General features: G+C 36.7%; 3 protein-coding genes across 4 annotated transcripts in view; all 3 read right to left on the bottom strand.

The window, feature by feature from the left end:
• Nucleotides 1–4,993: 4,993 nt before the first annotated feature.
• Nucleotides 4,994–52,384, bottom strand: LOC140151314 (metalloprotease TIKI1-like). Its single transcript, XM_072173651.1, has 6 exons — nt 51,596–52,384; nt 50,539–51,098; nt 41,351–41,672; nt 12,258–12,348; nt 11,536–11,757; nt 4,994–5,910 (listed from the first exon to the last, which is right to left on the bottom strand). The coding sequence occupies exons 2-6, from the start codon at nt 51,079–51,081 to the stop codon at nt 5,724–5,726; spliced, it is 1,365 nt and encodes a 454-aa protein (XP_072029752.1). The 5' UTR covers nt 51,082–51,098; nt 51,596–52,384; the 3' UTR covers nt 4,994–5,723.
• An 8,462-nt stretch (nt 52,385–60,846) lies between these two features.
• LOC140151400 (U6 snRNA-associated Sm-like protein LSm4) lies at nt 60,847–114,162 on the bottom strand. 2 transcript variants are annotated; one of them, XR_011858944.1, is made up of 6 exons: nt 114,045–114,162; nt 109,039–109,080; nt 108,619–108,717; nt 107,804–107,978; nt 61,900–62,418; nt 60,847–60,994 (listed from the first exon to the last, which is right to left on the bottom strand). XR_011858944.1 is itself a non-coding variant. In XM_072173768.1 (5 exons), the coding sequence occupies exons 1-5, from the start codon at nt 114,045–114,047 to the stop codon at nt 62,312–62,314; spliced, it is 426 nt and encodes a 141-aa protein (XP_072029869.1). In that variant the 5' UTR covers nt 114,048–114,162; the 3' UTR covers nt 60,847–62,311. The 2 variants fall into 2 exon arrangements, 1 of the variants encoding a protein (XP_072029869.1); XM_072173768.1 differs by having other exon boundaries at nt 60,847–62,418.
• Nucleotides 114,163–120,102: 5,940 nt separating this feature from the next.
• LOC140151226 (uncharacterized) overlaps nt 120,103–121,896 on the bottom strand; it is a 9,506-nt gene continuing 7,712 nt past the window's right edge. Inside the window, 4 exon segments of the mRNA XM_072173529.1 lie at nt 120,103–120,815; nt 120,817–121,229; nt 121,231–121,249; nt 121,251–121,896. The exon segment at nt 121,251–121,896 is cut by the window's right edge and continues 385 nt beyond it. Of these exon segments, the coding sequence (XP_072029630.1) occupies nt 120,701–120,815; nt 120,817–121,229; nt 121,231–121,249; nt 121,251–121,896 (1,193 nt within the window). The 3' untranslated portion in view covers nt 120,103–120,700.

Here is a 121,896-nt window from a genome sequence, read left to right as displayed (position 1 = left end):
AAATTATTCATTTCTGTGGCCCCAACCCTTTTTAGATGCTTTCTTCCCCCAATTCCCTCTAACCGGAACAAAATGCTCATGACCAGGCTTCTCTTTCTCTCCCTCCCCTATTCAGAACAGAACAGATGTGCAAAAGTAATCACTACCACAAGGAAGCAAAAAGGTATTATAGTAATATTTATTTCATTGATCAAAGTAACTGAATGCTTGAAGACTTGATTTAAGGTTTTCCCCAGTAAGTACTACCAACGTATATAATGTATGGCAGTGATTGATTATAAATAGATAAATGGGTTTTAAAGTTTTGCCAGGCAAATCTGAAACTCACTAAGATAAGTTGACTCACTGAGTCATTGAGTTTCATATGACTCATTGGCTGGCACCATTCAAATGTATAACTTTATGGAACATGTTTTGTTGCAAAATGATCTACATAATAAATCGACATGTTTGCTATTTCACATACATGACCAGACAGTCCTGTTAAATCAGAAAAGTTAATTTGTTTCAAAAGGAAAAAAGGTTAATTAGCAGGCTGAACTTTTGACAACAGCAGATCTTTATCAAAGGTCAAACTTACCACAACCATAAAACAAGATGGTGAAGACGAACAAAAAGTTGTAATGCACATGTTTTGAAAAACTGAAAATCACCATAGCTTTCAAACTATGTGCAGTGAAAAAGATCATTCTACCTTTGATGAAGATTATGCTTGAATCAAAAGCTCTTGTCATTTGTTAATTTTGGCAATAAATTTCACACATTTTTTATAATGTTAGGACCTAGCATCAGTTCTTAAAACTTTGAAATTCCTATATATGTCAAGATTTTGTAACTTGCCAAAAAAACAGAACATTTTGTTACCCCAACCGTTCCAAATTTGGAACACATTATGAATCGTAACATTGAGTTAATTTATTGTATTCCAAATTTAGAACTGTTGAGATGAACAATGTGTCTGTCTTGTCCAAGATGTAGAGATAAATTAGTAACAATTAATTACTCAATTAATTAGCAATAAATATAATCTAATCAATAACCAAGGGCAACAATTTCTGCAACAAACAAAAGATGATATATCAAACTTCTGATGGATAGTACATCTTTATGAAATGGAGCCCTGTCAGATCTGATAGCCTAAGTACATGAGGTCCTCATTGTTACTCCTGACATGACTGCTCATTATTCATCAGTTACAAATCGGTTTATGCTACTGAATCAAAGAGAATAGACCCAAAGAGTACCAACTCAGAATTGCCTTTGTGTAACTCTACACTACATATGTCATTTTGTTTTGTCACACAAAAACCTGAAATTGAATTGCAATTAGTGTCTTTGTGCTTGAGTGTTACAGGTTCTGCGTATAGTGTTTTGCACATACCATATGCAAAATACAAAATATCTAATTCTTGATCATGAGAGCCAACTTGGGTAGGCCTACGCACAGATATTTGCATCAAGCATACTATTAGCAAAGACCACATGCTTATACAGAGCAAGCACAGCTTTTGAGAATCACGGTCTTCGAATATGGTTGTCGCTAGCTAAGGTTGAGGTTCGGTCATGTAGGTTGCATGATCATTTTATTCCACGAAAAGTATGTTGTCGCAACAGTACGCAGAAGGTACATCCTCTCATCGAGAATGAGATATTTTACCTATGGCACACCCCATAACATACAGAACACAAACAGACATGAGCGAAACAAAAAAAATGGCAGAGTCAGGACTCCTTGGGTTTAATCTCTTTGCACTGAGCTGACACAGCTGAGATGCTTTGAGCATCACTGGGCTATTCCAGTTGAAATCCACACAACCCCTATGGAAGACATGACCTTAATCTTCCACACAGGGAGTATGAATTTCAAATGGGATTACCTGAATGGGTGACTCCATTTGTAATATACACCCCCTGTGTGGGAGATGAAATTTGTGTCTTCAATAGGGGTGTATGGATTTTATCTGGAATAACCCATTTATGCCAGCCTTGCCAAGAAACCACTTAGCAAATACACAAATTTGATCACCTGGTTAGATTACATGCTACACATAATACAATAATAGCTGCAAATTGCAGACCATGTCATACTTTTTAAAACTATACACAGATCATTTTTTACAAAGGTGTTAAACCAATAAATATTTCATCTCATTGACTGTACAAATTATGTAAAATAGTTTTAGTTGTATCTCTTCATAATATCTTCAAAATAAAATACATCAAAATACTAATAAATCTGAGACAGAGGAGCCCTCTGCATGACTCATCTTGATCCACATCAAAATGGACCACCAAAGTGTGGAAATATCATTGATATCCAGTCTGCATTAATCCAATTCAACTTGAATCATATGAACATGTTAAGTATACAGGAAGTGAAACTTCGATACCATTGTAAAACCAGAAGAAACCAAGGGATCAGAATGAACAAGAAATCAAATTTGATATACTGATCTAATTTTACTGTAGAGTTTCACTAAAGCAACAGCTGATTAAATGCAAGAAAGTTGTAATTATTCTATATAGCTGATTTTTTGTTTCACATTTCATCATTTTTAGTGCATGTACATAATATTGAGTTTTCCGTGGTAACTTATACTATGATCAGCTCTTAATAGGTGAGAATTATTCTGGTTTATTTACTGCGCGAGTCAATAAAGTTCCAACTTACGCACGCTTAAATTCACAAAAGCGTCATTCACACAATACGCAAAGCGCAGTTTGCGTAGGTGCTCCCTCCAGCTGTTTGTACGCCATTCTATATCAATCCATGATGTTATGAGTCACGCCTATTACGAGCTGATCAGAGTATAGTCACCTGGAGAATCATCTTAAAATCACAGACTTGTAAAACGTACATTTGATAAGTTTCCAGGTCAACAAATTATGACAAGTTGGACTTGGAAACAACAATATTTTGTTTCATATTTATTTCTGGATGTGTGTTTCTAGATATAATTTGTAACCACTGAAGAATCTGGTTGGTCATGAAAAAGTATGTGTACATTTTGTAGTACGCTGAACTTCAACAAATTTGGAAAAATTTGGTTTCAGCATTTTTTCTAACTTACTGAGTGAAAAGTAAACAAAATACACATGCATCATGACGGGCACAAAATTGTATATATGAGGACTATGAGGAGGATGACTAGTAGACAGATCCTGTAACATAAATGTACTATCCCAGTTGAAATCCATACACCCCCTATGGAAGACATGACCTTAATCTCCCACACAGGGAGTGTAGATGTCAAATGGAGTCACCCATTCATTCAGGTAACCCCACTTGAAATTCACTCTCTGTGTGAAGATTAAGATCATGTCTTCCTTATGTGGTATATGCCCAGGGGTATATGGATTTCAACTGGAATAGCCCAATGTACTTCACCCTAATAACATCCTCATATCGTCGTTGGGCAAGAAAAAACCCTTGTGTCACTGGCCCCTGAACATGTTTAAAGCAAAACCTCTTATATAACCTGTTGGCAATTGTTTTAAACATGTTCAGGGGCCACAAGCACATTTTTTCCTGCCCAATGACGATATACAACATTGCGCCAATCAGATGAGCAGCACATGGTAGGTTTATAGATTTTACTTCCTGAAAATCAACAGGGAAATGTGAAATTCTACTCCTACTGCATTAAGTGTGTTCACTCATTTATTACATCAAAACCAGACCTGGCAGAACACTGCCAAAAATGTTTTAATTGTATCACTCAAGGGCTGTTTATATTTCCTGACATTTTTTCTGTAGCAGCAAACATAGCATTTCAGCTGTCGGACTTCCAGCTTCATTTACATCTTCATAGATGCTCGCATCTGTGCCTCAGTTGTCAAAATTGCAAGTGTTTGTTGCAGCGACTAAAAATGTCAGGGTATAAACTGCTCTTGAGGGAACACACCAAAAGATTGATGATGCTGTGTAAACTGAACTAGTATTGTTACAAAACTGACCCCCCTCCGTTCCCACCTGAAATGAAATCAGAAATGGGCTATTCCAGTTGAAATTCTTACACCCCCTACGAAAGACACAACTTTACTCTCCCACACAGGGGATGTAGATTTCAAATGGAGTCACCTATCCAGGTAACCCAATTTGAAATTCATACTCTTATGTGTGGAAGATTAAGGTCATGTCTTCCAAATAACATGTGTGGATTTCAACTGGAATAGCACAATAGGACAAGTTAAATTGATATTTTTAAGACTATATAACAGTTTATGAGAAACATAGTCAGCAATTTCAAGCCTAATAAAAAGGAAGCCCCACCAGAGCAATTCTTCTGGGGTAAACCAAACCTGCCTGTTTATCAAATTAATCAGTGACAAGGTTAGCTCTGAATTTGACAGATGCTAATTGATGTTTTAATGTTATTGCATCAATTAACACCTGTCAAATTCAGAGATAAATTTGTCACTGATTAATTTGATAACCAGGTAGGTTTGGTTCACCCCAGAAGAACTGCTCTGGTGGGGCTTCCACTTTAAACTTGTTTCATTCATAAGATTTCATCAATCTTTTAGTTTATTACCTAACATAGGAAAAGAAATGATATGCAAGTATGAGATATGAGGTATATACTCTTTAATTTTCCTATGGAATTCATTGTAGTCTAGATATACATATATTATGGCAAGGAAAATTTACACTTGACTCCAATTTTGAAAATAAAAATACCAGTATATTATGAAAAACAAAATGTATGAACTGATCCAAATTATTGACATGAAATGCGAAGAGATGATGTATGGCAGGCCCGTACGCAGGATTTTTTTTGGGGGGGTGCTGATTTTGAAAAAGTTGACCTTTTTTTCCAAGGGTGGTGCGATTTTGTAAAAAGTGGACTTTTCCTCAAAAATTTGGACCTTTTTGGCCAGAAAAGCGTAAAAACCCTGATTTTTTTGCTCGCTGCGCTCGCAAATGGTCATATTTTGGGACTTTTTGCATACTTTTGCACATTTGGGGGGGTCCCCCTGCGTACGGGCCTGATGTATGGAGCTCAAAGATGTTCGATATGAAACTTGCAAATACTAAAATGAGGGATACAATGTTGTGTTCTTGTAAAACAATGTGTTTAAAATCTACCTATATTCTTCTGGTAAGGGGAGTGAGAACTTCTTACCGGAAACTTTCAGGCCAATTCAGGTTGAGGGGAGGCATTTTATATTAAAGAGGAAGCCCTGCCAGAGCAGTTCTTCTGGGGTGAACCACACCTACCGGTTACTTAAGCTAATGCCTATGTTTATACTGTGCCAGAGTCATTTGTTTGGCAACATTTTCTTAACATGGTCAAGGACAGTTCACTCCCTGAAGGTTTGATTCACTCCAGAAGAACTGCTCTGGAGGGGCTTCCCCTTTAAGCTTATTTTTATAAAGATTTGTTGTAAACCCTATTGGGTTGAAATGACAGCAAAGGACCAAATTCTCAAAGAGCTTGTTACACATGACAATTTTGCCAGTCTATAATAAACCCACTTTGAAAGTTCCCCAACACATAATATACTTTATGTTGGATTTGAAAACTTGTGATGGGTGGGCATATTGTGATGCTTAACAAGTCTTTCATTTGGGCCTATGTGATACATACAAAAAATATACTGGATCTAAATTCCATTCAATTTTACTTGGATCAAGTTCATACTTTTTCACAGAAAAAAAGAAGATAATTTCTTTATATTTGGATCTATATTTTGTACAATCTCTTTGAATACTGTTATTTTTACCTCTGTATTAATCTATATAGGATTTGGACTAATAAATATGAGCAGAAAAGTAATATTGTACAAGGCTGACATACTGAACATCTGCTATTGGAAAAATATAATGAGTATGCATTGGATGATGACACAAGCCGCGTAGCAACCGTTGTCAAGGTGTCGCCATCTAGAGGCAGTGGTGGATTAGTACTGTAGAAGAGAGAAAATAAAAATAGAAATAAACATCATTAGCAATGGTGACATTTACAAATAACACTTTGTATCGTTGAAAATGTAACAAACCTATTTTTGATATGCTTTCATGTATCTTACGGTTTAAATCATGTTTATTTCCCCAAAATTCAAAAACAAAATGATAAATTGACAAAAATTGATGAATTCAAGTTAAATCAATATGAATTCCATCCAAGACATCTCAGTTTGCCTATCATGTATGTTGCAGTGGTGTAGCCAGGGGGAAGCTGCCCCCCTTTGAGAAGACGTGTCCCCCCCTCTTTGATGCATTATATTTATTTAGGCTTTTTATTTTTGCACTTTTTAGCCTATTTTTGACAATTTTGGTCAAAATCCCTCCTCCTTAAAAGTTTTCTTTCCCTCCCTTTGCCCCACCCTCTGAAAAAGTGCTAGCTATGCCCCTGGTATGTTGAATGCATTAGAAACCATACTCATTAGTAACATGAATGTAGACAATTAATCGTCCAATCATCTGTTATTAGAAAGGAATGTGCCACGACAAAAGTACCAAGACAAATGTTAACTTTCTTCAAATTGATGAGGCCACGTAATACTGAAGACTGAAAATAGAACAAATGCCTGGCCAACTGAGATAATGATGCAGTCATTGATTAGATGCTTACAAACCAGGGGGTGCTCAAGTTTGAGTAGAGATGTGCCACTGAGAATGGACCCATCCGTATACCAATTGCCCAAGAAATTTGGGCCCATTACTATACCAAAAGTCAACATTTTTGGCCAAATTTAATGCAAATTGGCAAGTTTTTATTTTCCCAAATTTTGTAAGCAAATTTAAAAAAAAAAAAATAATAATAATGAGGAAAAGTTTGAAAATTACCGTAATAAAAAAAGATCCATCATATACCGAAATTGGCCTAAAAAGGGGACCATTGATATACCAAAATGGCAGAAAATGGCACCCATGTTTGAGGCACATCCTTATAGTCATTTGTACTACGTATCCCCACATACATCTTACACAAATCAGGTTAATGTCTTGTCCTCTGACCAGTCACGCTCATTAGGCTAAGTGGAAGGATGTGCTAACGAGCTTGCACTCAAAATAGTTTTCATCCAGCTCTTTATCTGCAGGCTACACCATCATTGACATTAATCACAGCGATATTTTGAGAAATAATCACTCATACTTATAGGTAATAACTGTTCATCAGTCTACATAATCCACATATCTCAAGTTCAACTCCTGGCTGGTCACTGACGTGAAGTGTTTGACCAAAACAATGAATGACAAAGATAATGGCCCCAAATATTTAGGAAAGTTTCAAGAACTTTGAACTTACGATGAAATCCTCAGCAAAAATTCACTGAAATAGCTGAGACTTTGGCTATGATACACACAATCACTAGGATCCACAACATGCTCATCTATCAGGGCACAGTTATTTAACCCCAATACATTTGCACATTCATTGAATGACCTTTGACAATTTGGGTACAAAAACTCATACTCTGCAACTTGAGGTCAAATTTTGTACTAGGATTGTTTAATTGAGGTTATTGAACTATGCCATTTGGATGAGGCTATTGTGGTCCATAGTGAATGGGCCCTAATTTGCGTTTTTAAGTTATGGTAGATTGAGGAATTCATGGCTCTGCACAAAATGGAAAAGTTTTTTGAATTGACCTGGTTTTGACCACTTGAAGTACTGCCCTCCATTTATGTATGCTATACATAAATTTATGTATGCTATACATACTGTAAAACCACTTAATTTCGCTACGGATTTAATTTCGCTAATTTTGCTAGAAGCCTTAATTCGCTAAATTAAATACCCGCATATTGAACAGTTTTACATTGAATTGTACACATAAATTGCTGGATTAGCGAAATTAAATACCCATAAGAAAGGTGGTCATTGGCAATTAGCGAAATTAAGTACTAGCGAAATTAAATAGCTTTACAGTAATATGTATGCTATACATAAAGCCAAAAAATTAATTTGGTTTAGTTTAAGTTTCAGGTATGAAAACTGGTCTTGGAAAAAAAAACAAGACTGAAAACCAAGTTTTTTTTACCATTTTCTGTGAATTTGATTCAAAATTGGGCTGAAAAACACTGAAAACAATAACAAAAACATGCCGAAATCAGCTAAAACACTGATAATTTTCATGCCTGAAGTTTAGTTTATGCATGTCGATTTCCTAATCAGAAATCAGAAAATTTCCAAATCAAAACAACAACACGATGAAATGAATGGGATTAGCAAAGACCACGGTCATTTCGTCAAAATACGGTCACTGAATGAAAATTTAAAATCTTTTTTTTTTATAGAAAATTTTGTACACTAATTATTATGCCTGTCAAATACATTGTGTTCCTCGCTTATTATTTCCTAATTCATGCATTTTGGGTTACTTACACAAGAACAATGCATGTGTTTTGATTTCTGTCTTGCCCAAGAGGGTAATTTTGTCTTCCCAGAAACCTTTGCTCATATAGCATCCATTTAAAAGGGGATGCATTTTTTTTGCATTTTTTTTTGCATTTTGTGAAGAAATGAGAAAAAAAATTGGACAAAGTGGTATGCAAAATGAAGGGGTAAATCTTCTCGTTCTATTGGTGGCATCGGTATCAAATCCACTTTTTGGCTTCTACCTTTAAAAGCATGTAAGCTACATTGTCATTGTCATTCGATGGGACTCACACTCAAACATAACTTTTTGTGACTTGTAACTCTGCAAAGGCTTTTAACAAAATATTGCCAAAATATGAACAACTGCTTTATAGTAAAATTTTTTCAAAAATTTTCAGAGACCACATTTTATGCTCGATATATCCTTACGAGTTATAAATTTGCATGTAAATTAATTTTTCAAATCACCAATTCACACTGAGTCAGTCCCTCAATACCATTCATCCCAAATCAACTCCTTTTCAAAGCCATATATTTTCAAAAATTAGTACCAAAGACCTCAAAAAGAAAAAAAAAAAGAAGAAAAAAAGTGTTGCATGCTCCCTCTGCACTGTGGGATGCTATTAATTGTAGCCTTTTGTCTTGGCTAATGTTATTCCTGACATGGGTATGCCCTACAGTCCAACACCCTTTATAAAACTAATTCCTTCTGCCTATTTGCCCCTTGTTTGCAACAAGAGGAACACGGTCAACCACTTCCGTCCATCAGCTCAAGTGCACGCATATGAATGAACTATGACGGATCCTTATGCTAACATACCTCATTAGCACAGGTGAAAAAAAAAGGAATTTGGCTCACAAAATTTCACCGAACCCAAAATAAAATTATCAATATCATGTAAAGGTGGGTGGTACCGTGGACCACAATTATTTGTTTCATATGGTGTTCCCCCCTTACATTAAGGTCCATCATCAAAACACTCATGACTTGAATTGCTCCAGTGGTTTAGACATTTGATGCAAAATGAGTTTCAAAATGCATGGGTGGTATATACAATACCATGAAAGAAGAAGCTGTCACTTCTTTGATCATATGATCTGAAGGAAACAATTCTTAAACCTTAAATTGGGGGTTTTGAGAAAAAAACTTTTGTAGATGCCAAACTTTCAATGTTGATCAAGTCATCCACTGTTATAAATGACCGATTCTCCCCAATTTTGCCCTATATATTTGCTAGATTTACCCAAAAAAAGTACTAGACCTGCATCAGATTGCAGAAATCATTCCAGTATTAACACTACCAGTTTACACCTGCGATGTTGAAAATCTTTTCCACAACTTTTTTTGTTTTCATACAACTTGACCTGCTGGGATTTCAGCCCACACTTTCACACTCTCTCTCCTACTTTCTCCTCTTGCAGAATGTTTGGGAATAATTAAGTACATAGGCACAAAAAGACATACCAGATACAAACAAAAGCCTCCAACACAAAAGTAAGCAAGCAAATAATCATTGATCAAATAGGAATGTTGACAAAACTTTTTACTTCTCCAGATGTGGCATACCGCTGGCCTAAGCCATAGTCAAGGAGCCCAAAAGTTACTATATATCACCTCATCTTGGGCTATCAAACAATATGATATTGACATAACTATTTCATGATGGGGGGGGGAGAGGGGGGGGTCCTTCCAAAATAAAGTCTGTTTTACAGGGTAAAACGTCCAAGAAGATCCAAATTAGAAAGAAACATTAAATGAACCTTGCATGTACAGCACTCCATGACCTACATATGGGCCTGATTCTATGACTTAATATCCTTGAATCCAAAGCATCACTAGGCCTGATGAAGCCTCAGAGATATGACGTGATACTGTAGTCAACAAAAACAGTAAGTCCAGTTGAAAAGATTTATAACCTAATCTAACTTTATTCAACTACCTGGATGATTGAGAATATTCATAGATACATCTTTGTTAAAGTTAAAAACCAATGGACACACAATTTCAGATAAATTTGATCAAGTCTGTCCTGTGCCAGGATGATCAACTGTTACAAGGAATATGATGGACAAATTACAAAATGAGATTAGAATTTTCCTCTCATTGAAACTCTCTGCGACACATTTCACTGATCATAGTACTGATGACCAAGCAACAGGTAAATAAATGCAGCCCAATTGGGTGCCAACATCATGACCTAGGCAACACTCGACAAACACTAGTGATGACCACGAATTAGCCAGATAACCAACAAAAGGCATTTCTTTTTGCTTTATTTGATTTCCAACAATGAGGTGTCTCAAGAGAGAGTTATTGAGCAAACGAACATACAAACAGTGCGGAATTCCACAGGCTCATTCTAACAGGAACTATTTGCCTGGAGGAGGGTAAACACGGCGGCAAAGCGGTCAACTTTGGAAGATCTGTTGTGCCAAAACAAGCTGGATGACTTCAAAGCAATGATACATTTATCAACACACTGTAAAAGGAGGATGAAATATATACTTAATCCAGAATCGGAAGGTACCCTTTGACTATAAGCACAGTGTAACAATACCTAACTCACTTAAAAGTAATGATAAATGTATAATGATAACAAAATGTCTCATTTATCAGAGAACATAATAATGAACTTTAATCTATTAAATGATGTTGATTTTGTCAACACTGATGTCTAGAATGGCCACATACTTCACCAATTCAATTCAATGTTTACTTTTTTTATGGGAATTCAGCTGTTTGCATCAAGCAAACCAAACAAATGTATCCCCAAAGTTATGTAACCTTTCTGCATATTTCCAAAACACATTCTTGACAAAAGTGACTGTTTGGTAGGCTAATAAATCTAGCCATCTTTTGGTCCTTTCACCTAAAGACCTAACCTCTGACATGACCTCTAACCTCTTGACACCTACCTTATTTTTTCTACAGGTATCCACAGATCATTAAATAAACTGTCTATATGGCTGTACAGCTCATAACCTCTGACATGACCTCTAACCTTTGACACCTACCTTATTTTTTCTAAAGGTATCCACAGATCGTTAAACTGTCTATGTGGCTGTACAGGTCATAACCTCTGACATAACCTCTAACCTTTGACACCTACCTTATTTTTTCTAAAGGTATCCACAGATCGTTAAACTGTCTATGTGGCTGTACAGGTCATAACCTCTGACATAACCTCTAACCTTTGACACCTACCTTATTTTTTCTAAAGGTATCCACAGATCGTTAAACTGTCTATGTGGCTGTACAGGTTGCTGTTGAGGCTGTTGTTGTTGAGGCCTCCCATCATCATCTTCGTTATTCTTCTTTTTCTTCTTCCTCCTCCTGCCGTTTTTGTTGCGATCTCTTCTGCGGTTGTGAAGGTCTTCCGCTTCCCTAAGCCATGATAAATCAACCTCTGCTTCCTCTTCTGCCGAGCTGTGGGTTATTAAAACAATTAAAAATATATTATATTAAGAATACATTCTGACAACCATTATATCATCACAAGAGATAGGGCTTGTACAGTAATGATAAACAGATGCTGAGTAATTAGGCCAAGATATATTTCAAAGTGGCTGCGGGAGTTAGAGTGTCATCAGTGGTAGGGTACTGGGCACAGAGCTAGTGCTAGATACAGTCATTTATCTATCACCTACATACTTCTACAACAATAAATAATTAGACCGAAGATATTGGTAATTGGGATCGTCATCCATCATAGTGCTTGATAGCTCAATATGGTAGAGCACTGGACACACATTCCAGAGGTCACCGGTTTGAATTCCACTTCAGCCACATTTTCTTAAATCCCCCATTTCATTCATAATAAATACTTGGTACACCACAAATCAATAGAAAAAAATACTTAATACAACAGGCAGACAGACAATCTGAGACAGACAGAATGACTTACAGTTTGACAGACAGAAACTTACCCTTCTACAGCCTCGTGCACAGGAATGTTTTCTATTACAAAACCCTTCTTTTTTAGTAGCTCTATTACTGTGTAGTTCCCTAAAAAGTGACCTGAAAAATACAAATAAAAATTGAAATCTGGTTAATAATCATGAATGACAATGATAAAAAAACTGCAAATCAATAACTTCATGAATCATTTGCTGTGAAATCTTATTGTTTGCTCACTGGTTTTTACAAATTTTCAAAGGAATTTGTTAAATTTAGAATTTAAATGGGGAAAGCACATTTTCCTGCCTGAAAGACCAGTGACCCTACATCCAGAGAAGATGAGATCTGTTCCCATCTTCTCTGCAACATCACTGGTGTTCAATGGCCAATATCTACCACAAGATAGCCAACCAAAAATTCCATTGACCTACATAAATAATCTGTGAACACTACTAATTAATGTATATTATTATTAATGAACAGTGCTAAGAAACTTAATTAATTACATTATGTGGTTTATGGGGGTGGATTACTAATTAATTTGATTAATTAAGCAATATGATATGTCTTGGTGTGAAACCATTTTTAATTGAGCAATTCTTACACATGAGGAGTTCCTTAAATTTTAAAGCTGCAAATAAGTTTTGTTTCAACTGGTCCTATTCTAACCTTCCTGGATTCCCACCATCAAAACAACAAAGAATCTTTAAGACAAAAACAATTTTTCCCATACGTTTTTTTAGTGGTATGATTTTGGATCATCTTATGAAATCAAATACATGTAGAAACACATGATATCTTTACTGCAGTAATCAGCAAATTTATCATTTCAAAACTCAGCATGCTCATGAAATACATGAGTTTTGGAAAAAATTATGACAGCCTGATCGATTCTATACATCTGAAACACTGGTGAATTGTTGTTTCAGGACTAGTCATTTTCTCTGAATTGCGCTATTCCATTTCAAATCCACACTACCCCTGTGGAAGATTTAGCTAAAGTCTTCCACAGAGGGAGTATGAGTTTTGAATAGAATAGACAATTGGGTAGCTTCCGTTTGAAATACTCACTCCAGTTGTGGAAGATAAAGGTAAAGCCACATAATACAAGGGGAGTATGAGTTTCAAAATGATTAACCCTGACCAATTACATTTGAAAAACAAACTCCCCCATGGAACATATTTCCAAAATCATCCACAGGGTTAGTGTGGATTTCAACTGGAATAGCCCAATGTGACATACATTTAGGTTGTAGTGCAAGTTACAACCAAACCAACAAAATACATTCAACACACCTACAGCTATTATGCACGTTGAGACGTCTCTCTCATAGCTTTTGCTCTCGCTCTAAAAAAAATTATAATTACCTCGAGTAAATTACAAAAATAGTTCCCCTATTTTATACAAGTGACCCTTTCAGTCACATATTACCGTCTTATAACAACACCAAAACCCTGTGCAAATAGGAGAATCGATATCAATTCAGAACCAAATTGGCTAAATTCAACGCACACGCACCGTCACAAGGCCATACGGTCAGTCAGCAAATAACGGAATGCCAGCCATATTTATTGGACACGGAATCAGAAAGTGTGCCAACGTGTAATCAAAAGTCTTTTATGATTTCCAATAACCCCACGCTGAGCAGTTACTATCAAATCTTTTCCGCCGTTGGATGTAGCGGACATCATGCTATCACGACATGCAGTACTTTCTAAGTTTTGCAAGCGGGTATTAGAGGTTTAAACTGTACAGAAGACAGCAGGATTGAAGTCGGTCTTCTTTCGTAAAATACCTAAGGCCGTAGAACACTTTTTAAAGCAAACACAAGGCCTGTTTGTGCTCATTTTACCTCATTTATGCTGTAACGTTTCAATAACATCATGATTATTTCACATAAAAAAAAATTCACATAATTTTGTCAGAGCTGTTGATAACACAGAGCTGTTGATAACAGCAGGTAAAGGGTAATAAGTAACTTCCAACTATACCAGTGACTGGCCCGTTGGCATGTCATGTTTGTATACCAGATGAAATCATTTTCTACGGGTCTCAACATTTTAGTAGATATTAAATAGAAATGGAGCAGTGACTACCGGCAGTGTATGAGAGAAAAATAATTGATCAGCAATTCTGAAAATCTTTTGCACCACAGATGTAGAATTTTAATTCACATTCATTTTGCCTGTGAACATAAGACTGTAGAAAGAGAATAGAGATCCTTTCTATTTTAAACTCTATAGTCTATGCTGTTGAAGTTATTTTCATATGCATGCCTTATACAGCTTTTAGAATCATCATAGGAAATAGCTTTACTTCTTTCTCCCCTTCCTTAAAATTCTGTCAAAATCATGTTGGAGGTTGAAGTTTGTAGACAAAGGGGTTGTATTTTATACTGAGCAATACTATCATATATTTTTGCAAAGAAATGTGTTCCCTAGTTGACCTCCATTTAATAATAAATTGAATTGTAATAATTGTTCTATTGCCACCACACCATTTGGCATACGGTAATCAATTTAATGATGGTAAATTTAGTTTAATTGGATGTTAATGAGAAAGTTTATTTTTGAATACAAAGTCACTAATTTTCAATGGAGTTTCACACTTATTTCATTACTATTTTAATACATCATTCATTCATTGTTATTTAGTTTGACAAATTCACAAATGCATGTATAGAAATTTGAAATTTAAATTCACCATGGCAAAACTGACTGGTCTGAATAACATTTTCAATACATTTTATACTGAAAAAAGCTGCCAAATTTGTCAGAACTACTATCACTACCCTCTAAAGTATTTTAACCACCCTCTTACTTATTATTTGAACTTGAATATGTCGCATAGTATTTGCTCCTAAAACAATACTAAGGTTGACTTCATTTAGGCTACACATGCCATAATTTCAATTTCAAAATCAAGATCACTTCAAGACCCAATTAGATAACAATAAGAGCAAATAAAATTAACAAAACAATCTGTGTATTCCATCCATCATGTTGCCATGGAAGCTGTTGCTATGGTTCCAAGGCATATAATACATTATGCTGGTAAGCTGACAGACATTTTATGTTTTACCCAGAGGATGATGCAAATGTACATCGGTGTTGTGGTATTCTTGATGTATACACCTAATCTTTATCACCAGTTTTGTAAAATTAAAAACCAGTCATTTCAATAAGAATGATTATGAGAAAGATGTAATCTTTTAGAAATGGGAAAGAAAGCATGCATCATGCATAATTTTAGAATACCGTTACCAAGGAACATCATGAAAATCAGATGGAGAGGGTGGAACCTTCCCCCTCCCCCACATATATCAATGAGAAACCAACCATAGTAAACCCTCTCCTACTTAAGCAACATATCTCATAATATCATAACAATCAATATCATTGCTACCTGGACAGGCTTCCACCACCAAGTTTTTTCAAACGTGGGTTGAAGTTGGCGCCAGTTTGCTGTGAAAACATCACTATCACTCAGGAAAACAAAAGATACTCATAATAGGGATGGTGCTAGCTGGTCGTTCGACACAATACTCTCATAAATAGATATGACAATCGTTAACTAATTGAGTGGAAGTATGACATGTACTTGACCCCATGAAACAATACACTTCCATTGATTATGATGGGTTTAAAATACATCTTCATTGCTATTATCACATTCCTGTTGGTGATTGGGAGAGGTTATATTTTGCCCCACTTTAAAAATGTATTTTCGTAAATATGGAAAACTAATATTTAATAGGATGTGTCTTCTTCCATATCAGCCACGCTGCAATTGGTTTGGGGAAATAATGCATGCATACATGGACTGGTGTATCATGCAAATTTATGCGAGTGTACCAAAAAATCGTAACAAGCAGATTTATTTGGAAATGCAGCAATTCTTGTTTGACTGCTATTTTTGTTGATTTTGCCATTGATATTAGGCCCACTTATTGGTGCCAGTTTGCTGTGTGAGACCCAACATGTAGATCACATGATGAAGTTAAATTCCAAAATAAAAAGTTGCTAATGGCCTTTAAAGGGGCATTCCCATTGTGAGATTTCACAAAAAAGACCCTTTAACTTGCTATGGCACCCCAAATGATGACTGGGCTGGCACGCTGAGCTGAGCCCAAATTTTTGGTGGTGAGGTTACAACATATCACATTTTATGATGCAAATTCTGGCAAGGATGCCATCTCCACCAGTCATTAATGTTAACCTGCAATAAGCTAATATTTATGTTGGGAATATGCCTCAAGTTCTACACTGTGATTTACACACATTCAAACTACACTTGCACTAAATTCAATGTTTCAGAAGTATTGCACTGTGTCTCGCCTAGCAACTGTCATACACAATCAATTTCAGATATGAATTCAGCAGTCTCCCTGGAATCCCATTTTAATTGAACTATAAAATTACCATGTCAACTTGTAGACCCTATAACCCTTAAGTTATGGATACTGCAACACCTATAGATTTCCCTTAGGTGAGGTAACAATGCACACAAGGTAGAAAGGTGAAGAGAATGTCAGAATTCCATACCTAGCATTTTGTACATTACAAAAAGCCTTATCTGTAATAGCTGCTGTGTGTCATATTTTTAGATGGTGTACTAAAGAACACAGAAATCATCCAAATGTCTATGGGGCAGCTATTGCAAATAGGGCCTTCTGGCCCTTAACATGTTCAAGCCAAAATAGACTCAGTTCAAGTGGCAAAGTTCAGTAATCTCCATTCAGCACCTGACAACCCAAAATTGACCTCAAGTTTTGGGACTGGGTTTTTGTACCCAACCTATTCAAAGTTGAACAAGCATTGGGATAAAGGAACTGTGGCCTAGTGGATGAGTGTTGGGATCCTATATCTACCCCCAGACTTTCAAGGACACCATCAATAATTTCTCACCCTTATTTATTGCAACTTTTATATCACAATACATAGCATAAAGATGCTATAAAATGAAATCTATATTTTGAGTGAGTGTCTAACAGGAATGTCCTAAACGAGTCTGATATGGTTTTCACTAAAAGTTCAGTATCCAATGGTCCTGGGTTCAAACCTATGCAGACTGGCTATCCAGGCTTGTGCTTTTTTTATAGTGTGAGCTTGGAGCAGTCCATGAATTTTCCATGGATTAGCATGTGTCCCTCATGGACCAACCTGGGTAAACAAACATACAAACAAACAAATAAACAAGTTGATATTATATATTAATAGCATTACCCGATTATCATTCATTTTGCCAGTTGAGAGGCATTTTTGTGCTATTGACTGCCATTTACATATTTGGAAACTAGATAATTGTTAACCATGGCTACTCCCATTCACTATTCCAATCAAAGTTGATACCACCTATCCTGGCTTTCAAAATATCAAACAGATATTCTTCCTTTCCTTTGTGTGGTCAAGTTAGCTCAATCGATAAGGCGTTCGACTATGGTGCGAGAGGTTGCGAGTTCGAACCCTGGTGGTGCCTAGTATGCTCTCGTGGAAAATTGAGTTAGCTTGAAATTCCCTTGGACAAGGAACTCACTGCTAATTTGTCTCGTTGTAACCCGTGCGAAACTCGGGAGCTGATCCTGGTTGCGATGGTTATTTGTGGAATGTCTAGGGTGTGCGCTCTTGAAGCAGCAAAGTCCCTGATTTGTTGTTTAATGGTTTATGGAATGATGTGGGGCCATAGAGGTCAGCGACAACCTGTAAAGTGTGCTGAGGCTTGTGGATCAACGTCTAGGCGTTGTGCCTGTGCGTAGCGCACTATAAATCACTGCGCTTTTTTTTTTTTTTTTTTTTTTTTTTTTTTTTTTTTTTAGTACCTGAACTAGCTGGATCATCTAATGGATTAGGTTGATACTTGATAGTACTTGTTGGGTTTTGAACAGCATTCTTTCACACAATCTATGCACATGGACAAATTCCTATGGAACATGGGTGTAGCTGGGTACAATTGTCAATTTGCGCCAGTTCTTTCGCTCCGGCAACTTTTACTAGGTGGGTGGGCTTATATAAGCCTAAAATGATGAAACATGATACTAAAATCTCATATGAAATATGTCGGCCTATAATCATCATGAGATAAGCAGAAACTTAAACCGTGATTTTCCCTGATTTTCTTCAAATTTTTCAGACAGTGGGATTGGACTCTTCTGATGAAATCTGAGCTGAGCAAGTTTAAAGGAACATTTATGTATACTATGCTTTCTTAAGCATTTTCATTATTTCATCATGTACTAGCTCAACAACCAACATCACCCTGTTTAAATAACATTAATTCAACAGAAGCAACACTATTTAAACATGTTATAATCAGCATAGATAATAATTCGATATCAATTCTGATTCCAAATGGCAATAGCAACAGCTTTATTTTTTTAATTTTGGATCAATTATTTTGTTAGGCTCTATACTGGTCCTATTACAGTAGCACAATTATTCAAAATATTATTTGCACGATCAGCGAATATCTCGAAAAAATATTTAATTAAATTTTGATGATCTATGTGACAATAGATCCCCAACTTCATTCTTCTTTACCATGTTTACCAGTTTTTGATCACGCATTCAGATCTATTCATGGGAAGCTGCTACAGGTTAATTCAACTAGTCCTACAATGCATTGCACAAAATTAAAAATGGTATTAGCCTGCATGTTCAACAAGTAAAAGTTATATAAGGGTACTACACATTTTTTTTCAAAGACATATGTTGGAGTCGGTCTCGGGCGATAATTTGATTTTTCAAAAATAATAAGAATTATTTTGAGTAACTGATTGCTTTAAAACATCATATCACAAGTATCACTATTCTTCTAATTTTTTAGACAAATCAAATTTTGCCATCTATTTACGAAACTGCGTTAACTACAAATTTTTCTTCTTGAACAACAACAATGGCTGCCGTGAGCAATCAAGTTGTATTGGTGCATGTTGCTGCCAAAACTGTGGATGTAAAAATGTGTACATTTTTTAAAATATCTACCCTAAAAAATAAAATCTGTACAATAAATTAGGGCACTAATAGTTATTTTAACAGACAAGTTTCACAATTTCTTTGCGAGAACAGATTCACAATTTACAAATGGTAAAATAATTAGATTGTCTCGATTAAATCTAGTTTTTGTTATTGTGATAATTGATTATTTAAAAAAATGCCTGAGCCTGGTTGGAGTGCCACATACTCACTTATTTTTTATTTTTTTCATTCTTGAACCCACACCAAAAGTATCAGCAATCAAGCAAGAAAAATTCGACTGCTCAGTGCCAGAAGTGGGTAAGTGCAATAGCTGCCATATCGCTGATATGTAGCTGCCACGTGTAGATGAATACCATATACTCTGTGTAAATTAGCAATTTTTCACAGGGCAACTATTGGACTCCACTTCTGGTACTGAGCAGTCGAGGTCAACCAACTTGATAGAATCTTCAAAATTCTGATTAAATGCTGCAATGTCTTCTGGGATACCATTTGTAACAATCCTACAATAGACTCTTCATCAATTGACAAGATACAATCAATCAAAACAACCTGTGAAATAAATCCATTTATCAAAGCAATAATCATTTATCCAATTACTGTGTGCCACCCACACACACAATATTTAGTTACTGATCATTTTGAAATCGGTATTAAGCTGTACAATAAATAGAACTCTTGAATCAATTAGAGATATCAATATCAATCATATCTGGAATAGTTCGGAAATCTATATCAGGGATCAGAAAGCAACAACAACATTGCCTATATCTTATCTTTTTCTAACATTTTGCAAGTCATTCTAACATCTGTGGTGGGGAATAGTAACGAAGGAATTGGATTCCTGTGGGTTAATTTAAGTGATGTGGTTTAAATATTGTCGTTCTCATTCCTACCATTTTTTCTTTCAAAAGGAACGAGAAATATCACTAAAACTTTTCTACCCATCTAAAAATATTAAGGCTTATTATAGTGTTTTATACCTCTGACGTAGCCCAATAAAGCGCCTGAAAGAAGGCTTCACTCTACTGTCTGATTCAAGGGGGTAACGACTGCTAACACAGCTTCCTCTATGACCACCTATATACAACATTGACCACTAAATAGCTGCTTCTGGCACTCAGCAGTTATCATACACATGAAACTTAATGATGTGAATCACTTGGTTATAGCATGGAAGAAAGAGATAAGAAGGAACCACAACGAACACATTCACTTTGTCCACTCCCTTTACCGACATTTAATTGACATTGTTATTCATGAGGATTTATTTTGATCAATTCCCCGCGTTAAATAGGTGATTGGTATTGTACTCTATGTATTTGCATGTCTTCTGGAGCGTGTCTGAAGGATGATTTGAACTAATGACCTTCCGTGCAAGCACTCTATAGGATTTTCTCTGGTGACGTGATCATCGGTCATTGATGGCCTACATCTTTTTCTTCCATTTCGCCCAATTTTCCCGAACTTTGATGACTTTTTTCTCAGAGTTGGCAGTCTTTGGCACTGAAACGAGTTAGCTAGTTACGATTATACACATATAAACTATTAAATTAAACATGTTTCATGTACGGACTCAACCGAACATTGTGCATTATTTAAGAACATTTTGCATCTATTTTTCATCGAAAAAGTCACCAAAATCTTACCTTATTTGCTAAAGATGAAACTCAGCAAATAAGCGGCCGATTTTGATGACCTTTTCGATGTGTTAAAGGACATTTTCTACACAACACGATCAAGAAAACAGTTTGACTGTAGATCCCAAAACAAAGCTACTATACATGTTCAGAGCATCAGTGAAATTCCATAATCTTAATTCTGGGTAGCGTTTGTTTGTTCTTGGATGGGTTTGTTATAGTTTTTTCAGTAATGATTTCGCCAAGCATCGATCGCGTAAATGGATCATACATGAAAGTAAGTACCATTGATAGCTTTTCTTTTCATGCGTCAATGGATAAGCGGATTGTGGTTCCTTCTCATCTCTTTCTTCCATGGTTATAGCTACATTTCACTTAACTGTTGCATGCTCACTGCAAACATCTTTTTTTCACATTCAAGCCTATAATTAAAGGTTATGTTTCATGGCTTCATTGTCCCATGAATTGAATGCAATACACTAACACATACGATACCCAAATGATATGAATCATTGCAAACATCTTGCACCATAACAGACCTTCATTGATAAGAGGTAGTTCAAGATCATGTCACAATAAATACAAACTTATGTTTCATGGACAAAGAGCTTTATTGAGATCAATTTAATATTCAATTGTCAATGTTGTACCACTTAAGCACATTTTGAATGTTTGTTAATGCAGCATGGATAGAGACCTTGTGTGGATTGTTAAATAGTAACATATTGTTAGCATATTGTCAACATATTGTTGATAATTGGAACGTGACAAATTAAGATAGAAGCATGTTACGATCAGGTTATCTGGTTCTGTCAAGAACAACGCTCCATAAAATTCAAATAATTCATTATGGGCTCTATATTTGACTTAAAACTACAAGTGCATATTGTAACACTCATTTTGAGAATCATTTTTTCAAGTTATCAGTTGCTTGCATGTGTACCTCAGTTAGATAATTAAATCTGAATAACTCAATTACTTATTTTCATTCAAGTTTGACAAATCAGAAATCTATTTTGCCTTTTTTTTTAATAGGGGGCCTATTGAAATCTGGATTGGACTGAAAAGGGTTTTTCCCTATAACTACAGAACACCATTAATTGCAACCTGTGTTGTAGGGTTAGGGTCTTAGGTTTAGGGTTAAAGTTTGCCAATGGTTAGGTTGCAGAGGGTATTTCTAATGGGTGTTTTAGGATAACTTCATGTTAGATGAAGCACAGATGCTTGACTAGTCTGTAGTCTCACAAACATGTGAAGTGGGAATGGAATCATTGTAAATGACCTGCAACATTGTGGTACAACACTTTACTTTTTAAAGGGAATTTTTGTTAAAGAATATTTCTCATTTCAGATCTGTGAGGCGGAGTAGGCACTGGAGACCCTTCCAGGTGGGATAAATGAGCATCTAAGCATGGAAGAATGGAGGAAGTAATCAACATATTTTCACCTGCATAAAGAAAATAGACAAGTGTCATCAATAAGCCAGGTAGCTGGACCGTTATCAAATTCTAAGATGTTCAGATGGAGAGATTAAAACTTGAGTCTGTCATCTCCTCTAATCATGCTTATCGACTGCTCGACTGCCTGTGGGCCCCATCCTGTCACTTTCCTGGTTGATCAAACCACTTACTAAACTATCACAATCAAGCCTTTATATCAAGCTTATAATAATTAAGTATGGCTGGACCAGGAGCTAAAATAAGCTTCTGGTACCAAAGATGACTCCTATGGTCCTATAGTTTGTAGTGTAAAATACTGGACACAACAAGAGCCAAAAATTGGCAACCATGGGGTAAAGAAAAGCCTGGCTCCTGCTTAAGCCTTGATCCCAATTTCTGAGCCTCGGAGGTGCGGTCTCATCTGGATACAACTACTATATCATCTCCTGTCGGCAAATTCACATCACTCAAGAGAAAACAAGGAGAGGCAACGGAGCAAGCTCAGTACACATTCCTGATGTATTTGTGATGATATCCAGGTGTAAACACTGGGCAATTGAAATACAATTGTTACCAGATGAAAGCGATAACTGCTAGAAAGACAAATATTGCAGTATTACCGGTATTTGAGTATAAGTGCAGAAAATTAAAAAAATGCAATATTTTTTACAAAAGGAATATATTTTCCCTACCCAAATTTACCACTTGTTGCTGAATACACGGTCTATCTGAAAGTCTTCTTTGTGGGCCCTTTCCACAAATGTGAGTGGACACTACGAATGAGCCGTAAACTCTACAAATTGTATTCTGAGATACAGTGCAAAATATGCGTGAATGTCGTATTCATAGGTGTCTCAATTAGGCGCGACATGTTTCTCATTTGATAGCGTTTAAACCAATCAATAATCCTAAAGAGGATAATAATCTTCTACATATAAAATCATTACATAGCTCTAGTCTTTGTTTGCTTTGGCTAAATCCTGTTCAAGTGGTGCGTTACAATTGCATTGTATTTTGGCTGGGTATGTATAACCATGCAGAGAAGCACCAACAATTAACAATGAGAGGACATTCCTGTACCTCGTTGACTCGGGGATGATTTGAAATGATCGCCAATTATGACTTTATTACCAGCAAAGTGGAAAAAGAGACACATATAGAACCGAAAAGGGTACCATTTTGTTGATGGAGCAGAGTTCAACAAACCATAACCCCGCTTCTGGATATCGTCAAATGATATACTATTTTAAAGCTTATGATATATATTTTCTAAACACGAAATAAAACAAAATTGACCGGGGCCGAGTTTACGGCTGATTCGTAGTGTCCAGTCACAAATTATATTTATGTGAATCTGTGAATTGTTGAGCTATTAGGGCTAGGCTCCATGATAGGATCTTAATTTGCATATTTCATGTTCCAAAAAGACCATAACATTTCTCAGCAACCCCTAAAAGTAAACAACTCACTCACACCTACAATCCCGGTCATAAGTAGTTGGAACACTTGTGTTAAAGTAGGACTGTTTGAAACCATATTTCCATTATACTATTGACATACTAAAATTTGGCTTTCTTTGGTGTGAAGCCTGGACCCTTTCCTACTACTTAAACCATCCCCCTGCCCCGCCAATCAATACCGGGGAAATGGGGGGGTATAATGAAAATATCAAAATGTTCCAACCATTTTGTCCGGGATTGTAGTCTTTGTCAGACCCCTCACAACAGGTTATGCATCACATGAACATACATCACCAAAGATGCAGATTGCAGACTTGTAGTATTGGGACCCACCATGAGTACAGGTCCGGGTCCCTGACCATGAGTATGGGTCCGGGTCCCGGACCATGAGTACGGGTACAGGTCCCGGACCATGAGTACGGGTATGGGTCCCAGGCCATGTACGGGTCCCAGGTCATGGGTTCCAATCCATGAGTACAGGTCCGGGTCCGAAGTCAAAATAGGGCATGAGTACGGGTCCGGGTCCGAAGTCAAAATAGGGAATGAGTACGGGTCCGGGTCCGAAGCCATGGGTACGAGTATGGGTACTACAACTCTGCAAATATGTGAGATGAGCACTGCAGTGGGGAAGCTATGAAATAGTGTGAACCACACTGTGGAACCTAACAGTTTCTCTCTATGGGTAGCATACATCAGTATGCAACACTACATATCCTGGGTACCACAGACCATAGACAGTATAAGAGAAGACTAGCTCATATATACCTCTAAATATTTGGGCCCCCTCTGTTAAAACTGGTTCTGATCCCCTAAACATGGAAGCCAAATGACAGATGGGTGGGAGCAGGGTTCCAGTTCAGCTCTACAGATCCTCAAAACCCTGCCATAAAATTTTATTCCTCACTAGCTGATTACACCAATCATTAGAGCCATCCTCCATCTGTGTCCCATACAGATCCGGCTACAAAAGGTTGTGTTATCTTTACCATGTAGGTAAACTGGTAGCAATTACCTGTGTTAATATGATGAAGATAGCCGTCATTCAACACCGCTATCTAGATGGGCGACATCCTACTATACAACGCAACCTTTTTTTTTGTGGATGCGATATTTTTCACATGACATCGTTTTGCTCAATTCTGCTTAATTTGAATACTAAATCATTACAATTTACTGTTATCAATTAATGCAAATCCAAATTTTGTACCCGTTTTGTTTGAATTTGTGTTAGCTTCGCAAAGACTGGGATTTGTGAAAATAAATATGCACGAAAAAACTTTATGGTATCCAAAGGAATGCTAACACACTTTCGCTGGTTTCCAATTGGTATTATTTACAAACTTTTTGTTAATGAAAAACTTTGTCAATACAAATTTGCACTGTGTTTGACTATTATGTCTCACACAACATGACAATGACATGAATGGGTAACCTAATAAATTAAAGTTGTAACTTCCATGAGAGTTTAAACACCCTAATGAAAATATGAATTGACACAAAGTTTGAATAATTTTCCGAATACATTTTGGAACCAGTCAGTTCTCTCGCCCATTCATGTTAACATTTATATGGTGTAATCAAATCCTCAGTAAGATAAATATTGCAGCATAAAAGTTGGTCAAGTCTGCAGATAATTTTGATATTTTTTAACTTTTAAAATATAAACTGAACCTGTCATCTGCTGTTGATTTCCATGCATATGCAGATGGATCAAGTACTGATGCAATACATATACACTCTCTCTTGATGAGTCAATATCATCCAAGCTTCATAATGGAAGAAGTTGCCAGGAACCAAAATATTGAGAGCGAGATGAAAAGGTCACCGATTCTATGGGTAATTAAGCGAGGTATGTTGGCTATCTTTTGACATAGAGTTGAAGAGAGGTCCCTTACGGGTGGTAAGGTGAAATCTCTTCATGGTATTATTTCCACCTTCCAAAGCTTTCATTTCACCAGCTTGCCATCGCCAATAAATACCGACTGGAAACGAGTGCATGGGTAGATGTATGGATGAGGGGCGGGGATTGAGTATTGGCGGTACTTACTGAATAGACAGGGAGGCAAATTGCTTGGTAGCAACAGTGGTGTTAATGATGATGTTGAATGTTGATGGTTGACTTGTGGTAGAGGTGGTAGTGAAGATGAGTTGATGATATTAATAATGCAATGGATCTCAAGCCCAATCAATGTCTACAAGGAGTGGATCTCGATCTCATGTGAGGTAATGACCTCAGTGGCATAGCATGGGTCATCATACTGGGGGAGGGGGGCACCGACCATGATTAGGGGCACTGGTCTGATGGGGGGGCACACACCATTTTTCAGCAATTTTCCTATGGGATCTTCTCAATTTTCAGATCGATGGGGGCACACCCCCCCAGTGCCCCTATGCCACTGCATGACCTTAGAACAGGGGGGTTACAAGACTACTCAGGAAAAATTTGGGGCATATGGGGGTGGTACTTCAATTCATGAAATAGGCTGTGTTCCACACAAAAATGTTGCATGACAATATATTTCTGGCTTTTTCAGTTCGAAAAGTGGACACAATTTTCACAAGCTTGTATGAAATCTATTAAAACTTAATTGCGAAATGATTTGGTATATACCTAATAATAAGAAACAGGGAGGGGGAAGAAAAATGCCTCTTGTCAGTAATGATGATGATGAGCGTAGACTCTTGACATGTCTGATGATAATGTGTTGACTCTTAAATAGGTGTGACACATTTCATATCAAGTAATGATATTGAAACTAGACACAAATAAGACTGAAACAGGAATAGCTTTCTCAAAATAATTTGGCTAACTGAATTGGCAGTGCTGAATTGGTAACAAGAAGGAAATTACATACTGGAGACGACGCGATGATCACCTCCTACGCTGCTCCATTGAATCTTGAGAGGGTGTCCCTATAGTCTACCCATAGATGCAAATGGTGTGACACATTTTACATTGAGTGGCTTTTTGGTGACACGTTTTAAAATGGAGCAATCTTTTGTGCGCGACAAAAATGAAAATTAGATGTGAAATAAGTACTCCAAATAACGCAATTATCATAAGTGATAATCATTTTAATTGGTACTTCAAAAGTTAATTGGTTCTTAGTTATTTGGAATCATGTATGGCAGTTATACCAGTGTGGCAGTTGATATGAGTGGAAACACAACAGCTCTCAAAGTGCTGAATGGCAGGGCTTGAAATAAGCAGGAACAAGGGGCAAATTTAACCCTGCTAATAGGCAAAATGCCCCCGATTCTGAAACAGAACTGTGTGTATTTGTATAGACCAGGGGCAATATTTACACAAAAACACCCGAAATCGCTCCTGGATCTGAAATCCTTATTTCAAGCTCTGCTGAATGGTGTCAGATTTTGATGAATTGGATGATACTAGTTGAATCAGTGCCCCCCATCGATCAAAAAATTGAGGAAAATTGCTGAAAAATGGCCTGTGCCCCCAATCATGAAAGGTGCCCTCAATCTTGGTTCCCCCCTCCAATAGGATGACTCACGCTACACCACTGACTTGAATTCTAGCATGGATGATACTATAACAAAGGGTGCCATTTGATTGGATGGGGAAGGGGCACACCAGGGACATACCTTCATAGGCACGTACCCTTATCCGCAATCAAATTAAAGATTGTGTGCTTCTGATCAGATCCCTCTCAAATATGATTGATTAGATTTAGAAGACTTCTGGAACCCTCTCACCTCTAGCCCAACAATGAATGGACAAAAGAAGAAGGGGGAATTGAGAGATTTTGATATGGTTTGCATTTCTCTTGTTCATCTATGAGTGACAGTTCAAAGAAAATTCCTAAGGGAAAGTGGACTAATGGGAGTGGCGTTCCTCCCAAGAAAGCCAGCAATCCGTATCTCAAGCTCTTCTTCAACATAAATTCCAGTAAAACTTACAAAATCGACAAGAACAAAGCATCAATGCACTGTAACCATGTCTCTTGAACTTTCAAGGGAGCACTCCTCTGGAAGAAGTAGATTTGCATGATTTTAGTATCCAAGACCTGTCATTCACAAGCTGAGAAATCAATAGGCAGCCGAGATTCTGATCAAAAAACATGTGACAAGATTAGCAATTTTATGAGGGAGATTGCGCAGTTACCGCTATTAATGCAGCATACATCACGATTAAAGCAAATTGCCGAAGGGCGAATAGATGGAATGAATAAATACATCAAGTCTCAAGCCTCGTTACACTGTGATCAATATTCAACATGTCCGACACCAAGAAACACCCCTAGGGTTTGTTCTGACCTGCCCGTCCGCCTCAGCGCACCAAGCCCCATGCATGCTAAGTACATGGAGAAGACTTAATTAAGCAAATAACAAGTCCATTACCGTGATGCCTCGATTGGCTTTACAAATTGATGAGTAAGGTACCAGAGTGATCTCCATCAAAATATTCCTTGATCTCTCATCAAATCGGAGCGCTCTATTTTTTGATGAAATGACGAAGAAAGCAAACCAAGAGTCACTCGTCTGATGACAAAATAAGACTCACTCTAAATTGAATCAGAAATGGCAGTGTAACAAGTAAAGCCTTAGTCAACTTCTTCGCAGAAATTAAATCACTACTGCATGCGACACTGTTTTAGCGTAATCTGAGTGGATCAAGGGATTTAACTTTAACCTAAATAAATAACAAAATAGATGTAAACAAATCTTGTTGTTCTCTTTTTAGTGTCAAAACATGTCTGTGAAGACTTGAGGGCTCAATAGAACTGTCCAATATCCATCATATATTTTTCTCAGTGGTGGAACAAAAGGGCATTTTCTCCTCCCCTATATTCTCAGGCTTTGCCCTCTATTCAAAATAAGAATTGTGGGAAAATTTCCAGATATTTTCCCCTCCTAAAATCCTCCAAATTACTGTTACCACATGCTTCCTCTATGTACAAGTCAGATTGGTTTTAGTTCTGGTAAGGATGGTATTGGGTTATGTTAGGGGCAAACTATATAATTTTAACCTCCTCCTCCCACCCACCTATTAGTACAAATTAATCATCACTTCTGCCACTTTCTTTCTGAACTCCAAAAGAATTCTGGTTTCCACCACAGGCTCAAGGGCTATAGAGCACCCAGGCAAGAGTGAGAGTGAATTTTGGCCCGCATTACCTGTTCTCCTCATGGGTTTAAGTGTTTGAATGAAATGCGCATTGATGTGATTTGATTGTGAAGTCACCGGTTGCTAAGGGCTATAGACTATCCCTCAGGTGAGTCCAGGTGAGAGGCAATTCCATTACCCAAGAGACCTGATTCATTAATTCAATACTAGTACCCTCCTTGCGGGGATACAATCTAATTCATCACCTACTCTGCATCTGAATCCAACTGACTTGATTGGATTGGTCAACACTCCTTAAAAGCATCTTGTCTCACGGAGTTGACCTGAATTTACAAACATTTGTAAACCACACCTATCATTAAATTGTCAAGTTCAACACACAGTACTAATAACACAGTGAGGCTTCTTCAATATCAAATTTCTTTACTCCAAAGCTCATTTTCATGCAAATTGGTGAAGATTTATTCTGCTTCATGACATCAAATACTACCTGCATTTTAAGCAAGAAGACCCTGCCTTCAAGTTCCAAGGCCCTTACTTGAGAGTTTCAGTTCCAAAACATGTTCCCCCCAGAGTACAGAATCTAAAGATCACCGCTCCACACCTCTGCACATTGTTTCCGCAGAAATGTAATAATGAAGGAATGAAGACAGTCTGGCGCAGCTTGGCAACGGACAGACAGGTCTGATTTGTAGCTCTGCAATTTTTTTGGCAATCAGCGTAAAAAGGTTAACTAGCGTTCAGAGAGAACTAATGACAAATCAAATGTGTGACCCACACAACCATGAAAGCATAGCCACAAAATGTTGTGGTTTCAACAGCTAATTTCATAAAGGTTGTTTTCTAATCATAAAAAGTTGTTACTTTCACTATCCTGCCGAAACTTTGGTAGGAACTTCTTTGAAGTTATGAAAGTTGTATAAGGGTAGGTGGAGGGCAATTTTGGAACCTAACCATAACATATTTTATCTGCTCCCAACCATGAAAATGTCAGACATGGAAATATAATTTGAATGGTCCATAAGATTTGAACCCACTGTTATTTGGTGCTCTAAGAAAATTAAAGTTTCAAGTCAATTGAGTAAAGTGAGAAGTAGATGATTTTAAATTCAACTGTCACAAACTTGTAAATTTGTTAATATTTCTTTGTCCAAAGATACCGTTATATTACAGAGATCGTTCTTGTTTCACCTTGCCATTTTGATACCTGTCGGCTGTGTAAGAACAATCAATATCAACTAATGATGAGTCACTTTAATTTTACCATTTCGACTGATAGATTTATTCAAAAGTATCATCTCACTTTCGCATCCAATATTGAATTTAATCCAATTCTCATGGTTTTGACCTTGCAAATGTTCATCGTAAGGTTTCCAATTGTTTTCTATTCTTTTTCTTAATTAAAGCATCCTCTGGAATTACATTTTATCCACTTTTTCCCCTTTTTTTTGTAATTTGTCATCAGTCTGTGATTTCAATATAGGGCTGTGTTTTCATACCCAAATTTAAATTTTCCTTGTAATTTCTTAATTCTGTTCCATGATTTGAACAAACATTGGTTACCTAGTACTATAAAAAGAAATACATTTCTCCATAGCTAAGATATTTTTGATGTTTTAATGTAGTTATCTGCAGATGAATGTGGCCAGTTTGGGTTGCACAAGGAATTGAGAACTATCTGTAATTCACAGTGTTTTTTCGTGAGAAAATCCCAATCTCATAGTTGAGAAGAAAGACATCTTGAAAGTTGTCATTGTTGTAGACGTCTTGGACATGCCTTTCTTAGTATTCTACAAGGGATTGTGGCTAGTTTGGGGGTGCACATGGGACTGGGAATAGTCTGTATTCGCAGTATTATTTTCATGAGAAAATTACCCTTGCTTAACAGAAAGACAAAAAGTTAGTTTGAATGTTAGCCATATAACTTATCGGACAATCCATCATGGCCAGTGGTTAGTTCGAGTATCAAAGGGATACGAAAAATGGCATGATATCATATTTCCCAATCTGCGATTTGCAGCATTATGCGATGCTTTTCAAAAGAAAATCCTATTTCAATATCTTTTATCAGTGTTTTGGTGTCTGGGGCAGATCTACCGGTCAGCGTTACATCGATGTACGCCAAATGAATCATCAATTGCTTCCAGTCTATTGACGAGACGACGATAGAGTTAAATCAGGCACAAACTTGAGATGCATCTATCCATTCATAGAATTGAATGGAAATGAGCAATAAATTGTATCCTTGGCTCACACCTTCACTTCGCAATATTCATAACATCTCAATTACCATACTCTACGGAAGTCAGTTTGGTAGAGAACCATTTACTATAGGGCGTACACTACTCTTTGATCTAATCTTACATCGTTCTTTCAAAACCACACAATTCTGCTGTAATGAAGACATTTGATTTGTCAGTTCTTGTTTAGTGATATATATATATTACAAACTAATTCAGGAAAATACTTTGAAAATAGTACATATTGACAGTCTGATGCAAAATATTATTAAAATTATTTTAAAAATCTAATTCAATGAAAATAAAGGAACAGAACAGTTACTGAAGCGTAAAATTGGTATTTCAATTTCAATATCATATTTTCAAATAACACAAATATCAACACACTTTCACATATTTTTATATTGTAAAGGGATTTTTTTTCGGTATTTGAAAAATCAACCTTGGTTCTCATAATTCATTTACAAGGATTTTCCACAAAATAATCTCACTTTCTTTCTCACCAGATCTGAACCTTTTGTTGGCAAATATTAACATGTAAAGAAATATCTTGCAAGCTACTTGAACTTAGAAGTTATAAATTGTCATATTTTATAATGTGCAAAAATAGCTTCACATAATTCTTATCTATTACACACACAGAGGACAAGGCCAAGTATTACAGCGATTTGTAAATCTTTTGATTGCCAAGCATTCAGCTACAGTAGGCACAAGGCCACAAATTCCAAGATTAGTCTTAAAAACATTGAAACCTTATCTCAAAAACCCACTGAAACAATACTAGGAATGTTTGTACTTCATCAATGAATTCTTCCAATATATTTCAAAGATACCCATAAAAACTTTGAAATTCTGAAACTTTTTGAAAATCAATATTTTTTTAATTTGACAACTGCACTCAGGGAAAGGGTTGGTAAGTTTAATTGAGGATTTAAATCAAATACTAATACCTTGTAATATGCAATTAGGCATAATTCATTTTGCTTATTGCATTGGGCTATTCCAGAAAATAGATACACACCCCCTATAGAGGAGTTCGGATATCCGGACTTTTTGTCCAATCGTGACTGTTGGAAATCCAGACTTTTAAAGTGCCCAAAGGCAAAAAATCCGCAGAAAAATAGTTTAAAATCAGAAATCCTCAATTTGAGAGCTCATCTTCAACATTTCCGTGATTTTTCCTTCATTTTATTGGATTTCCAAGCTTTTTCCAGTAACATTGGCAACTGGAAATCCAGTCGTTTTTAGAAAGCAGACGTGGAAATCCGGACATTTCTTTGATTGAAAATTTACTCCTCTATAGGGGGTGTGCACCTATTTTCTGGAATAGCCCATTGCTGCATCGATGAACAACTTCCAATTTGTTTCATAAAACAAGAAGTCTTTAGATACAGTATGTTTGAGCTTTCATTTCTTAATGCTTTGTACTTTTCTTTAATGAAATGCTATTATCTAACAATAGGCTATCTACTGAAGATAGCAAGAAAATTACATAAAACTCTTTCTATTTCTATTTTTAGTATTTGATAATGGAGCTTTTAAGAATGGATTGTAGTCTGTGGTCATTGAACCTGGATTGTGAGTCAAAGTAATACCACAGTTTAGTTATTTTATCCCAAAAACGTGATCATAAACTTTCTGAAACTTTAAATACTGTTGTTTATCAGCATTATAACAGCATATTTTACTTTCAAAATAGGTCCCATGTATGTATACAACTAGAATTGGTCAACCACAACATATAACAACTCATTTCTACCACTGCCTGCCACGTTCAACAAATTCCAATTCTTAGGTTCGGTTTTGTCCACAATTGACACCCATTTGCATACCTTTCTTCCAACTTGTGACTACATAATTAATGGCTAGTTGCCCAAAACCCACAATTATTGAACTCATTTGTATTTCCGGCGTGAATAGGCAATGGCAGAAGTATTGTTAGGGGTTGTCAGTGATTTAAAATGGTAGTTGGTGATTTTGTAAATAACTTGTTATTAAGTTGACAGATAATGGTGGATGAGTTTCCGGTTGGAAGCAGACACCCAAATTGTTTGTTTCTTTGTACTCAAATATCTATAAAATGGAGGCAGTAAAATCTTGGTTTATTCTCATCCATTACACATATAGGATCTGCCAGGTTAGCAATTAGCCTTTACTGCTTTTAACAAATACACACAAACATATTAACATAAGCATGCAGAGTCTTGTACATGTATACGAACCCCTCTCCCCCACATACATATTAAACCTAACGCTAAACCATACAGCACGAAGCGACTGCAAGACCATGCATCCCATATGATTCAATTGAGTAATCATGCCAAACTACATCTACATAGGCACGAAACCATTGGCTGGGCAATGGTCACCCACATGGCTTGCTATACCCGCTCTGCTGGTTGGTACCCGAGGGGTCGGTGGATCAAATCCTGGGCGGGGAAAACAACTTTTCTCTTATCTTTCTTCTTTCCACTTAGGCAAAAAGTAGAGAGGGAGTTGAGGTTAATCGGAATGAAATCAAATTCAACACACTGAGTCACCCATCGTGAAAGCAAATTGGTGACAAATACACTTTTTGGGGTACCAGGCAGCCAGGTTTCTTCCATCATGTCCATTGGTTACATTGAAAAAGGACAATTTGATTCCCTATTTGCATTGTCACCAGTTTACTTTCAAGATGGAGTGACTCAGTTTACATTACATTGAATATCCTAGAATATGGTGATCACACTTAGTTAAATTTCCACGCTGTAAAAGTCCTGACTAGGGTAGTAACCACTAACATGACTAAGGAATCTGGGTTTCTTTGGTGTCTTTAGATCCCATATAGGAATCCATTTCACAATCATTAACTTTGGTCCTGTTTTTATCTAGGTCAATTTCAGCACCGTTTGTAAAAGCATGAGAATTTCAACTAAGATCCTAGAGCCCGCCAGTGTTTCCACTGAATATCTCCAATCTTGTAAATGTTACATTCTGAAAAGGGTTTAACTACCGGTACTAGTTAGTACCAAAATCAACTTGATGCTATTACTATACATTTGCACAAAGACTTATAGCGTAAACAGATTGATATCTTTTGCTTTCTCACTTCCACATTCTATACAATCTTAATTGCAATATTGGCATTATTGTAACACTGGCAATTACACCAAATGCAAACACCACAAATAAGTCCTGTTTCTTGTGAATCGGTTCCCTGGGGGATGTTTGGTTGATTGTTGCGTTATCTTCCCCAATCTTGCTGGTTTTTTACCCCGCTATTAAAATGAAATCCATGCACGTACGGAATTAAGTGGTAACTATTGCATTACAAAAAGATCATATCGGCTTTGGTAGCAGCATATAACATGCTTACAAGGCAGGCCCGTATGCAGGATTTTTTTGGGGGTGCTGATTTTGAAAAAGTGGACTTTTTTCCAAAGGGGGGGCAATTTTGGGAAAAGTGGACTTTTCCCCCCAAAATTTGGACCTTTTTTGACCAAAAAACATAAAAAACCTGATTTTGATTTTTTTGCTCGCTACGCTCACAAATTCTTAAATTTTGGGACTTTTTGTGCACTTTTCCAAATTTGGGGAGGTGCGGTCGCACCCCCAACCCCTGCGTACGGGCCTGTTACAAGGCAAACTACATGTAATGCAATTTTGGCAATGATGTTTATGCAAACAGTGCATGTTTCTTGTATGGCAAAATAATTTGTCTTCAATTTAGAGACATTACTTAATTCTAAGCAAACGCAGACCATGTGTGAATCAGGACTCAGGTGTGTAATTATTTGCTTTGCAATAATTACAAATCATCCATTGGACCAAATGTTGCCGCTTTTATTCCACTGACCGGATTCAAATCCCCCCTTCCCCCAAATTTCACCTTGTCACCTTTACCCAGTCCATTCAAGGTGCTTCTACCAATCAGTTGGTATCTGACCTCAACCTTCATGTATAATAACAACTTGAGTGATGCTGCAACCTGCAAATCTGCTGTTCTGGTATTCAAGAAAGCTTACACACCAAACTTGACCTGCCCAAACCATGAAGATGAAGTCCTTACCCCTTGAAGTCTTTGTTTGCATAGTGCCTCAATTGGAAGCCACGAAATGGACACCAGTCTTAAGAAAATCTTGCCTTTGATTTCATGGACAATGGCGTGGATAGAACACAAGAGCCTAAGTTAAGTTCACTGGCCTGTATGTGGGTGCACCTCAAGCTCTAAAAATACTCAACTAAAAAAAAATGTTGGTCTAAACACTACAGGTGGAAAAATTTTAATTCAAATTTTATAAGACCCAACATATCTTTAAGATGAACAACTTGTGAACAAAGTCTCATGGTTTCAAATTCAAAGGTCCATAAACAAAAACTTGACTAACAACCATATTTTCAAAATGATCATCTCAAATAGGAACTTCCATGACTGGAGATTAAATGTTGAAGACCTAACTAAGTAAAACATAAACTCCAGTCATTTAGTTCATTTTTAATGAACAAGTATGGTGAAATTGAGGGAACAATAATTATTGCAACCATAAGTTTGATGCATCATATAAATGACAGTCCTATCGCTAGAAGCCCAACCCTCTCCCTCTAACGTAAATATTGAGAATTCAAACCCGAAAAATCAGCTTTGATTTTAACTACATTTTAACTAACAAATCAGACATTTTGACCCCCTCCCCTCTAACAAAAAGACTTTCGTTTATCAAATGTCATCAAACTTTTGGTTCATTCCCTAATACATGACACAAATTCAGTGGACATATTAAAATGATCAATATGACTCAAGACCTAGACCATGATTCAATTTGACTCAATACAGGAGTTAAAACAAGATTCAACACAACCCTCTTAAAAATTTAAATAATCACAGAGGACTAAATGAAAACTTTTGACATGAGCCTTACGTGCAAAATTTTAAGACAAGGCAGTTTTTTTGCACATGAGTACATACCACTTCTATCCCCCTCCATACAAACCCTATCCAGTGCCTCAGTCAAGGTTTATTCCAGGATTTTACACAAGAATTTTGTTTTCCTTCAAAACTTTCTCTTTATCGTAAGGTCTTACTCGGGTCATATCAAAATTTACTTTACCATGTTTTCCACCCCTATCAAAACGTCAGCGTGCATTATCAACCCCACAACGGTAAACTCAGATGAAGTGCTATCAAAACTATCATAGCAAGCTATTTTATACCGAGGTGGCGGCAAAAACCTAAAATTTGTTAGAACTTCCCCGTTTCTTTGTATACAGTATTTTGAAAGTTTTTTGACGGTTTACTTTTTTGAAAACTTCGCTCATTTTATGTGGTACAAACTTTTTGAGACATTTTAAATATCTCCAAATATAACAAAATCTACTTCAGAAACTATCTTGCAGGTTGCCAAGAATTATTATCAAATGACATTTCCTCCAATTAAAAAGTCTCTTAGTCCGCTATGCCCTCAACATGAGGAACTTTTACCTTCTTCACTACTTTCTTTATTGTTTCTAACTAACACATATCTGCTCAGTGCCAGAAGTGGGTTAAATGCAATAGCTGCCCTGTGAACATTTGGCAATTTATACACATTGTACTCACCTGTACATGGCACTTATTGCACTTACCCACTGCTGGCACTAAGCAATTGATATCAATTCTGTTAGCATGATTAGAAAACACTTCAACGAGGATAGTCTGAATGTTGTTGAAATATGTACTGAGTTAAAAAAATATCTGAAAATGAAAATCTTACCTTCTTCCCTGCCAGTGGCGTAGCATGGGTCATTACATTGGGGGGGGGGGGGCACCAACTATGATTGGGGGCATTTAGGGGCCACAAGCCATTTTTCGGCAAAATGGGATTTTCTAAATTTTCCGATTGATGGGGGTCACATGCCCCCTGCCCCTATGACGCTATGCCAATGTTCCCAGCTTCTAACTTTCTCATTTTAAATATTGTTCTTTACCAACGCATATCAAATCTACCAGAAAAAGAGTCGTCTGAATGTCTGTGAAATGTGTATTGAGTTCCGGATACTTTCAATTGAAATTTATGTTTCTGACATATTTACCTTAGCAATCATGTGACTTCACGCTCATGTGCCAATATAAATGTGCAGCAATTTTGGTGACATTTTATAGTAAGCACTTAGAAACCAAAATTGACTGAGGTGGTATAAAAAGCGTGGCAGAAAATACCGTAGTGTTAGGTCTATGTACTGACCATGCAGGCTATATGCAAAGTGAACAATAGCCAATGATGGCAGACCACAAACTTAATACTATGTAAATAGTGAATTTTGAATGGAACTGTGTATAATAAACAGACAAGTGGTGTGCTGGCATATATGAACTGGGAGGACATTGAACTATCATTTGCATCTTATTATATGCCAACGAGGTTGAAGAAACAAAATGTAGACTACGATATATGGACCCGCCCGTTGGTACGGCATATATGCCGTCCCTGGGTAAAGGCTATATTGCTGGGGGAAAAATCAAAATGCAATGCAGGGGACAGGGTTACATGAAGCAGCTTAATAATGAAGAAACAATGAGCATGATTCCATTACCGCTGTTACCGGTATCATACTGAACAGCAATCTGAGCATAGACGGCAATATAGTTCTGATGACATCAGGGGTGAATCTATTTATAATTGGCTAAAATGGACTGATTTTACAGAATTTTCCAGGGTGTACATCCCTTCCCTTCAGAAAACATCTTTTTTGAATCCAGTTGAAATCCATACACTCCCTGAAAGATATGACTTTTAATCTGTGAGTTTCAAATGAGGTTACCTGAATGGGTGAAGTCCTCCATTTTTAAAATATCTACACCCCTGGTAGAATGAATATTTTAAACAGTTCTCTCAACAAAATAGTGACTTACTTTTAATATTTCATCACCACATCCGTGACAGGAGCGGTAAAGCTGATCATGTGACTTACAGGAAAACCAGGAGTCACATGACTTGATGACCGGTTTGTGGGAGACTAAGGGCATGTCTTCCATGGGGTATATGTATTTCAACTAGAATAGTCCAAATCTATACCCACCTGATGGAACCACACAAGTAGGAATTCAATTTGATTCACACAGACAGAGCAATAATTGGACACCACCCTTCCTTCTGCCCACACTACCAGAAATCTGTGCAGCAATGGTGACAACCTAATTTTCACCATTGCCTCATGAGGGTGTTTCATTCTTGATTGGAGTCATGACTTGAGATCAAGTGTAATTGCTTGTTGCCTCCCTTTCTTGCTGCCCAGAGGAGCTCAAATTCTCTCAGGTCATCAACCACACATTACGTTTCTATCATCAGGTAACCAACTGTACTCCATGATGATGCTCCATCATGACTGGTCACCGGTGCACAAACCATACTCAGGACTTGACTGTGCATCACAAAGTTCTTTATTGAGAGTATGCTCTATGTGACTTTTAAGGTGGTACTACACCCCCTGATAAATTAAATAACTACACACTGGTAACAAAAGTTACCTCTTTTCTATAAATAAAACACTGGTAACAAAAGTTACCTCTTTTCTTATCATAAATAACGTACCGCTTGTCTTGAGTCACTGAAATTCCAGTGTACATAGTAACTGGATTCCTTGCCCCTATAATAATTATGCATAACTTTTGTTACCAGTGTTATTATTTTTTGAGAAAAATGCAAAAATAGTCACAAATTTATCAAGGGGTGTAAATGGAGGGAGTTTCTTTCCTGGAATAAGCCAGTACTGAATCATCATAGTTTGTCACCATTCCTAATAATGGCTTCATCAAGTTCCATGGTCAGTTACAACAACTGTCTATAAACTACACATTTTCTAAATAAATGTCTAAATAAAATACCTTCTCACACAGGATATTTATGATAATTTCATGCACATTATTTTCCATATTTATGTGTGTAAATTAACATAATTATTTCATTTCTTTCATACGCGCCCTCTAAATGTGACTGAATAAAGTGCCTATTCGAAGCAGCAAAAAAAATCCACACTTAAGTTGCATTTGATTGACATTTTATGCTGCATGTTTACAGGAATAAGGAGGAGTTGTTAGCCTGGCTTAATGCAAGCACCAATTTTCAGCTTCATTGCACTGGTATTCTTTGGAAGCATGTCATTATTGATTCCTGTGTGTGCCAAGGTTTTTCTTTGGTGCCATTTTGTTCTTGCCATGGTTGCTCAATGGATTTTTCTCTTACAAAAATGCTGTAAGGTGACTTAATAATATGCATGCAATAATCATTGCAATTCAACTTTTCAGTATTAAAACACCCTGCATACCATGCTGACCTGCAACCTAACAAACCATTTTCAAAATTCAAAATAAGTTGTAAGAAGTTATAGAAAAGGCCAGGGATGTCAAATAGGCCTGCCAGTTCAAGTTTAACTTAGCTCAGTATTAAATATTATTTGCAATGCTGTGATATAATATCACCAGCGAAAATGATGCGTGTGTGAAGAAAAAATGGGCACTACCATGAGAAACTGCAACCCCGTTTACACAAAGAGGACTTCAATTGCGACATCAAATTCAACCTCGCTACTTATCATCATAACCATGATAACCTCTCTTTGGGAAAAACTGATTTGATGATCAATCCGGTCAGCATGGACCTATTCCAAATGGACATTCCATGTAATGAAGACCATACAATGTATAGTGTCCATTTGAAACCACAATTTGTTGATATACAGCGCCAGAGCATTGCATTCTTGCATATTGGTAGCGGTGTCTGATAGCCAAACTTTCATGATTCATTACTCCGTCTATAATCAAGTTAGTGATAAACTACTGAGCTGACAAATTGATTGTCCAATTTGCCAAATATAAATCAATGAGGAGGAAATGTACATTTGGGGCATGTATGTAGGTAAACAACATTTCACCACAGTCATGTTTGGGGATGGGTTTTTGAGACTAGTGGTATAAATATGTCTTTTATACACATGTCACTTGTATGACCCACCCTAGGACCCCGGGGGATGTGCGTCATGGTTGGGTCATTTACCAACCAATTAGTGACGCAGGGCACGGTCATTTACTCAATATAAAGCGTCACAACATACCCCGAGGTGCGTCAGTGTCAGTCACTTTACCTAGGTGCGTCAATGGTTAGGCGCATCAGTGTCAGTCAAAATACCTAAATTAGACATGTCCACATTCCTTATTATAGAGGGCGACATTCAATCCAAAAAGGGAAATACAAAAATTTGAAATTTGGACACCAGAAACTTGACGACGTAGTCTAAAATGTGCCGGTACTTTATCCTTGATACAGAAGTCAGCATGCAGTGAAAGTTAGATTTCATAAAATAAAATCGCCTTTGTGTAAAATGGATCGCCGTGGTGAAAAATGATGCATTACATGTTTTTTTTTAAACAGACATTTGCCCATAACTTCGCTAATTTTTGACCTACAGACATGGTTGACCCCTCATTTTTTAAGTTAAATAATCACCTTTTTAAACAAAATAATTTCCATGTGAAATATCCTACTTGAAAATTTTGTGAACATGCCTACCTAAATGCCTAAAATGGTGAGTGAAATTTGCGTCATGAGGACAGTCATAATCCTTAACATGTGCGTCACAATTTTGACCAGGGGCTCAGTCATTGTCGGCAAATGTCAGTCATTGTTTAGACGCACATGTGGGTCATGGTATAGTTAAATCCGACGCACCTATGTAAAGTGACTCACCACTCCCGGGGGTCATAGGGTGGGTCATACAAGTGACATGTGTATTATAGCTTGATAAGTATACTAAGCACCATATCACTAAGGGCATGGATAAGTAGGACAGGTATACAGAACTGGTCCAGTTCCTCAGATCACAACCCCCTCAAATAATGATGAATGCACAGCACTACCAAGTGCTGTTCAGGTACAGTCCAGGCTAATCTTATCCGGATCTTTTTATAGGAAGCCATATTTCTGATGATTTGGCACATGATTCTCAAGAAATGAGTCAAGAGTTTGCTTCTTCCCATGTTCTATCAAATGGGATGCTGAACCATCAGCAAAGGAGCAATAAAAACCAGGCATGAGACTGCACTTTCCTAAAAAAAACTGAAAAAACTGAATATGCGCGTGAAATTGGGCAAAAAGTACCAAAAACAGGCTGAAATTAAATAAAGTTGCGGAAATTTTGACTATAAAAAAACCTGAATTCAGTTTTTAAACTGAAAATTCTCATGCCTGAAAAACCCCTTAAAAAGGGATGGCTCCTGTCATGTAGAGGGAAGGAAGTTTGAATTCTAATATAAACAGAAACTTACCTGCTCCAAATGCAAAGAAGAAGCTTTTATTTGGATAGGCATTTAAAATTTCCTCCACTCTCGACGCCATTCTTCTATTCCTTTTAAATATCAACTCCTCGCGGAAATATTCGTCTATTTCTTGCGCTAAGCTGATATCGTTAGCTGCCACAGTTGTGTTCAACAAGTTAGGCACCTGCGCCGTGTCGTGTTTAAATATAACAGAGTTCAGATCGCCGCAGTTATAATGCCATATTAGGTCTTCTGTGGTGTAGGCTCTTTGGTGGTGCCCGGATCGGATGCTTTCTTGTTGCCATAGAGTTTGATTTAGAGCGAATAAAACCTGCAATGATAGTGAAAAAAAAGTAGTAACAAATTAGTATCTTTGGGTAAAAAAAAAGACATTTGCAAGTTTATAAAGTTAACCCTAACTGAACCAGGTCTCACTAAATCTCACAATTAAAACCACTGCTTGTGCATGCATTGCACGTAATGCGATGACACAATCAACCAAAGTCATATATATACCCAGGGAATCGTTAGCTAGGCCAGTGTCACCCGTGTGGCTACAGGTCTGTGATCTTCTGCGTGGCAAGAGAGGGGTCCAAGGTTCGAATCCCGGGGGTACCAAATGACTTCTTTGTTCATATTCTCTCCTTTTTAGTTTCTTCTTTCCCTTCCAATAGCAAAAAAACCTTGTGTTCAGTTAGAATTAATTAATCACTTATTACATACATTTTTGTATTCATTAAAGAACCCATGACAATCAACACAGTGTTACAGCTGGTAACTATGAGATATCTGTGTCAAAGAATGCATGCCCATCAAACTAAAATTGTAACCGATATGATTTGGACATCATTCATAGTGTCCCAGCTCTAGCTCTGTGTTCTTTTCCCAGCATTATAAAGTAATTAACTTTCCATGATGGAACAACAAAAGAATTAAATGATAAATTGTTAGATATTAAAATTCTAAGAAATTAAATAATTAAATTCCGATCTCTTTCACCCTGACTCCAAATATAGGTTTAACATAATATAAAATTATGATGAGGAAGTTATAAATCCATGGGCTAAAGGTGACCAAACGTGCTTGAAGAGTTAATACCCGTTGCAGTCAGACTGCTGGTATCCATCGGTCTTGACCAGTCAAAATGAATGGATAATTTCACTGAATGAATGGCTAATTTGTTAAGTGATTGATTACCTTGTCCCTAATGAGCGTAGAATAAATACAATTAGCCCGAGGTAATAGACCCATCTTCAATTGATTTGGATCATTTGCTCAGACACATGGCTACTGCCATAGTCTGTCTACAAGTATGCGTGTATGAAAAATTTGTGAAAACCCATCGATTTCTGTTGTTTCGATTGGAAGAATTTGTTCTAATTCCCACAATGCTGGGTGAAATTGAACTCGTAGAGTAGGAGTAATTCCTAAAAAGACTGAAAGTGGGTCTGCGCAGTAGTTTTAGTACTGTACAAATGTATATATAACAGCAAGATTCTTGATTGCAAGAGAATAGTATATGAAAAGATATTTCCTTAAAAAACTGCCTCCCAAAACCTAACCTTAATCTCAACACCCAAAATATTTTAATCTTAACCTAAATCCATTCACTAATCCTAACCATGATCCATAAGGTTGGGTGTGGCAGTCTACCAGCCTTATACCAAAATGTTGCCTTTTGTTCTTCTCCCTATCCTAGCCCCAAATTTAGAAGAAGACAATGGAAGCCCAGTGTAGATGACAGAAATTCTTTTTGTACTAGAATGGGTGTTTCATCTTGATGTTGTATCAGTATAAGAGGCCATGCACCCAAAAGTGCTCTAGTTTGTAGGACAGATGCTTCAAATGAACAAATCATTATGTTCAGAGAGCCCAACGATGCAGAACTTCATGGGGCTGGCCCCTATACTGTATACTTAACTTCCCAACATGCTATCAGTGTTTGAAATGGACAGAAGTATACATATTATTATTTATATCTATAAACATGTTTCCTATTTAATGAGAATATTTGCAACAAAAACTGCTGCAGGTGGTGGGCATGACTCAGTACATGTTCTGGGTTTTATTATTGTAAGACACACTGCAGAAGGCAAATGACAAATAAACATCATTTTAAAGGTAATCATGTCCATTTATCATTCTAACCATTTTCAAAGCCAGCAGCACCCCATAATCATCATCAGAATTAACATTTGTTCGGCTAAAACTTCCCGCCAATTTCCAATCTATTATTTACCTAAATTATTCACTTCACAGACTCAAGCTTCACAATAATGACTCCATATTATTCACTTCACAGGCTGGAGATTGCCAACAAAACAATTGTGATAATAGGATTCATTTATGATACATCAGTGTATTCCTATTGACTGCACAACACTGATTTATCACTTTGCCCAGAATAAATTTACCTCAGCAGTGGCAGCAGAAGCATTAACATTTGGGGGATAATTTTGTATTGATTTTAGTGAGACATTTGCGTGCAAAACTTGTTTCAATTTCAGACTATTTTAGCCTAAAATGAATGAGAATTTTGCTATTTGATAGGCCTGTGCATGTGGAGCGCACAAATGAATTGCAAGTTTAACCCATTTTGGTCCAAAAGCCAGTGTTTTTGTGAACACCATTTGTGTCACCATATTTGGCTTATTTTTTAAATACCGTACTGAACCATCCTTTTTCTGTGTATGGGACTAGGGTATAGCCCACTATTGTTTTTGATTAATTTGAATAACCAAGTACCATGTGATAATATATTTGAGTGACTTTTGTGGTATATAGCTAAAATGCAAAGAACCTCCCATTTGAAATTCCATCTTCAAAGGATTGACAGTTGATCGGTAGAAATTGTGCTCACACAGACCACAGAATCTTAAGGTTCTTCTTTTTTTTACAGGTTGTTCTGTTCCTGCAATTTCCAAACTGGTCTAAAAAGTAGGGATGAAAACAAGCACTGACATAATTTCCTGCTGCTTTAACATTTCCTGAAAATGCATAATTTCCCTGTACAGGGAAGATCCAAGCTACTGTAGCACTTGTTCAGTACCTATATGGGACCATGACAACCCCTCTCTGACATTACAAAATCTCGGCGCTGGCACGCCTTGTTGGCCGCTTCGTCCCCCTCGAGGAACTAGACCTAGTTCTAAGATTTACATCCCTGAAAAAGTATGCCTAGACCTAAAGCTAAAGAGCATGTACCGTATTTGATGATTTTTAGCAACCAAAATTAAAAAGATGTTGTACCCTTGTGAACAGGACTACCATGCTACACATGTATAGTCTGAACCAACTTTGGTTTGCAAATCCACAACGGTACCGGTACCATCAACAAATGCACTCCACAAAATCCCAGATGGAGTAACCCTAACTGTTAAACAAGCATGTCTAATGGAGTGACTCTCTTTTTCTGCCAAAATCAGGGCGATTTTATTTAAATGGAACACAAGAGTACAAAGGGGTTGGCTTTTAGACAGTGTTATTGTCAATCACATGTATTTTAAAACAAGTTTTTGTTCAAATGTATTTTTTTTACAGTTTCACATCAGAGGCCATTTGAGATTTAGTAAAATCGGTCGGAGATGAAAAGAGACAAACTTTTTGAAACTAGAACGGTCTTCTAATTCTGTCATATCCAAAGTTCTAAAAGTGCACTTTCAGGGTCATGTAAGGGTTTCCCTATGTTTATTTTGTTCTTATTTAATACACACTTTACTCTTGTCTCTTGGCAGTTGGGACTTCTTGTTGGGACCCTGCAAATTGGATGAAAGTGCTTCAAAACATCTGGGTGTCAGTTTGGTAGAGTAGAAGAATTGACAGTCATCTAATCAGGGCAACCACACATAGCTAAGTCGTTTCCACAATATTTCGTGATAAATTTCGAACAAATGAAGATCATTCATACAGTCAAGCCTGCATGTTCAAAATGCCATTGACCATTTTGGGAACCCAACAAAGCCAAGGAACTGAGTAGTAGTCATTTCCACACAATGTTTCCAGCTAAGAAAGTTCAGCAAAAATCAACCAGGAGGTCACATCAAAAACAAAAATTGGTAAATCAAATTACATGAATTAGTCCAAAGTTAATAGCTGGCGAACACATGGGTCGCACAGCCGAAGAATTACAGCTATCCCACAATGCAATTTATATACACAGTAGTACAAGGACAGTTTTTTGGCGCGCTATGTGTCTCAATCTGCGTAAAAGCACTGATGACACTACCGAACTTGAGGTAAAAGGAAGTATTTGTTCTTTAGTTTCCCAATTAGAAACACCAGACACACAGGCATTCCCAAAATGTTTGCCTTATTTTCCAACAAATTTTCTGCAGCAAAGAGTCCTGGGAAGGTCCAGATATCAATTATTATGGTTGGAATATTATATGAACAATTTGTTAAAGCAATTATTAATCATCAGTATGATTCTAATTGGCCTTGTGAACCCTACCAAGACACACCATTGCATGAATTGTGTCATTCATGGCACAACAGGATCATTGATTTCAGTCAGCGTGGCAACACAGTGGGGTTGCAAGATGCAATGTCAAAGAAGAAAGTCAAAAGTCAATATAGGTATTCGTAAGTTTAATAATTATTATATTTTTATCAGATAGCCTACAGATTTGCTTGAATTTGGAAATTATACTCGTACATCATATACATGTACACGCCTGACACCATCTGAGCAAACTTCAAAGTGAGAGGCAAGCTGCAATAAAGGGTAGTGAAGGCTTCTCGCTCCTGCACAATGTAAGGTTGGAAATCTTTTTTGGTTGATTTATGTTCAAATTGAAATCAAAACAAAGATCAATGATTATAATTTATTTTTGTCTTTAAATAAGTTTTAGTTGATGTGAAAAAGGGGTTCCCATGCATCCTCAATTTGATGTGGACCTTATATTTTTAGCACCTGTTCAGAGGGGGAGGGGCCACTCTCCTTTCGCATCACACATCATTTTTGATACCTCTTGCAAAATAAAGGTAATATTTGTCAAATGTCTTGCCCAGTAAAGGTACTGGTTAATAGATGGGGGAGGGGGAACTCTCCTTTCGCAGATGCATCATTTTTGATGTCTCTTGCCCAATAAAGTTACTGGATAATAGAATTAGATAGATAAAATAAATGTGTTATCATTTAGATCTAATTAATATGTGATATCGTAAATATAGCTTGTGATCATCATATCAAACCCGCATCGTCATTGTCATCAGAGTGTGTATCCATAGTAAACAGAGTCCCTATGACTGAGACAGACAGACTGGCTATGTGCAACCTACATAGGAAGATTCACTACATCTCAATCAATATGAAAACCCAATGTAGCATACACAGAACAAATAATGGCTTAACATTCAATGTTATTACCCCTAATTATTACAAATGAGCGAGTTTATTCGCTTGTTTAAACATCAATATTGACAATATCGATGTCTCTGATCGTGGCGCTATGAAAATGATGCAAAACCACATTTTGGTATTTAATAATAATATTGAATAGTATAAAAAGTTGTCAAACTTGTTGTATTAATTATTATGCTGAACACACAAATAATGTGTAAAAATTTGGTGCTCCTGTTTGCAATTGACAATTTCATTATTTCACGTTAAAATTGAAATGTTTAGAATAAACCTGAAATACCAGCTCCAGCTCATTTGGTACAACCATGGTACAACTGGGCAAGAAGAAAACCATTTATTAATTAAAATTATAATATCAAATTATCTTAGCCAGTTACATACAAAATGCACTTAATTTGGTGAAAAGGTCTAGCTTAGCATTAGGTGACAAGAAAAACCCACTCTGTTCTACAGTGTAAAAACAGCCAATTTTGGGTATTTTTCAAAATATATTTTCAGATTTTTCAAGCTTACTGTAATTTAGTAGGGTCACTGAGCTTTCAGTGGGTTTTTAAGCAGCTCCGCCGTCGGACAAGTTTCAAACTGTCAAGCTTTCGTCACGAGTAGCTCTGACTTCTTCAGGACAAATGATACCTTAGAAGAATGAGACATGTATGCTGCCCCTTGCCTACTGATGGCTCCGAAAAGAGCTGTTCACTGAAGACTGCCCAGGTTTCAACAGAGAACAAGCAGTGGCGTGTCCAGGGGGTGCTTTGGGGGCTGAAGCCCCCTCACTTTGTTAAAAACTCATGTAAAATCAGCCATTTTTTGGCAATTTTAGCCATTTAAAGCCCCCCGCATAACTCTGAAAGCTCCCTGAGCCCCCCACTCCCACCCCCGCAGAAACAGATCCTGGACACGCATATCTGCTAAATTTAAAAGCGTATCCCACAATTCACTTAGCTTATTCCGGATAAGGAAATCCTGAACGACCAGTTGACTCTACTCGGATAGTCTGTCTGCTCATAAAACAGGGTTTCTCCTCATCGCTTCAGGTGTTTGTTTTTTGCTCCAAAAAAACCTAGCCCAAATGTTGATTGTTGCCATAGAAGTTGTACTTCATGCTTTTATGATCAATAATAATAACATTCATTTAGTTACCATCATATTTGACCAAATTAGCAAATGTTGAATTCAATTTATTATTGAATTATTGTAACAAGCAGCTGCACTTGCGGAGAAATTTTGTCTTTTGCCTTTCACAATTCTATTCAATTACAATTTTAAATGTCTATTCACAACATCAATTTTACCTTGACAGCTATGTCACTTTTCTTGCCCTTTTTTATGAATTGTCAAGGGTGGTTTTATACAAAATAATCTAGGCCAGTCACAATACACTGATGTACATCAATACAGAGTTTTGTACTTTCATATCAATGCACTTTTTACACTGTGTTCTGATATTAAATCTGAGTATAGGTGTCCTACAAAATTGTGTATATCATATGGTCTATACTAATTAGTACTAGGCCAAGATATTTTTTTTAATGTTAGTGTGTGTTTTTAAAAACAAAATAAAGAAACAAATTTAATACAAACTTGGATTTGTTTACTTTCTACTATTTACAGGGTCATCTTCTACAATTCTAGGCCACTTCTTTCGTTCAAAGCACCAAGTCCTTACAAGTAAATTTTCTTTTGTTCACTGTGTTGTCTTTTTTAAAGACATTTCTTGTTTTTAAAACATCAGTGATATTTTATCCACTTCTGTTTTTGTTACAGAGAAAGAGAGGGGGATAGCTCCTGTGGGGCACTCAACATAAATGACCATACAGGTATGCTCCCCCTGGAAAGACCCCTGTATTGGAGTACTGAACTTGAAAGACCCTTGATTTTAATAATTTCAGCTCTACCTTAGCACTTGTTCAGTGCCTATATGGGACCGGACAACTCCTCTCTCATGATTACAAATTAATCCACAGTGGCGTGCCTCGTTGGCCATGCACGCTTCGCGCACCCCCTCAAGGAACTAGAACTAGTTCTACTCTACTACCTCTAAATTGCTCATTCCTCACATTTCTGTCAGCAAGAAAGACCCATCATTTTCACTCTCGCAGCTCCAAAAGACCCCTTTTTACCGGTACACCATCAGCTCACAAAGACCCACCTCCTCAAAATTCTGGGGGAGCATACCCATCAACAATTTTATATGATGCCCCCCCCCCAGCTATGTAACAAGGCTAGTTTTACATTACGAGGACATCATCAACCATTGGTTTGTTTCATAACAAGGCCAGGATTTTAGTCCACATGGACCACCAACATAATAATCATTTTGGATCCGGTTTAGATCATTCAACCATCATGACCATAATAACATTTTTGCTGAACCATGAAATGGTATCAGCCTATATGTGTGAATGTTACTAGCTTACTTACTAGCTTACTTACTAGCTTACTGACTAACCATTTGGTCTGAAATGGACATATCTCTAAATGCCACGAAGGTATGACCCCATGAGTGGTGTCATATGAAAGAGGAAAACATAAAGAATACAATAAAATATTTCCAAATGCCAGAGGTCATCCTGGGGTCACAGGGGTCAAAAAGGTCATTTTAACCTAAAATGCTCGATTGAGCTCAAATTTAAATGCAATGATCCTTATGACATTCTAAACATGTTTAAAACATTAAAACATTTATTTACGGTCATTAAGGGGCCATAAAGGGGTCAAAGGTCAAGGTTTTCAAAATGCTCCAATTGAGCTGAAATTTATATGCAATGATCCGTATGACATTGTAAACATTTAAAAAATATTTTAAAATTCATTTAAGGTCATTAAGGGGTCATAAAGGGGTCAAAGGTCAAGTTTTTCAAAATGCTCCGATTGAGCTGAAATTTAAACGCAATGATCCTTATGACATTCTAAACATGTTTATAACATTTTAAAATTCATTTAAGGTCATTAAGGGGCAATAAAGGGGTCAAATGTCAAGTTTTCAAAATGCTTCAATTGAGCTGAAATTTAAATGCAATGATGACAGTGTATAGGCCTACCACAATATATTGCCGAAGCCACATGGTTCAGCTATGGTGCGGTTATCGCTCTAGTTTTCAAAGATTGGCCATTTTTACTCCCACATTTCAATGTCTGATATTTCTAAGTAGACCACCATTAAACTATTAGGCTTTTACCTCAACCCATTATTACACTGACCACTTTAGACCCTGTTCTATTGATTATTAAATCCCGTCATACAATGCCTACAAAATTAGCTGAATGATGTAAATAGTATTCTGTGTATTTACATGGCCAACTGACCAAAGACCCCTATTGTGATGGACTAAAGGCTTTTTGAGCAATGACAAAATCCCAAAATACATTCTTTAGGATATTTCTTGACCACTTTGAAAGTATTCCCTATGTAAATATATGGTATTATCTGAAAACAACAACTTGAATTATGATCAACAGAACACTGAAAATTCACTACACTTTCTTCTATTCTACATGTAGTATAGTCCGTTTTCCATAAGAAACATTCTTTGTTCCTCTTTCAAGTAAATGCCAAACTCGACTACAAACGTTTCAGCACAGCTAGCTGTAAATACTCCTCCTTCGACACTAAAGATTTCAAACACTGTTAAAAGATTATCCTCATTGACACAAGGAAGCTAGGCCATCAAAGTAAAGCTATTAGCCCCTCCTATATACCAGTTATTGGAGATAAACTGATTAACTCACTGAAAGACAAACTGATAAGTGCTGTTGACAATTGAATCAAAAATGCAGTCGTAATTCTCACTGCATATATAATTATGTTATTTACGCACAGACATAGTCGACTCACCTGCGTAAAATTGAGTCCATTGAGTGGAATACACTGCTCTTCGACCCTCTCCACAGCACCAGTTCTTTTATTAGATCTCATAGCCTCTTGCGCTAAATACAAATCTAAAACTGGAATACCCCTAGATTTTATATCAGTTTCTGTAAGGGAGTTCACCATTAACATGATCCAAACGGGTCTCTTTCTTTGCCAATTTCCAGCAATTGCGTTGAAGAGATAATCTGCATAAAGACCTCTCCCTTTTTGCTGTTCTGTCATCCAAGTAGGCATCATGACACGAACGTACTCGAGATGTCTTTCAAGTCTTTGAAACAAACTATTCGGTAAGACATTACTCAAGTTGTCTCCGTGCGGTAGGAGTTGACAATTAGATAAAGTTGATATGGTGTAAGTGTCTGTAAGATCCAATTCGAAGAATATATTTTCGCTGTTTCTGAAAGCTTGTTTGGCATTGTCAGGTATGTAATCCCACACACGGGTGTAAGGTACGTGGATGGTTCCAAAGAAGTAAGCAGGAGGGAGGGATCTCGGCGAACACGCCATAAAAACGAATGTTGATCCTGCAAAAAAATGAAAAAAAAATGATGGAAAACATCACATGTATGTAAAGTTTACTTCGTTGGTAATACGAACACAGAATTGATAGACTCTATTCATTGGTATTTTTACCAAAGGAAAATAACACACCTCTCTTTGCCTTTGGCAAGTTTTTGCTGGGAAGGCCACACACAAACATCGCACATGATAATGTTGAGCAACGCAACGTGAGAGGTTAGATAGGCTCTGAACTTCTATTGATAAAATTACATTAATTTTTATAAGATTTTATTATTCGTATTTCCGACTATTTGATATCTATAAACTACATAGTAAAAATTCTTGCTTGACGAGGTCATGTTATTGACATGCTCAAAGGTAAATCATGTGAAAGTTCATTCTGTAGATGTTTGTGAACTCGTACTGTATACTGGTACTGGTATAAAAGCCTTTTGACATGTTTGACGGCTAAATACGAGGAATGGAAAAGTTGTACAAAAACAAATTCGGTCTCACTCACCTTTGTAAATTCATCACATCTTAATTGTTCACGGAAAAAGCTAGAGCCAGATGCACCACGAGACCAAGTCCATGGTAGTAAGACCAAAAGAAAAGCTATGTATTCCATACAATTGCCTGCCATATTGGTAGCAGGATGGTAGGCCGTACACATGACAAGCCACCGGCACACGCGGCGGGCTAGTGTGGCTTGAGTTACCCGTGGCGCGCGGGCGGGCGGTGAACTATCGGATGCAGCTGTAAATACAAGATTCCAAGGCCCGGTTCCAAGGACTGTATGTAAAACTCTTATGAATATTCTGAATTATTCCTTTGAAAAAATACTGGAATTAATAGTTATTGTGTTGCAACTATACGTCCACCAGTTGTAGTGGTAAAATTTCTTCAGAACAAAACATGATAATCCTCCCATGTTGATGTTTGGCACGGATGATTCTTTCTCAATTAAAATCGGCACTATCCATCATAGAGAATTGCAAAAAGTTGTAGAAGTTAACTCCCATTATCTACATCCCAGAACATGATTGGTAATTCGGCAGTACTAGAACTGGATATCCATTACTGTCATTTATTATACATTATCTACTGTATATTTTCACGTATACCATGCTACACCACTCATCTGCAGAAGCTGGAAGTGCCTTAGACTTGTGTTATGCATGCATGTCAACTGGCTACTTGAGTGCCTGTTTTGAATGGACTCCAGGCGCGATACTTTCAGCGTGCGCTGATTGGCGAATGAGTAATAGCGAGAGAGGGAGGGAGCACAATTTAAACCACTCTCCTATTGATTACTACAGAAAAGTTTGTGAACTGGTGGCGCACAAACCATTCAGCGCTGGGTGTCAGGAGTGGGATTGAAAACAGCGGTGACCTGAAGTGATCGACATTGACTTCGATGAAGTGAAAAGAATTTGTTCGTTGTATTCTCTCTTTCAGGTGTGTTATGATGAAATGAAGCAAACACTATTGTATGACTCAACTGTCAGTCAAATTATAATAGACAATTAAATACTCAGGTAATAATTATGATTATATAAAAATACAATGACTGTGTACAACGAGGGCGGGGAACCTCGATCATGACAATGATCGCTGTTAAAATATATAATAAAATCTTCTGTCATCATCCTAGAAATATCAATAGCATCTTCGATTGAATATATTATATAAATGTCAAAAACTCAAAAAAATAAACAAAACCGAATAAAATGAACCGATTGTGCCTATAATTTTTGGAATGCGTCGGTTTTTTCATCATAAGGAAATTTATGGATAGCGTATGTTAATATCATTTTTTGAGGCCTCAACAGATCATGACCCGGTTTAAACTGAATATTCAAAATGTTAAAATACGCAACCTCCGTAACGCAGCTGACTCGCAAATCTGCAACCTGATAATTGTTAATTTAATTTTATACTATTCAATTATTTATTGATTGTTCCCAAATTCATGATTCCCGGCTTCCGCGAGGCCCGTGCTCATCCCAATCCAGGTCTGTCCCAATCGATATACAATGTCAGTCTGTCCAAGGAGTCAGTCAAACATGTATGAGCATACTCGTTACGCGAGCCGTTACGTAGGTCCGGCCCGCAGCAGGACAGCTCTCTGTGGGCCTAATGTAGGCCTAATTGTAATATTCATAAGAGTTACCCGTTTATCCAGAGATAGTGAAGATAGTCCTCAGGTTGTCAAAATTATTAAAACAAGTAGTGGTCATATAGACCTACGAATGTTTTTATAATATTGTACGATTTTGAAGAAATTACCAAAATTCAATTATGACATTCCGTAGCGGTCATTACCCAGAACTTGGTTGTCTGACTAGCCTCTATATAAAATGCTCTCAAACGACACAATAAAGGTGTGGCAACCGCCTATAAAATCATATCTTAGAAATTAATATAAAAAAGTGATCTTTGAAAATAAAATAAACAGGAGACAAAGAAAGAATCAAATTGTAATCAATAGTGGAATACGAATCCCGAGAGGTTGATGATTGACCATGATAAGCTGAAACGTAAGACAATATTTAGACGTTGATGATATAGCCCTTAGCAATATTTCGAGGCGTGTCGTCTCATTTCACCTTCAAAATGGTGTCACTAACTTGACTATTAAAACAATGAAAACCACGATAATTTTGTTATATTTTCATATGATGTTGAAGTACCATCGGTGCATCCGCTTTAAAGTGGATGACTCAAAACTCCAGGCTCAAGACATACTGTTTCTTTCAGTCTTTGTGAGTCTTTCTAGAGATGGTATTTCATGCAGCGATGTATATATAAATAGGAAAGCGTGTACTTCCCTGCTTTACCGGTCGGCCCGGACACACTTCGGTCCTGATGGGACCGTCAGGCTCAAGCAAAATACTTAAGCCAAGCCTTAAAAGCTTAAGCATGCTGGCCTATAATGAAGAGAAAAGAAGCAACTCGAGAAAGGCCCCCGGGGAAAGGCCTCTCCCAACAAATCAATTGTATACAATTTTGCTCTTAGCCCTTAGGTCGAAAATAAGAAACTGGGAATTCTTCCGTGCCCCGACACGAAGATGTTAAACGGCCTACTTTATGAGGAGAGAGGAAAACCTGTATTATCTCAAAATACAGCAGCTAATTATTGGCTCAAGCGACGGGAGAGGGAGGAGGTTAGAGGGGAATTCAGTGACGTGACTACTGTAGGTGATGTCTTTTGTCGGTACATTCATGCACCAGTTAAGTTTTAAGCCCCGTTCCAGAAACCTAGCTACGCAATCTGGGGGTGGGGGAAAACAATGAGCTGGTTCATAGGCCTATACAAACTTTGTTGACCAAACCAAGCCACCATGCAACATTTCATTCGCATGTTTTTCCTTTAGGCCTGTTTTGCTCCTTATTAATGTTCTCCAGCCTCCCCCATATGCCCGATTCTCTGGCCAAAATGTGACGGAGAAAATGGTTTTTGGGTAAAATAGCTCTTTGTTCAAAAGCTATTGAAACCTTATATAGGGCCTAATAGGTTAAAATAGCTTTTGAAATCTTTATTTTCATCCACGACAGCCACCCTTTTCAAAAAATCTGTATCATTCTCTTTTGTGTTTGTGTGCGAAGTCCGCCTACACTAGTGGCCTTCCTCATCCGTTTTCAAAATGTGATGCTTCGAACATTTTTGTACATTCAGAAAGGGAAAACCCGTATATGGCATCATGATATTGCCCGTGGATGAGCATGACCGAATGGTCAGAAAAACTGAGAACCCTGGAAACCGTATAGTAGCTTATAATCATGGTTTGAATTTCAACCCCGCAAGGCTAAAACATGACTTCAAAAAGTACCGATGTTTACCGAATGATCGCTACGGAATAAACCAATGCCTAGCATTGATGATACCCATTTGCAAGAGACGCCCCTGAAAAGATTCCATTTCGAATATATCTACCGGCTTTGTAGGCCTATATGTTTATACTCCGCCACATTTATTCTTGATTTAAAAAAAAAATGTCGTCCACAGTCATGACCTGACGTTCCAAATGAGATACCGTAAAAAATCGTATAAAAGCACATGTGCCTATTAACGAGTTGCTCGGACAAACTTTTTCATTTCTTTTCTTATAATTTAAAGGTAAATTAAGGGCTGATGAACGTTTGGACAGTATTTATTTTGGGACATCAGAGTACATCAGACATATCGAATTGCATTCTGAATACGAAGAATGTCATTCTGATATCAAATAATTTTGATTTTTTGAAATTCGCAATTTAATACACATTTTATGGCAAATCATTAAAATTGATATTTTGATATTTAACAGTACTTGAAGTAAACTTTAGAAATCTGATGATTTATACTTAAAGTGTATGTAGGTGGGATGAAAAGCCGACGATCAATTGACAATTTTGACCTTTCGTATTCAAGATATGGATTTTTTTCCCAAAACACCAAAAAAAATTAGGTCTTTTTGGGAAAAAAATTTTCAATTGACCGTCGGCTTTTCCTCCCTGCTACATACACTTTTAAGAATATAACATTAGATTTATATAATTTACTTCGAGGACTGTTATATATCAAAAATTTGAAAAATATCAAATTTTTATAATTTGTCATAAAATTTGTATTATAGGCCTATTGTGATTTTCAAAAATGAAAATTATTTGATATCAGAAAGACATGCTTCATATTCAGAATGCAATTCGATAGGTCTGAGGTGCTCTCATGTCCCACCAAAAATACTGTCGAAACGCAATAAACGCTCATTTTAGATCCCTTAAAAGGAAACAAAAATGAAAAAGTTTAACAAATTACCCTACAAAATCGTGCTTGTCCGAGCAACTCGTTAATAGGCACATATGCTTATATACGCATTTTTACGGTAGGTCCCATTTCAATCATGCAGGTTGCACTTATTCTGAACAGTCAAAAGGTTAGTCTCTCTCCAATCCTTGGTAAATGATAAACTTTTTGACAAAATAAGAAAGCTCAAAACGACGTCAGAAGTGACAACTTGAATGATCTTTCACAAATTTATTGATTAAAAAATCGTTTTATAGATCTCAATTTATCAGTGTTTATTGATTTGGAAAAAAATACATGCGTCCGTCCACTGCCCAAATAAGGAATATAATTAATATTGATCCTTTCTTGCTGCACAAAAGGACTTGACTTTTTGAGCCCCTCAATTGATAAAATGTTACTACCTCTAATAAAGTAGGCCTAGAGGTTACTCCAATATTCAGTGAAATATACTATAGTAAGTAGACTTAGCACTTCAACATACATGGTCATGGTGATGGCCACTACTCCCCATTCCAGAAAAATACAGCACTAATTTTTGTAAAAATATTATCCTGTTTTGCCAAATGAAACATAGCTAAATCCTAATCCTTTTAGTTCAAACTGGCAATGAAAGTCAAATTTTGATACTCAATTTTTGGATACAATGGCCCAAAACATTCAAGCTATGCATTCTAAATCTTTTTCATAACCAATTATTAATTTAAAATAACGTAAAATATTAAATTTTTTAGCTAACTATTGCCCTATACTCAAGATTTTCAATGCGTAGACTTTTGCCAAGTCTTCAAATTTTGAGAAAGAAAACATGCAAAATTGGATACGAATACCCAATACTAGATGTTAACTTTACGAAGGGTCTCTGTAGTAAATCCCTATTACTTACGAAGGCTACCAATCGTAAGTTTAGTGAAATGGGATTTACGACTCAATTTAAGTTATGAACCATTTCGAGACTTACGAAGCTTCGTAAACAGTGATGGTGCCAGGAATTTTTTCCGAGGGCATTGAGGGGGCAAAGTGAATTTCAGGGGGGGGGGGGGCAAAGTCAACAAATTTTGCACAAAATTACAACAAAAAGGTGAAATTTTCATAATTTTGGATTTTTACTGGGAGGAAACAGGGGCCCAAGAGTTCTGACTGGGGGGGGGGGGGGGCATTTGCCCCCTCATGCCCCCCATGGTGCCGCAACTGTTCGTAAGTTTAGTGAAATGGACCCCATGTTATTATAGTCTAACGTCTTTGTGGGCCATTTTACATTGTGACAAACAAGACAATTTCAGTTCTATGCAGCTGCATTCAATTTTAGGCCTTCATTTTCCATTCCAGGCATTGTTCACCTTTTCAATTTTTTCTGTCATCGTCAGACACAGAGATTTTAGCTAGTGTGGAAGACCCTGCGGAAACTTTGCCACTACGTTTTTTGAAATAACAATTGGCTAACAAGACGTCAAACTATAGCTCAGCCTGCAAGAGGACGGTGACCAACAATTTGGACGTTGGCCATTTGGACCTCTCCATCCACCACATTTATCTGTTTATAATTTGAAGACCTTATGCAAGCATCAATTTGAAGCTTGAAGCTACCCACCTCATGCCTCAACATATCATCGACATCGATTCAATGCCAATGATTGAGGTTATTCTTTTGTTAACTTCAAACATTGCATTGCAAAGCATTGAATCCACATCGATATGCCCAGTCTTGAGGTGGGTAGGTTCAAGCTTCAAATTGAAGGTTAAATCACAAAATCACAAGGGGCTATCTACACCCTCTGTGCAAATTTCACAGTGAAATAATGTGGTAGAGCATTGAAACTACATGGACAAAGGACAAATCCACCTTGCATTGAAACTACATGGACATATAACAACCTTCTTTGCCATTCACCTAAAATGCACTCAAAAAGACTGACCTGAACCCCCTTTTAGTTCTGAGGTCTTCATTTTGAGTTTCAACAAAAATTGCACTCATTTTTACAATGCATCTGACCTTATCATATAGTTCCATTACAATTATATAAAGAAACAACTATAACACAACAACTAGAGAAATAAAACACAAATTGGTAAAATTGGTATTAGGTTATGTTTTAGTTTATTTTGAATGTCATTAAGTATCAAACATTATTCATGTAACATGAATACATAACAAAACATTTGGGCTAGCAACAGAAGAAAACTGTTATAGAACAAGCACAAAACTTAAACTTAGTATTAATATTTGAAAATTCTTATTATGCAATTATATTGCAAAACATAGACATAACTGCTGGCTACACCAAAATATTGTCAAAATGTTCATTTTGCAAAATATTTTGTCAACTCTTAACTAACATTATGTTAGAATGGTTAGCAGATTCCCAGAAATGCTTTTGAACATTTTAAAAATGTTTTATACCCTTTATATAACTCTCTAAAATGTTTTGTTTGCTGGATATGCCACTGCTGTCTATAATATAATGGTTTCTTGTATACCGTAGGCTATGCATGGAGGCTAAATCAAAATGATTGGTACCCATCACTTTTCAGGTTTAGGAATATTATAGAAAAGTCTGCTTCTTCCAAATCAACATTGGATCTTCTTGAACATGTTGAAACAACTGGAGTTGATATAACGTTGTCTGACCTTTTATTTGACGAAACATTGCACATTATCCTTGGAAACTGATGGGCATGGGTGCAAATCATGTTGATACAGCTGGTATGATAAACTTCACAGAGTACTATAATCACCGACTTTGAAACAAATATTCATCAGTGTAACTTAAAATACCAGATATATTTCTCTTCCTAGGTTACAAAGAAACATAGTATTTACAAGATGCTTACATCAAGAAAAATACCACATCAGGTGAAATGAAACCAAATACTTGAATCAAAATGCAGGACCTTTCAAGAAACATATCCAGTCTGAAGAGTAAAAACCACATTGCAAATAATTTCTGTACAGCCTATTTAACGGCCAACATGTTTTTCTGTTTCTTTACTATTCACAACCCATTTCTTGTTTTTGGACATATTTTCATCCATAAGCCTATTTAACGGCCAACTTTTATATCACAGGTTGATGCACCAAGTTTTATTTTCCAAGCCTATTTAACGGCTATGTGTTTTCATTTCCATGGCCTATCTAAAGGCCCATTTTTTCTTAAAATGTAAATATTGACCAAGTTTAGCATCAGCAAATTTGTCCCCTTTTCCTGATTGGTACAAAGCTCTTGATTCCATGGGTAATAACAATTATAGAAGACAGATACATCTGGTAAATTGTTAGTTGTGCTACATTAAATTTCATTACAAACTTCAAGAGCACAATGCTCATTTAAATACAGTAAAAATTTGCCATATTGTTAATATGAAAATAAAGATTAACATTTCGCATGATCTTGCATTAAAACAAATCTTAGGTCTTTGATGAGGTAACATTACTGTCTTGACAGTGACATAAAATAAACACAGATGAAACAACAACAAAACATGAAATAACAACATAAAACAATGCATGTTGTGTGGATAGTATTAAATTATTTAAAGAGGAAGCCCTGTCAGAGCAGTTCTTCTGGGGTGAACCAAACCTGCCTGGTTATCGAATTCATCAGTGACAAAAGTTATCTCTGAATTTGACAGGTGCTAATTCTTAGTCAGTGGGAGTGGTCTATTACGTAGACGCATAATCTGATTGGACAATCGCATGATTTTGGGTGTCGCCTATCAGGCCGTAGAGCGACCCCATGTCATCATGAGCGTAACACGCTCATAGAGGTGCTGCGTATGTATCGCGTTGTATGCGAGACGCGGTGCGGAATACTCGCAACAAACAAAAGATGTGAAAAAGGGGAGTTTTTATGACGGTAACTAAATTTTTGCTTTAAAAAACAGTTTACAGTTATTAAAATAATATTTAACTGACTAAGAATGAGAATAAGCGATAGGAATTTTTATTTTGCCTATCCTTTACCTATGATAGACGACAGGCAGGTCCAATATTTTTATCGTAGTGGATGCCACTACTCAAAATATTGAACCTGCCTGTCGCTCTATCACACGGTAGAGGATAGGCAAAATAAAAATTCCTATCGCTTATTCTCTAATTGATCCAATAACATTAAAACATCTCTGACAGGGCTTCCTCTTTAAGAGTGACATTGATCAGTTCATTGAGTGTATTGTATTTTTCGTACAATTCCCATATGTGACCAATTCCCACAAAATGAGCGGAAAGATGCTATTTTTTGTTTGAAGACACCTCTATATTTCAGTGGCATGTCACTTGGCTTTGTGAATGGGGACATATATGCTGTAAAACAAAGAACATCAAGAGTTGGAAGTTGGAACGTCTCAAAACCCCCAACTGGCGATGTTATGCTCATTTCGTGGGAGCAAGTCACATATGTGAAATGGGATCTTATACTTTGTTGGAAAATGTTGCTGCTGCTGTTGATGATGATGAATCCTGTACAATGTACACCACATAACCTTCTCTTCTCTTTTCAGCATGTTCAGCATGTTAAATTTAAGGTGGGATATGAGGCATTTTCTGGAAACTAGAAAATGGTCTGAATATGTTTTAAACAGGTTAGCCCTAACCCTACCCGTGGTTTTTGTGCTATCGGAAGGGAAAGAAGGAACGAAAAAGGAGAGAAGATGAAGAAGAAAGTCACTTGGCACCCCCGGGATTCGAACCTCGGACCCCTCGCATGCCACGCAGAGATCCCCAGCATGTAGCTACACAGGTGACGTTGGCCCGCCAACGATTCCCTGGGTGTATATGACTTGGTCTGATTGCGTCATCAAGTCCCGTGGAATGCATGCACGCAGAGTGGTTTTAATAGTGAGCTTTAGTGAGTCCTAGTTGGGTTAGGGTTAAGGAGGCATATAGGGAAAACATGCATGTAGCTTAATCAGTACCTCACTACCTGTAATCAAAATGCCTTAAATACCACCTTAAACAAAACCGGGACAGACATTTCTATCATTGATTCATCGATTCATGGGCAATTCCAAGTGCATCATTCCGCAACGTGAAGTTTGCATATGCAAATTAGGACATTAAGGTTGTTTGGAAAAGTTTCTCCTACCTTAATCATCCACATACCAAAAAAAATTTACCATTAAAATGCTATTCACCTACATTATATTAAAATGTTCTCAAACAAATCCAAATAAAGGTGATGTTAACATACCTCAATGACGTTTCATGCTGTAACACAGCACTTTCTCAAATTGAATGACCAGCTTTGACCTTTGACGTCGGCTGCTTCCTGTTGGTAGCTGACGTAGATGGTGCTGTCAATAACTGATCATAGATGTGCGGAAGGAAGTAGTTCCCACAATCCCTGTTGAGAGCATTAGCCTGCCCCCTCTTCCTTATCCATATTGATTCTTTGATGTGAACTTTAAACCACACAAAATGCTAAAAAATCACCGGGTGCATCCCAAAGATAAACGGGATACCAAAACAACAGCAGATTGCGTGTACGAAATTCCCTGCCTAGGTTGCCCCAAATCCTATATCGGAGAGACTTCCAGACTTATCGGTACAAGGATGAAAGAACATAAAACTGAATCGGACCTGGCTTCAGAAAAACCATATACCAGGGCCCAAAGAAAATCATCTGTCGCCAGCGCCCCTAAAAAATCCGCTCTCACGGACCATGTCGTCGAGGACAATCATGTGACAGGCTGGGAAGAAGCCAAAATAAGAGACATTGAAACTAACAGGAAAAGGAGACACATCAAAGAATCAATATGGATAAGGAAGAGGGGGCAGGCTAATACTCTCAACAGGGATTGTGGGAACTACTTCCTTCCGAACGTCTATGATCAGTTATTGACAGCACCATCTACGTCAGCTACCAACAGGAAGCAGCCGACATCAAAGGTCAAAGCTGGTCATTCAATTTGAGAAAGTGCTGTGTTACAGCACGAAACGTCATTGAGGTATGTTAACATCACCTTTATTTGGATTTGTTTGAGAACATTTTAATATAATTTTAATGGACAATCCTGATGAATCTATTTGCAGTATTCACATACATATTTGGCTGCTGCATTAAAAAGAAATTCATATGCAAACTTCACATTGCGGAATGATGCACTTAGAATAAGACTTTCTTCTCTCTCCATATGACAGCTTTCACATGATCATAATAAAACCTGCTGCTTTCCACTTGCTCTGATCAGCTTGGTTAATTGCAGAGTACTAGATCTTAGGGCATAGTACTTTAAGGAATGCTGCATTAAGCAAACTGAACACAGGACGCGAGTCGACTTAAAATGCACTAAGATTTTGTACCCTTTACCATGTTTACCAGCTTGCATTAGTAACTTCCGAGGTAGGCATCCCTGAATCATGTGATGAAACATGTATTTTCCAGTTTTAGCTTTGTTCTGATCAAACTGGGAACAAGTTTGATCTGATAGTCCTAAGTTGGCATAGTGTCCTTATTGCCTATTATCTCTGTCACCTCTATCGCCACCACCACCTCTACCGCCACGCCCACCTCTGCCTCCTCCTCTACCGCCACCACGCCCACGACCACCAAATGCACCTGTACAGAGATGGGAGAAAAAGGAACAAATAAAATACAATAAATCATTTATTTCAAGGATAAAAACAGGACAATTATGTTTCATGACGAATGCAGCTTGTGGGAAATCAGAACCATTGAGATTGCATCATAACCCAGGTGAAGACTGAAGGTTTCAGTCGGAGTCGGTTCGTCCGTCAAAAATTGGTATGTCTGGTTGACCAGATTTAAATTAAATCGTAATTTCAACATACCCAGATGAATGAGGGTCTATGCAGTTTCATTGAGATTCAGAGTTAACATATTTCAATGACTTCCCACAACTAATTTACAATGACAAAAATGAATATGGAAATTATATGATCAAAAACAATACAGGTCTATAGACAAAAAATATCCAAAACTTTTGGCTTTAAATAATGCAACCCAACCTGAAATTTAAAAAAAGCACTTTATTATACCAAATTATGAGTAATAGGAGGTTGCATGATGAATGGGCAATTCCAGATAAAAGATAACCCCCCTTTATAGAGAATGTTGAAATTCCCTTTTTTTTTTTTGGACCAGAATTCCAATACATTTTTTCTTCTTCAAATTTTGGACAGGAGGATGCCCAGGTATTTTTTTCCCCGTAATTTCCATTTTTTTAAAAACAATTTTTAACTGAATTTCCATACTATTCATTGATATTGAATGATGCATGCAATTCCAAACATTAATTGCACCAAGTTTTCACATCTTCTATGTGGGAGGGCATCTTTTATCTGGAAGAACCCAATACTAGCAAAGCATGTCAAAATGGTCCAGGATGGATGACAGACCAGACAAGCACTTTCCTTCTCCACTCATTATTTTCCTATTTGACTCATTTTCCCACATAATTTGTTTTCTTTGGCAATTAACACATGACAAAGACTGATGACTCACAATAATTACAAATTGTTGTTTTATATGCCACGATGTCATCACACCAGTAATTTCATCTAAATGATGTAAAATTGCAAGTTATAGACAATGGAAAGGGGCGTAGCCATAAAAACAACCAGAGGCCCCAAAGTAAGACATTCGCATTCAGTGCACTAATACAATTTGTTCAAGTGTTCGTTTCAAACACCCTAAGGACCAGTATACCAGTAGTCCGCTACCAATCTCTGTAACCAAACCCCCAAATCAAATTGCTTTCAAATGGATGGATTACCCTTCCCATCAAAATTCTCGCACAAAACGGTAAAGGGGGAAAGAAAAATACCTCTTTTCTATGTATTAGTGTCATGAATAATAGATCTCAGTACTTAGTTAAAATAATACACTTGGTTTCCTGAATGACATGACATTATAAAAAGGATGCTTCAAAAGTGATTTATCAACTCAATTTTTTCAAATCCTTGACTGATATTTCCAACACAATTTGATTTTAAGGCGAGTGTGATGGCAGGAGACATATTTGTCCAGTTTTAGCCATTTAACTAAAAAACTCATGGTGTACTTCTTTTAAATTTTAATACATTGGTCTTAAAGTCAATTAAGCGGGTACTACACCCATGTGGTAAATTTGTGACTATTTTTGCATTTTTCTCAAAAAATTATAACACACTGGTAACAAAAGTTATGTATATTATTGGGGCAAGGAATCCAATTACTACACTGAAATTTCAGTGAACCAAGACAAGCGGTTCAGTAAATATGATAGGAAATGAGGTACATCCTAGCGGTACCTCATTTTCTATCACAAGTATCGAACCGCTTGTCTTGGGTCACTGAAATTTGGATTTTAGTAATTGGATTCCTTGCCCCTATAATATACATAACTTTTGTTACCAGGGTGTTATTAGTTTTTGAGAAAAATGCAAAAATAGTCACAAATTTATTGAGGGGTGTAGTACCCCCTTAAGCCAATTACATTTATAAATATTTTCTACAGGATCTTGCAGTTCTTCAGCTATTAATATATCATAACAAAGTTGTGGCCGTTTTCTCCATCCCGAAAAGAATCATACACAAGGTGGAAATGATGCACCTTATACCATGCCTCAGGATCTTCTTTATCATGTTTATAGACCCCATACCATTCTTCTTGAATGTCAGCTATATTTGTCTCAATACTGTAAAAACTTGATAGTTAGCATATATACATGCTTACTATCGAGCACTTTTAAAACATGCAAACATGAAGAGCCCCATCCATACAAGTGTAAATGGTAAAAGCAAATCATCGATACACTTAGTTATATACGATCAAGTAAACCTGCAAATTTGTGTCTCAACCCCATTACCTCGGTTGGTAAAGCGCCAGACTTTGGTACAATTTCTTGTTTTCAAAAGCGCTCGATAGTAAGTGCATATGCTAACTATCAAGTTTTTACTGTATGTCTTGTTCCCCTCCTAACCCCTTAATGTCATTTAAAACAATGGAGCACATAGTACTTTAGTTAAAATAATACACTTTGATGATGCCTGGATGACATGGCATTGTAAAAGGATGCATCAGAAGTGATTTTTATCACAATAAAAACTTGTAGGCTTGACCATTTTGGCCTATATTTCTGAAGAAACTCTTGATTGTAAGATAGCAAATTTCCCTCAAATAACTCCGCTGCTAGCTCAAAATATGTTCACTCTTTGTAACAGGAAAGGATATTGAGGATGTTACCACCTTTTTGATCTCTCTTACATGACCACATCAGACTCTCTGACTGAAAATCCATAGTTTAAATACTTAGGATAGTTGTCAATGCCAATGACCTGGTTATGATTATGATTTCAGAAATCTAAACATTTTGTATATACAGTACAACCACATCAGCAAGATAAACCTGTGCCAAGTATGAAACATGATTATCTTGGTATGTAATGTATAACATTCAATGAATGTTACTGCTTAGCTTTTTAGCTATGGGCTATTTTTCATCTGTTTATGATATCATTAGGCCCTGAATTGGAAGGGAAAACTGTTTGAGAGAAAACCCTCTTCTTTTTTTGGCCCTACACAGAGCAACAACAACAACAACAACAACATCCACAATTTAATGTGTTTCTTTGCAGTTTGTTGAATAAACTCTATAAACTCAATTATTTAAAACAACTTTACTCTTTTGATCATGCCGATAAGACTGGCAATACACATATGGGCATGTAGAACATAACTAAGTATGATATAAATCTACATCCATATTCACATAACTAATGGATGGAGTCACAACCACTTAAACATTAATGTGAAACTTATTTCAGAGAAGTGTCAGTTCAGTTAAATATTGTGTTACAGAATTGAAAGTGATACTGACCATGGAGCTCATCAGTTTGTAATTTTCTTATTCCTTAAATATTTGTTGTTGCATTTTTTGAAATTCAATAACAGAATTTTGAAAGGCAACATATTCCCTTCAAAAGAATCTCAAATGGTGACTTTTTGTACAATAACTATAACAATTAATTAACTTTCAAATCTGTTACCAAGAAAACAAACAAGCCAGTAGCCAGGAATTGTTTCGGGGAAGAGAGGATGTTTGAAAAAGTGAACTTTTTTTGGACATCACACAAAATTGGTTGGATTTAGGAAAATTTGGGTAATCTTGTGCCACTTTTGGTGATTTGGGACAGAATTTTAGGGATCAAGAGTATTTTGGACAGATTTGAGGGGAGATTTTCAACATTGGTGGATGTGAGGGAGCCACCTCATTGCTCCTCCCTGGCTATGGGACTAAGACAGAAGATTCGGCATCTGTTCTCAAAACTTTCACAAAAGCACTGAACATGCCAGTACCATGCAGTACCTCCGAAATGCAATGCAAAGAAAAAAGTTAATTAAAAATAAGTGTCAGCTTTTGCATTTAAAAATATAGAAGTCAGAACTGGTATGTGAACCAGAAGACACACTGGCTACAACATGGAGACTTTCTGGTTCCTATGGGTGTCAAAGACTGACTGCTAGACTAATTCATACCGAAAACGTTTCTGTTGGATTTATCACAGCATTATGTACATACAAAGTGAATTTGTACTGATTTGTGTTGTCTGAAACATACAAAGAAAAGGTATGCTTCATCACTTGTAGCTGTCATGTACACAGGTCCATTTCTATCCAAGATTAGGCAGAAATTGAACGCTATTGTATTGCAGATTTAGGGAAATTGTGGAACTAATTTCACAATGTAGCAGTTGTCCAAATCAAAGTTAAGCTTATTCTTGACATGTAACCATGGCAAAGTAAATCTGAGTGGAATTGCCTTGCAAGAAACATGTTACCAAAAGGAGTAAGATAAAATCGTCGCTGTTTTGACATACTGTCGTATGGCGATTTTGGGGCAAAATGAATATAAACTTTCAAAATCTATGAATGAAACTATATATATTTACAAAGTTTTGAGACCTAAATGTAATTAGTTAATGAGATATGGCACTAATTAGTGTGATATGACATGGTTTTTATGTACCCCCCCCCCCCGAAAACATAGTTCCGTGTTTTGACATACAGTTGTCATAGGCCACCATGTAACTGCAGTTGCCTACTGTAGTATCACATGACGTATCATTATTAATACATAGGTTGTCAAATTGTGCTTATTTTGGCATACTGTCGTATGAGTTTGCAGATTAATTACTTCTAATTAGTGAATGAATAAAAAGTTTGTATTATGTTGAGAACAAAGACAGATATATTATTGATTATATTCTTTGATAATATTAAACATATTTTACTTTGGTGCTCTCCAGTGGGTCTTCAAAAACTTTAAATGCGATTTTCTCAAAACTGCATTTTTCGTTATACGACAGTTTGTCAAAACAGCGACGAAATATGGTATTGGTATAAGCAGGACCAAATTCTACACCAGTTGCTCAAGTGCTTGTGCACTTTCAGTTACCCCACCAATTAATTCTGTAAAAATATTGATTTAGTGTGCTGGTCTGTGTATGAAATCTTGTGTAAAAATAAAGGACATTTTTTGAGATCATTGAACTATGGAAAATTAACCACATGAAAATGACCATTTTTCATAATATGTGGCAGGTGGGCAACTGCAATTAAACCAACAGGTCAGGTATACTTATGAAAAGGAGAGGGAAATCCTTCAGTCTTTAGCTACATTCAAAGAGTATGAGAAATCACCAAACTCTTCCCCTAGGTAACCTATACATCATGCAGAATTGGACTCACTACAATCTTGGAAAAAAGTATGTGGAATTACGCTTGGCACACTCTATCGAAATTCCATGCAGAATTCCTTCTGCTTATATCCCTGTCCCGTCATATTCGGTTAGCATCCCTTTAATTTAGTAGCCTCTGAGCACTATTGGGCTTTGCCTAGCTGGCTTTGGTCAGAATGTTATAAATAAAAAAATCACGTTGCTAATTGCTCCAGCCTCTGATCAGCCTGGGGGTGTACTCACTACAAATGAAAATACAGGAAAGGAACATGGGTCGCATTTTCGGCCTTTTTGGTATCACCTTTTTCGCTACATTCAAAGAGTATGAGAAATCACCAAACTCTTCCCCTAGGTAACCTATACATCATGCAGAATTGGACTCACTACAATCTTGGAAAAAAGTATGTGGAATTACGCTTGGCACACTCTATCGAAATTCCATGCAGAATTCCTTATGATCATGGAAATGACATATATTGTGTTTGGGAACAAAAATGACATCTACAACAATGATTTACCCTTCCCCTCTCCCCATCATCAACATTGGAACACATTGGGAAACTGCTGAAGACATTGGCATTTCTCAAAATTGCATGGGGAGAGGGGCGACAGTTTGTTGTTCTTTATATGAAAGCATTCCAACACTTATTTCCAAGATTGTAGTTGCGATGCTCTTTGTGGTGTTCTGAGGGATCACAAGCCCAGTCATTGAGAATTTTGTCCTGATAGAGTCCTGAGATAGAGTATTCTATAAGTAAAATACATTGCAGAAGGTATTATACGCGGGTTAGTCTAGTGGTCTTCTCATTCGCTTCTCTCTCAATTCCCCGCATTGCCACATGTGAGTTTGGTTGCCCATCCATACTTGTCCTCACAGGTTTTTCTCTACATGCTCCGGTTTTCCTCCTGCTTATATCCCTGTCCCGTCATATTCGGTTAGCATCCCTTTAATTTAGTAGCCTCTGAGCACTATAGGGCTTTGCCTAGCTGGCTTTGGTCAGAATGTTATAAATAAAAAAATCACTTTGCTAATTGCTCCAGCCTCTGATCAGCCTGGGGGTGTACTCACTACAAATGAAAATACAGGAAAGGAACATGGGTCGCATTTTCGGCCTTTTTGGTATCACCTTTTTCTATGCCAATCTTGGAATGATTGATGGGTCATTTGTTTAAAATGTTCTTATTTTTTGGTTAATTACCAGTATCCTAATTTTGTCTCACATCACAGATAGGGAAATCAAGTTACCAACATTTTCGGGGAATGTTGTAAAAACCCTGACCATTTGAGTTAAAGTCAGTCGATTTGGTGTATTGATGGGTTGAAATTTCTTGAAAAAAAAAAGGTATATAGTGATGGTCCACTTCCCAGCAGCACCTCCCTACCCAGACCCAACTTACGCATCCCCTTGATCCGCTTCTACATCAGTATTTGCCAATTGCTGTACTGCACTTTACATCAAAGGTTCACATACTTTGTCGAACCTATGCATGCAATTAACATTTGAAAACCCAGTGTTTGCAGTCATAATAACATGGAATGCTTTTACATGTTTTTCACTTGCCAATTTAAAAATTGCCTTCTGTACCAAATTGTTGGTACAACAATAATACATAATATGTCATAACTAATGATGAATGATTCAATAAGCACTAACATTGGAGAGGTTATACAAACAAAACCATTTATTTTCATACAGCACTTTTCAACCAATTATAACTTCATGATGCAGATTTTACTGGGGAAACCAATGATGTTGTTTAGCTGCAAAATGAGCAAAATATTGCTCAAGTTTTCTTTCTTAACTGCGAATGGCAGATTTGTTTGAGACAAGATATTAAAAACCTTCCCAACATTAAAACAATGAATAAAAACAAACAAGCTAAAACAAAAATGCACTAATCAACCAACCCACCACACAACCTTGATTATTAGTAATATGCAATCTTCATACATACTCACGATATAACGACGTTTCTGATTGGATATGAATCCTTTTTTGCTGGTCATAAATTCCGTTTATGACCAGTACGCAGGGCATAAACAAGCTGCGTCACGCAGCTTTGGAACCCAATTAACACGATCCACGATTTGCTAGTGTTGCGTGCACGCGCATGTCACCGCGCCCATCTCACGCGGAGCGCAAAAGAAGACGCGTATCACGCGTTGACTCCCGGCCGTTGACCTCATGAGCCGAGCTGCTTCCTGCAAGTAGGCCTACTCATTTTCTTCCAATTTATGAAGGGAAACGGTATGGAAATGTTATTTAAACTTGTAAACCCTTATTATTTTCATCTGTATTGAATTGCTAAGAATGTTGGGTATGTATGAACGGGGTTCATTCATAGGATTGAGGGCATGATCGCTGTTTATGCCCTCGGCTCACGGGGCATAAACAGCGATCATGCCCTCAATCCTATGACGCCGAGGGCATAAACAGCGATCATGCCCTCAATCCTATGAATGAACCCCTAATTCAGATTTGATAACTTTTAAGTTGTAAAAAACATGCCCTAATTCATAATGAACTACCGTATCGTCAATCATGGTAAATTTACACATCACTTGTTGTTTTTCTCTCCGAACTTGCGTAGTTTATTGTTATTCTTTGTGTTGTTTCTATACCACCAACCTCCTTTGCTCTGTACATGGTAGACTAACCAGTATAAGTATAACCTCTCAGTAACATGCTGGCACAGAATGAAAAGAAAGTTCATAACTTATGCTTGAAATGTTTAATTGTTTAAAAAACTTTTTCGAGTCAATGCATTGAACCAAAGGTCGTAGGGATCTCTGTTTCAAATGAATTTCATATTTATTATTTGTCCTGAATTCATCTGAAACCTATCTTTTAACCCCCTGAGCACTACCTACCGATCTAGCATTGCCTCTGATTGGTCAATTATGCGATATCTTCACTTTATTCACCAATCAGAATGGAGCTTTGCAAATAATTCACCTCAATTTTTTGTGTGGTGAAGTTATTCTAACAATGTTGCTGATTGGTCCAATTGATAATGAAAACTTATTTTTGACCAATAGGCAGGTAGTTCTCATGGGGTAAGAAGTATGGAACCAAGACGGCTTATTTGTCAGTCTAGGAAGCAGAGGGAGAAGTGGACTCCATGGGTGTTAGCGCATGTTAACAAAGTGATCTTTCTTATTCTTTAGTTCGCCGCAATCCAAGATCAGTAGTGACGTCAATGCTTTTCAATAATTGCGCTGCAAGCGTGCCGACAAACCTTCCTTGTACGCGTGCATTTACGCTTTACGCAATTATTTTTACGTGTGTGATTTAGTGACGCTATTAAGTTGTATTAATCAATCAATCTTTTTATCTCTGTCTTTCATTATACAGGTTCTGGTGGTAAATCTGACACAAAATATGCCCGGAAGTTTAGACACAACTGCACAGAATTATGCCTACAGGTTCTGGGGGTAAATCTGACACAAAATTTTTCCGGAAGTATCTCAGTTGTCACACCGGAACGTTGATGACTGAGGGCATCAGCCTAGGGGACGAGAGTTCCGCCACAGATTTTGGAGCACCACACACACGATTCTCACCCTTTGACACACTTACTCCGAGTGTGATACAGATACTTCAGAGAATCATGCCTACAGGTTCTGGTGGTAAGTCTGACACAAAATTTGCCTGGAAGTTAGACACAACTGCGCAGAATCATGCCTACAGGTTCTGGTGTGGTAAGTCGGACACAAAATTTACCCGAAGTTTCTCAGTCCTCACACCGGAACGTTGATGACTGAGGGTGTCGGCCTAGGGGATGAGAGTTCTGCCAGAGATATTGGAGCACCACACACAAGATTCTCACCCTTTTGAAGCTTTTTGACACACTTTCTCCAAAGTGTGATACAGATACTTCACATTCTCCTTCTGGCACATATGCCCCCTCCCTTCCATACTGGATCATCTCAACTGCTCCCCAGGCCTACTTGAAATTCCTTTTGAAACATCATTGAGAATCACTCTACCTGTTAAATTGGGTGGGGTGAATCAAAGGACACTGAAGCTTAGCTGACAAGTAAGCAATGGACTTGGACTAGGCCACTCAACATGCTCAATCCTAGCGGGAATCCTAGCCCCTGTTCACATTAGAAAATGTCTTCATTTGACGAAGATAAGTTAATCTTGATTAACTAATTAAGTATGCGTACACATTACGCTGAACGAAGACCAAACAAAGACATTACACTATACATTTCATGAAAATTAATGAAGCTATTAACGCCCGACCATTATTAAAGCCGGCGAGGGTCACTTGTCACATGATCATTTTCCTTCATCGAACGAAGCGAGCGTACACATTACAAAATTAGTCGAGCCAAGTATTCCTTCGTTGAAACAGCCTTTTTAGCGTCGTTGTACGAAGCAATTTTAATCTTTGTCGAAGGAAGAAAAGTGTGTACACATTAGGAAAAAACGATTTTTAATCTTCATTTGAGGTTCGTCGAAAGAAGAACATTTTCTAATGTGAACAGGGTTCTAGCAGCCCTCGAATTAAGGATCTGAAGGGGCACAGCAACTTTTTTAGGGCAAGTTGATAATTGCCATGGATTTTCACTGAAAAGGCAAGGCAGCACAGCAGTTTGTAATATTTCAAGAGGGCATCATGGCAACTGTTAAAAATTTGAGAAGGGTAACAAGGCAATTTCTCAAAAGTGTAGAAAACACACACAAACATAGAAAGATGATTTTATAATGAAGGGGCAGGGCAGGGGCACCGACGGCAACTTCATTAGAGGGCACGGCAAGTGACTGCCTTGGGTAAAGGACATATTTTGAGGGCATTACGGGAGTGGGGATGGGCACCCACGGCAAAATGCCATGGGTGCCGTGGGTTAATTCGAGGGCTGGGTTCTAGTCATACATACAAGTTGACAAGATTGATGTTGATTTTGTTGTATTCACATTTCTTCCATCTCACTGCACCCCACCAGTGGGCAAATCGTGGCTCCATTCAACGCCACAAAACACCTCATTTCACCTCGAAAAAAGCAACTCCAATATTATCACATGTATTAGCTGCGATTACAAGTCCAAATGTATAGAAACACCATGGGATTACTTCACCCGGACACCCCGGGTTAATCTGCCCATGAGGTCCGTCATGATAGAGTTGGTAACTTACAAACGTAGAATACAAACATTCAGACTTTGAAATCACAACACCAAGCTATCCCCTCAAGACACTATTACAACAAGTTGTACTTGTGTATTTACGCGGGAATATAAAAGGATTTGTGGCATTTTACTGTGCTTCTGAGTTAGTTTGACTGCTGGTCTGTTTTGATTTCTTGGACCTACTGGTTTTTGATGGGGGTAGGGAAGGATTTAAGTCGTCATGTTACAGTGATGTGAAATGTTTTGGGGCTTGTATCAGTATTTATTTAAAGATAAAAATGCAGATTCTGAATTATTGTAGCTTTTAGGGCAGGTATGTCAAAATTCATAGCAGAGGTTGCCTATCTTTTCTTATTGAGCAATTTTAGCCCACCCTGTGAATTCTACTTTCTCTCCTATTGTAACTTTACATGTTTACAGTAGAATGTTCACACATGTACATACCTTGTTATAACATACACATCATATACACACCCCTACACGCAAGCAAGCAAGCAAGCAAGCAAGCAAGCAAGCAAGCAAGCAAGCAAGCAAGCAAGCAAGCAAGCAAACAAACAAACAAACAAACAAACAACTATGCACAATAATTGCACATACTCTTTTCTTCATCTTCACATCAGAGTTCTTAAAGTTGAAGGGATACCCAAATATGTACACACATGCACTCCTGCACAAATGGCACAACACACATAAAGATACACATGCACGTATTGGAAAAGGAAGTTTGATCACACCATGCAAGTACTTCCATGATCTCACCAAGAAGAGGTTTCACTGGATCTGAGAAATCTATTCAGATTGTAATATCATGCACCTTCTTCTCTCTATCGTGCAGGAACTCATTTGCTCACTTGAAGAAGTCTAAATGTAACAACTGGCAAGATATATTTACTAATTTTAGGATTTGGTCATTTGAACAAATGGGAAAAAGTTATTTTATTATTTGTTAGATCAACACTTTTGAAGGAATGAAATGGTTGACATGCAAATTGTAATGACTTTATGAAAGAGGTTCCAAAATACTTTTTATGCAAACATATTCTTTGAATGATTTATTTCATATTATTTACTCAACAGAATCAGATTAGGCATGAACCTTAGTTAAAGAAAACAACAATGAGGTGATGGGGGAAAGTTTCAGCATATTATTACAGTACTATTATTGTAAGTCATAACAATGCAAATACATTGAGGGGTGCAAATATTAAATTCAAATTATAAGTATAGATGGCCAGTAGATGTTTTGATAGAGATAATGAAATAAAAGTAATATTGGACAAAAAAGTTTCTACATTATAAATCAAACCTTTCCATTCAAATATTTGTTAAAATGAGTGGCACCCAAGGTTAAGAAAACATCAAGTTTTTGAAGCAGAGATGCGATTATTTTGGAATCAGTCTATTCAGCTACTACAAAGACAAACAGATTGAGGCTATGAAAAAAATTATATATCAAAAATTCAAAGTTAATTGCCACAAGACGTAATGCAATTAAAACATTTTATTAAAAAGGTTTTATTAATAGTATGATATTGAAAAGGCAAAATTGAAAAGGTTTCTTACTAACACAATAATGAAAGGCAAAAGTTTCTAAATAACACAACAATGAAAACTAAAATTTGACCACAGATTACCAGCCTAGAGGTACCCCAAGTTTACCATGGAAGTGGAGCACATGTAGTGGAATACATGTATTCTTCACCTCATTTACTTTGATGTAAACTGAGTTTGACATTGACACCATGGACAATGCTTTTATGCTGCAGTGGGTCCTGAATTCCAGAAAGTGTTAATAAAAATTCCTTTAAAAAAGGAATGGGGCGCCCAAATTATGTGAGCTTGGACGTGATATGGTGAATTCCATGGCATGGTGTTTAGATTTGGTCCCGGGATTTGGTATCATAATGATTTTTTCTAGGGAAGAGTAGAAGATGATCAAATGCAAGACAAATGTGTTTGATTGGGGAAGGTGTATCACAGGACCGTTTTGGATGAAATAAATTGAATTGGAATGAAGCTGTCGTGTCAATTTGCGATTATGTGGGGTGGGGAGTTCAATTTTGGGGCATATTGTAGTGATGATATTGCTTTGGATATTGAATATTGTTGAATTTCAGTTATGCAGGGGGTATATGATGGATAGTATAGAAGAGGATCTACCCCTATGTTGACCAAAAGAAAAGTTTTTATGAATGTATAACGGCTGTGATACATATACATCATAACGTCTGTGATACATATACATCATCTACTTGCTAATACACTGAAAATCTAATAGAGATGAAGGATAAAAGACAATTACAGAACATTCATTCTTCAAAAGTAGCTATATGGGTATACAATGTTTACAAGATAAGTTGTACATGAACGTAACATCTTTGATACATAGTTGTTAACACACTGAAAATCTGACTAGAGATTTACAATTTGATGATATCCAAAAGAATACTTACTAACTTAGCATTGAAGAATTAAAATAATTACAGAACTTTCATTTGTTAACATACACGTAGCAATGATTAACAATGTTGAAAATACAAACGTAACGGTTTTATTCATAAACATAACATCCTCGACACATCTAGGATCCGCATAATTCGTTGATTAATGTCATAAACAGTCACAAAAGATTTATGGTCTGATCATTTTATCATTTTAAGGGGACCCGATATTGCATTTGGAAGAACCAGGCTTTTCAATTACTATCAAAACTGCTGGGTACCAAACTTTTTGATACAGCTTGTATAGTAATTTGTTCTAATTTCCATGCAAAAGGAGCCAGTTGTTTCATCCTTAAAACAAATAGGCTACACCATAATTTCCAATTACCCCATGCAGATAGATAAGACCTTGGTAAGATAAGCGTGTTAATTGTTATGTCACTATCACTATCTTGATCTTGATAAGATGCCTGACTTTGAAACTTTGGGTACAAAAACTCATACTCTGCAAGTTAGGTCAAATTTTGCACTATGATTGTTTATTTGAGCTTATTGGACTATGCCATTCAGATTAGGCTATTGTAATCCAAAGTGTTGGTCACCGCTCTATCGGGTTCTAAGAGGCGGTAAACTGGTTACAAAGGTCAAAGTGGTTACAAAGGTCAAAGGTCTCGATTTATTTGGTGTTTTTACAAATCCATTAATTTTGTCTTTTAAACAAAGAATATACGCACACCATTTTATCCTGTGCATAACAGAAAACAATAATAAAATAAAATCCAAGCATATTGTGGATTTATTTCTGAGCAAGGGCATAATTTTAGCAAAATAGCACAACAATTGCGGAGTAAATCTAGTAAGACTGAAATTAGAAGCTACTCACAAGTACATGCCAATATTGTGGGACGCCTCCGTAGAGGGCGCCCAAAAAGCATCAAAATACCCTTAGATTGGGTTTAGCTAGTGTTATGCAGGGGCAATGGGCATAGCCAGCATGACTGTTCCCGCTGGGCAAGATCATGAAAATTCCCCCTTCCTCCTTCTTTGAAGTTCTTTCGTCTATTTTTCATCCTCTTCTTTTTCCCTTTTCCTGTATATTTTTGTTCTGTAAGTCTTTTCCACTTCTCATTCATTATTCCCTTTTCCTCTTCCACTTTTTGTCCTTAGTTCTTAATTTTCCCCTCATTTTCTTGCTCCAGGATTAAACACTAAGTTGGTACAATTTGTGAAAGACTATCATCTCTGAGACTAGTAGCTTCTTTCTCCTTCTACTACTCACTTGTCTAAATCCACAAAGGCCACAGATATGAAATGATCAAAAGATTCCTGATTTTCCCCTGCAATGTTATTTCAAGACAGGAAAGCTGTCTCTTTCTCAACTTTCTTGCAATTGGCCAGCCTTAAAGTGATCCATATATCAAAGCACAAACACACTGCTTGATTAAAGGGTGATTATGACAATTTACAGTTCTATGATTACACCAGATTTTGAATTAACCACAGCTTACTTACACAAAGTCCCCCCTTGATATTAAGGTTAACATACCAGATGATATCAGTGCAACCTGCGGAAGCTAAAATTTGTCAGTAAATCCAAATGTTGCCACAAAATAATCCCTATTCCTATTGGCCTATTCACACAGATGTGGGCCCTGTAGGCAGTGGTGGGTCAGAATTTTTTTGCAGGGGGGGGGGGCATGGGGGAGGAATTACTTTGGGGACAATGGGGAAGGGGAACAACACATTCTGAGGGGTGAGAGTTCCATTTTCCACAATGAGGCTTTCAAAATCACTCACCTTTTTTTCAGGCCTGTAATAATGCACAAATCCCATAGTAGTTTATCCCATGCCTCAAAATACATCTGGGACTATTATAGGGTGTTTAGCTCCCAACTTTCACAAAATTGCCCCAATGAAATATATTTGTCATCGGCAAATGCCAGGACTAAGTTTCGAGGAATTTGTTCAAATAGCCCTTGTAACCAGCAATATATTTTGAATCCTGCATCATTCAAACAGTTTAGCTCAGTCCTACATGTAGCATTTAGTACACGTAGAGGTCAAATTCAAAAGGGAAAAAACCAACCAAAATAAAGTACCAAAAAGAAGAAAAAGATAACAATTCCCCATGCCATTCAATTAGTAAGCCACTCCCACATCTGTACCCTGTATAGCTTTTGCACTTTTATGTAGAAATTTCTTCCCGGAAATCTGACAAATCTGCACACTACAATTGTCTATACCATACCTGCAAACATTGAAAACCTAGAAAACAGAGTACATGGCGAGCGTGGGGCTTAAGCGCCAGTAGTATCGCCTCTGACGGCGGGGTCCAGGGGCCCACTTAGGGGCCCTTGGTGGGGTCCAGGGGCAAAGCCCGATGAGGGGTTGATGGGGCGAAGCCCCAAAGCTAGAGGGTTTCTACACTGTAAAAACCCATATAAGCCCCTTCACATTAGACACATTTTATAGAAAAACAACAAGGTGAAAATGAAGCCCTACACTTTGAGGAGGGATTTATACTCCATATCTAGCAACAATTTCAACACATATTTGATGACTACAACCTTTGAAAAAAATGTGAAAAAACATTCTGGGACCTGTTTTTATAAGTTTGAAAAATATGTTTCCTTCACACAGAAAATGTGCTTTTAAAAATGCAGTTTCCTATACCTTTGTACATAACGATCATTCGTTGAAGCGATTTTTTGGCTTTATAACAGGGCCTACGTGACTGATAGGACATTGATATGATGCACAATGGGCTATTACAGAAATTAACGGCACCTACCCTATAGAAGACTTGGGATTCCCAAAATATTTTTTTTTTTTTTTTTTTTAGAGTTAGATGTGTCAAATTTGTCTTCTATAGGGTATGTACCTTTTATTTCTGGAAAAGCCCATACAGAGCAGGGTCACGTGACACAAAACTTCGGACGCTGTGAGAGGTTGCATATCAATCTTCTGTCACAGTTCAATAACAGAGATGCAAGAGTGAAGCTAAAGCAGCAGGCAGAGTTGGGGGTATGAGGCTATTATTGAGTTAGTTTCCAATATTCTAATAAAGTTTGGTTATTTCTTCATCATGTAGGCCTTAATTTACACGAAATTAGGATTAGGGTTAGGGTAAGGGTTATTAGAAGGATAATGGTTAGGTTTGGGTTCGGATTAGCGTATACGAAATCATTTACGTGGAGTATCAACTTCAGATTTTTTGTTCGTTTTTTTTTTTTTTTTTTTAAGTTATTAAGCATATATAAAGATTTTAAAAAACGAGTTTGAAGAAAATTTATCTTCGAGTCCCATTTTTTTTTCTTGAGAAAAAGGGTGTTTTGTGATTTTTCTTCCATAGATGACAATGTTAAAACTACTTTTGTTTTTATCCGTTTGTCAAAATGGAGACTCGGATGGCTTTCAAAATAGAGTACCACGTGCTCAACGGATATGATGATTGATATAAAAAGTTTGAAATTGACAACCAAAATCCGAAATATTTTTCATTTTATACCAAGAAAGATTTTCCAATTCAGAACAAAATATTTGATGTGAAAAAAAAAAAAAATGTCAATTTTAAGCTGTTGAAATCCAAAACGGAAACAAATTTCGTTCCTTCAGGTTGCAAGAGATACGATGTGCATAGAAATGGTCAAAGAGTGTGCTTTTCTAGCACTTTGGAGAAAATCATATTTTCAAATTAATGCAGATATCCCGTTTTGTCGGTCGCGTAGGTCTATACATTTTTAAACATTGGATATTGATAAACTAATGATTGATGATCGATAATTGTTTATAGATAATTGATTATCGATAATCGATAATCGATAATTGATTATCGATAATCGATAATTAATTAGCCATAATTAATTCCACGCACAACCCCCCCCCCCCTACCCAGAAGGAAATCATCCTTAGCGATTCCCAGTTTTGTCGGTTGCGTGAGGCCTATACATTGAATAATTGTTAAATGATTGATTATCGATTATTGATTATCTATAATCGATAATTGATTATCGATAATCAATACCCCCCCCCCCCCCCCCCCCCAGTATCCACTAGCCATTTGAACATGAGAGTCTGTTTCATCATTTGCGTGTTAGGGTTTAGAATTTAACTGAACGTTGATAACTGATTGATCATTGATTATCGGTTATCGACTATCTATAATTATATCTCCTCCCCCACCCACACAAACTCAAACACTACTTAACTATGGCATCTACTAGCGTGGTCGGAAATGGTTCTGCATTATGAAATTTTTTTTTGGGGGGGGGGGGAAATAAATAATGGGCTATTACAGAAATTAACGGCACCTACCCTATAGAAGACTTGGGATTCCCAAAATATTTTTTTTTTGATTTACGAGGTTAGATGTGTCAAATTTGTCTTCTATAGGGTATGTACCTTTTATTTCTGGAAAAGCCCATACAGAGCAGGGTCACGTGACACAAAACTTGGACGCTGTGAGAGGTTGCATATCAATCTTCTGTCACAGTTCAATAACAGAGATGCAAGAGTGAAGCTAAAGCAGCAGGCAGAGTTGGGGTATGAGGCTATTATTGAGTTAGTTTCCAATATTCTAATAAAGTTTGGTTATTTCTTCATCATGTAGGCCTTAATTTACGAAATTAGGATTAGGGTTAGGGTAAGGGTTATTAGAAGGATAATGGTTAGGTTTGGGTTCGGATTAGCGTATCTGAAATCATTTACGTGGAGTATCAACTTCAGATTTTTTGTTCGTTTTTTTTTTTTTTTTTTTTTTTTAAGTTATTAAGCTTATATAAAGGTTTTAATAAACGAGTTTGAAGAAAATTTATCTTCGAGTCCCATTTTTTTTTCTTGAGAAAAAGGGTGTTTTGTGATTTTTCTTCCATAGATGACAATGTTAAAACTACTTTTGTTTTTATCCGTTTGTCAAAATGGAGACTCGGATGGCTTTCAAAATAGAGTACCACGTGCCCACGGATATGATGATTGATATAAAAAAGTTTGAAATTGACAACCAAAATCCGAAATATTTTTCATTTTATACCAAGAGATTTTCCAATTCAGAACAAAATATTTGATGTGCATTTTACTGAAAAATGTCAATTTTAAGCTGTTGAAATCCAAAACGGAAACAAATTTCGTTCCTTCAGGTTGCAAGAGATACGATGTGCATAGAAATGGTCAAAGAGTGTGCTTTTCTAGCACTTTGGAGAAAATCATATTTTCAAATTAATGCAGATATCCCGTTTTGTCGGTCGCGTGGGTCTATACATTTTTAAACATTGGATATTGATAAACTAATGATTGATGATCGATAATTGTTTATAGATAATTGATTATCGATAATCGATAATCGATAATTGATTATCGATAATCGATAATTAATTAGCCATAATTAATTCCACGCACAACCCCCCATACCCAGAAGGAAATCATCCTTAGCGATTCCCAGTTTTGTCGGTTGCGTAGGCCTATACATTGAATAATTGTTAAATGATTGATTATCGATTATTGATTATCTATAATCGATAATTGATTATCGATAATCAATACCCCCTCACCCCCCCCCCCCCCAGTATCCACTAGCCATTTGAACATGAGAGTCTGTTTCATCATTTGCGTGTTAGGGTTTAGAATTTAACTGAACGTTGATAACTGATTGATCATTGATTATCGGTTATCGACTATCTATAATTATATATCCTCCACCACCCACAACAACTCAAACACTACTTAACTATGGCATCTACTAGCGTGGTGGAAATGGTTCTGCATTATGAAATTTTTTTTTTTGGGGGAATAAATAAATAATGGGCTATTACAGAAATTAACGGCACCTACCCTATAGAAGACTTGGGATTCCCAAAATATTTTTTTTTTGATTTACGAGGTTAGATGTGTCAAATTTGTCTTCTATAGGGTATGTACCTTTTATTTCTGGAAAAGCCCATACAGAGCAGGGTCACGTGACACAAAACTTAGGACGCTGTGAGAGGTTGCATATCAATCTTCTGTCACAGTTCAATAACAGAGATGCAAGAGTGAATCTAAAGCAGCAGGCAGAGTTGGGGGTATGAGGCTATTATTGAGTTAGTTTCAATATTCTAATAAAGTTTGGTTATTTCTTCATCATGTAGGCCTTAATTTACACGAAAATTAGGATTAGGGTTAGGGTAAGGGTTATTAGAAGGATAATGGTTAGGTTTGGGTTCGGATTAGCGTACTGAAATCATTTACGTGGAGTATCAACTTCAGATTTTTGTTCGTTTTTTTTTTTTTTTTTTTAAGTTATTAAGCATATATAAAGATTTTAAAAAACGAGTTTGAAGAAAATTTATCTTCGAGTCCCATTTTTTTTTCTTGAGAAAAAGGCTGTTTTGTGATTTTTCTTCCATAGATGACAATGTTAAAACTACTTTTGTTTTTATCCGTTTGTCAAAATGGAGACTCGGATGGCTTTCAAAATAGAGTACTTCTTGCTCACGGATATGATGATTGATATAAAAAGTTTGAAATTGACAACCAAAATCCGAAATATTAGTCATTTTATACCAAGAGAGATTTTCCAATTCAGAACAAAATATTTGATGTGCATTTTACGAAAAAGGTCAATTTTAAGCTGTTGAAATCCAAAACGGAAACAAATTTCGTTCCTTCAGGTTGCAAGAGATACGATGTGCATAGAAATGGTCAAAGAGTGTGCTTTTCTAGCACTTTGGAGAAAATCATATTTTCAAATTAATGCAGATATCCCGTTTTGTCGATCAGCGTGAGGTCTATACATTTTAAACATTGGATATTGATAAACTAATGATTGATGATCGATAATTGTTTATAGATAATTGATTATCGATAATCGATAATCGATAATTGATTATCGATAATCGATAATTAATTAGCCATAATTAATTCCACGCACAACCCCCCCCCCCATACCCAGAAACAAACCAACCTTAGCGATTCCCAGTTTTGTCGGTTGCGTGGGCCTATAAACTTGTCATAAATGATTGATTATCGATTATTGATTATCTATAATCGATAATTGATTATCGATAATCAATACCCCCTCCCCCCCCCCCCCCCCAGTATCCACTAGCCATTTGAACATGAGAGTCTGTTTCATCATTTGCGTGTGAGGGTTTAGAATTTAACTGAGCGTTGATAACTGATTGATCATTGATTATCGGTTATCGACTATCTATAATTATATCTCCTCCCCACCCACACAAACTCAAACACTACTTAACTATGGCATCTACTAGCGTGGTCGGAAATGGTTCTGCATTATGAAATTTTTTTTTTTTTTGGTGGGAATAAATAAATAATGGGCTATTACAGAAATTAACGGCACCTACCCTATAGAAGACTTGGGATTCCCAAAATATTTTTTTTTGATTTACGAGGTTAGATGTGTCAAATTTGTCTTCTATAGGGTATGTACCTTTTATTTCTGGAAAAGCCCAATACAAAGGTGAAAATTAAAAAAATAAATCCATTTCTTCTTAATTTTTCAAAGTTTTTGGCAACTTGAGAACCTCTAGACCTATTCTGAAGGTTGCATTTGAGGAGGGATTTATACTCCATATCTGGCAACAATTTCAACACATATTTGATGACTGCAACCTTTGAAAAAATGTGAAAAAAACATTCTGGGACCTGTTTTTATAAGTTTGAAAAATATGTTTCCTTCACACAGAAAATGTGCTTTTAAAAATGCAGTTTCCTATACTTTTGTACATAACGATCATTCATTGAAGCGATTTCTTGGCTTTATAACAGGGCCTACATGACTGATAGGACACTGATATGATGCACAATACAAAGTTAAAAATTCAGAAGAAAAAAAACATTTAACAAAAAACATGTCAAAGTTTTTGTTGACTTTGGAGAAACACTAGACGTATTCTGAAGTGCTAGGATCATTCACAGATTATTTGAAAGAAAAAAAATTGGAAAACATTACAAAACTAGAGCGGTTCTCGGGTTGCGCGGTTTTCGACATACTGTGATTGGTGTGTAAGGTTGTTGGGTGATGGTATGGTAGTGGTTGTGTTTAGATGTGAGTTTCTTTTCAGAACCCTGTATGGGCGAAGCCTGGATGGTGGATGGGGAGTGTGGGGCGATTAAAGAAGGAAATAATATGGAAATGTAATAGGCCGCACGGCTGTGTAATGTTTATGTTTTACAAGATGCCCAGAGCACGGGTTGGGATATGGGATATCCCCTCGTGGTGTCGAGTTCACAACAGGTGTTGGTATTGCTTTACCAAAACAACCCGAGCCGTGTGGTGGAAGTTCAGTTTGTATACATGTATAGACAGTTTCCTAGCAATATTGACTGTACCCACCAAGTTTCATGCCCATGCGACAGATGTTAGTCATTTGACCTCAGATGACCCCTAAGTGACCTTGGATTACCCCCAAAATGACCTTCCAAACATTTGACTCTTAATGTTGTCCTGTACTCACCAAATTTCATGCTGTTATGTCAGTTTTTAGTAATTTGACATCAGATGACCCCTGGGTGACCTCGGATGACACCGAAATGACCTTCCAATAATTTGAATCTAAATGTTGACCATACCCACCAAGTTTCGAGCCCATATAACAGTTTTTAGTAATTTGACCTCAAATGTTCCTGGGTGACCTCGGATGACCCCGAAATGACCTTCCAAAATTTTACTCTAAGTGTTCCCTATACCCACCAAATTTCGTGCCATTATGACAGTTTTTTAGTCATTTTGACCTCAGATGAACCCTGGGTGACCTTGGATGACCCCGAAATCTATTCAGCTCTACAAATACAACTGACCAAGTTTAGGCAATACACCATGTTGTTAAAACCCCTGTAGACCCTATAAGGGAACAAACCAAAAGATCGATGACGTCCTATAAGCGTAACTAGTTTCATTTCTCAGCCGACCCCTCCTCCCTGCCAGAAACGTAATAATGAAATGTTGAAAATTTTGACATAATAATAATAATGACACATTCTTCAGACCAATGGTTTTGTACAAACGTAATCGAGTATTTTTACCCCCTCACCCCTAAACGAAACTAGTTTCGTTGATAGGACGTCATTGATCTTTTGGTTTGTTCCCTAATACTCGGCATCATCGCACATGTTGACTGCCAAACTTCATCACAACATAAACTTCGAAAACGATCCATTCATACTGTCCCATTTATTGATACCTTCTGTTTGTATCAATTGCCAGTGAGCAAAATACACGTGCTCTGTTCACTATACACAGCAAGGTATAGGTAGCTATGTGCACGATATTACAACCTCTACCTTGCTGCATTTGATTTGCAGTTCTGACATCTGGCCTGCGCCGGTTTAACAACCAGGTCAGACCTTTGGAAGCGGGGCTAGACAGGGATGACAGAATGCTGTGTCGTCATAAATTAAATAAAATTTATTACTTTTGGTAAACAAGGGTTGTCTGAGAAGAAAAAAAATGTGGAAAGGTAAAAAGCAAAATGAAAAAAAAGAGAAGAAAAACAGAAGGGGAAAATGGGAAGAAACGGGAGGGAAATTATGATTTCCTTTCTCCATGCTCAAAATTAAATGTTGAGATTAAAGTTTTCATTTTTCGTTGGAAAGGGTGTGGCCGAGTGATTGCGTATTAAAACAAACGTTAACAAACAAAAACAAAATTCCCTGAATTGTTATGCCAAAATAAAAAAATGTAAAGTTTGGAACGATTTTTGTGTCTCAAAAAAGAAAAAAAATCTGGGGTCATAATGAGTCAAAAGATGTGTTTTATACATGAAGTAAAAATTATGATGCGCAGTGATTATGCCATGTTATTAAATTTCTAATCTTAATATTTCGTCTTTTGTCAAAATTCAAAAAGTATTTAGTTTTGTTTAGTTGTGGCGTTAAAATACCCAAACAATTAAGTTTCTGACGAAACAGTTCTTTCAGGGACACCCTGTATATAGCATGTTTGTACTACAGCATAGACTCTGAATACACAGTATCGATTTTACTGAAGGTCACTGGTAAATAAACACTTGATAGTCTGTGCCTCGGGCCAGACTGTATGTGGCTATCACGATGTTTGTTCGGATCGCCCGACACAAATTGGCTGTGTAGGAGACTAGGTCTGTGCAAACAAATTAACGACTTTATAAGCGGCGCGAGTGTTTCCAAAAAGCAACACAAAAGCAAACAAAAAATACACCCATTGCCCGCTATTTACCGTACGCAATGAACGACTCTAATCATGTACCGCACTTAAATGAACGACTCTAATCAGCTGCGGCAATTCCCCAATGGTGGATAGGCCTATACTATACACGTATTCTTATTCGTGCATTTGACGGACTTGGGTGTTTTTGTTTTTGTTAAATATCTCCTCTCCTGAACACATATTATTATAGAAAATCTATCTACTTCTTCATTCGATTACATACTATATACCCTGCAACTTTCAATCTATACAGTGGCTAGATAAACCCTTAAACGTGCGAACAAATATTGCAAAACAAAATTAAAGTATGGCTCCGCCCACTCCGCCCATACAAAAATTACAGTTTGTTATCTTTAATATGGAAACCACTAACTAATGTTTACCTCTTCATCTATCACAATATTATACATGCATTGGTTTTCCATGCATTTTATAATATGTGCTACATGTAGATGAAGTGGTAAACATTAGTTAGTGGTTTGCATATTAAGGATAACAAACTGTAATTTTTTTGTAATTTTTTCCAATTGTTTTCAAATTATCTGTGAATGATCCTAGCACTTCAGTGGTTCGCCAAAGTCGCCGAAAACTTTGGAAAAGAAATTAAAAAGAAATTAAAAAAAAAAAAAAAAAAAAAAAATTCAGAAAATCGGAGTACTCCGATTTTGAGGTTTAAAACTTCGGAAATCGGAGTAACTCCTTGAAAATCGGAGTAATTGGCAGGTATGTATCCACCCTGCGGGACACTCCTGACGCCAAATCTGGGCTGGGATCTTCTTCTTAGCTGCCAGTACTCTGCATTTGCTGCATAATCACACTATCAGTTATTCCACTCAACTCCTAGTCAACATGGTCAAGAGCGCCTGAGACACTATACTTAGCTCTTGAAGCAACCAGGTTTAATTTATCATTATTAGTAGGTGGACAAATTGGCAGGGAAGGTTGCCCATAATTTGAGTCAAGTTGTCTTGTGCAGGCAGATATTTCACACTTGGTGAGAGAGACCACTCCACATCTCCATGTGTAGATTTTAGGAATCTTTTAATTCCCTGTGCTTGAAAATGTGAAATCTGACAGAGTACATGTACTGTTCAATGTTTTCGCCAGCGCATAGGGCGCTGGTACCTAATTCTGAGATGGGGTTTGTGTACACTAAAGATTAGCTAAGATTATAGCCTTCTTCTATTGGTATGAATTATTTTTTTACTTCTCGTGGTGGAAATGTTTTTGATGTCTGCTAATTGACGATTTGCAAGGAAAAGAAAGTATGTTTTGCCGTTTCAACGAACGAAAACGATTGAGTATTGCCAAAGTTATGTTTGAATTAATTATGACTTAAAAAGTTATCATTGGTTAGGCCTACACATATAAACATAAACTTGTTCAGCAATCAGCATATCAAAAAAAATGACATGGTCAAAGCGGGGGAATGATCAGGAGGTCATATCAGTGGAGCATAGCATGATGTTTGGTTGCCTGTGAGTGCATAATTGATATGTTGATAACAGATCTAATAATGTTGTGGAATCAAAATCTTCATTATATGGACCACATTGAAGTCAAAGTAATTATCTATCCTATCCTGTATCGTTTTATGGATAAAATTGACTCAAAATGTTATTGATGATATTATTGACTATCTTTAACATCAGTTTTGTCTTTTCAGCGGGAAAAATCCGATTGAAAATAAAGTTTTTAGGGGCTAGCTATAATATTGAACAATATATCCCATATTTTGACATGCACTTATAGAAAATAAATAAATTATTGTCTTACTTTATAAATGATAAATACTGTAAAATGACACATAACTAAAGTGAGGCCAATTTCTATCTTTTTTATTTGATTCATAAAATTACATTCAACAAAATGATTGAAGACTGAGAAAACACACAATGCAGACTACAGAATGGAGTAGGTAAGATGCCATGTCCATAGCTTTGCAGGAGTTTCGGACTAACAATCAACACATTCAAAAAATACAGTTTAAAAGTGAAGATTGTAGTGAATGATCAGTCCTTTATCATGTTCTTGCCACTATCTACTTTATAGTAAACTATACATTGCAAAATAATATAAAATTATTTTAAAATAAAATGTGCATGTAAGTTGAGTTAACATATAGCGAATTAACTAACAACTGCAGTGTATTTCTTGATTTTTATAATAAGCATGGGTAAAAAGCAGTAAAGACAAAAATACAGAACAATTTGGAGTAATGAATTAAAGAGTTGACAGGAGTTATAGGAGTTAATGTGTTTTGCTGTTTCAGTGTGCATGTTCTCACCATTGATGGTTTGGTGAACTGTCATGTAACATGGATGTAAGCGTGATCCTAAAAATGCCTTTCACGGTGACCCAAACTATTTACAAGACCTCTTCTGCATTGGCGCTGGCCTTCCCTTTTAAAGGGAATTTTTATTATGGTTTAGTTTTCAATTTTTTAGCACTTGTTTGATTTTTTTTCAGATATTTGAAAAGAAATATAGAATTTGAAAAATTACAATGTCCAAATATATAAAAAGTGGAAAACACTTTCAAATAAGCCTGAAATCATAACATTATTTTAACCTGCCTCAGATTTTGTTTGTTCATCAGTTCCACCGCAAACAATCTATTTTGGTTCAAAAAGTTTGTTATGGGGAAAATTGCTGCCTTTTCAAGAACGGCTGAATTAATATTAGACCGAGATATCTTCAAGTACTCCTGTGTTTGTTCATCTGTTTCTTTCTTCATCGGATTTTAATTAACTTAAGGAAAAAACACACACCTAAACATAGCATTTTTTTGGGCTTGGATGATGAATCCTGACATATCTATACGATAAGTGAATATTCCAAAATAATTTAATATTTGTAAACATTTTATACCTGTTGTGGCAACTCGCTGTCTGGCGTGGAAAGGATTAATTAAAGATTGATATATGAAGTGGTCAAACAAGGTGTTATTCTCCAATCCATAGTAATCGCAAAGATGAGGAATTAACCCTATCCCATGATACACCCTAATTTTGGTATATTACCACCACAGCATTTTCTGTTTAAAAATATTCAAAGAAAAAAATGACAATTTTGGTCAATTTTGAGCTACACTATAAGACAATATTGTGCAAATGATAACTACACATGTACACAGAATATTGGTTGTGCGCTTTTTGGAATATTTAAGAAATTTCAAGCAAAATTGGGAACTTACATTCATAATTTCTAGCTGTGTTCTACAAACATGACAAAGTACACTGGGAAGGCCAATTCATCAACCTGCACTAATCACCAGGCATCATGCTTAGGTGCTTCCGTTTTTTGTAGCACTATGTTTTCATAAGGTAGCACAAAGCGTGATATGTGTCACACTAAGCCGATACCAACACACTGGGGGCCATGCTTTGATACATCACCTAGTAATTGATAACAATACATGACCTCAGAATAGCAGTACAACCTCTTTGTTATGCACTTTTTAAGCTTTCCTTAAGTTGTACTTTTCTGAAATTAAATTTTTTTTTTGATCATCTCAAGAATATTGTTATAAATGGTTAAATTTTCTCAGGCAACTTTCTTTTACTACCTGCAAATTAAAAAGTAGTTTCAAGAATCGTCTTTTATCTCAAAGCACAAAGTTAGAACTTCAGAAGACTTTCAGTTTACTTTGAGACAACTTAATTTTAAATTAAATTTGAAGCAACTTAATTTTAAATTATCAAGTCTAAACTTAGATTGACTAAATTATTTAAACTTACTTTGCTTACTTAAGTTGGCTTTCTGCTTCCACAAGCTCAAATTCAGAAATTAAAATACACAAAAACAAAACAACAGCAAAATATTTTTTCTTGACCCGCTTTTTTTCTCTCATGTTTCAGGTTAAAGAAGATAAGAATGAATAATTAAATGATTCTACTTGTCTCTGATTATTCTAATAATATTAGTACAAGAATTTTGCTGAAACAATTATTTTGCACCTTGTGATAAAGGTACCAGAAAAGCTACATAATGTAAATGCATTTTTTCATTAAACTTGCAGTATTCCTCCCTCCATAAATTCCTGAAAATTAAACCCTCATGAAATTCACAGCCAGTCTTTATTAATGATCAGCAGCTAAAATCTTAATTTGAATTGATATGTTGTGAGATATGTGTAACCGGATTTGGTTACCCGATTTTCTAAAGTACTGATAAATTGATATAAATGCTAGGCCTTTTATCAAGATTTGTGTCAATCTGATACAATACTATTTAAATAATTGGGGTCTAATGGCAGAGAATATTGAGCACATGAGCAGGGTCAAAGGGTAATTCCATACAGATTGATAAGATCAATTCATGTTTTAATGATCTTTCAATGACATATGAGTGGACAATTCAGTATCGAAGTTACGTAATGTTACTATGTCAACGGGATCACACGCTAGAGTAATGAACCACGATCGAAATGATCACCACATAAAGTATATGGCACTTTCGAAGGCATACCAAAGTAGCGTGATCCGGTAACCAAGAGAATTACGTAACCACTTGATGCTGAATAGGACAAATAGGGCTGTAAAATTCTCATTTAATTTTAATTAAGTTTTGGTAGAAAGGAAATGGAAACATTTTTGTGAGAAAGGCTTTTAACACAAGTCTCCACATACATAAATGACAGCCAAAAATTTCACTGACCATCCAGGATTTGAACCTGGGACCTTCGGATCACCGGACCGATGCTCTACCAACTGAGCTAATGAGTCAGATGGAGAAGAGCATCTTTTTTTTGTTTCCTTATGGCATCTTTGAAAATGAAAACTCATGTTCTGAAATCCTGAAAGCATTTTTTAACCCTGATAACGTACCATTTATGCGCATATTTTTACTGCGCACACTGAATTGTGCAGTCAAGAAGGGAGTAAAGAAGTGCGCAGCGATGATACATTATCAGGGTTAAAACAAGGCCTTCCAAGATTTTCTGAAATGGCCCATTCTACTTCTAGAGTAGAACCTTAGCTCAGAGTACCTCCATGGCATTTGTCTGTTTGTGCCTGTTGCTTGTTGATATAATCATGATAATCACACCTTTTCCATGATGTCCTACCTTGTGGTAGAATGATGCTCCACATATGACTTGCTTGTTGTTCTACATTTGTCGGTTTATGTTTGTTTTGCTTATTTGATGTTGACAATTGTTGATCTACACAAACCAAACCCAAACATACCTGTATATCAACCAAACCAAACCCTGACCTCAAGCTCAAAATGTTGTATATCATCACAGAATTCCTGATAAATCATCAAACTCATGTGTGGACAGGAATACCTACATAATTTGTCATGATTTCAATCCAATTTATCACCTGTACAACTCACAGTAGCAGGTGTCTAGCATAAAATGGTTTGATGTTATCACTACCTATTAAAATCTCATCAACAGAGCCATTAGGCCATTACTCAAGGCCCTATTTGACTCACTGTATGACCTCCCCACTACATGCCCTCATGGGGACAAGGCCATTTACTATAACACATAGCCAAATATGAACTTGACTCACTGGTAGGGAAGCATGTTGTGAAAACTTAGTAGAAGGTAGGGAATATTTGGTATGATAAGATGGAAATCAGCGGGCAAGCTGGTCTATTTCCGCCATCATTTAGACATTGATGAGCTGCGTTTTGGAGGTGCTGTGTAGATGATTAATATTGACACTTCTGACTGATGGTTTTTGTACTTTTCTTACATCAAATCCATTTTCAGTCATTTTCTTACCCTCTTTCTGTGTCTCTCTCTATGTCTGACTCTGTACTCTTGCCTCTACCTTATCTTTCCTTTTGGCCAATTTGACCCATGATGCCTTTTCTTACAAAAAAATATGATACAAATTTGAAACAAAAGTATAACTTAGGCCTAAATAACATTGTATGCAGCTCGTCAAATTTGTTTGAAATTCGCGATGTGACATGGCCCTCTAGTCTAAAACTCTGTACTCTTGCCTCTACCTTATCTTTCCTTTTGGCCAATTTCACCCATGATTCCCTTTCTTACAAAAAATTATGATACACATTTGAAACAAAAGTTTAACTTAGGCCTAAATAACACTGTATGCAGCTCGTTTGAAATTTGCGGTGTGACGTGGCCCTCCAGTCTAAAACTTAGATTGGCAATCCCTGCTCTAAAAGCATCTGTTGTCAGTCTTTCCATTTAGCTCTGCTGCATTACCTGTCATGTCATCCTCTCAGCTCTCTCTGCCTGTCTCACACAAACACTCTCCTAACCAATCAATCAATCAATCTGATGTAGATCTTAAATCAATCAATCATCAATCAATCAATCAATCAATCAATCAAAGCAAGCAAGCAAGCAATCCGATGGGGATCTATCAATCTATCAATCAAGATAACTGGTAAAGAATGGTAAAGAACACAACTTTCATCATTCACACCAAAGTATTCTACTTTGATTCACAGGTCCTACAAAGAATCTCTTAGCACCTAAATTTTCATTCATAGATGTTTAATGAAAGTTGTATAGCTGCTATCAAAATTGTTACAATTTGTTGCACTGTTATCAAAATTGTTACAATTTGTTGAACTGTTATCAAAATTGTTACAATTTGTTGAACTGTTATTTGATATGTAAACCAGATCCAAGCATGGTCTATGATCCAACTAAGCTAGGCCTTTACACCTCACTGAAGCAGATCTCCACACATCTGGCTTACAGAAGGAGGATATTGCCAATGATGCCTACATCTGTTTGCATCCTATCAATCAAGCAGAGTACAAAAAGTTGACAAGGGTTTAAAAAACATAATGCAAAAACCATCCTATGCCCATGATTCAAAATGTGTTGAAATTTTTAGTACCACAATCAAATTTATGCCAACAATGGAGATGAAGCAGTGTTGCCGAGTCCTTGATATGATAAACCTTGCACAGGAGAATTCAATTTGGAACCTACAAGTACAGCATAGGAATCAGCTGAAACTATGAACAGCAGTAGGTTTTTTTAAATGTTAATTAAAATATCAATTAAAATTGATTAAAATATCAAACATTACACAAAGACAGTAATATCAAGAAATCATTAAAATATTGGCTCATTATGCTCTTCATAGGCTTAGGAATGGAGTGGGACTGACAGGAGGGGGGGTGGCTCATACACACACCACGAAAAATGTGTATTTTGTCAGGCTCCCCATGTTGAAAATATTCCTAAGCCACTGCTCTTTTAAAACTGAGGCATTCTGCAGTTGCAATTTTAGCAACAAACATTTTCACAAAATTATGATTTGTAATGACTGACATATGCAGCTCCCTGGTGTATTTTCATGGCAGAATAAAATGGATTGAAATAACATGAAGGGACTATTTGAAATGATTTACCACTGATTGATGAATTACTTCCACTTCTTCAATGAATTGAGAGAAGAGGTTGATGTGCCTTGAACTTCAGGGAAAAACTTCAAAACTATGTTCATAGTTAAGGGCGTACTACACCCATATATTGGTTTGATTGGTCTAAAAAAATATTTTTTCATTTATAGCGAGGCGATATATGCACGGATCATGTGAAATAAAATAAAAAATAAATAAATAAATAAAAAAGGTGCTTTTAAGCCATTGTATAGCAAGTCATTTTAGCCCTATATATTTTTTGTTTACCGTATCCTGGTAACTCAGATGCGTGTTTCATAACAAACTATAATATATTCTTTTCAACATGTTCAAGTAGGGTACATGAATAGAATACATTAAATCCTTTCTTATACTCTCTATAGAAAATCTAGTGGTGCTTGCAAAATATATAACACTGAATAAATTAAATAAACACTTACACAATGGATGAATAGTCATTAGTCAATTTGATACTTTAATGTGTTGTTAGGAGAAGAAAAGGCTATTAGGTCACCGTATGTCAGGTTATAGGTCAATTGGTTCAGGTCAAATTTAAGAATCAATTTTGAATACACACGTGAGAGTCTGTGATACAAAATGTATCAAACTGAGGAATAATGTTGATATTCTGTCTTTAACTGGATATATATCGAGAAGTGCAAGGTGGATATACTAATATACCTTGGGATGTAAATGGTGAGTACAATTTAGAATGTCTAGTTGAGATGGGTTTCACAAATAAATGTAAAATAGTTACCAAAATCACAAAAGTTAAGCTTACGGAAAACTACCCAATATGGTGGTATAGGTTACAAGAAATACAATATTTTTCAACATTGCTGTAGTATGGTTGTGGTAACCTGTTACCTCTGGCTTAATTAAGTTTCAGTGAAATAATGTCGCAAGTTAAAAATACAAAATATAGCTCAACATTGAAAATAGAAGCATTTTAAGTTTTTTAACCAGTTCCTTTTTTGATAGTTGTGGAGCACCAAGTTCATGAAGTCATAAAAGAAATCAGGAACCACTTATTCCCATTTTACAACTTTATTTCCCTAACGTGTTAGCAACACATATCCAAAATTTTAACGAAATCCGTTGATAGTAAGCTTTCCAAAATGAAGTGAATTTAAATCATTAGTGATGTACCACCTTTTGGCTTCTACTTTTAAAAGCATGTAAGCTACGTTGATACCGAAGCCACCAATAAAACGAGAAGATTTGCCCCTTCATTTTGCATACCACTTTGTCCAATTTTTTTTTGTAATTTCTTAAGGGGGTACTACACCCCTCGATAAATTTGTGTCTATTTTTGCATTTTTCTCAAAAACTAATAAAACACTGGTAACAAAAATTATGTATATTATAGGGGCAAGGAATCAATTACTACACTGGAATTTCAGTGACCCAAGACAAGCGGTTTGTTATTTATAATAAGAAATAAGGTACCGCTAGGATGTACCTCGTTTCGTATCATATATTCTGAACCGCTTGTCTGGAGTCATTGAAATTTCAGTGTAGTGCTTGGATTCCTTGCCCCAATAATATACATAACTTTTGTTACCAGTGTGTTATTATTTTTGAGAAAAATGCAAAATAGTCACAAATTTACCACAGAAGTGTAGTACCCCTTAAGATCTAAAATGAGCGTTTATTGCTTTTCGACAGTATTTTTTGTGGGACATGAGAGCACCTCAGACCTATCGAATTGCATTCTGAATACGAAGCATGTCTTTCTGATATCAAATAATTTTAATTTTTGAAAATCATAATATAATACAAATTTTATGACAAATTATAAAAATTTGATATTTTTCAAATTTTTGATATATAACAGTCCTCGAAGTTAATTATATAAATCTAATGATATATTCTTAAAGTGTATGTAGCAGGGAGGAAAAGCCGACGGTCAATTGAAAATTTTTACCTTTCATATTGAAGATATGGATTTTTTCCCAAAAGACCTAATTTTTTTGGTGTTTTGGGAAAAAATCCATATCTTCTCATACTGAAAGGTCAAAATTTTCAATTGATCGTCGGCTTTTCATCCCACCTACATACACTTTAACTTAGTATAAATCATCAGATTTATAAAGTTTACTTCAAGTACTGTTAAATATCAAAAATATCAATTTTTAATGATGTGTATTAAATTGCGAATTTCAAAAAATCAAAATTATTTGATATCAGAATGACATTCTTCGTATTCAGAATGCAATTCGATATGTCTGATGTGCTCTAATGTCCCAAAATAAATACTGTCCAAATGTTCATACCCCAGCCCTTAACAAAATGCAAAAAAATGCAAAAAAAAATCAATGGGTGTAGTACCCCCTTAATACTTCATAGACTGTAAAAAGAAACACCGTCTATGGTTACTGCATATGTGCATACAACATGAACAAATGTACAATCACTACAAGAACATTTTTTATTCGTAGAATTTAAATTTGTGTGACAAAGACCTGTAAAGTGTGGTTTTAAATCTTTTAATTGAATATAAGTTCGCATTGTATTCGTCCCTACTACCCTTCCACTTTATCCATTAAAAATGGAAAGGTCTGGGAACCTTCCATTAAAACCAGTATAAATGTGACTGCAATGCCAATTTTGGAATTCTTAACTTTCTAATGTAAAACTACATATTTCTGGTATTTTGAGAGACACAAAATATGCCAAAGCTTCACCTCCCCATGATAAACTGGTTTTAATTGCACAGATGTGTCAGAGTTTGAAACAAGAACATGTGAAGAACAAAAGGTCAGCTTACAAAGAGGGATTCAATGAATTCTATAAACACACCAATGGCAATTTAACCAATTCTGGGTCTGACCTGGCATACCATTAGCCTCATTTTGCACAAATATTTTGATAAAACCACAGGTCTTTCAGATAAAAGTGTGCATAAATTGGACAAGTTTGTAAATAGATTGGCTTCTTAAAAGTGATGTAAAAAGTGAAAAGAAAGTCCAAATTCGAAGGTTTTTTTTTTTTTTTTTTTTGCGAGGCTGTATCACATTGACCCAGTTGGCCAGTTTCAGTTACTTAAATAAATAAAGGTGACTGATTCCTTTTACAAGATTAGCATACTTTTAACCCTAACCAAACCAGAGCTCACTAAAGCTCACTATTAAAACCACTGCTTGTGCATGCATTATATGATGACGCAATAAAGTCATATATACCCAGGGAGTCGCTGGCTGGGCCAGCAGCGTAATCCCTGTGGCTAGAGGCTGGTGATCTTCTGTGTGGCATGCGAGGGGTTTGAGGTTCGAATCCTGGGAGTACCAAGTAAAATCATGGGCACGGTTTCCCATGCCTCCCTTAGTGCCGCCACTGGGAGTTTGACTTGGGAGCATTTTTGCAAAAATGTTTGTTTTTTGCTCATGAGTGGGGCAGTTTTTCCCCATCTCATCAAATGGTGCACACCTAAGCATGCAGTGTGTAATAAAATCCTGCTAACTGATTGGCAAATTTTTTCTCACATCATTACATTGACTTTTTACAAGCAAAAGTTGTATGGAAACTATGATTTGATTTAAAGCAATATAACTGCCACCTAAAAAGTTCTGAATCCTTCACAATTCCATAAGCAAAGAAACACCAATTTACGGAACTTTTTTTAAAGCTATTACAAGGGAAATGCAAAACAGTGTGATCAAAATGTTTCATTTGCCATACTACATTTTCATTGATACATTATAATTGAGTTTTCAAAAGGTTCTTAACCCGTTTTTTTCAATGTAATCTTCATTTGTGTGTAACTTGGTATGAGGAAATTCTGTCACAGAAGTTGGGCACTAGCCAAATCCGACCCATCCACAAGTTATTGCTCCCAATACCCACATCTGCAACAGTAACACTTCGCAAATATCAATGTTTTCTATAGATAAGATCAAACTCATTTTACAATCAAAACATATTTATTCCCATTTTGTTGATGACCGTCTTTGCGATTTACCGAAGGTGTCGTATGCAAGTAGGTCTAAGTTGAATGGGTCGGACATAGAATCCTGGCTGACATCGGTTACTGTGTTATTTTTCAATTAAGACTTGCAGGTGTTAGCCTGTAGTTAGAAGCAACACAAACCTCTAGAGTTCAGATACTATTATAGCTTTTATAATTTTTGGTTCAAGTTTTGTAAGTGAAATGTGGTTTCAAGTCTTGGATAACAATAGGACTTTGTTTATGGTCAAAACTTGTGTTTTTCTTAGGTTAGGTCAGGTTTTTAGTAATTCATTAACTTCAAAAAACAATCAGATCAGTGAAAAGATCCTGAAGGGTTTTGTGTGTATATTTTGCTGATTTTGGTCAAAGAAATAAAGTTAAACTTTTTCCTGGTTTAAAATTGTTTTTATACCTCTGCAATGATGCAACATGGCGAGTCTTTTAAACTGATCTTATCATTATCCTGGTAACTTTTCATAATTTTTCTGTTCTGGAAAAAAATCATATGTATATATTTGCAGGAAAGATCAGTATTCTATACTGAAAATGAACAGTCTACAAACAACTTTGTGCCAAGTGAAAGGATTTTGACCCCATACAAATGGCTTGAAATTTTGAAATTTGGAATTTTTATCCCATAAAAATGGGCGTTTAAAACAAATAATGTCCACACATGAAAATCAATGGGTACCATATTCTTTTGATACATTTTTTATATCCATGGACAAGATATGACACACAATGACCTTTTTGTTGACTGGAAAGGTATGACTGTGGACAGTAATGTTTATGTTTCTGATACTGTATTGACTCACCAAGCCTTAACTCATATCACATACTGGAATATGAACTTGTTCATATTTAGCATGTTTAGAAAGTAGGAAGTCATCCATAACCATATTCCACATGTTTTCGCTGGTCAGGGAAAGCATCCACTCCAAGCATAGATCTACATCTATCTATCTACTATGGCAAGAACTGTCACCAAGTTGCTAGGGATGTTTCCCATCAAAGATATCTAGTTTTGAATGACCAATTAATATATTTAGCTAAAAGCCCACCAGCTACGATGCAATCATGTTCGGACGGAAGGATAAACTTCTGAGGTTGGAACCTTTGGAGCTCACTTACAATTACTAAGTTCAGTCACCATGATCGAACAAAGATTTGTATAAACTTAGGAGTGCACATCTATTAGATTTCTACATCAAATCCTTTGCAAACTTTTCATGGGAACTCTGCCTTTGTTTTATTTTCAAGTTATCTGCATGATCAGTGCTGTCCTCAAATTCAAAGAATGTAATGTATTAGTTTATTCAAACAGTAAAACAGTAATCCACACAAGCCCATTTGAATCTGCTGATAGAACAGGTCTTGTGGTTCTTAGAACATAGGTAAGATAAAAATAAAAACATGGTATTATTGTGGTGTAGTTTTTGACATTTGACATCAATTCAATCCTACTCAATTAACTTTACATCAGGACAAATGAAGGGGGGCCCCGGGGGGCCACTCAAATATGAGAGTGTACGCATGCGTGACCAAATTTTTTTCGAACACCCCTAAACAAGTTTTCCTCTGTGAGCAAAATGACCCCCTAAGCAAGTTTTTAGCACGCTTTCCCCAAAAATTTGACCCCCTAAACAAGTTTTTGTCTAATTTTGACCCCCTAAACAAGTTTTTGTCTAAATTTGACCCACTTTACACAAGTTTTGATGGATTTTGACAAATTGAACAAATTTTTGTAGGCCTACTATATAAAGTTACTACTACTTGTCATTGAACACTAAAAGACTAAAAAGTCCACCTCCCGGATATACCCCCCCTCCGGTATAGTCGTACCATACCGTACCACTTTAAAATATCAATAATTCAGATTCGTAGCTTGTTACATGAATCTGATTGGATTCTCGTAAAGTAGTTTTGTGAGACTATAAAATACCAATATTCAGCGTAATTTATCCAGAGGCAACGTTAAGCAGTATTCACATCGAATTTGGTTCCGAATTCGGCACCTAAAGTTGATTATCGTGTCCCGATATCGTGTGCCCTTTTCATGCTTTTTACTGCATATATAATTTCCTAAAGTAATCCAGAGAAGGGGAAACTCGCAAATCTACCAGCAGGAATAGTAAATAATGTGAGGAATCTATAAAGGTCGTACAAATCTTTTTGAAATACATGATATTTTCGTTCCGGATTTTCGTCTCCCCATTTGTCCACTGAACTATATACCCATCATCATGATCATAATTCAAGCAACATTTATATGACGTCATTAATTAATATGCACATTTTTTAATCTGGAAACGGTATTTTACATAGAAGTACGAGGCCATGGTTAAATCACATGTAACACGTCATGAAATATATTTGCATAACATAGTGCTTTAAACATTTATACGACACTGGAATAAACTTTTTTCGGAATCGGAGTTTCAGCAGATTTAAAAAGCGGATTGAAATGGTACCCTAAATGCGTTACAAACGATTTTAAAACAACCCCTTTTCATGAAAATCACCGTTTTTTGCCCCCTTAACGCGTCACACGCGTAACATGCCCAACCGAGAAAAACACCCCTTTCACGCGTTTTTTGGTCACGCATGCTTACATCATTATATTTGAGTGGCCCCCCCCCCGGGAGGGGGGCAGACACACACCTCTGCGTATGGGCCTGACAATGTTGCCAAAGTTGTTTGAGCCATAAACTAACATGGCTGTCATATATCACATTTTAATGGTACTAAAAAGTTCTTCAACATGATGCACAAATCTGACTTTTCACAGCATATCCTCATCACAGATCCTGGATCTGTGTCCTCATTTTGTAAGACCAGGTCACCCATGTACATCGAAAGATGGGAGAATGGGATATCTCATTTAGCAATAGCATCAGTAGCTCTGTACTCATGTGAATGGCCAATTGTTTTGGTAGACTCCTTTGACTCATTATACTGTCCAAAGAGATACACCTGTTCATTGCATATATACCATCTCATTTACCTGACTGATTGGAATCAGGACATCCATAAGTGCATTGTTTTGTTTAGTCATTTATTCAAATTAGATCAAGTATCCAAGTAATTCCATTTTAAAATAAAAACTAGGGAAGTAGCCTAGACACTTATACTAACTTCATGCTTGTAGTCTATATAGACTAAGGCTACTGAAAATTGATGCCTTGGTTCCAGTTTCATACTTTTTGATATGTGATGAGGCGACTATTTCATTATTCATTTAATACTCTCCTTAATTTCAATTCATTATCAATGGTGGGAGTCAGCACAAAAACATAGATTTGTGGATAAAACGTGTTTAAACACAGGATGCCATGGGAAGTGCTTGACAGTAACTTCATCACTGGGAACTTTTTGAAATTTATTGGAAACATGAATTAGTTTCAAGGAGCCCAAGAAGCAGGGAATGTTTAAAATTTCATGCAACCCACTCCACTGATATGAAATATTAAACTCTGTTAAATGATAGAAGTGTGACATATTTACTATGATGGTATCATTTCCTTTCGGCAACGAAAAAGGAAAACCATGTTCTACGGGCCCGCCCGACCCAGATTAAGAACAAATTGGGGGGGAGTGACACCCATTGGCACTGCTAGTAAATTCTAATTTTGCTTTATCTCAGTTGTTCAGCTCAAAATTAAAAGAGGATATATCTGACGGTAAAAGCTAACATTTTAAGGAAAAGAAGTAGTTATCTATTTTTACAGAAATGTTTATGGCTTTTTAAGTGCAACGGGGGAGTAGGGCAACTAAACAGATGACACCAAACCTTTAAAAACCCACAGTGATTTAAAAAAAGGTGTCATCTCGCATTTCACAGGTATGGACTCGGGTGGGAAGCACACTCCGGGGCACCCAACCCTGATGTCATGATGACACTCTAACCCTAAAACCCAACCCATTGTTTTACAGTAATTAAGAGCTGCTGGTCTTCAGCATCATTTTGCAATTAGGTTTACGAAATTACAATTCATGAAACTGGAGCGAATTTTGCTGTCAGTGTCAAACAAAAGTATGACACACCTAGCTCACGCAGTTATTTGAAGGAAAAGAAACCATGCCGTAGGCACTCAATGACGTGTAAATAAAGAGTGTCTACACATGACACTCCCTTCATACTTGGAGTAATCAATCCTCATTACCTGAAAATTGGATAGAAAATTATGCCACCCATGAGTTGGAAACTTTCATTTATCAGAACAAAAACATATTATTGTAAACACCGAAAATAGTTAGTCCAGACAAATCTTATCAATTTTAACACTGTCGTGATGGAACCAGTAAAGTTGTGAAAGAACTCTTCAAGATTTAGCACATCTTCAGACTTGAATACAGACCTGAAACTGACCATTTGTGAAAAAAAAGAAAATGCTTTAAGAGGAAAATATTGCAAAATTATGCTAAAAAAGTTCAAATTGGGCTGAAAATAACAAATATTAATATTAAATGCGTAAATTTCAGGAATAGAAAAAGAAAAAATCAGCTAAGAGGAAAAGTTTCAGGTCTGTGAATATATATTTTTTCTCACTTATCACAAATCCTCAGCAGTATAACCACAGTGGACAATGGTGGCTTAAGCCACTCAGTCTGTTCTTTGTCAAGGGGGGGGGGGGCTGAGAACCTCCACATCTCCTACACATGTTAGTGGCTCACTGGATCAGTTTTCCAGTTTGTAATTGTAACAGAGACTGCCTCAGCCAGGACCCCTTGAACTGGCAATTAAGTTCGGGGGAGGGGTGGGGAAGGGAGGGTGGCAGTCTATGTTGCATCATGGAAATGTGTACCTTTTTGACCGAACTCTGCAAGAATGAGGTTATTTTAATTTTTATATTAATATTGTCAACCACTCTGTTTTCCAACATGTTCATCTAAGTAATGGTTTACTGAGAGTACTGAAAAGTTCACCAAAAGTATGAATCTCCAGCTCCACATATTTGTGAACCAATGGGTTAAATAGCTTGAGCTCAACAACTGCTTAATTTCAATTTGAACATTTTTAACACCAGTTGCATACAATCTACAATTACCCAAACTTTTGTGGGATACTGAGTCCAATTGCGGCCTGTCACTGAGTTTGAGCAGGTAATACTTGCTTCAATGTAGCAAATAGTGCAATGGTAACTTGAACCCAATGACTGCTTAAAAGCAATTTGAACATTCTAAAGCCAGTAGCATACAATATTGGCAACAACTTCTAACATTTTTGTGGGTTTAAATTGAATCTGTCACTGTTTAAGCAGGTAACACTGCAGAGCAAATAGTGCATCAAGAAACTTGAACTTAACAAGTACCGAATTTTCAATTGATGAAACCTAGCTTGACGATTACTATGAATTTTGTGGGATTCAAGTTGGATTGAGCTTGTCACTGTCATATCAGATAATACCACATAGCAAATAATGCAACAGATGTAGCGCTGAAGGCGGCTTTCTTGAACTTGAAACAATTTGATATTTGGTAAGAGAAAGTCAACCTCATCTAATTGTTATACCACAAGGGAATCATCCTGTGATGACCTAACCATCTATAGAGGAACATCCTCTCACACGCATGGAAAGGGCAGCACCCTCTTGATGATTTTCAAGAAGAATTGTATCAGTGTTCTGTATTAGTTTGTTAAAAAAAGTTTCCTTAAATGTAACAAAAGGTATTGCTTATTTTTTAAAGCAACATTAATTTTCAAATACATCCAAGTCCCCAAATGACTCTGCCCAGGAGCTCTGCCCCTAGTCCTTTGCAACTGGAATGCTCCCGAGATTTTGTTGTTCTGACAGAACTGTATCCAATGGGGCTCTTTGTTTTGACTTTGTTCACACTCAGTTTCTCAGTTTGTTTGCTTGCATTTATTCACTTTATTTGTCTGTTTGTTTCTTTGTAAATATTTGAATGTTTCAAAATATGACCTTATTTGTATGAGCTTTGTGTCAAATGTGGACTTTTACTGCATTACCCCTTTTAAAATTAAAAGATTGACTTTGGGAAATTTCAAAAACATTCTTACGCTAAGAAATTAACTTTCTATGAATGTTCCTTAAGATTATTGGTCAATTTTGGGAATTCAGATTCTGCATTTCAATTTTTGGAAGAAATATTGGGGAGCAGGCCTTATGCCTGGACCAGATGCTAAAATGAGCTCCTGGAGCTAAAGATGGCTCCTGGTCCTATAGTTTGTAGTATATAATATCAGACACACCAGGAGCCAAACTGGGTAACCATGAGGTAAAAAAAAGCCTGGGTGCCTGCTTAATATAAGCCTTGTTGGGGGGGGGGGGGCAATTTGGGTTTGATGGTCTATCACATGAAGTGACCAGTAGGTTAAAAGAAAGGAGAAGGACTGAAGGAGAAATAAAACTTTCAGACTATGTCTTCTGGTAACACCATTAGTAACATGTCTGCAGGCTGCAAGCTTGTTTGGCCGATCCACTTCAAATAATCAAATCTACACCTCAAATTACTTGTAGATCTATCTCAACAATCCCACAGATGACAAAGTGATGAGCCGATACCGCCAATGTACTGATGGATTTAAAAGATTGCCACCTCTCTCTAGAGGGTGATCAAAAAAGAAATTGAGAGAGTGTGTGAGAAGAGATAGATAGAGAGAGATATCAGTGAGAAAAGATGGTTCTAAGGAGATCAAAAGAAAAGAGGAACGCAAGATCACGAAAAAGCAAGAAACAGCTTGATCACATTGCTCAGCTTCTACTGTACATGCTAAAGAAGGTTTGTCTCTAGTCTCAGGGGAATGCAAAACAATGTGGTATGCTTTTTTTTTGCTAAATGATTGTTCATTGCCATCTGAGAAAAAGTCAGAAATCTTCACCCCATGCCCCCAGTAAAGTCCCAAAATTACGAAAAACTTCTACTATTTGCAGCAATTTTGCGCAAAATTTGTTGATTTTGCCCAACCCCCTGTTCAATTAACTTCCTCCCAATGCCAATGCCCCTCCCCCATGCCAATGCCCCCCCAAAAAAAAAAAAAATTCTGGTGCTGCCACTGTGGCTAAGTAAATCCTTCAATAAGTTACAAATCAAGATCCACAAGTTGCTTTGTGCATTTTGGGCATGACAGTTACCAAGAGTTTTTACTCAAATTTTAACATGAAAATAATTGTAATTAAGTCAACTAGTCGCAACTATTTAGTGTCAACTAGTCAACTTTAAAAAAAAGCTGAAGTTGTGCAACACCGGGGTATTTTAGTTCGTCAAAGTACATTACATTTACAATCATGTAAAAATCTGATTTCTTTATAACTTCTATTGAAAATAGAGTTGCAAACGACTCTGTGAGCAGACTGCTCATTTTCTCAGGTGTTCGCATACCTATTATCTCAGGCCCTCAAAAACAGTGGAGAGATTACCATTGGGTGAAAGTTCTTGTTATAAAACGATTGCACAAATAACTAAGCTATTCCGAAGGAGAGTGCAGGGAATTTTAATAGGACTGCTAACACAGGTATGGGCTAACCTGAGGGGAAGAAGTTTCATGATTTCCTGTTTAGTTTGCTCAAGTGATGAGTGAATGGGTAAAACAGCTGTAGAAAACATGAAGAGTTCATAGCCCACAATTTATGGTTGAGTTGCATTTATTGGAACGATATGTCAACCAGTTAAAAAGTACATGCAGGTCTAGTTGTATGATGACATGTTTCCCTGGTTAGCTCCTACTCCTTTACAATACTGGTACTCATTTTCATGTATCCCATTTGACCTGATTAGTATCCTATCCCTGATACACACTCTCTATGGATTTGCCTAACTTGACTGTGAGTATACCCTTATATTTAGAACATCAATTGAATGAAATGGATCACATGAAGTCACAGGAAATTTAGGGTCTATAGGGGGGTGTGTCTGAGACTTGAAGATTGTTACCATGATGGAGGGTGTCTGTGCTGTGGAGAGGGTCCACGTATCTGTTAAAGGAGGCTAGGAACCTATAACGCCTCCCATTCACTGCCCCCTCATTTAGGAAATATATTACTCCACTGGTAGCAATACTTTATAGGAGCATTCCAATTGATGTTCTGTGTTCTGTCTTACTCCAGTACAGTTAACATATTAATACACCATGTATAGAAATATTGTTTTTTTAATAAATATTTTGGGTGAATCATCAGTGTTTCTAAAGACACTGTTCTCCAATGATGTCCAGGAAAGGTGAACTAATACATTAGCCAGGCATTACATCAATTGGAACTGCCTGTGATGTGAGGTCTTTGTCATCCACTGCAGCTACTCCACATGCAGTTACTCCACATGCACAATTCAAGTGCAGTGGATATTTGGAAATTTTATGCAACAAGGGAAAAAAAATTTAATTGAAGTTTCGATATAAAAGAAAATAATTATTTCTTGGGAAATGGGAATTATAACTTCAATTTTGATGGAACATTTTCACATACTAAATGAACAAGAATGCTATATTATAATTATTTTGCACTACATAGTAGGCCTATTATACCTATTTGCTTCATCACATTACAATACCTGCATTAGGCCCTTCACAATTAATTCTTAGTTTCCTGTTTCATGGTTGAAAACCAGGGATGAGGCGACTTTTAATTATTAATTATTAATTATCTTTTATTTTCTTTATTTTAAAATAAGTGGTCGCAACCTACATCAAGCCATTTTGACAAGGAGCATGCATTTAATTATTTTACTACTATGTTCGATTTTATACATAAGTAATGGTACAATTAGGTTCTATGTTTATTCATCATTATAGATGATATGATCAAAGTCAGAAAGTAGCAAATGGTAGTCATTAAAAGTTATTTTTAAAGAGAAAATCGAAAATATATATAAAATAATTAAATATTTTGCAATTCTCTACTTTGGACGCGGGCGGGAAACAGGAAACTAAGAATCAATTGTAATTGGCCTTACAAACACACAACCAGGATGTGACGTGAAGACTGCCACTGGAACGGAACTTCACTAACTTTGTGACTTGAACATTCACAAGATGGCAGCAGACTTGTAATTTACTGTTCCAGATAGAGTCTACCATTGAACATTTGATTGATAAAAAGAACTAGACTGGAGTCAAGCCAACATAACTTTCTTTGTACATTATATTTTATAAGACCATTCACAGCCACACTGGATACAGGATTCGAAATTGACTGCATCACATAGCAGTTTGCTCCATATTTTGAAGTAACTGCTACCCAATTTTGCATTTTGTAAAGCACTTTTTTATAGTGCTTTAGTATATGGAAGTATCCTGATTATGATGAATTAGCCAAAAACCGCTATGGAATTTTTTTAAACGAATTTGAACCCTGACTGGATATCATTTTCCAAAATATGTCCTGATCAGGGGTAGCGTTAACCCCTGATCGGGTGAATGACCCCCTAAATTTAAAAAATATTAATTTTTCACCCTCTATATTGGGAATATGTGCAAGCTCGGGGGTGAACTCTGACCCTCTACTTTTGGACCTTACTCCTACCCCTGAATACACTGCAAAATATTTTTCACCCCCGAGATTTATTTTTCACCCCATGTATTTGGATTTTCTGCAAGCTCGGGAGTGAAAAACACGGGAAAACAACCCCGACTTTTGCGCCTTAATGCTACCCCTGGTCCTGATAGTATTTATTTTATTTTATTTTATTAGATCTTATTTTGCCTGGGGAACAAACTCAGTGGTCCACACTGATTTCCAGTCTGGCAAACAAAATACATCAAAATACAAATGAAATACATACAAAGAATAACATACCATGGATTTAACAAATAACATTATGAACACACCAAGGAAGCACACCTGCGCTGGCCGGCCGCAGTGCGGCTATGTCAGCAGGCTTCTAAGACAGCCCGCTGACAAAGTCCGCACTGCAGCCGACCATCACTGATGCAACAGCCTGAATATTTAAATAATTAAATTGCACATCGCTTTGAAATTAATTCTTTTCATCGCTGTGAAAGTAATTCTTTTCATGTATACAACAAAATTGATGCTCTCTATTTCTGTCTCTATTATCCAAGTTTTAATCTGTTTAAATTGTCTAGCCTATATGGACCAAGGAGAGTACCTTGCAAAGCTGTGCCACACTGACAATGTCCAAGTAAAACCAAGCTATCCAGAACTCCTGTTCAAGATTTTTCTTCTCATCAATTCCCAGGGCTTCATCTCAACTCTCGCAAAAATATAGGGATAATATAGCATATAGGACCATTTTGGGAAAATATATAGGGATAATATAGGAATATTTTGCGAAAAATATAGTTAAAATATAGGCCAAATGATGCATAAATATGTAGAATAGAGGATTTTTTATCGACATATTTTACACAAAATGTACCATATTCACTGTATTTCTTCTTACCAGTATGTGCCAAGGGTGAAATTAAGCGGAGACGGAGCCGCTTGACCCCAGAAACTCTGCAATGGCCCCTGGTTCCATCTCATTTAGTAGTTGACCAGGGACACTTTTCTCACAAAACTGGCCCCTGGATAGTGAACCAAAAGTATCAAATTCAAAGCAACTAGTGCTTATTTAACCCATCCAGCATATCTTTATTTCTATTGGCCCCTTGGTAAATGGAAGTGGCCCTTGGTTTATTCAAATTTTGGTGAACCAGGGGCCACTTTTTTTGCCGAAGTGGCCCCTGATTCAAGCTCTGTTATTTTCACCCTTGGTATGTGCATAATTTGCACAGGTAATGGCCTCCTCCATTTCTAGCCATTCCTATCCACTATTATAAAGCAGAAATAATGATTTGATCATATCTGCATTTAAATAAAAACAAATACATACATTTAAGAAAAAATATAGGAATTATACTTATAGAGCATTTTACAACTATATAGGAAAATATAGGAAAAGTTCAAAAATATAGGAAATATAGGGCCAGTTGAAGCCTTGAATTCCATTACACCCTCCCCCCACTCCTTCCCTATTTGATAAAACCTCATGAAAAATGGATATCAACCTCCGCCTCACCAACCCATATATCCCTTTCATCCTGTCCATTTTCAACCCTTACCTCCTCTACCAGGTCCTCCCCTTCATCCACCAGGTCCTCCTCTTCCCCTTCCTTTGATATGACCTCCCATTTTAATAGAACCTCATCCTGAAAACTGTTTATCACCCTCCCACTCACCAACCAATATATCCCTTTCATCCTGTCCATTTTCAACCCTTACCTCCTCTTCCAGGTCCTCCCCTTCCTCTCCCTCGTCCACCAGGTCCTCCTCTTCCCCTTCCTTTTGATATGACCTCCTCTTTGACCATGTCTATTACTTCATCTGGTATACGTAGATACTTGATGGTGCTACCTCTGATATAGCATTCTGGCATCCTCCAAAACCTATCACCATCCTGTAGTGTAAAAATAAAAAATATATTCTCATTGTTCTTGAATGTCATATCAAACAAAAAGTTTGTTTTAATAATTATTTATCTGTACAACTGCAATCTTTATACTTCTTTACGCAGTATGTCAAAAGACAAAGAACTTCCTCTAGCTTGCTTATTTTTCATTCTTAAGTTTCATAACTGGTACACAAACATTATTGTGTGGCTGCAGGTCTGTTGTCTAAATTACAAAATTATATGCAAAAATGTCTTGACCACTGACCAGCTTGCTGGCTACCAATCCTGTGGTAAGACTTTGGTATACGAAAAATGTGTATAGGAAAAATATGTTATAATTAATTCTCGATCATGAGGACATACCTTCATGCACCATTTTGTCAGCATACTTTTCTTGAATAACCCAACCTTGACCTTGTCTAGCGACGGCCGCATTCAAAGACAGTGATTGGTCAATTCTCAAAAGCTGTGCTTGCTCCGTAAGCATGTGGTCTTTGCGTAGTACGATTGATGCAAATATCTGTGCGTACCCAAGTTGACACTCATGATCGAGAATTAGATATTTTGTCTATAGTTTTCATCATTCAACCATTGCCTTTTTGGTCTGTTTGTGAAATGGTAATTATAGTAAGTAGATCTTACTTACCCTTGATGTGCAGATGACTTCTCTGAGGTTGATATTCATCCAATTATCACATGCTACTAAATGACCATTGTATGTCTCTCCATTTTTTAACTCCACCAACTGAAAAAAGGAAACAAGAAAAGAAAATCGCGCATTAGGGGCAATATTCAGAAGGTAGAAATTAATATTATTAACTTCTTTTCAATAGAAGAATAAAGTTTTGGAAAATTCCATTGAATACAACAACTACGCCATTACAGTGTATTTACTTTGTGCAAAAAATGCAAAAATAGTCACAAATTTATCAAAGGGGGTAGTACCACCTTAAATCTGCGACTTTAAAAAATCATGCGATTTAAATCAAACAACTCTCAATACAGCTGACCTATTTCAAGGAATATAGAAATTATATGTAAAAAGAATTTCTAGTGGACATCTTACCATTGGATGGTTCTGTGCAGTTCGGAGTAATGATAACGGCAACTACAACAAAGAGAGAAAAACACATTAAGCTTCATTATTTGCAATATGTGACCGTGTGCTTCGCGCGCCCCGGGTCGCGCGCACCCTGTACAGATTTTTATTTTTACAATGTTGGCGGGTATTCGGGGTATGTCATAATGTCACTGGCATTAATATTATATAAAATTCCTAAACCTGAGGATTGCCCACAGAAGATATAATAAGCTTCATTATATCAGGCTGTTGCAACTCATATACCAGCGCAATGCAAAAAGGTGGGGACACCGTCAGCTTCCCCCGTGTATTATCCGCCAGTGCCATTATCACATGACTGAGGAAAATTGCTGTTGCCACCACAGAATTAGACACAGTGAACCGGGACTCGGCTGCCATCTTGATACATTTATGAATAGATGCTATGAATATATATCATTACAAAAAAATGCTGCCGCCACCAACGATAGCTGGCGATATAGGCTACGTAAATCGCGTATTTATAGGACTTATTTATATGGCCACACGTCGATGAACTGAGTTGCAAGTCCATCGCACTTCATGCTCTATTATTCGTCCATGATTATATCATGTATTATAATGCCTAGTCTCTTGTCAGGACCCTGGTGACAACAAGTTCAGAAGCACATGTATGTTACTGCATAGTACAAGGAACTTATACGATGTCCTCATTCACAAACTGATATGCCTACTATCTGTCTATCGTATAAGGTTATTACAGTATGGCAGTGTGGTGAAGGAATATTACCGTACAGTCAAGAATAGGCTCCGTCATTTTTTTGTTCTGATCCCTCCCAGTCTCCCAAAACATCAAAAGCGTTGCACGTTTACTTACTTAAGACTGTCCTTTTTCATAACACAGACAAACTTACTGATAAGGCCAATGGAACTCGATTATTAGTTTCCGATTGGATGTTTGAAAAAAAGGACGAGGTCGCTATTTCATTATTCATTATTCGGTCTCTTTTCATTATCCATTATGTCAACAAATCAATGATTTTATGAACAGCTTCTCCAAATTTTAGTACCAAAGTATATATTGTTGATGAAAGACCATCTCAAAACCGGTATTAATGCTTAGATCATCTTTACAGACATTTTGCAACAGATTGAGAAAAGATTTGAATTTGTTTTCATTTTATGAAAAGAAATTTGCAATTTTTGTAATCACTAGAAACATGATGAGGTAATCCTTAAATTTCCATTATTTACTACATCCTCTACCCCTACAACTAAGAAAACCTGCTGATTATGATCAGCAGGGGATGTCAGACATTTTGAGAGTTTCAATTTTGATTATTTCCATTTCAATTTTCAGATCATTGACTTTTTTATGAAAATAATGAAAGTTTTGGTCAAATTGAAAAAGTGATGCGGGAGGTCAATAGGAAACTAACAATCGAGTTCCATTAGCCTAAAGTAGGGCCAACCTGCCTAGAAATGGTCAAATTTTGGCAAGAAATATCTCTGTGTAATCCTATGCAAGTCCATTTGTCGAATTATAGAAATTGACCTCAATCAATGACGTCATGGACGTAGATGACCTGAATTCAGAAATATTGGGTTTTTGTACATAAAATATAATCTAAAATGTTTTACAATAATTAAAACAAATATAAAAAATATTAGTATTGTATAAATTAATTATTTAGTATTATGATCAACATTATGACAATATTAAAAAAATTAATAACAATTACGTAAATTTTTCCGATATGTCAGAGCAGAGGTCAAAGTGTCCCAAAACTGCTCTCAAAAACCGGAAGTTAGAATGGCGATTGGTTATTGGAAATAGTCTAGTGCCGTAGAGTCATGACATATGGGCATGTATTTTTCACTGAAATTTCTCTGTAATGAGAATTCGTTAGCAGGACAGGATATATTAATGACTTTCTCTGGAACAGGCTGTGGACTGTATGTGAGTACGAAAAAACATCAACCGCCTGGAAATACGGAATGACAGTAAACTTATTGGCGAGCGGTCCGAATTTTGAGCCATACAAGTTTACGTGGTGAACTACGGTATGTTACTGCGTGGCAGCGGGAAATGACCGTCATCGCATATCAGGAACTACCGGTTGCATACGGCACACTTGAATTCACCTATACGCGTTATTGATCGCGTCTACAGGACGTTTGTGCTGGCGACGCGTTCGTTAGCACCCTGTCCCCCGCCGGCGACCCCCCCGCCAATGGCTGCCCCGGCCGCGTTGCTGAAACACCCCGGCCCGGGCCCGGCAGCTCTCACATACTTGTGTCATTTTGTGATTCGCGGGATCTATTTTCAGGCTCTGTAGCGTGTGAATTTGGCTGGTTCGATTGTTACAGTGGGGGACCTGCTCTTGACACATGTAAAAACTGTTAACTGTGATTATGAGCTGCCTCTGTGTACATGTGTAAAGTTGTTTTCTTTAAACTTCCGTGGTCCGGGTACGCGCTGGTGAATTGCGATCGCGTAGAAGTGACAAGGTCGCCTACTACGCGCCGCGCTGAAGACCAATGGGTCAGCCTAGACTGCGGAACTCAGTCCTCAATGATAGTCAGTCATTTATCTTTTGGTCGTTATATGACTATCATTTGAGGGACTGAGTTGTTATAAATATATCTTCCGAGGTGCAATTTCAGACAATAGCTGGGGATTAGTGGGGCAGAGGTTATCTATTGAATCCTTTCATGACCACTGAAGCATCTAGTCAAGTATGCCAAGGACACTCGGCACAAATTGAAAGACCATCACAAAAGAATGCATGCATGTCAGGTCATCGACACCAATTTGGTGTTTGTTATGACACACATTTTGTGTCTGTTATGCACCTCGAAATATGTACCTTAAAGTCTGTATCTAGGGTCAGCCGGCTTGTTGTCAAGTGCATTGATCAGCCAATCAGCGTGATTGTTTATTGCTTTTGTGTTTACGCTTGTGTACGCGATACGCACAGGCACGACCACGGAAGTTTAAGGGTACATGCCACCAAATAGCTTTCCATAGACTTTACGTGCAAAACAGGGGTCACGCTTTTAGGCTATAAGTCGAGTTACGCCTTACTTTGAAATATATATTTGATATCATTTTAATCAAAACAAAATTCTGCATAACATATCTGAAAATGACACCATATTTTAGGTCTACTTTTTGAGAAAAATAGCGCTATATAAAAGACCCGATTTTCCCGTGTTTACGCTCTAACTGCTAACCTGCTTTTGACCTCGTGTGTTTCATGCGCTCATCATCGTAAACATCACTCAAATTTTCGCTTTTCTGTTCAAATTAGTAGAGATCACATTCACAAGTTCTAGCAAAACACGATTTGCAACACTAAAATTGTTAATATTGTACCGATTTTGCACATTTTTTATGCAAAGTTGGGACTATAGTCGTGATAAACTTTTACGAAACCGCTTCACACGCCGGATTTAGTGGTATGAACCCTTGAAGAGGCTAAAACATCGCTTTTAGGCCTTGAAAATGATTTTGTTATCTTTTTCACTACATTTTGAATTAATTGTAAGAAATTTTGGGGTATTTTCTTTCATACTTTAGACAGGATGCCGATTTCAAGCACAAGCATGATAGCCGACAATTGCCATTTTTCGTCATTTTGATGCACATGAATGCACAATGGTTGCTGATTTGCTATTTTCATGAAGATATTAATTGATGTTAATAGTAAACGTTCTTTGAACTTCTTTTGCAAGTGCATAACTTCAAAATTAAAACATTCTCAGTACCTGCAGAATATTTAAAAAGACAAGAAATGTCAATCAAGTAGGCCTACCCCCCTCCATCGTCACTTTTAACCCGCTTTTGTCCAAAAAGCAAATGTAATGAATGGCTATTTGAAATTAAATATTAATATAAATTAAACTTTGAATGTTATAACAATTTAAAATACTGGACAGTGGTATAAATAAAGCAAACTAGAAACTTAAATATCTTAAATCTAATTTTTTATGTAATTTTATTAAAATTGAAGGCCAAAACTTGAGTTTAAATGACAAAAAAATTTGTTAAAAAATAACAATGAAATTGAAAAACTTCTTTGTAATTTAAACACCAATAAACAATGTTTTCAATATTTTGAAACTCTTCTTTATTCATATCAAAAGGTTTCAAACTTCTACCAAAATCGAACTTTTATTAAATTGGAAATAAAAGTAAGCCTATTCATGAAAACGCACGCATACAGCGAAAAAACATGGCGGCGTCCATGCACGCGCTTGTTGATGTCCTTCCTCATTTCTTCGCGTGCATTTTAAATAGATAAAGACGCTTGCGAAAAACGCATGGAATTGCTCCTTAAAGGGTACATGCCACCAAATAGCTTTCCATAGACTTTACGTGCAAAACAGGGGGCACGCCTTAGACAATAAGACGAGTTACGGCTTACTTTGAAATATATATTTGATATCATTTTAATCAAAACAAAATTCTGCATAACATATCTGAAAATGACACCATTTTTAGGTCTACTTTTTGAGAAAAATAGCGCTATATAAAAAGACCCGATTTTCCCGTGTTTACGCTCTAACTGCTAACCGCTGCTTTTGACCTCGTGTGTTCATGCGCTCATCATCGTAAACATCACTCAAATTTTCGCGTTTTCTGTTCAAATTAGTAGAGATCACATTCACAAGTTCTAGCAAAACACGATTTGCAACACTAAAATTGTTAATATTGTACCGATTTTGCACATTTTTATGCAAAGTTGGGACTATAGTCGTGATAAACTTTTACCGGAAACCGCTTCACACGCGGATTTAGTGGTATGAACCCTTAAAGAAAACAACTTTAGATGCATTAAAGGGTGCAGGGGTGCCGAATTTTGAACCCTCGGCACTGCTCGACTTAAATAGACTTCAAAATTTCACTTTATTTTAAGTTTAAAATCAAATTAAATGAATGCGCTCCAATCTTCAGTAGCATTTACAATATTTAAATAAAAAAGGAAGTGTGTCTAAATGAAACTAACCATTTTATTTGCTGTTTTTTGTTGCCACTTTCGTAGCGTCGTCTGTCTGTCGTAATTCCAAAATGGCGCTTGATGCGCTCATTGCCAGCGTTTAGGGACGCTCAGGAAGGAGCCTATATCAAATCCCACAGCGTTCATATGATACACATACATTATAGAAAAGTTATAAACGAGATTATCAGCTTGATTACTTGACAAATGAGGGCAGTCGACCAAATTTTGTTTCGATCAGAGGGGGTAGGCCAGGGAAGGACGTGTAAGGGAAGGATTCACGTTTTTCTGGGTTTTTTTTAAGTATAAAGGAGTATGAGCTACATGTAGGGCTTGTAGGCCCTATTGGTGGCAGATTACTCGAAGATAAAAAAAACCAAAAAACTTGATTAGATTTGAATCAACGGTATTTTTTATGATCCTCCCTTCTGACAACACAGATTCGAGACAACTTGAATTACCGTATTTAAAATGGGTAACTTTGGGCACTTTTCAGATATTTTAAACCACTGCTTCCAAACAAAACCAATTATAGGCCTAATTCTTATTAACTCTTTTTTGTGACACTGGTTCCCTTCTACACCTTGAAGTTGAGAAAGATTTTTAAATAATTTTGTAAGGGTGCCCTGGGTTAAAAATAGCCTGACCAAAGTTACCCTGCCTTTGGGGCAACTTTGGTCACAGTAGGCCTATGAAGGAAAAAAAAATTAAAAATTGATCTTCGTTGTGTATGGGCAAGTTGTTGTTTTTGTGACATTTGATCCCTTACAAAATTAATCAAACACAGTCACACCCTTTCTCACAAATATCGATTTTTATTTTTCTGAAAAAAAATGTAAAAAAACATAATGAAAACTTCGCGACATCTGCTCTGCACACTACTACACGGCCACTAAAGCATGTGTCAAACCCTCTCTGTTTTTACTTCCATAGCTCATAACTTTGGATCTACTCATAGTATGGGGCAAACGCCATTGAAAAGAACTTTTTTTCACCTAGTCAATGAACTTCAAGTGATTTACATAGCTTCACAAAATATATGGTTTTTTTTAACTAGAACAGTTCATGTCTGACAACTTCTCAATGGAGAATTTCCCCTTTGGCCTCAAAATATCTGATTCGGACAGTTATCTCAATTTGGTATATGAAAACCAAAGGTCGTACAAATTTGGGGTAAACTGCATTGATATGCCATTGAAATTCTCCAGCTTATAATATAAACCTCATTCCTATTGAATAAGTAGAAGTATGGTTTTTTAGCTTGAAAAACTGCGTTCCAGTCGAACTTAGCCTCTGTGTTGAGCTCAAATCTGTGACGTCATCAGATCTGACTGTGCAGTGTATCCCACGCACTAGTATGTTTTACCATACATGCGGACCAGGATAGGTCACAGAGTCAAGAAAACAGTCTCCCCACAGACCTCTGGCTCACACTTAGTATTTGTCCATTTTCTTGGTAAAGTTTTCATTATGTCTAATTTTTTGGTCAAAAAGCCTGCTTTTTTCGTAAATTCCAAGGAAATTAGACATGAGTGACTATTATTTCTTCCAAACATATTTCTTAACAAATTGACACCAAATATGACTAAAAACAATATTGCTGTACAAAAATATAACCATTTAAAAAAGTATATTTGACCGACCAAAGTTACCCCGGTGACCGAAGTTACCCCATTTTACGGTAACCACTTTTTCATGACGAAGTCAAAGTCAAATTGCCGACAATGATCACATTTTGCTGTGTAAATGCAGGCAATGATCAAGAGACTAGCCTACTTTTCCTAGTTTCCGTTATATATAACTAAAGATTAAGCACGCACGAAAATTTTGAGTCTCACCAGCCTTTAATAACTCTAGAACCCCCTATTTTAGGTGTCAATTGGGGTACTGGGGTCAAGTGTTCGATATTTGGGGATTTACCCCCCGGATTGACGGCTATGGTCTTTTTAATAGATGCTAGGGTCCATTTGCCTTTGAGTGAGCGACCCGGGTGAGCGAAAGTGTATAAAAAATGCCCGGGCAAGGCACTCCCTATCTTAAATGGCAGGGATGTGCCTCGGCCATGTTAAAAGTAGGGGGCATTCAGGTCAAATGTACAATTACAAAAATATGGGGTCATTCAGTACACAACCTGAATAAAAATGGTGTCATTCGGTATGAAACTTTGAAAAAAGGATGGTCATTGGGGTAACAAAAAGTAAAATGGGAGTCATTGAGTACATACAGGATTGCCAAAAGAGTATCATTAAGGTGGCTGTGTACTCTCAGACATGCATGTAGTAAAAGTGCAATAACTTTGTAATTATTCGCGCAAAACATATAAAAGTATACATTTTTATGAAGGCAAGACATCAATAAATCTTAATATAAATACAGATTTGGGGTAAAAACAACAATTTTGAAGAAGAAATCACAAAAGTTAGTTTTTGGCAATATTTGTTAGGTACATCATAACAAAAAAACACTCTTTCCAAAATATTTTATTTTGTTTTTAGCTCAATCTTGAGGCTCAATTCCAAAAACGGTTTTTTTAGTTTTTTGATATTGGCCTTATTTTTTGAGATATTGACCATATAAGGCATCAAAATGAACTTTTTAAAATTCAAAACGCCTATTTGCACAAAATGATGCCCAAAATCGGAAATAGACCAAAATATAAAAAATGAGAAAACCGTTTCTTGAGTCGATCATGCTTTTTACGATGATCATATTTGCTTACCTATAGATGCTGTATTTATTGAGTTATCGTGTACCTAAATCGTCATTTTACCGAGAAAATGAACATTGAAATAATGGCCGTTGAAGTTTAAAGTGGTCACATTTTGCACTTTCATCGAATCTCACAGGAGAATGCGACAGTTTTCGTTTTTGTAACTTATATTACGTGAACATCGGGTAAATCCACAGCCCCTTGAGAAGTTTGAGCGAAATCCATTCATAACTTGATATTTAAATTGGGGAAAGAACTTTAAAAACTCACATTTTATCAGCTAAAACGGAGCCATTTGACCACTAGGTTTTTGTGAAATCAGTGCTTCCGTGGTGTTTCCATAAGATGCGCCGCGCATGCAGATAAGCGTCGCGTATGCGTCGCGTATTTGTGCGTTAACAAATTGCGCGATACGCAACGCGATGAGTTGTTGCGCGCGTGTACCTTGCTGGTACAACAAAATTTTATTTCCTTTTCAATTTCAAACACGAGTGGAATAGTGAAATAAAATCCTTAAAATATTGCAGTTGGAGTTTACAAATCTGGATTTTCATTCCTTGTATTTATAAAAACATAACAAGGTACAAACATATCATAAAAACTCAATTTTGAGAAAGAAACAATGGCTAGAGTACACAGCCGCGTTAAGTACACATAAATAAGTGCCAAACTGCGTAAAAACAACTTGGCCACCTTGGAAATGTGAAAAATCGCAATATTTCTGTAGGAGAACACAAATACCACCTAAATTTGGGAATTAAAAGGGGGGGCATTGGGTATAGCAGGAAATAGAAAAAGGGGGGCATTGAGTACATGAATTTTTTTAAAGGGGGTCATTGGGTAATAGGTAGGACCTTAACACAAAAGGTCATTGGGTACAAGCCGGTTTGAAAAAGGGGGTCTATCCCGAGGCACATCTGACATGGAAGTGCCCCCCCCCCCGGGAAAAAATGATTGTGTGAAATGTGAAGGATAAGCCGGCTCGGGATAAGCCAGTGGGTATTACTATGACAATTTGGCAAAACGTGAAACAGCAGTAAATGAAGCCGGGAAATGAAGCCCCATTCAAATGCATGCAGCTAAATTTCTAGAGATAAGGCCAAATAAAAAAATATACATGTTTCACGTCCCCTCCCGCTTCCTTTTTTGAGGTTTCTTCAATTATATTTTTATTTTGTGAAATTCGGTTATAACTTTTTCAAAAAATATGTCTAAGAAGTAGAGATGCTTTCTATAGCCTTGCTAATATACAAGAAACACTTTTGGAAGGTTTTGTGATACTAGAGGGGGCATATCTCTCAGAACAACAAATAAAAAGTGGCCTCCTCCTTTTTTCAAGCATTATTGTGTACGCTAAAACAGCTCTAATTATGGGTATTTACACCAAGTTTTGGATAAAAAATAAAAAGCCCACTCTTCCTCCTTTTTATCAAAAACCCGGACGTGAAACATGTTTTTTATTTTACTTGGCCTAAGCCCTACTACAGTTTGCCTTTAATAAACGGATTTTGGCTTAACCACTAGCAGGTTATATTAGCACCAGTATTTTCATAACAGGTTAGCACTCTACCAAAAGGTGCAAAAAACCCCGAATTTTGATGATTTTTACAAAGTTGCTGAATGAGCAAATCGCTGTATAGGCCTTTAATACAATTATTAGGAACCCAAAGCTGACAATCAATGCTTTATACAACAAGAGTACAACATACACCAAGTTTAAACATACAAAAGTTCATGATTTCTTAAATTTATTTCATTTCATATAAATAAAACAAAAACATGATACAAAATATACAGAGTATTTGACTATGTCATACCTTAGCGGTCCTTATTTTATTTGTTCATTTTATTTCATACTTTGTCTCTCTAAGGTCAACTTGATCATTCTTACATACAACAGTCATTTGACATGTGTTGTAGGCACACTTATGTTGAATGATACTAAAACACTTTATACGATTATAAAGAAAATCCCAAATCCAAATGTATGGGAGTGGAAGGCCTTTGTTCCCAAAAAGATATTGCATATCTCTTGGCTTTGTTCAATAGTTTTTGGTTTTGGAGTGTTTTATTTTATTATTGTCAGGTGGTGCAACGTCTTCCTGTGCTTTTGCTTTTAGTTTCACCTACCCCATCTTGTTTTTATAAAAGTTGTTGGTGTTATTATGTGTGTGATTTTAATGGAAACAAATTGAAAAAGAATATGAATGAATGAAGCTGGGGTGCAACGTAGCCCTCTCTCATCTGCAAGAAGGTCCACTTTCATGTGGACATTACGATGCTGAAATGTGCCCAACAACTTACAAGGTTCAAATTTGTAAGAAAAATTCATTCAAGACACTGAAAAAAGACCCCAAAAGTCGAGTCGAATTTGAGGGGCTAGGATAAAAAAAAGGAAGGTTTTATTTCAAACTCTAATGGTGACCCGCAGGTCAAATTGCTAGGATAATTAGGTCACTTGTTACATTTGACATGTGATCCAATTTTTCTTTTACAAAAAAGATCCATATTTTGCATGTTCTTTATATCCCCAAATAAATACCAGACCAGATGGAATCCCAAATATTCAAATGATGAATGTGGAATCGTTTACCAATCAATATCTGTGAATCTACATTACTCGCTGTTTTTAAGAAGGCTCTTAAGACACATTTGTATAATTCTTTCTAAGTGTTCTGTTGCTCTGTATATATTTTGTTTGTGTATTTATTTTGGCCTTTTGCCACCTTCAATATTGTGTGTAGCGCTACGCTCTTAATGTAGCAACGCTTTATAAATGCTCAATATGTATGGATGTATGTAATGGCTGGCATTTTCGGTCGGGTAAACGGGTACCCGCCCGAGATTACATTACCCGGGTAGGAAATACTCTCCCCGGGTAAAAAAAAAAAAAAAAAGGTTTTGTAGTGTCCCTGGACCTAGACCTAAATGCTAGGATCATTCATGGTTGACCTAAAAAAAAAAAAAAAAAAAAAAAAAAATCAAGATATTTTGTTATTTTTAATATGAAAATTGATAATTTGTATTCATGTCATAGTCTATTAATGATTTCAAAATGCATTCAAATTCAATACATTTTGAAATCATTAATAGACTATGACATGAATACAAATTATCAATTTTCATATAAAAATAACAAAATATCTTGAAATTTTTTTTTTTTTTTTTTTTTTTTTTTTTTTTTTTTAGGTCAACCATGAATGATCCTGGCATTTAGGTCTAGGTCCAGGGACACTACAAAACCGAAAAAATAAAAAACTTTTTTTTTTTTTTTTGCAATTTGGTACCCGTTACCCGCCTCAAAATTGCGGCTGGTACCCGGTACAAAATTACCCGAAAATGCCAGGTCTAATGTATGTAATGCATCTAGATGTCTGGATTTTATGGAGACTCTCAGATTTCGGCAAGTAGTCCCAAATTATTATTGTTCACAAAATCATTAAGGATTGTCTTCTCAATGCTCTTTTAGGATACATAGGTAGCATGAAAGGAGGGGGAGGGGGTGGTGTGCTATGAAATATTCTAAATTGGCATGGTTTTATTTTTATTTCCATGATAAATGGTTTTCAAAATGGCACCTCCAGAAATATATCTTACTTTGAGAACCAAATGGCCCAGAACTTCAGAGGTTTGACCTACTATTGGACACCCAAGAGGCCAAGTATTAAGACAGGCCTCTGGATTCTTAACAAAGGCATCCCCAGAAACGTTTAATCCCAGGGCTATGAGCACACCCAGGGGTAAAGTGGCTGAAAAGTGTCCAAAATAAGATTTTATCACCAAGCCCAGGGGCTGGAACTCCATTCAGCCACGATGCCAGTCATGCCACGTGGGAATGCCCCAGGGGTACGCCACTTCTTCACTCCTGGTCCCTTTTTGATCGCATTGCTATCACTAAATACCTTAGCTGTATAGCACTATTATATAAACCATTGGTGCAAATAGTACATTACTGCTAGTCATGTTCTGCATCACTACATGGTTCCCTTGGTGTCGATGAAGGAGTACACTGTGGTACTGATGGTGATAAGGTACCTTCTTGTTCATCAGCAAATTTAACTGTCCGCTTTCTGCTTGCTAGCAGAGACCACTCTCGATTTGGGGCGGTCATCATCCTTCGCTTGTTCAATATCTTTTTGATCAAATGCTAATCCGTCTGTTTTATTGATGAAAATGTCTTCTTTTGGGCTCGCTTCTGGTTGGAAATCTTTGGTATTATTACTAATTTGATCTGTAGATGTTTTAGGCGAGTCCTTCTCACCTTGTCCATCATCATGAGGACTTTGTCTACCGGAGTCAAGAGGCGTGTCCAAGTCTAACCCATCTAATGGGTCTGACTGTTCACTATAAAAAGATGCTGCATCATCAGAATCATGATTGGATTGCACATCTAGGTCTGCAGCAACACCAGTCGGGATGTTGATAACAGCAGCAGGGTCAGATGTATTGGATAAACCTGACAAAGCAGCTGATAGGACACGCTTTGGCTTCTGGACTACACGCATACACGCTCATGCTCATCATTGTGGTGACGGTGATCCTGGTCACCTTTATTCACGTCCATACTATCAATTGACCCTGTGTCACTCATTTCATTTTGCGGTTCATCCAAAACTGTAGGAAGTTCACTGCCTCTGTCCAGTTTATCACTTGTGCGAGAAGTAGCAGAGTAACTTCTGCCTGACGATGGCATGATTTTTTGCGATATTACGATGTATTCTTGTTCAGCGCCATCCTGGCTAGATGAATTGATACTCGCTACTCCGCTTCGAGCAAACTGTCCTGGTTTGACTAGATTAGGCCTGGGGCTTTTGACGCGCGCATGCGTTGGAGGTTCATCAAAATAGTGCTTGGGACGCCTTGGTGGACTACTCTGCGCACGTTTTGGTGGCAGTTCAGTTTGTGGTGTTTGACTCCTTGTTCTGGCGCTCATTATTGGTGCACCGGCCCCTGCTCTGCCGCCAACATGTCTGCGTAGTGCTGATGGGCTGTTTCCAGGCTGTCGTGATGCTGATGCAGCTGACCTTTGCCTTGCTCTTGACACTGCAGACATTTGTCTGTCAGCTGTTTCAGGCTTCATCAGATCATCCGGATTAAAATTAATTTTAGTCAAATTTGTTTGACCTTTTGACAGTTTGTCATTGATGCCAT

This window comes from Amphiura filiformis, chromosome 1 (assembly GCF_039555335.1).
Source record: "Amphiura filiformis chromosome 1, Afil_fr2py, whole genome shotgun sequence".
Taxonomy (NCBI): Eukaryota; Metazoa; Echinodermata; class Ophiuroidea; order Amphilepidida; family Amphiuridae; genus Amphiura; species Amphiura filiformis.
Note: the sequence above shows the minus strand (reverse complement) of the source record. Positions and strands in the feature narration are given on the sequence as shown.

Coding starts and splice junctions, on each gene's coding strand:
- LOC140151314 (XM_072173651.1), bottom strand. CDS start 51,081: ATGGCGTGTTCGCCGAGATCCCTCCCTCCTGCTTACTTCTTTGGAACC. Junction 41,673..50,538: donor ATGGACTCAATTTTACGCAG/GTGAGTCGACTA, acceptor CTATCATTGCAG/GTTTTATTCGCTCTAAATCA. Junction 11,758..12,257: donor GTGCACGAGGCTGTAGAAGG/GTAAGTTTCTGT, acceptor AATAACCCACAG/CTCGGCAGAAGAGGAAGCAG.
- LOC140151400 (XM_072173768.1), bottom strand. Junction 108,718..109,038: donor CTGCACAGAACCATCCAATG/GTAAGATGTCCA, acceptor TCCTTTTTTCAG/TTGGTGGAGTTAAAAAATGG. Junction 107,979..108,618: donor AAGTCATCTGCACATCAAGG/GTAAGTAAGATC, acceptor TTTACACTACAG/GATGGTGATAGGTTTTGGAG.